At 43.5% G+C, this 144,179-nt stretch overlaps 1 protein-coding gene, 2 long non-coding RNA genes and 1 pseudogene across 4 annotated transcripts; 3 read left to right on the plus strand and 1 right to left on the minus strand.

The window, feature by feature from the left end:
- Window positions 1-3,819: 3,819 nt before the first annotated feature.
- LOC129641711 (uncharacterized) lies at window positions 3,820-9,074 on the plus strand. Its single transcript, XR_008709410.1, has 3 exons — window positions 3,820-3,916; window positions 5,627-5,730; window positions 8,504-9,074. It is a non-coding gene; the product is annotated as an uncharacterized LOC129641711 (long non-coding RNA).
- A 20,213-nt stretch (window positions 9,075-29,287) lies between these two features.
- On the plus strand, window positions 29,288-112,945 carry SLC4A8 (solute carrier family 4 member 8). 2 transcript variants are annotated; one of them, XM_055583737.1, is made up of 25 exons: window positions 29,288-29,432; window positions 44,084-44,165; window positions 55,269-55,415; window positions 56,247-56,382; window positions 57,781-57,941; window positions 60,501-60,689; window positions 62,195-62,286; window positions 63,274-63,431; window positions 64,613-64,700; window positions 65,631-65,777; window positions 66,889-66,989; window positions 72,774-72,948; window positions 73,545-73,678; window positions 74,777-75,022; window positions 81,472-81,577; window positions 82,183-82,344; window positions 88,105-88,218; window positions 90,785-90,946; window positions 91,846-92,097; window positions 98,264-98,332; window positions 99,555-99,728; window positions 103,299-103,436; window positions 104,920-105,011; window positions 106,905-107,000; window positions 108,128-112,945. In XM_055583737.1, exons 1-25 carry the CDS (start codon window positions 29,388-29,390, stop codon window positions 108,138-108,140), a joined length of 3,279 nt encoding a protein of 1,092 aa, XP_055439712.1. In that variant the 5' UTR covers window positions 29,288-29,387; the 3' UTR covers window positions 108,141-112,945. The 2 variants fall into 2 exon arrangements, with proteins under 2 accessions (XP_055439712.1, XP_055439716.1); XM_055583741.1 differs by lacking the exons at window positions 98,264-98,332; window positions 99,555-99,728; window positions 103,299-103,436; ... (1 more) ...; window positions 106,905-107,000; window positions 108,128-112,945 and having other exon boundaries at window positions 29,291-29,432; window positions 91,709-91,917.
- LOC129654219 (uncharacterized) lies at window positions 90,982-100,233 on the minus strand. Its single transcript, XR_008715429.1, has 4 exons — window positions 100,183-100,233; window positions 99,816-99,916; window positions 99,668-99,720; window positions 90,982-91,386 (listed from the first exon to the last, which is right to left on the minus strand). It is a non-coding gene; the product is annotated as an uncharacterized LOC129654219 (long non-coding RNA).
- A 31,099-nt stretch (window positions 112,946-144,044) lies between the features above and the next one.
- The window catches only part of LOC129651556 (high mobility group protein B1-like), a 620-nt pseudogene continuing 485 nt past the window's right edge, over window positions 144,045-144,179 (plus strand).

Below are 144,179 nucleotides of genomic sequence, written 5' to 3' on the forward strand. Positions count from 1 at the left end.
TGTTTTTCTTTTGTCTTGATGTTTAAATGAGTTTGTATTTCTAAGTTCATAAGACCCCGGGGGCAGGGGTGTGGGTGGGTAGATCTGAGCAAGAAGGCACTTGTGACATGAACCAGGAAGAGCAGGGGATTAACAGTTGGATGAGAGAAGTAACCTTGTTTTCTAATCTGGAACCCCACAGTAGAACTGAGCTATTCAGAAGGAGGTCAGAGCTTCTCCAGTGATGGATTCTGGAGAGAGGAGGCCAGTGGAGCAGGGAAAAGACCTTGCCCCTCTACACTAGATCGGGAAGTGGGTGAAGGATGGATGTTCCTAAAGGAGTAGAAAAGGGAGGTATCCACTCAGTCTTGGCCTGCTCACCTGTCTCCTCCCCTAATACCAACCAAGTGGCTGAGTAATTCCCCTGCCCTCAATTCCCTTCTTTTCACATTAGAGACTCTGGGGTTTAAAGGGACTTCACAGGTGTCTCAGTGGTGAAGAATCCATCATCTCAGTGCAGGAGACGTGGGTTCGATCCCTGGGTCAGGAAGATCCCCTGGAGGAAGAAATGACAACCCACTCCAATATTCTTGCTGGGATAATAACCCCATGGACAGAGGAGCCTGGCGGGCTACACTTCATGGGGTCACAATGACATGACTGAGTATGCACACTCGCTGGGGTTTAAATTTCTAAAGAGACTTTATATAGCGTTTGCCTTGATCATCTGTTTTGTTTCCTTTACAGACCCTCAGGGTTCATTCTAACCTCACTGCTTCAGCTGCAACCACTGTCACTTGCCAGATTCCACAGCTACCTTTCTCAGAATAAGGACATTTCCTGTTGAAGACTGTGGGATGCTGCCCCTCATTTCTCTCTTTCTGGATGCTCAACACTCTTGTGCGGGTCTGACCCTGTAGTCTTTGCTCCGCTCGTCCTCTGACTCTGCTCTGTAACCCTCTGGGGTTGAGGCTTATTCAGGACCCAACCTGACCTGAGAGTGATGGGCTAGACTGGACTCACTGCCTCAGTTCTTCCCCAGGACAGAGTCATGACCACTAACCCCATCCCAGAGCCCCTGAGAGGGTGCTGCCCAAGGAAGCAGCATCGATCTGTGCTGTGTGCTCCACATTCCAGAAGCAACTTTCTCTTCCAGTTTTACTTTAGCCGACTCTGATTTTAAAACGTGACTTTGAGTCCTCAGAACAATGAGTTGCATAATTTGGAGGCATATGTAGTAGACCGGATGTGTGACCCCACCCCAATGTGTCATGCTCTGACTGAGCTGTTCTCTTCTCACAGGAAGGTGAGCCACACAGGATGGTGACTGCATGGCAGGCCACTTTAAAATAGTTTTCTGTAATTGAAAATGTTATAAAGCCACCGGGTTAAAAAAAAATTCAAGCACTAGAGAAAAGTAGACAGTGAAAGATTCATTTCCGTCACTTCTCTCCAGAAATCATCTCTGCCTGCTCATGACAGAAACGTCCCATCATTGAGCTCTTCTGCAAGACTCAACAAGCCCTGTGAATATCTTCTCTCTTTTTTTTCCCCCTCAGATTCCCCAATTTAGATTCTGTTTTGGGGTATTCTGAAGTTTCACTTTTCACAACAGTGTGCTTCAGGGGGATCCCCCCAGCAAGGCAGGAAGCATGGTGTGGTGCACATTGACAGGAAGCCGGCAGACAAGAACAGCTCTGGGAGGCCATTGACTTCAGTCTTGGCCCCTAGCTAGTCTCTTGCACACGTGGTCCCTGGCGAGGGGACGCCCACTTCTGGGTGGGGCAGAATGAGGGAGATTGCTCACAAGGAGGATGTGCTGCCGCCACTTGGGAGGGAAAGATTGTGGAGAAGCTGTCGGGAAACTGCTAGGGAGGGCAGGAGGGAGGGCAGACTGTACCCTTCCCCCACCCTCTGCAGGTACCCCCATGGAAGGAACCTAACAGTCCCCTGAACTTCTGTCTCAGTTTCTTATCTGTAAGGATTAATGGTGCCTTAGAGGTGGCTGTGCAGGTGGAGTAGATAACTGACATGAAAATAGGGTCTTTCGATTCTTCTGTTTACATCCATTTATCTCTTTTCTCTTCCAATTTCGCCTTCCTCTTTTTCATCTCATTCCCCTGGGTCTGAAGAGAAATCATCAGCAATGGAGAAACAGACATAGAGAACAGACCTATGGACATGGAAGGAAGAGAGGAGGGAGAAGGGGAGATGCATGGAGAGAGTAACAGAAATTTACAATATGTGTGTAAAATAGATGCTGCTGCTGCTGCTAAGTCGCTTCAGTCGTGTCCGACTCTGTGCGACCCCATAGACGGCAGCCCATCAGGCTCCCCCGTCCCTGGGATTCTCCAGGCAAGACACTGGAGTGGGTTGCCATTTCCTTCTCCAATGCATGAAAGGGAAAAGTGAAAATAAAGTCGCTCAGTCTTGTCCGACTGTTAGTGACCCCATGGACTGTAGCCCACCAGGCTCCTCCGTCCATGGGATTTTCCAGGCGAGAGTACTGGAGTAGGTCACCATTCCTTCTCCAGTGTAAAATAGATAGCCAATGGGAATTTTCTGTATGACTCAGGGAACTTAAACAGGGGCTCTGTGACAGGATGAAGGGTGAGATGGGGAGGGAGATGGGAGAAAGGTCTGGGAGGGAGGGGACATGGGTGTACTATGGCTGATTCTTATTGATGTATGATAGAAAGCCACAAAATTCTGTAAAGCAATTATCCTTCAATTAAAAAAATTATATATATATATATAAAAAGAATCCCCTTTCCAATGGAGGAGACCTGGGTTCCGTCCCTAGCTGGAGAACTAAGATACCACCTGTGGCAGGCGAAGACCATGAGGGGCAACGAAAGATCCCAACTGTTGCAACTAAGACCTGACACAGCCAATGAATAAATAAATACTTTAAAAAAAAGCAAGAAATGTTTTAGGAACCCAAACAGAGCTGTTCCAAGTTCTGCCATAATCACTCATGCATGATAGTTCACTCCTCTGTGGGCTTCAACTTCCTCATCCCTAAAAAGGTACAGTATTAATTATGGTTGCATTGTTAGAATAAATAAGTAAAATGTTTAACCTAGTGCCCAATGTACAGTAAGCACTCAATAAATGTTAGAAAGCAAAGAGGATCTAAAGAGCCTCTTGATGAACGTGAAAGAGGAGAGTGAAAAAGCTGGCTTAAAACTCAACACTCAAAAACTAAGATCATGGCATCTGGCCCCATCACTCTCCTCTTTCACCCTCATTAAGAGGCTCTTTAGTTCCTCTTTACTTTCTGCCATTAAAGTGGTGTCATCTGAATACAGGAGGTTATTGATATTTCCCCTGGCAATTTTAATTCCAGCTTGTGAGTCATCCAGCCCAGCATTTTGCATGATGTACTCTACAAATAAAAAGCAGGGTGACAATATACAGCCTTGATGTACTCCTTTCCCAATTTTAAACCAGTCCATTGTTCCATGTCTGGTTCTAACTGTTGCTTCTTGAACTGCATACAGATTTCTCAGGGGGCAGGTAAGGTGATCTGGTATTCCCATCTCTTTAAAAGTTTTCCAAGTTTGTTGTGATCCACATAGTCAAAGGCTTTCATGTAGTAAATGAAGCAAGGTGGGGTCACTTACTGTTGAAGTCTAGGTTGAGGAATTTTGAGCATTACCTTGCTAGCGTGTGAAATGAGTTCAATTGTATGGTATTTTGAACATTCTTTGGCATTGCCCTTCTTTGGGATTGTAATGAAAACTGACCTTTTCCAGTCCTATGGCCACTGCTGAGTTGTCCAAATTTGCTGGCATATTGAATGCAACATTTTAACAGCATCATCTTTCAGGACTTGAAGTAGCTCAGCTGGAATTCCATCACTTCCACTGGCTTTATTCCTAGTGATGCTTCCTAAGGCCCACTTGACTTCACACTCTAGGATGTCTGGCTCTAGGTAAGTGACTACACCATTATGGTTATCTGGGTCATTAAGATCCACCTCTTCTTAATCTCTTCTGCTTCTGTTAGGTCCTTATCATTTCTGTCCTTTATTGTGCCCATCTTTGTACAAAGTATTCCCTTGATGTCTCTAATTTTCTTGACGAGATCTCTAGTCTTTCCCATTCCATTGTTTTCCTCTGTTTCTTTGCATTGTTCACTTAAGAAGGCTTTATTATCTCTCCTTCCTGTTCTTTGGAACTTTGCATTCAAATAGGTATATCTTTTCCTTTCTTGTTTAGCTTTTGCTTCTCTTTTTTTCTCAGCTATTTGTAAGCCCTCTTCAGACAACCATTTTGCCTTCTTGCATTTCTTTTTCTTTGGCATGGTTTTGGTCACTGTCTCCTGTACAATGTTATGAACCTCCATCCATAGTTCTATCAGATCTAATTCCTTGAATCTATTTGTTACTTCCACTGTATAATCTCAAGGGATTTGATTTAGGTCATATCTGAATGATCTAGAGGTTTCCTCTACTTTATTCAATTTCAGTCTGAATTTTGCAACAAGGAACTCATGATCTGAACCACGGTCAGGTCCCAGACTTGTTTTTGCTGACTGTATAGAGCTTCTCCATCTTTGGCTGCAAAGAATAGAATCAATCTGATTTTGGTGTTGACCATCTGGTGATGTCCATGTGTAGAGTCATCTCCTGTGTTGTTGGAAGAGGGTTTTGCCACGATCAGTGCGTTCTCTTGGTATATATAATGTAGTATTTAAAACATCAAGGGACTTACCTGGTGGTGAAGTGGCTAAGACTCAGTCCTCCCAATGCACGGGGCCTGGGTTCGATCCCACATCAGGGAACTAGATCCCACATGCTGCAACTAAAGACTTCTTATTCCTCAATAAGGATGGAAGATCCCACCTGCTGCAACTGAGACCCAGTGCAGTCAAAATAAATAAATAAATAAAATTTTTTAAGTAAAAAAAGAATCAAAATGAATCAAAAAATATCTATGATGAACAAAATATGAACAATTTAAAATAAAGAGTAGTGCTTGGAGCCTGAGCCTGAGCCATGTTGGAGCCTGAGGTAAAAGAAAAAAATGTGCACACTCTATATCCATGGTTTTTTTTTTTTCCTATTAATTTTTTTGGTTTTCCATTAGGCTTGTGAGATCTTAGTTCACTGACCAGGGATCAAACCTGGGTCCTCGGCAGTGAGAGTGCTGAGTCCTAACCACTGGGCTGCTACGTAATTCCCTATCCACGCTTGTCTGTATTTTAAAAATGCTTATTTTTTTCTAGCACATTAAATTAACGAAAAAATATTTAAAAGAATGAAAAGTATATTAAAACTCACAATATTATTTTAGTATTAAATATTTTATTTATACCAACACAGAATTTGCTATGATTTTACTTCAGTTCAGTTCAGTCGCTCAGTCGTGTCCAACTCTTTGCGACCCCATGGACTGCAGCACGCCAGGCCTGCCTGTCCATCATCAACTTCTGGAGCTTACTCAAACACGTGTCTATCGAGTCGGTGATGCTAATTTTACTTCAGCTTAAGATAATTAAAATGTATTTAAGATCATCACTTGACCAAGAGAAATTGTTAAACATGGCAGTCTCAACTGAAAATGAAACAAATGAAGAATTAGATTTGAAAAGTATCACTGAAGAGTGTGCTTGCATTAAAGCCAATTTCCTTTCTCCTCAGGCTCCAGTATGGCTCAGCATGGCGCTGCTCTGGGCTCTGGACAAAGAACCTGAAGAGAATAGAAGAGGAAACAAGAAAAAGGAGGCGGTTAGAAGAGCGAGAGGGTGAGTAATGTTTATTTATTGTTTTTCTAATTCCCAAATATCCTATTTATAAAAAGCACAGAAAATCACAAGAATATAAACTACCCATTATTTGACACCTAGAGATAACTGCTGTTATTCACTTGGTATAATATGTTCTATTTTTTTCTATGTAAATATAATCATACACATCAGTTAGTTCAGATCAGTCGCTCAGTCGTGTCCGACTCTTTGCCACCCCACGAACCTCAGCAGCCCAGGCCTCCCTGTCCATCACCAACTCCCGGAGTCCACCCAGACCCATGTCCATTGAGTCGGTGATGCCATCTAACTATCTCATCCTCTGTCATCCCCTTATCCTCCTGCCCTCAATCTTTCCCAGCATCAGGGTCTTTTCAAATGAGCCGGCTCTTGGCATCAGGTGGCAAAAGTATTGGAGTTTCAGCTTCAGCATCAGTCCTTCCAGTGAGCACCCAGGACTGATCTCCTTTAGGATGTACTGGTTGGATCTCCTTGCAGTCCAAGGGACTCTCAAGAGTCTTCTCCAACACCACAGTTTAAAAGCATCAATTCTTCGGCGCTCAGCTTTCTTCACAGTCCAACTCTCACATCCATACATGACCACAGGAAAAACCATAGCCTTGACTAGATGGACCTTTGTTGGCAAAGTAATGTCTCTGCTTTTGAATATGCTATCTAGGTTGGTCATAACTTTCCTTCCAAGGAGTAAGTGTTTTAATTTCATGGCTGCAGTCACCATCTGCAGTGATTTTGGAGCCCCAAAAAATAAAGTCTGACACTGTTTCCACTGTTTCCACTGTTTCCCCATCTATTTCCCATGAAGTGATGGGACCAGATGCCATGATCTTAGTTTTCTGAATGTTGAGCTTTAAGCCAACTTTTTCACTCTCCTCTTTCACTTTCATCAAGAGCTTTTTAGTTCCTCTTCACTTTCTGCCATAAGGGTGGTGTCATCTGCATATCTGAGGTGATTGACATTTCTCCCGGCAATCTTGATTCCAGCTTGTGCTTCTTCCAGCTCAGCGTTTCTAATGATGTACTCTGCATATAAGTTAAATAAGCAGGGTGACAATATACAGCCTTGATGTACTCCTTTTCCTATTTGGAACCAGTATGTTGTTCCATGTCCAGTTCTAACTGTTGCTTCCTGACCTGCCTACAGATTTCTCAAGAGGCAGATCAGGTGGTCTGGTATTTCCCATCTCTTTCAAAAATTTCCACAGTTTATTGTGATCCACACAGTCAAAGGCTTTGGCATAGTCAATAAAGCAGAAATAGATGTTTTTCTGGAACTCTCTTGCTTTTTTGATGATCCAGTGGATGTTGGCAATTTGATCTCTGGTTCCTCTGCCTTTTCTAAAACCAGCTTGAACATCTGGAAGTTCACGGTTCACATATTGCTGAAGCCTGGCTTGGAGAATTTTAAGCATTACTTTACTAGCATGTGAGATGAGTGCAATTATGTGGTAGTTGGAGCATTCTTTGGCATTGCCTTTCTTTGGGATTGGAGTGAAAACTGACCTTTTCCAATCCTGTGGCCACTGCTGTTTTCCAAATTTGCTGGCATATTGAGTGCAGCACTTTCACAGCATCATCTTTCAGGATTTGAAATAGCTCCACTGGAATTCCATCACCTCCACTAGCTTTGTTCGTAGTGATGCTTTCTAAGGCCCACTTGACTTCACATTCCAGGATGTCTGGCTCTAGGTGAGTGATCACACCATTGTGATTATCTTGGTCGTGAAGATCTTTTTTGTACAGTTCTTCTGTGTATTCTTGCCACCACTTCTTAATATCTTCTGCTTCTGTTAGGTCAATACCATTTCTGTCCTTTATTGAGCCCATCTTTTCATGAAATGTTCCCTTGGTATCTCTAATTTTCTTGAAGAGATCTCTGGTCTTTCCCATTCTGTTGTTTTCCTCTATTTCTTTGCATTGATTGCTGAGGAAGGCTTTCCTATCTCTCCTTGCTATTCTCTGGAACTCTGAATTCAAATGGGTATATCTTTCCTTTTCTCCTTTGCTTTTCACTTCCCGTCTTTTCACAGTTATTTGTAAGGCCTCCTCAGACAGCCATTTTGCTTTTTTGCATTTCTTTTCCATGGGGATGGTCTTGATTCCTGTCTCCTGTACAATGTTACGAACCTCAGTCCATAGTTCATCAGGCACTCTATCAGATCTAGTCCCTTAAATCTATTTCTCACAACCACTGTATAGTCATAAGGGATTTCAGCTTCAGCATCAGTCCTTCCAGTGAATATTCAGGACTGATTTCCTTTAGGATGGACTGGTTTGATCTCCTTGCAGTCTAAAGGACTCTCAAGAGTCTTCTCCAACACCACAGTTCAAAAGCATCAGTTCTTCAGTGCTCAGCTTTCTTTATGGTCCAACTCTCAAATCCATAAATGACTACTGGAAAAACCATAGCTTTGACTATATGGACCTTTGTTGGCAAATAATGTCTCTTCTCTTTAGTACACTGTCTAGGTTTGTCATAGGTTTTCTTCCAAGGAGCAAGCATCTTTTAATTTCATGTCTGCATTTGAGGTGTCACTAACATATTCTCTTGCTGTTTAGTCGCTTAGTCGTGTCCGACTCTGTGCAACCCCATGGACTATAGCCCACCAGGCTCCTTTGTCCGTGGGATTTCCCTGGCAACAATACTGGAGTGGGTTGCCATTTCCTTCTCCAGGGGATCCCCTTGAAGGAGGGATCAAACTTGCATCTCCTGCATTGGCAGATGGATTCTTTTTTGTTTGTTTGTTTTTGGCAGATGGATTCTTTACCACTGAGCCACCACTGGGAAAACATCTTCTATAGTGATGTTCAGTGAAATGACTTTAATGAAAAGAGATGACCCTCCACGATGTAAGTGGGCTGCATCCAGTCACTCGCAGACCTTAACAGCACAGCCCGAGGTTTCCCTGGAAGAATCAGTTCTGCCTCAAGACTGCAGCATCGAAGTTCCGCCTGAGTTTGCAGCCTCCTGGCCTGCCCTACACATTTCAGACATGCGGGCCTTCACAGTTGTGTGAGCCAGTTCTTTAAAATGAATCTCTCTGTGCATGTCTGGTTCTGTTTCTCTAGAGAACCCTGACTAGTCCAGTGGCCATGTATGAGATAAGACTGTGGACATGGGACAAGTACTCAAGGTGGAGACTTGATAAGAAGATACACAGCTCATCACAAGTTTAGGCGCAGCTTGTCTAGCCCCCTTTGCTGCAGAAAACGCTGGCCTCTTTATCCTTCGTGAAGACAGGTATAATGTATCACAGGAAGCAGCCCCCTTTCTCTAGGAAGGAGTAGGAATCTCCTTAATGCTCTCTTCTGGAGTGGGGGCTGTCAGTGCTATCCCCATTTTCATATGTGAGCAGTTTATAAACATAGCAGATCCCCAGATCACAGTGACCCCCGGGTCTGAGCACTTTGCCATGACTTTCTACGGTTCTCTCCATTTGTTCAGGTCCTTGATTTATAGTCCTCAGAAAAGTTTTCTGGTTTTCTCCCTCTCCTTCCCTCCAATCTGCACAGTTCTTATTAAAACTATTCCTTGGTATTATTATTATTATTTTGGTTGCTGTTGTAAATATTATCTATTCTAAGTCACTCTTGGTCCATTTTTTCTTTTTCCTTTTCTTTTTGGCCATGCTGCATGGCTTTTGGGATCTTAGTTCTCTGACCAGGGATTGAACCCAGGCCCTCAGCAATGAAATTGTTGGGTCCTAACCATTGGACCACAGGGAACTCCTCCATTTTTCTATAACTGAAGCCTCCTTATGTTATACAATGAATAATGTTTCTTCCCCTGGGAAACACAAGGGGTTGTCACACTATGACGAAGGACACTTCTACTTAAATCACACATGATTTTCTTCTCAAAAGCACTAGAGATGCCCCAAATCTTTGTGTACCTTTTGCAAAAGAGAAATTTAGTAATTGTGGAGAATAGAACATCTAAATGCTTGCAAGATTTTGCTATGAGAACTCTTTCTGCCACACATTATATCTTATTATTTAATAATTCTTTTTCTTAAAATAGAAAGAGGGACTTCCCTGGTGGTCCAGTGATTAAGACTCTGCCTTGCAATGCAGGTGACATGGATTCAATACCTAGTCCAGGGAAGATCCCACATGTGGCAGAGTCAACCCATGCGCCACAACTACTGAAGCTTACACATCTGGAGCCTGTGCTCTGAAATGAGAAGCTGCTGCAACAGGAAACCTGCACGCTGCAATTAGAGTAGCCCCTGCTCGCCACAGCTAGAGAAAAGGCTGTGTGCAGAACGAAGGCCCAGCACAGCCAAAAGTAAAATAACATATAAACAAATAAAAAGAAAGAGATATGCTCATTGAACCTTCTGAAACTGAAGTAATTAGATCTCAACCTGAAAAGAATATAGCAACAAACTCTCCACCACAGCAAATTTTCCCCCAGTTCAGTTCAGTCGCCCAGTTGTGTCCAACTCTTTGCAATCCCATGGACTGAAGCACACCAGGCTCCCCTGTCCATCACCAACTCTCAGAGCTTGCTCAAATTCATGTCCATCGAGTCAGTGATGCCATCCATCTCATCTTCTGTCATCCCCTTCTCCTCCTGCCTTCAATCTTTCCCAGCATCAGGGTCTTTTCCAATAAGTCAGTTCTTTGCATTAGGTGGCCAGAGTATTGGAGTTTCAGCTTCAGCATCAGTCCTTCCAATGAATATTCAGGACTGATTTCCTTTAGGATGGACTGGTTGGATCTCCTTGCAGTGCAAGGGACTCTCAAGAGTCTTCTCTAACACCACAGTTCAAAAGCATCAATTCTTCTGTGCTTGGCTTTCTTTATAGTCCAACTCTCACATCCATACATGACTACTGGAAAAACTGTAGCTTTGACTAGATGGACCTTTGTTGGCATAGTAATGTCTCTGCTTTTTAATATGCTGTCAGAACATGTTAAAGCTATGACTGGTCATAGCTTTTTTTCCAAGGAGCAAGTGTCTTCTAATTTCATGGCTGCAGTCACCATCTGCAGTGATTTTGGAGCCCAAGAAAATAAAGTTTCTCACTGTTTCCATTGTTTCTTCGTCTGTTATTTATCCCTAAAAAAACAGAGGAGGTTCCTATCTTCTAAGACATTTGAATAAACAGTAGATGTCATTAGAAAGGATTGAAATCTATCAGATAGCACTGGAATATTGTGTGTGTTAGTCACTTCAGTCGTGTCTGACTCTTTGTGACCCCATGGACTGTAGTCCGCCAGGCTCCTCTATCCATGGGGTTCTCCAGGCAAGGATACTGGAGTGGGTTGCTATTTCCTTCTTCAAGGGATCTTCCCAAACCAGGGGTCGAACCCGGGTCTCCTGTATTGCAGGCAGATTCTTTACCGTCTGAGCGGGCGGTTGTTAGCCTGTAAAGAGCCTGATGAGTTGTGAGCAGGCCCCCCTTCCTCGGGGTAGATGCAGACCTGTGTCAGGGCACGACTTGGCAAGCTAAGGTTGATCAGGGCACGAGTTGCACAGCCACCTGGGCAGCCATGGAGCTCCTGCCTCTGTCCAGAGCCTGCCTCAGTGATCGCTCCTAGAGGCAGGTAGAGGGACTTCACTGTGGGTGAAGCCAGACTCGGGCAAACTCTAAGAATCTCCCCCATAGCAGCCGTTGCTGGATCTAAGAGTAGACCCAGATCTGACGCTGGGGGCAGCGTGGAGGAACCTGATGACCACCTTGGACTGGGGCTACCTGCTGAACATGCTCGTGTCAGTCTGTGAGGCTGACTCCTGACCAAATGCAGGGGAGACTGGGGAGCCTGACTGTGGACGGGGACAGATGGTGATCGGGACAGGGCCGGTCAAATGGAAAGGACCGGCTTTCTTCTTTGTCTAGCATGTCTTCAGGGAACCACCTTTGATTCTTAGTCCCATGGAGTTCAGATGAGGCCCACCTCACTCCCCAGCACCAAGGGTGGACCAATGATGTGCGTATTTATGTATCTGTATGTCATACCCATGTGCAGAGGTCCTCTGACCACTGTGATGGGTTTAGAGTTCAGCACATTACCCAAGCCAGGATACCCAGAGCCTTCCCTGATATATTTCCTGGAACCAGCAAAAAAGAGATGGGCTGCGCCAGGCCCACACTTCTGATCCCCCACCCCACATGATCACTGATGGAATCATTAGTTGGGAAGTTGATGTAAGTTCAGAGCAGCTAGTGGCCATTTTTGCTGTTACACGAGGATGGACAGGCAAACTGAGCGTGGAGCCAACACTCAGAAAGCAGGCAGTGAAAATAAAGCACGGAGAAAACAATTTGTTCCTAGATTTCTCCCTTCCACGTTTTTTTTTTTTCCCCTTTTCGTCTCTGTTTTTCTTTTGCTTTCTTTCCCTCCACCCCTCTCTTCCTTCCTTCCTACTTTCCTTCCTTCCTTCTTTTGGTTGAAAAATTTATTAAAAAAAAATGTTATTTATTTTTGGCTGTGCTGTCTTCGCTGCTGCGCAGGCTTATCTCTAGCTGTAGAGAGCTGAGGCTACTCCCTAGTTGCAGTGCGCGGGCTTCTCATTGCAGTGGCCTCTTGTGGAGCTCGGGCTCTGGGGTGCTTGGGCTTCAGCAGTCGCAGCACGCGGGCTCAGTGGTTGCGGCTCCCAGGCTCTAGAGCACAGGCTCAATAGTTGTGGCACATGGGCTTAGTTGCTCTGCTGGATGTGGGATCCTCCCGAATCAGGGACTGAATCCATGTCTCCTGCATTGGCAGGTGGATTCTTTACTGCTGAGCCCCAGGGAAGCCCTGGTTGAAAATTCTTTGAGTGTGTTTTTGTTACTTGCAACCCAAAGAAGCTGACCAATAAGCCATATGACACACTGAATTAATTTACTGCCACAGGGGAGCAGTAAAAGGGCTGTCTGTGTTTGTTTAAACACAAGCCTGGCAGAGAGGAACTTCGGAGAACAGCTTAGGAGATGACCCTTTTGAGTCTCCAAAGAGCAGAGGAACAAAGCTGAGTGGTAACTTGTAGGGTGATGGGGTGAGGGTGAGGGGGCATTTATTGGATTGTGAGGGATGAACCACTCTCTAGGCTTTATCCTGTGAGCTACCCTTTGAACCAGACAGTTTCCCAGATAGGACTTGGAGATAGCTGGAAGACCAGGGAACTGGAGGGCTCCTGCTTGGGATACCTCCCCGAGACTAGACAGACAAGGGCTGCTGCAGCCTGGCTCACCTCCCAGGCCCTCGGGGTGCGGCGCGCCTCAGGCCCTGTTAGTGCTTAGTGAGTTGGCGAGGTCGCCATTTCTCCACGCCATTACAAACTTAGGTCCAGGCCTGTTGATGCTCTGTGGCCAACTGTGTCCCCCGTGTTTGCTTTGGAGAAATTGTATCAAATTCCCTAGTGAGGTCTTCCCTGCTGAATATAAAGAGTGCCCCTGTAACCTTCCTTTGTGCAAATCTTTGGCCATTTTCCTAGGGTTACCTGCTCGAAGTGGAATTGCTGAGTCAGAGGCTAGGAATATTATTAAGGTTTTTGATTCTTATTCCGGGAGGCACTATTATCCATTACTAGAAAAAGAGATGTAAAAGTCCCCACTCTTGTCGGCTAGGAGATAGCTAATGGTTAAGTAACTAGTGTAAGAGGTGACCTGTTTTTCAGAGAAACAGACCCATATCATAATGTCTGTAATAAATCGAATTAGATCATAAAATGTGGTGTGAGTGCAGCAGATCACGTAGCATTAAACGAATTGGACTGCCTGGTTCCCTGGAGATACTCAGGTCAGAAAGCACCAGACAGATGTAATGGGGTTATCAGTGTGCTTCCCTGAGAGGAGGAAGTGGGGGCAGCAAAAGCTGAAGTTGCATTTACTGAAGGTGACTTCTGTGTAATTGGGGTTAGGACCATCGGAGGGCAAAGAACTAGCATTTCTCTCTCAGGGAGCTCTTTGTTTAATGAGAGAGATCACCAGCTACAAATCAAATTATCCCAGGAGGGAGATTTTGCCCTGGAATAAGCAGTAATGTTCTAACATTTGGTCCACAGTTGGCATGGTTAATGCACACGGAAGCTCCATGGAAGCTATAAAGCGTCGCTGGTGTGGGCTGCAGTGCTGGGCCCTAGGGAGTCAGAGATGAAAGACTCAGTCCCTGTCTGTAAGGAGGTCACGGTCCACCGAACGAATCTTCTAGAATGAGCTGTAGTGTAATAGAGGAATGTGTGGAGGAGGTCCAGGATGGCACAAAGGAGGGAGTGATTAACTTACCTGCTGGAGGAGAAGGTGAGGTGACCTGGTTTGCAAAGAGTGAGTAGAGGATTGCCAAGTGGGGGGAGGCACAGGTAGAGGGAGGGGCATCCATGTGACCTGGGTGGCCCCACAATTTGGACTGCAAATACGCCCCAGCTCGTCCCCAGAATTTAGTGCTCAGATCCTGCCAGAGCAGATTCAGAAGCTTAGCCTGGGGCTCTCTGAGGCTCCTCTCTCTCCCCAGCATCCCTGTGGTCACTGATGTTGAGTAACAGCAGAGCCATTGTGATCCTGGCTCAGCGGCCAGCTTGTTGCAAAAGGGGGCCAAAGTTAATGAGGAACTAGCCCAGGCCACCAGGTCCTCAGGGCAAAATCGGAGGCGTGAGGAAGGGTGCTGGAGTGATGTCTTGCCCTGAGAAGGCATCAGCCTTGCACTCCTGGGTGGACCAGTCAGAATTTCCCATTTTAAACTCTTGGTTTTTCCACCTGGCCCCTTCCAGCTGGCGCACAGCCTCCTGCCCGAGTAGTGTAGAGTGCAGATTCTAATCCTAGATGTCTGTATTTGTTTCCTACAGCTGCTATGACAAACTACCGTGCACTGAGTGGCTTAAAACAGAAATTTATTGTCTTATGATTCTGGAGAAATCTGCAGGGCCATGCTCCCTCTAAAACCTGTAGGGGACCCTTCCTTGCCTCTTCTTAGCTTCTGGTGGTTTATCATTCTTCTTTGACATTCCCTGGACCAGAGACACCTCTCCAATCCTCCATCCTCACATGAAGTTCTCCCTGTGTCCTTCTCTGTCTTTACATGGTTGTCACTTTATTTATTTTTTTAAAGTCTTTAATAAATTTGTTACAATATTGCTTTTGTTTTATGTTTTGGTTTTTTGGCCACCAGGCATGTGGGAACTTAGCTCTTTGAGCAGGAATTGAACCTGCACCCACTGCAATGGAAGGCAAAGTCTTAACCACTGGATTATCAGGGAAGTCTTGGCTGTCACTTTATAAGGACACTGGTCACACTGGATTAGGTGCCTGCTCTACTCCAGTGTGGGCTTCCCAGGTGACTCTAGTGGTAAAGAACCTGCCTGCTAATACAGGAGATGTAATAGACGTGGGTTCGATCCCTGGGTTGGGAAGATCCCCTGGAGGAGGGCATAGCAACCCACTCCAGTAGTCTTGCCTGGAGAAGTCCCTGGACAGAGGAGCCTGGCAGGCTACAGTCCATAGGGTTGCACAGAGTCAGACATGACTGAAGTGACTTAGCCAGACACGTGCGCTACTCCAGTAGCGCTTTTCCTGGTGGCTCAGTGGTAAAGAATCCACCTCCAATGCAGGAGACACAGGTTTGATCCCTGGGTCAGGAAGATCACCTGGAGAAGGAAATGGCAACCCATCCCAGTATTCTTGCCTGGGAAATCTCATGGACAGAGGAGCCTGGTGGGCTAGAGTCTATGTGGTTGCCAAAGAGTCAGACATGACTTAGCCACTACACAGCTACTCCAATGTAGCACCATTACACGTGTGCAGCTAAGTCGCTTCAGTTGTGTCCGACTCTGTGCGACCCCATAGATGGCAGCCCACTGGGCTCCCCCGTCCCTGGGATTCTCCAGGCAAGCACACTGGAGTGGGTTGCCATTTCCTTCTCCAATGCATGAAAGTGAAAAGTGAAAGTGAAGTCGCTCAGTCGTGTCCGACTCCCAGCAACCCCATGGACTGCAGCCCACCAGGCCCCTCCGTCCATGGGATTTTCCAGGCAAGAGTACTGGAGTGGGGTGCCATTGCCTTCTCCAATTACACCTGTAGTGACCATCTATTTCCAAATGAAGTCACTTTCTGAGGTAATAGGGCTTAGGACTTCAACATAGCTTTTTATTGCTCTTGGGGTGGGGGCATAATTTAATCTGTAACAGCATCTCTCAGACACATCGGAAAGCCTGAGGAGGGCCTGCCAGCTCCCAGGGCACTGAAGTGCCTCCCACTCAGGGGTGATACTCCGGGAACACAGTGTTCACATCTTTCTGCTTAAAGACCCAAGGCTGCCTGGGGTTGTGGCTACAGGTGTGGGTTCCCGGAAGCTGGGGCTCTGCCACACCACAATGATGTTGGGTCTGGAGAAGCTTGTATAGTTGAGTCCCTGTCAAGGGAGCCACTTTGGGGCTTGTTCACAGCCATTCTTCAGGGAAAGAGGCTCCCAGTGTAATGTCTAGACCTTTTCCCTTCCAGAACAGGTTAAGATGTGAGGAACGGATGTAATTGTGACCCAGTTTTTTTTTCCTCCAGAATTTTCCTGGATATTTTTCCCATTAAAGAAATAAACCTTGTTGGTAGTTTTATTATGATATCCTGAAACTTACAGATGAATAAAAAGGAGGATTAATAGTTTTAATAAAATTGAGTTTTCTCTGCAAGATGCAGATGTGCCTTTCAGTTTACTCCAGACTCCTTTCATGCCACTTAGCAGCAGTTTCCATGTCGTTCTTGCATGTTACTTGTCCGCTCAGTTTTTTCATCTCTACTTCTTACTGTAATGGGCATCTATTCTTCATTCTGTTACCTAATCAGCTGTGCTTAGTGTTATAGGAAAGGTATTGATTTTTGCATGGTAATCTTGTACCAAGACACATTTCTGGTGTCTTTTATTTATTTATTATTTTTTTTTCTGGTGTCTTTTAAAAAAGTAATTATTTATTTGGCTGTGCCGGGTCTCAGTTGTGAAGCCCAGGCTTAGTTGCTTCATGGCTTGTGGGATCTTCCCAGACCAGGAATTGAACTGGTGTCCCTTGAATTGCAAGGCAGACTCTTAACCACTGGACTACCAGGGAAGCCCTTCATAGAATTTTAGATGACGGCCATTCTGACCGGTGTGAGCCGATACCTCATTGTAGCCTTGATTTGCATTTCTCCAATAATTAGCAATATTGAGCGTCGTTTCACATCTGTCTTCTTTGAAGAAAAGTCTGTTCGTTTCCAAGGCAAACCATACAGTGTCACAGTGATCCTAGTCCACGCCCTGACCAGTAATGCTGAAAAAGCGGAAGTTGAACGGTTCTATGAAGAACTATAAGACCTTCTAGAATTAATACCCCAAATAGAGGTCCTTTTCATTGTAGGGGACTGGAATGCAAATTTAGGAAGTCAAGAGATATCTGGAGTAACAGGCAAATTTGGCCTTGGAGTACAAAATGAAGCAGGTCAAAGGCTAACGGAATTTTGCCAAGAGAATGCACTGGTCATAGCAAACACCCTCTTTCAACCACACAAGAGAGGACTCTACACATGGACATCATCAGATGGTCAATACCGAAATCAAATTGATTATATTCTTTGCAGCCAAAGATGGAGAAGCTCTATACAGTCAGCAAAAACAAGACTGGGAGCTGACTGTGGCTCAGATCATGAACTCCTTATTGCCAAATTCAGACTGAACTTGAAGAAAGTAGGGGAAACCCCTAGACCATTCAGGTGTGACCTAAATCAATCCCTTAAGATTATACAGTAGAAGTGACAAATAGATTCTAGGGATTAGATCTGATAGAGTGCCTGAAGAACTATGGACAAAGGTTCGTGACATTGTACAAGAGACAAGGATCAAGACCATCCCCAAGAAAAAGAAATGCAAAAAGGCAAATGGTTGTCTGAGGAGGCCTTACAAATAGCTGAGAAAAGAAGAGAAGCTCAAGGCAAAGGAGAAAAGGAAAGATATACCCATTTGAATGCAGAGTTCCAAAACATAGCAAGGAGAGATAAGAAAGCCTTCCTCAGTGATCCGTGCAAAGAAAAAGAAGAAAACAACAGAATGGGAAAGACTAGAGATCTTTTCAAGAAAATTAGAGATACCAACAGAACATTTCATGCAAAGATGGGCACAATAAAGGACAGAAGTGGTATGGACCTAACAGAAGCAGAAGATATTAAGAAGAGGTGGCAACAATACACAGAAGAACTGTACAAAAAAGCTCTTCATGACCCAGATAACCACGATGGTGTGATCACTCATCTAAAGCCAGACATCCTGGAATGCGAAGTCAAATGGGCCTTAGGAAGCATCACTATGAACAAAGCTAGTGGAGGTGATGGAATTCTAGCTGAACTATTTCAAACCCTAAAAGATGATGCTGTGAAGGTGCTGCACTCAATATGCCAACAAATTTGGAATATTCAGCAGTGGCCACAGGACTGTAAAAAGTCAGTTTTCATTCCGATCCCAAAGAAAGGCAATGCCAAAGAATGCTCAAACTACCGCACAATTGCACTCATCTCACACACTAGTAAAGTAATGCTCAAAATTCTTCAAGCCAGGCTTCAACAATACGTGAACCGTGAGCTTTCAGATGTTCAAACTGGATTTAGAAAAGGCAGAGAACAGAAATCAAATTGCCAACATCCGTTGGATCATTAAAAAAGCAAGAGAGTTCCATAAAAAAGTCTATTTCTGCTTTATTCACTATGCCAAAGCCTTTGACTGTGTGGATCACAACAAACTGTGGAAAGTTCTTCAAGAGACCCCATTACCTGCCTCCTGAGAAATCTGTATGCAGGACAAGAAGCAATAGTTAGAACTGGACATGGAACAACATACTGGTTCCAAATTGGGAAAGGAGTACATCAAAGCTGTATATTGTCACCCTGCTTATTTAACTTATATGCAGAGTATATCAGGCGAAATGCCAGGCTGGATGAAGCACAAGCTGGAATCAAGATTGCCAGGATAAATATCAATAACCTCTATATGCAGATGACACCACCCTTATGGCAGAAAGTGAAGAAGAACCCAAGAGCCTCTTGATGAAAGTGAAAGAGGAGAGTGAAAAAGTTGGCTTAAAACTCAACATTCAGAAAACTAAGATCATGGCATCTAGTCCCATCGCTTCATGGCAAATAGATGGGGGAACAATGAAAACAGTGACAGACTTTATGTTCTTGAGCTCCCAAATCACTGCAGATGGTGACTGCAGCCGTGAAATTAAAAGACGTTTGCTCCTTGGAAGAAAAGCTATGTCCAACCTAGACAGCATATTAAAAAGCAGAGACATTACTTCACCAACAAAGGTCTGTCTAGTAAAAGCTATGGTTTTTCTAGTAGTCATGTATGGATATGAGAGTTGGACTATAAAGAAAGCTGAGCACCAAAGAATTGATGCTTTTGAACTGTGGTGTTGGAGAAGACTCTTGAGACTCCTTTGGACTGCAAAGAGATCCAACCAGTCCATCCTAAAGGAAATCAGTCCTGAATATTCATTGGAAGGACTGATGCTGAAGCTGAAACTCCAATACTTGGGCCACCTGATGCGAAGAACTGACTCATTGGAAAAGACCCTGATGCTGGGAAAGATTGAAGGCGGGAGGAGAAGGGGATGAGATGGTTGGATGGCATCAGCAACTCAATGGATGGAATGAGTTTGAGGAAGCTTGGGGAATTGGTGATGGACAGGGAAGCCTGGTGTGCCGCAGTCCATGGGGTCGCAAAGAGTCAGACAGGACTGAGCGACTGAACGATTTATGTCTTCTACACATTTATTTATTTTTTTAATGTTGAGCTGTATGAACTCTTTGTAATGTTTTGGAAATCAGTCCCTTGTTGGTCACATTGTTTGTAAATATTTTCTCCCATTCTGTAGGTTGTCTTTTCGTTTTGTTTATGGTTTTCTTTGTCGTGCAAAAGTTTAATTAGGTCCTATTTATTTTTGCTTTTATTTTCATTACTCTAGAGATCAAAAAAATATTGCTGTGGTTTATGTCAATGAGTGTTCTATGTTTTCCTCTAGGAGTTTAATAGTATCCAGTCTTACACTTAAGTCTTTTATCTATTTTGACTTTATTTTTGTATATGGTGTTGGAATATAGGCCTTTTAAGTCCCTTCCAACAATTCTTAGAGGGCAGGGGCAAGAAGTTCTAGAGAAATCTCAACAGATATATAGGTTGTAATCAAATTGTAATGGCCCTTGTTCATTTTGCCTACCCCAAACAAAGCTGAGTGGTTCTATATCTGCTTCAGGGCTGAATTTTTTTCTCTGCTATTCATTGACTGCCCATCTCACAGTCCTAGCTGTTCTTGGTAAACCTAGCAAATAGTCTTTCTTGTATTTTATAAGAAAGGACCAGAGAAACTCTACCTTCTTTAAAAAAGGAGGGTGGTCGTTTCAATTTGGCAAAGGATTAGAGGTGGAAAAAGATAAATTCATGAGATACATTCAGATTCTATGTCTATTCCCTTTTGCCCCAGCCCAGAAGTCTGAATGGGTCTCCCACTTTTTAAAAAAAAATTAACTGCAAAATAAAAGGCCCCGAGTGGTGTTTTAGTGGGAGTAAGAGTATCTTGGATTGAATTTGTATCTGTGTCAGATAATGTGTTTCTAGAGATAAGCAGTAATAGTTATTTTCAGAACCTCATGAGAGTTTGTTCAGTAATGAACGGTATTACTGACAAGCTTTCCAAAGTAGAAATTACATGCAACTGTAATCGGATGGAAAAGGTAATAGAGGAGAAGCCCTTGGTTTCTGCTATGGGGAGTTCATGTCATTTCTAAAGGAGATTCACAATTTACTGTTCAATTGAAGCCAATTCAATTTTATGCAGGAAAGGGCTGCATGGAATTGTATTTCTAGGAATCCACACAAACCATGAAAAGCATGAGTAGTTTTCACTGAGCTCTGTTGTTAACTGGCTTGGGCAAGTCCCTGTTCCAGGCTTATTTCAGCTTTCTAGTCTGTGAAATATTCTGTGTACATTTATAGTCCCATTTGAGAGAAATGAGGTAAGGTGATAAAAACGTTGAGTATATAGAATTATACAGATGTGAAGCACTGAATCTGCAGCAACCTTAAGGATATCCCAGGCCTACTGGTTAAACGTGAAATAAGAACTTCTCTACAGGCTCAAGAGATCTTATCCCCAAGAAGATAAGACAGGGAGTAAAACCACTGTAAACACACTTGATTTCTAAGCAGGGTGAGGTTTGGTTAGAAACAGATAAGATAAATGTATTTAATGAATACAAATGTGTTCAAATCTGATAGCAAGTACTTGGCAAGTGGTCCTTGGTTAACACCTACTTCTCCTGAATTCCTGAATGACTTCCTATGTGGATCTGGAAGTCCCAAAGCTTCTTTCTTCAAAGCTTACTTTTCTGTTTCATTCTAATCTCTTTCTGTTTCTTATCTAATCTGTTTCTGTTTTGTGCTAATCCCTCTATTAGTCCTTTCCTTCTGCCTCTGTCCAAATATCTCAGTTGTGATCCCAGAGAAAGGAGAAGGAGGTTTTTGCCAGTTTGAATGGGTTCTGTCTACCAGAGCCTTTCTGGAGCAAGAGTCTGGATCAGATCAGATCAGTCGCTCAGTCGTGTCCGACTCTTTGCGACCCCATGAATCGCAGTACGCCAGGCCTCCCTGTCCATCACCAACTCCCGGAGTTCAGTCAAACTCACGTCCATCGAGTCAGTGATGCCATCCAGCCATCTCATCCTCTGTCGTCCCCTTCTCCTCTTGCCCCCAATCCCTCCCAGCATCAGAGTCTTTTCCAGTGAGTCAACTCTTCGCATGAGGTGGCCCAAGTATTGGAGTTTCAGATTTAGCATCATTCCTTCCAAAGAAATCCCAGGGCTGATCTCCTTCAGAATGGACTGGTTGGATCTCCTTGCAGTCCAAGGGACTCTCAAGAGTCTTCTCCAACACCACAGTTCAAAAGCATCAATTCTTCGGTGCTCCACCTTCTTCACAGTCCAACTCTCACATCCATACATGACCACAGGAAAAACCATAGCCTTCACTAGACAAACCTGTGTTGGCAAAGTAATGTCTCTGCTTTTGAATATGCTATCTAGGTTGGTCATAACTTTCCTTCCAAGGAGTAAGCGTCTTTTAATTTCATGGCTGCAGTCACCATCTGCAGTGATTTTGGAGCCCAGAAAAATAAAGTCTGACACTGTTTCCACTGTTTTCCCATCTATTTCCCATGAAGTGATGGGACCAGATGCCATGATCTTAGTTTTCTGAATGTTGAGCTTTAAGCCAACTTTTTCACTCTCCTCTTTCACTTTCATCAAGAGGCTTTTTAGTTCCTCTTCACTTTCTGCCATAAGGGTGGTGTCATCTGCATATCTGAGGTGATTGATATTTCTCCCGGCAATCTTGATTCCAGCTTGTGCTCCTTCCAGTCCAGTGTTTCTCATGACGTACTCTGCATATAAGCTAAATAAACAGGGTGACAATATACAGCCTTGACAAACTCCTTTTCCTATTTGGAACTGGTCTGTTCTTCCATGTCCAGTTTTGACTGTTGCTTCCTGACCTGCATACAAATTTCTCAAGAGGCAGATCAGGCGGTCTGGTATTCCCATCTCTTTCAGAATTTTCCACAGTTTATTGTGATCCACACAGTCAAATGCTTTGGCATAGTCAATAAAGCAGAAATAGATGTTTTTCTGGAACTCTCTTGCTTTTTCCATGATCCAGCGGATGTTGGCAATTTGATCTCTGGTTCCTCTGCCTTTTCTAAAACCAGCTTGAGCCTCTGGAAGCTCACGGTTCACATATTGCTGAAGCCTGGCTTGGAGAATTTTGAGCATTACTTTACTAGCGTGTGAGATGAGTGCAATTGTGCGGTAGTTGGAGCATTCTTTGGCATTGCCTTTCTTTGGGATTGAAATGAAAACTGCCCTTTTCCAGTCCTGTGGCCACTGCTGAGTTTTCCAAATTTGCTGGCATATTGAGTGCAGCACTTTCACAGCATCATCTTTCAGGATTTGGAATAGCTCAACTGGAATTCCATCACCTCCACTTGCTTTGTTTGTAGTGATGCTCTCCAAGGCCCACTTGACTTCACATTCCAGGATGTCTGGCTCTAGGTGAGTGATCACACCATCGTGATTATCTTGGTCGTGAAGATCTTTTTTGTACAGTTCTTCTGTGTATTCTTGCCATGTCTTCTTAATATCTTCTGCTTCTGTTAGGTCCATACCATTTCTGTCCTTTATCGAGCTCATCTTTGCATGAAATGTTCCTTTGGTATCTCTGATTTTCTTGAAGAGATCCCTAGTCTTTCTCATTCTGTTCTTTTCCTCTATTTCTTTGCATTGATTGCTGAAGAAGGCTTTCTTATCTCCTCTTGCTATTCTTTGGAACTCTGCATTCAGATGTTTATATCTTTCCTTTTCTCTTTTGCTTTTCACTTCTCTTCTTTTCACAGCTATTTGTAAGGCCTCCCCAGGCAGCCATTTTGCTTTTTTGCATTTCTTTTCTATGGGAATGGTCTTGATCCCTGTCTCCTGTACAATGTCATGAACCTCATTCCATAGTTCATCAGGCACTCTATCTATCAGATCTAGGCCCAAGGTGTAAATGAGTACAGTATAGGCAATTCCTTTTCTTTCACCTCTCATTGTATTTCATATTTATTTATTTTTGGTGCTTGGGCTTTTGCCGCGAGTGGGGGCTATTCTGTAGTTGTGGCGCTCAGGCTTCCCACTGCTGTGACTTTTCTTGTTGTGGAGCACAGACTCTAAGTGCTCGGCCTTCAGTAGCTGTGGCACTCGGGCTCTAGAGCGCTGACTCAGTAGTTGTGGTGCCTGGGCTTAGTTGCTCCACGACATGTGGAATCTTCCTGGACCAGGGATCAAACTTGTGTCCCCTGCGCTGGCAGGCGGATTCTTAGCCGCTGTACCACCAAGGAAGTCCAGTCCTCTTTTTAAAAACTTTTCTGGCTGTGCCGCACAGCTAGCGTGATCTTAGTTCTCCAACCAGGGATTGAACCCCAGGTCCGTGGTGGTAAGCGTGCCAAGTCCTAACCACTGAACCCGCCAGGGAATCCCCCAGTGTAGGCGATTTCTATGGATGATGTTGACGATGACGAATGGTGGGAGAGTGATTTTCGCAGGCAAGAGGCAGTTTTGTTGTTTTTCTGTATGATGTGTAGTGTCCCAGGCTGGCAGCCTGCTGTGAACTAAGAAAACTGCATTCTGTAGTCTCTCTAGATATGCTGTGACTTGGCAAGGGCCGACTGTGTATCATGCACCTGCATGACCTTTTCAGCTTGACAAAGAATAGTGTCTCTCTCCGGCTCCCTGCTCCCTCCACAGGAAATGCTCCCAGACAACCGCACAACAAGCCCTAATTAAGTCTTTCCTCGAATCCTGACGTCTTTTCCTCCAACCTTTCCTTGGTTTTTGATGTATAATTAAGAGGAATGTGGAGAAACCAAACCAGGCATAAGATGCAGCTGGGATTGGGCCACTACCTAATGGCAAGTAAAGACTAAAACCTCTGCCCTGGCAGCTCTTTTGACAGTTTAAACTGGGCAAGAAACATGGTACGTAGATGGAGAAATTAAGATGCTTTTGATGGAAAAATTGGTTGCAATTATGTGAGGACATTTCCTCAGACCTTTTGAGTTACTTGTGTTTTGTGCCTTTTTGTCTCTGAATAAGAGAATCTCAATGTTTTCCAGCCAATATTTAAAAATAATACAGGTAAGGTGCTTAGTGCTTCCCTGGGCAGGCTGTGAACATATCCTTACAATGAGATGCAAAATTTGGGTCTCTGTCTACTTACCTGTAAAGAGAGTCCCACAGATTTTATCATGTCCCCAGAGGTTCAAGACCTAACCTCTCCCCACCAAAGTTTAAGAACACTAGTATTAGAGAAAGGAAGGATCTAGAGACAAAGATGGAAAAATAGCCACATTTGGAAGTCACAAAGGGAGGGTGGAGCTTCTAATGTCAGGGAAGGACTGAAGTCCAGGCAGCCCCATGGGAGGCAGTAAGTGGTTATGTGTGTATACTCTGTAATGAGGTACTTCTGAGCTCAGACTGAGGGTCTCCATTTATAAACTGTGCTTGCTGTGTGAACTGGCGTAGCTTACATTTCTAAGCCTCCGTCTTCAGTGTTCTCATCTGTAAAATGATGGAGGAGATAGAACCTACCTCACAGAGTTGTTGCAAGCCTCCTTGCTTCCCTGTGAGATGTGTGTGTGTGTGTATGTTTGTGTGTATGTGTGTGCGCGTGTGGGGTCTCTGTCTCTACCCATGTTTTGCATTTTCCTCTCTATTTTATGTCTCCTCCTCCAAGAATTCTGTGCAGGCCTCAGAAGTTTCTGAGTTCTGTTTTGCTGGGTTCTCCGCCCGCCCCCCACCCCCCAACTCCCACTTTATTTAGAAGAATAATCAGTGTGAGGTGGTATCCTTGGCTGAATATCTTCCTCCTTCCAGGTCCTTCCACACCTCTTTGCTGGCCAGGCTGAGAGCGGCATATTTGCTCCTTTCCAAGCTGTGTAGAGAGCTGAAGGTGCCAGTGGCCTAGTGCCTGGGGCCTGGAGCCAACGAGCTCGCCTTCTTTGGGAAGGAGAACACAAAACAGCCCTGGGAGGGGAGAGCCTGTCTCTGCAGACAGACAGCTGCCTCAGGGCAGTCTTGCAGCCGCCTCTGCAGCCAATTCTTTTTGTAATTTGCACAATAGACCAGAAGATGGGGCTCTTGACCCTGGAGTCAAAAGCCAGAGGCTCTGACTTTTTCTACATTTGAACTGGAGTCAAATCAGACTTGTAGAGCTCTTAGTAGTAATCCTCTCCCTCCTGCTTCTTCTCTGTGCCCTGACAACTCGTGCCCACTCTCATGAGAGCACCATGAGCTGGCTCTTTAGGGAGTGGCAAATGGAGGGCACATCTTTCTTCTGGTCACCATCCTTGGCCCCTCCAGAATTGCCATGTTGCCAGTCAGCCTAAATGACCCCCTGCCTCAGCTTCCCCCCTTTAACCCACCTTGCCCCCAATGGCAGATTTCACCAATGGTACCACTTACATAGGACAGTGTCATATAGTGGCCAGGGACTCTAAACTCAGACAGATCCATCCTTGACTCATCAAATGAGACTCTCCTCACCTCCTCAGAAAAGCCCTCCCTGACCATCCCATCTACAGTAGCTCTCTCCACCCCACTGGCCAATACTCTATCACATAACTTTGCAGTTTACTTCATTGCAGCTCTCATAATCTGTACTTGTGTTCATTTTTACTTGTTTGCTGTTTCTCCACTAGATTGCAAGGCTCAAGAGGTGATCATATCCCAGCCTAATATCTACTTAACCTTGAGAAAGTTGCTAAACTTCTCAGCCTCAGTTTTCTTACCAGTGAAATGGATAAACTATGAAGTGTTAGGAATATTAAATGACATAGTGCATTTACACCACTAAACCCAGGTCCTGGTGTGTGGACAAATTCTTTAAAATTTTCAACAGTATCATATTTCTATCATATGAGAAAAAAAAAAGTCTGAACTGATTAGCTGTTTCTTTATAACTTGGTCATTTTTTCTTTACCACAATTTTTATTTCCTACTGCTCTTCTCCATACCTTTCTGCTTTGGTCCAAATTGTGGCTATCCTGAATGGGTCTTATGCTTTCCTGGTTGCTAAGTCATTCCCTAAGAACTAAGATGCTTGCTCTTCTTACTCTGGCTTGACTGTTTTGGGGTTTAACCCAAATCAATGTCCTCTGTGTCATGTTCCAAGTTAAAAAAAAATTATTTTCTCTTGGAAATTTTTATAATCTTTGTGGTTTATATAACTTATATGGCTCTTGTTTTATGTTCTATTATCTTGTCATCATATTAACATTTTCTCTTCTAAATTTTTATAACCTTTGTTGTCTATATCACTCATATAGCTCTTGTTTTATATTCTGTTATCTTGTCATCAGACCACCTGATCTGCCTCTTGAGAAATTTGTATGCAGGTCAGGAAGCAACAGTTAGAACTGGACATGGAACAACAGACTGGTTCCAAATAGGAAAAGGAGTTCGTCAAGGCTGTATATTGTCACCCTGTTTATTTAACTTATATGCAGAGTACATCATGAGAAACGCTGGACTGGAAGAAACACAAGCTGGAATCAAGATTGCCGGGAGAAATATCAATCACCTCAGATATGCAGATGATACCACCCTTATGGCAGAAAGTGAAGAGGAACTAAAAAGCCTCTTGATGAAAGTGAAAGAGGAGAGTGAAAAAGTTGGCTTAAAGCTCAACATTCAGAAAACTAAGATCATGGCATCCGGTCCCACCACTTCATGGGAAATAGATGGGGAAACAGTGGAAACAGTGTCAGACTTTATTTTTCTGGGCTCCAAAATCACTGCAGATGGTGACTGCAGCCATGAAATTAAAAGACGCTTACTCCTTGGAAGGAAAGTTATGACCAACCTAGATAGCATATTCAAAAGCAGAGACATTACTTTGCCAACAAAGGTCTGTCTAGTCAAGGCTATGGTTTTTCCAGTGGTCATGTATGGATGTGAGAGTTGGACTGTGAAGAAAGCTGAGCGCCGAAGAATTGATGCTTTTGAACTGTGGTGTTGGAGAAGACTCTTGAGAGTCCCTTGGACTGCAAGGAGATCCAACCAGTCCATTCTGAAGGAGATCAGCCCTGGGATTTCTTTGGAAGGAATGATGCTAAAGCTGAAACTCCAATACTTTGGCCACCTTATGTGAAGAGTTGACTCATTGGAAAAGACTCTGATGCTGGGAGGGATTGGGGGCAAGAGGAGAAGGGGACGACAGAGGATGAGATGGCTGGATGGCATCACTGACTCGATGGACATGAGTCTGAGTGAACTCCGGGAGCTGGTGATGGACAGGGAGGCCTGGTATGCTGCGATTCATGGGGTCGCAAAGAGTCGGACACGACTGAGCTACTGATCTGATCTGATCTGATCTTGCCATCATATTAACATATATCCTGTTCCCCTGATTAGACCATAAGCCCTCTGGAGATACATATTTTATTTTAGATTTTGCTGCATCTTCAGTGCCATTTGGGCTTGTACTTTGTGTTATTGTTATATGTTTTTGGTTATACTGAATTAAAAGTACATATATTCACTTATATATTTATAAGTTATATTTATTTATATATACTTATATAACTTACATATTTATAATTATGTTCTATGTGCCCAGCATTCTTTGAGGCTTTGTACAGAAGGGCATAAGAAAAATAATTATTTCCTTCAAAAAATGACAGTGTTACAGTAAGCTAAAGTTAACATTTAATTAAAGTACTTGACCATAGCATGGAAGGTATAAGGAAGGTATGAAGTGCTATGAAGATTCAAAGGGGAGTGATGACATCTCTTAGGAGTATTGAGGAGAGTAGAATCAAGTTTCTTGGAAGAGGTGGCCTTTAAGGTTGACTTTATGATTAAGTTTTTGATGGGCAAAAATAGGGTTGAATTACAGATTCAAGGGACAGAATTAGTGAAGAGGTCAACAGAGACTGGGGAAATGAACACTAAGGCTCAGAAATGGGCCCAAGACCTTAAATTGAAGACTGGAAATATGGTTCTGCCTCAGGGACACGGAAGCACAAACTTGGTTCAGATTTCAGAGCCAGCGCAAGCAATGGTATGCAGGGGTTGAACACTGAATGTGCACCAGCCAGGCTATGCTCCCCAGTGTAGTTTCTTCGGAGGCTGAGAATGATTTGCACCTGCTCTTTTTCTTTTAATAATGTGAACTCTCCTACCGTCTGATGTGATAGTGGACATAAAGGAAAAGACCCCTTTCCTCCTCTTGGGGACAGAGGGTTGGTTGGATTATGGCCAGTCTCTCGTGTTTTAAACCCAAATCAAATTGAATGTGTTACTCATGGGTTTCTAACTTTGCCTTAAATCAGTAGTTATTCTTTTGTTAAATAATTTGCCCTAGATTATTTCTCAGAAAAGTTGGAAGCATTTTTGTGGAATTGTTTCAATCATCTTCCAAAGCTCAACCCCGTGCTTTTCACTGCCAACCTGAGGCCCAGGGAGAAGACCTGTGTTCGTAGTCTATCTGTGGAGGGGATTGGATCACTGCCTGCCTGCTTCTCTTTGATACTATTAATCTGGCCACTAGCTCGAGGATTAACAAGTAATTTGAGAAGGCCCTTCCCTCTCATTCTGTTACTTCCTTCTGCAAGCTCAAGGGATGGTTCCCCAGAATTTAAAAATAATTATTACCAAGGAATAAAATCATGATAGACAAACCTGACACTTTCTCAGTTTTCAAGGGTCAGGTGCATCCTCAAATAGAACCACGAGATCTTCAATTTCTAGCAAGCAGTTGGGAGGACCTTCAAGCCCAGAGGCCCCTGAAGGGAGGGAGGCGGTTTCCACGGCAACCGGGCCCCGGAGCGGTTGGCTCCCCCGGCTCCCTCCTCCACCTCCTGGTAGCCCAGGGTACCGCCGGACAGCGTCCTCCCGTGCTCCGCGCCCTGATTGGCCGTACAGGCCGCGCGCTGATTGGCTGCGGCGAAGCCTCGCGGGCCGGTGGCTATGGAGGCGGCGGCGATTGATGGTTGACCGTTGGCACCGGGGTAGGGGGTCGCCGCTCGGGCGATCTGCTCAAACCCGACCGGAGTGCGTGGCCTGCTGACGTTCGGCCTGGACCCCGCGCGCGAGACCTAGTTGGGCTCCGCCATGCCGGCCGGGAGTAACGATCCGGATGGCGTCCTCAGCTATCAGGTAGGGCCCCGCCTCCCGCCCCTCCCAGGGGCTCAGCCTCCTCATCCTCTGCCCACCCTCCTTTCTCTGCCCCCGAGCCCGGTCTTCGCAGGCCACTCCCTGAGGGCGAGGGGAGGCCAACCCGCGACACCAGGGGGCGCTCCGGGAGGTCGGGGATCGGGCCCGGGCTGCGAGAGGGTGACCTTGGGCCAAACCGGCAGCCGCATCCTTTGCGTGGCCCCCTGAGGAGCCCTGACGGCCCGCGGCCGGTGACCTCTGTTCTGCTCAGGTCCTCCTTGCTGGGAAAGAGGCTGGCTTCTAGCCTTGTCGCGTCCTGCTGGAATGTGGGAGAAAGGATAGCCAGGGACCTTGCTCTGGTGGGGCAGGGTTCCTCTTTGTGTTTTATTAATGGGGCTTTCTGGTTCCTTACTGGCTCAGAGGAAGAGCTGGAAAAGACTGGAGGCTGGGACCAAACGCTCAGCCTTGTTTGTGTGCATAAAACTCCCTTCATTCCATGGCACAGACAGGCTGACAAGTTCTGGATAGCGAAGTGGACAGAGGCTGGAAAAGTGTTGAGGGGTCAGGAACAGGTGTTTACTTAAAGAAATGAAGAAACAGGTTTAAGAAACTGATAACTGTTGGGGTGGCTAGTGTAAGGTAAAGCATTGGACTGGGCGTCAGAGACTGTAGGTTCAAATCTACATCTGCCTCACATGGGCTTTGTGACCTTGAGTAAGTCACTTGCCTCTTTGAATCACATTTCCCCATCTAGTAAAATAGGGATAAGAATACCTGCTTTGCTTACTTCACAGGGTGGTTTTAAGAACTAAATGAGCAGCTGTTTGGGAAGGGGCTTTGTTAAACGATGTGGCAACCAGTATAGGAGAGATAACTCATTGAATTCTCACTCCCCCCTTTCCTGTGCCCATCAGGTGATATGCTCATTGCTCTGCAAAGAGATACTGAAGGGAGGTCAGATATGAAGTGGGGGGCTGTGAAGAGAATGATGGACCTACTCAGAAGGATGACAGGTCTTGAAACAAGGGCCACAGTGATGTCAGGATGGTTTTTGTAAAGAGACAGAACTCTTCTGAGTTTGGAGCAAAATGGGTATCACTGACTCACTCCTCTTCTGGCAATAGTTTGCTACTAGATGACCCATAATTCCTTTTGCTTGCTCCATCAAAAAAGAAACAACATCTGCGATTTTGGAAAATCCTTCCATATCTAATTTTCCTAAGGTCCACGAAGAATATTCAGCTTATGTTTGTGATACGGTGATGGGCAAAAATAGGCAATATTCTTGCCCTGCTGGAATTTCGCATTTAGTGTGTGTGTGTATAGTCATTTTAATCAGTCACACAAATAAATGTATTATTATAAACTGTGATGAGTGCTTAGAAAGATATGTGGTGCTGTGAATGTGTATCACAATGGTTCCAGCTTTGGTCTCAGATCAGAGATTTTGCTAAGGAAGAAAATTTGGGCAAAGATCTAAAGAATAAGTGTCAACTGAGGGAAGAGGGAGATCAAAGGGCTTTGGAGACAAAGAGAACAGCAGAGGGGGCCCATCGGGTTCAAAGATCTGAAAGAAGGCCAGAGTGGCTGGAGCCACAGGGAGCAAAGAGGTGAATGATGTGAGATGTACTCCAGGGTCATAGCTTACAGAGAGAGGGAGAGAGAGGAGCCAGAGAATGAGAGCCAATGAGATTATGATCAGATTCTCCTCCTGAAAGATTTTCTGGCTGCACTGGGGAGAACAGGCTGGAACGAATGTGGGGAGACAGTGTCCTTAATATGCAGAATGTGTTCCAGTTGTATTGTCAGGATCATAATAACCCCCAGGCTTCTGTTGGTGCTCTGTGAAACTGATAATTCCTGAGTGCTTCTGGGGTAGGACAGAAAGTAATTATATCTTTTACATCTAGTTCATGAAACTCGGGGGTGGCGGGGTGAGGGGAGAGAAAAAAACAGGATGGGAACAGCAAGACCTTGTAAAGGCTGAGTCAGGTGATGGGCAAATGGGTACTTGAGATAAGATACAGGGGGGAAAAGAAATGAGGATAGAAAGAGGAAAGGAAATGGGGGTAATTTGAGGGAGACAAGTCAATCAGTTGAAAATTACCAACAAAATCTCCTGTATGTCAACTGGGCTGTGTGAAGGGGAGATGGACTTTGCAAAGTGAGCTGGTTGTGTACTTGATGTAAACAGAGATTCCAGGCATCACATCTACATACCGTGTGCCTAGGCTGTTTCCTCTGGTTTGGAGGACTGTGCTGACCCCTGACAGTTCCCTCCGCTTTCTCTCCTGCTTTTCCTTTTACAGTCCACTTGTCCTGTGGCAGCTAGAGAGAGCTTTTAAAAACACAAATCAGATGATGTCATATCCTATCTTGAAACCCTTCAGTGGCTTCCCAGTGCATTTTAGAATAAAATCCAAACATCTTATTATGGCCTCCCAAGTTTCATCATGACCAGGGCCTTGCCCACCCTCCCTGATAGCCTTTCCAACTCTCTCACCATGCACTCCTGCATTGGCTCTCTATCTGTTTCTTCAAGGCAACCAGCTCCTCATTCTACAAGAGCTTTGTTCTTGTTGTTCCTGTGGATTTTATTCTACCCAAGTCTTCTCGTGACTCAACTCAGGTGTCATCTCCTCAGAGTAGCTGTCCTTGGTCTCCACTCACAGTTACTCTCTTTCATATGATTCTGCTTCAGTTTTTATTCATTTATTTTTGTCACACCATGCAGCATATGGGATCTTAATTTCCTGACCAGGGATTGGAACCCATGACTCCTGCATTGCAAGTGTGGAGTCTTAACCACTGGACCACCAGGGAAGCCCCTGATTCTGCTTTACTTTCTTAATAGCATATATGACTTATATGATATGGTCTTGTTTATTATCTTTTTAAATAGAAGCATTATGACGGGATGGACTGGGCAGAAAATCTTTTTGTTTACACAGTGCCTGGAATAAAGTTGATGTTCTGAGTGAGTGAATGACTTTCCTGTATCCACAGCCAGTGTGCCTCTCCTTAAGGAGCTCATGGTCTTGTCAGTATTAGCCCAGAGTCTGAGATGACCATTGCTTTATTACACTCCCTGTTTAAAAGTCTCCCATTTCTGCTACTGTGTCTTTGCTCAGGTGTTCTAGCTGGAAAACTTTCCCCCTCCTATCTACCTAGAATATTCCGTTCTAATCTTTAAGGTCTGGCTCTGTACCAGTGGGCTTCCCAGGTGGCTCAGTGGGCTTCTCAGGTGGCTCAGTGGGTAAGGACTCTGCCTGTAATGCAGGAGATACAGGAGACGTGGGTTTGATCCCTGGGTCAGGAAGATCCTCTGGAGGAGGGCATGGCAACCCACTTCAGTAATTCTTTCCTGGAGAATCCCATGGCCAGAGAACCCCGGTGGGCTACAGTCCATGGGATCACAAAGAACTGGCACGACTGAGCACGCAAGGGCACTGTATCACTATCAGAATTTCACTTAGTCTTTTCTGCTCAAAACACTCATGAAGTCATATTACTTCTTCCACCCCATACTTGTGAACTCTACATGTTCATCACTGCTGCTAACCTGCCAGCTCCTTGTGATACTGTCTCTGTAAGTTAACTTGCGTGAGTGAGTGCCATGTGCCAGGTACTGGGCCTGGTGCTTTCCCTGCGTTGGCTCAAGTCTTTCAATAACCATGGGATTCACATGCCCTTCTTATCCTTATTTTCCAAATGAGGAAACCAAGAGGTTAAGTAACTTCTAATAAGTGGCAGAGCTGACCCTCTCCAAAGAATGTGCCCTTGGTCTACATGACCATAACTTGTGCCTCTGGCACCGAGACTGGCACCTGGTTCAGAGTGAGCACTTTAACATGTTTGGGAAGATATGTGTGGCAAGGGGTACAAAGGATATATTAGAGTGGGAAGAGCTGGGATGATGGAGGACAGCTAGGTGGCTGTTGGTGGAATTTAGAATGAGTTAACAAAGGCCTGCATTATTGAATTTTGATGAGATCGCCAAAGGTGGTGGGTTCTTAAAGGGCATGATAAGAGTGGAAGATCAGAAAGCTTGAGGGAGAACCTCTAGTTTGGACTGGAACAAGGGACATCTGTAGCTTCAAGTTCTCCTGATCAGCACTTTCAGATTGAGCAGAATTTCAGGAAGAGAAGGCTACAGAGGTTGAAACTGTCAGCACTTGAGCCAAGTGGTGCTGGGAACCTCAGGGAGGCTCAGAGAGGGCAGAAATGGTAAAGGGAAGTGCAAGTGAATTAGGGCAATTACCAAGGCTTTTATGTGAATCAGGCCAACTCAGACTGGGAAATTTTGTAGAAATCTTCAGAATAACAAATCCTGGTGAATGGGTGATAATTGGGAAACTTGGTGGATGGGAAGAGAGGCACACTTCACGTTTAAAGTGGACCTGGAAAAACTCCTGGATGCTACTGCCTGGTGGCCCTGGCCCGTGTTGGTGCATGAAACGCATGCATGTCTCTATAGAGAGCTGGTGACTTCTGAGTGTCATGGTCAGTTCATGGGAAGCAGTCAGTATGTATCTGCTGAATGTTATTGAACAGAAGTATCAACCACAGCAGGTTCTCCTCTCACTGCCTTGCAGTGTACATACAGTCTGCACGTCTCCAGCCTCTCCCACCTCACACTGGGTGTTCCTTTCCTGTGTGGGAATTGAGGGACACATGAGCATTCTCTTTACCTGGTGCTATCAGCTCTACTGGGGAACTTCAATAGTGTGGGCTTTCCTGCCAAGCAGAGACTTGAGGTAGGCTGGGGATACAATTCAGGTTGCAAATTTACTTCCTTTTGAACTTGTAGATAATTGTCTTTGCTCATGGTTTGCCTTGGCAGGGTGGACAGGGCTGTCAATTAAGCCTATCACAATGGTAATCAGAACACAGAAAAGCAACATGTTTATTCTAAATCGCTGCTAGGTAACAGCAACAAATCCAAGATAACAGAGAGGTTGGTTGTTTCCCATAAAGGTAGTAACAGGTTTACTCTGATCTTGCTAGTTAGGAAGCCATGATGTATGTATTAGTGTCTATTGCTGCCCTAACAAACGACCACACATTTATTGGCTTAGAACAACACAAACTGAGTATCTTACAGTTCTATACTTCAGATTTCCATCATGAGTCTCACTGGGCTAAAATCAGTGTTGGCGAGGCTGTGTTTCTGGAGGCTCTGTGGGAGAATCTGTCTTTTTAACTTCAGCTCTGTGAAGCTGCCTGCATTCCTTAGCTCACAGTTCCCTCCCTCAGCAGCCAAAACCAGCGGCACAGCATCTCTCAGGCCCTGCTTTTATCATCAAACTTCATTCTCTGGCTCAACTCTCCTACCTCCTTCTTCCATTTTTAGGGATCCTTGTAATTACATTGAACCCATGGATAATCCAGATAATGTCCTTATTTTAAGATCCACTGATTAGCGACCCTTCTTCCATCTGCAACCTTAATTCCCTATTGCTGTATAAAGCAGTGTATTCTTGGGTTCCAGGGATTAAGATGCGCAAATCCTTTGGGAGGCATTATTCTGCAAACTGCAATGTGCTTACTAGTAAATTGTACTGAACAGGAGTGATTCCAAGTGGGGTTCAATAAAAAATGAAAAATCACTGAGAAATCAGAGTCACTTTGCAATTTTAGGCCCCTAGCAGCCTGCTGAAGAGTCAGACTAGGAAACTTGTGGGTGCTCAGGAGCTCATGGCCCCTGAGTGGAGGACCAGAACAGCTGCATACAACCTTGTGGAACCCCCTTTTCTTACTATCCATTGTCTGCATCCAGTGAGGAAGTCAAATTGAGGGCATTAGAGAGTTGAGGATCTCTGGGTCAGATTCAGTGATGGTGTCTACAAGGGGTCAGAATTCATGAGCTTTCTGGATAAAAAGGAAGTCGAGAGTGAAGAGATGGAGAACTATATTGGAACTCTGGTCAGTAAAGGCAGTGTGAAGTACAAGGGCTTAAGAAGGTAACAATGTGACAATCTTGAACTGTTTTCACTGTGGACATTAATCCATGATTAGGTGACCTGAGCTCTAAAATGACCAGGTTCTTTGCTTTTGGCGATGTTAGTGTATGATGCTGATACGTTATAGTATATAATGTTAATACAGGGAGACTCAAGTTGGAGTTCCTCCTGTCTCAGCCCTTGTGAGATCTTACTTAGCCTTGATTTAGGACTGTTGTGAGGGTTGAGATGATATATGTAAAGCCCAATGCTAGGTATACAGTCAGTGTTCTGTAAATATGTGTTCCCAATATTAATTATAGAAGCTCAGCTTGCTGATTAGAAACCCTGAAAGTCACTTCTGTGTTTGATTTAAAAATGGTTGTGTATCAGAACTCAATCAACACTTGACTCTTATTGTTGTCGGGTGGGTGGGGTAGGAGGCTGTTATCTGAAAACATTGGATAAAAGATGAAAGGGGTCTTTGGAGGTGAAAGGGTCTGGGGCTGACTGCAGGAGAGGAAGCAGAGCTGAGTTTGGCAGGACTGCCACCTCTCTGGACCAGAGTGGAGCCACAGGGAGGGGTCAGGGAGAGGCTCGAGGTGGGCTCCACTGCCTGCTACAGCCTTTGTGGTTGCTTCAAGGATCTGGAACCATCATGTAAGACTCAGCCCCGCCTCTGCCTTTTAATTTGTCCATTAACTGTAAGTGAGAAGCTGGTCTGCTACTCAGCTGTAATTCATTCATTTTTCAAGGCTCATAACAATGCTTTCTTTCTCACAATGTGCCTTGCAATTTCAGTGTTTTAATGTGTATTTAACCCTCTTAGTTCTTTTTATCTTACTTAATCCTTCAGGTAGGCACCCACATCAATTGACATTTGTATTGTGAGTCATGATCATGAGTCAGGAAGAGGTACAGAAACCGGGTCGTTTCTCCAGTTCACCTTTCTTTCCCTCCCCTCCTCCTTTCCTTTTTCTCCTAAACTTATACCATGTGATTCTCATGATGCTGATATTTTCTGAGTCACAAGTACCCCTGAGAATCTGGTGAAAGCTATGGAATCTCTCCTAAGAAAAATTCACACTTGCACATAATCCTCTGAAGCCCATTCATAGGAACCCTGGAAATTCATGGTTAAGAAATCCTCGCTGCCATAAAGGACAGTGTCAGATGTCCATGCTAATCAAATGGTGAGGAATCCGCAATAAGCACAGACAATTGAGACTTAATGTTCTTTTATTTTCATGTTTTATGATTTTAAGCAAAGCTTAATATGTTTGAAATTTATCCAACATTTTAAGGATATTCCAAAGTAGAGAGACTTGAAAAATGAATCATCGTGTATCCCATGACCTGGCTTCAACAATGAACAGACAGCCTATCTTATTTCATCTATGTCTCTACCCAGTCTCCAAATCCCAGACACTGTATCTCATCAGTGTATCTCAACACTGTATTTCATCAGTAAAAACTTAAGTATGTATTACTAAAGATTAAGGACCCCTTTTCTTCTTTTATGACATGACCACCGTATCAGAATACGGGCATATCTTGGAGATACTGCTGGTTCAATTCCAGACCACCACAATAAAGTGACTAGTGTAAAGCAAGTTGCACAAATTTTCTGGTTTCTCAGTGCATATAAAAGCTATGTTTATATTCTCCTGTAATCTCTAAGTGTGCAATAGCATTATATCTAAAAAATGTATATACCTTAATTAAAAAATACTTTATTGCTGAAAAATGCTATCCGTCATCTGAGCCTTTAGCAAGTCATAATGTTTTTGCTGGCGGAGAGTCTTGCCTTGATGTGGATGGCTGCTTATGGGTCAGGGCAGTGCTTGCTGAAGGTTAGGATGACTGTTGCAGTTACTTAAAATAAGACAACAGTGAAGTTTGCCACATCCGTTGATTCTTCCTTCCAAGAACAGTTTCTCTGTAGCATGCAGTGCAGTTTGATAGCATTTTACCCACAGTAGAACTTTCAGAATTGGAGCCAGTCCTCTCAAGCCCTGCTACTGCTTTATCAACTAAGTTTATGTAATATTCTAAATTCTTTGTTGTCATTTCAACAGCATCTTCCCAGCATCTTTATCAGGAGTAGATTCCATCTCAAGAAGCCACTTTCTTTGCTAATTCATAAGAAGCAACTCCTTATCTGTTCAATTTCATTGTGTAGTTCTATCAATCCAGTCCCATCTTCAGGCTCCACTTCTGATTCTAGTTTTCTTGCTATTTCCACCACATCTGCAGTTACTTCCTCCTCTGAGGTCTTAAACTCCTCAAGGCTTCATCCATGAGGGTTGGGATTAACTTCCTCCAAACTCCTGTTCATATTGATATTTTGACCTCTTCCCATGAATGGCACCCCACTCCAGTACTCTTGCCTGGAAAATCCCATGGACGGAGGAGCCTGGTGGGCTGCAGTCCATGGGGTCGCTAAGAGTCGGACACGACTGAGCGACTTCACTTTCACTTTTCACTTTCATGCATTGGAGAAGGAAATGGCAACCCACTCCAGTGTTCTTGCCTGGAGAATCCCAGGGACGGGGGAGCCTGGTGGGCTGCCGTCTATGGGGTCACACAGAGTCGGACACCACTGAAGCGACTTAGCATGAATCATGAATGTTCTTAATGGCATCTAGGATGATGACTCTGTTCCAGAAGATTTTCAATTTACTTTAACCCATCAGAGAAATCACTCTCCATAGGCACTACAAACATTATGAAATATATTCTTAAATAATATGACTTGAAAATTGGAATGACTCCTTGATCCATTGGCTACAGAATGGGTGTTGTATTGTTAGCAGGCATGAAAGCAACATGCCATTGTACATTTTCCTTAGAGCTCTTGGGTGACCAAGGGCATTGTCAGTGAGCAGTAATATTTTGAAAGGAATCTTTTTTCCTGAGCAATAGATCTCAGCAGTGCTTGGCTGATGGTGTTTGACAGTAGTTCTGTTTTCTTTGGTAAGACACAGAAGATGCATGAACATTTATTCAGTGACTTTAGACTGTGATTAACCAAGCTAAATTAAAGTAGCAAGCAACTTGATTTTCAACCTGAATTTTTCAGCTGATTGACCTTGCTCTATACAGTTTGCTTTTACAGTCTTAGAGTCAAGAAATCAATCACCCCTCCCTCCCCCACTTCCTCCAGATTCTGTGTTCTGCGCTGTGTCAGTTGTCTGTGGACAGTATTAAGCATTATAATTAGTTGGCCCCTGTCCTCTGGATATTACAAAACTGTGGGGAAGCCAACATGAAAAATTATTCATATATATGTATATAGGTGTACATATATGTGAAGTTTTATGAGGAAACATATGATGATATAAGAAAGTTTGGAAAACTAACAAATATTCATTCATCAAAATATATTGGATACTGTAATTAAAAAGACACATGTACCCCAATATTCATTGCAGCACTATTTACAATAGTTAGGACATGGAAGCAACTTAGATGTCCATTGACAGATGAATAGATAAAGAAGTTGTGGTACATATATATGGTGGGATATTACTTAGCCATAAAAAGGAACCCACTTGAGTCAGTTCTAGTGGATAAACCTAAAGCCTGTTGTACACAGTGAAGTAAGTCAGAAAGAGGAAAATGAATATTGTACAATTAACACATATTATGCAATCTAGAAAAATGGTACTGATGAGCCTATTTGCAGGGCAGGAATAGAGATGCAGACATGGAGAACAGACTTGTGAACACAGTGGGGGCAGGAGAGAGAGGGTGGGATGAACTGAGAGAGGAGCAGTGAAACATATACATTACCATATGTAAAATAGATGGCTAATGAGAAGTTGCTGTATAACACACAGAGCCCAACCTGGTACTTTATGACAACTTAGAGGGGTGGAATGGGGTAGGGGGTGGGAGGGAGGTTCAAGAGAGAGGGGATGTATGTATGCTTACAGCTATTCATGTTGTATGGCAGAAACCAGCACAACATTGTACAGCAAGTATCCTCCAATTAAAAATAAATTTAAAAAAGGTATTGGTTACTTACTGCATACTGGACATGGTACTAGGTGCTAGGTACGTGGTGGTCAACAAAAGACACAGTACCCACCCTCTTGGAACTTACAGGAGTGCAGGCTACTTACAGTGGTAACTCCTGTGTTAGGCTCTGGGAGAATAAAAAGATGAAAATACATGGCTCCTGCTATCAGGAAATTCACAAATAATAAGTAAGTCTAGAATAAAGATGAGTTTTTTCCACCAAGAAGTTATTCTTCAGAAAGGACTTGACTTTTTATGAGCGCCTTTACCACTTAGGTGGAAATGAAACTGACATGCTCTGGAAAATTGACTCAAAGCATCTATGATATTGAGGAAGACATTGATGTTAAAGATGTATTGAGGGTTGTGAATAACATTATTTTATAAAATGTGAGAAAAATAGTGTTTCTAAGTTAACTTATTTTATATATCTATGTAATTGCTCAATTTTATTGGTAAATATTTCAGTATGAGTACCAAAAGATTAAGATTCTGTAAAAAAATAACCATAGTGCCACCTAAAAGAGAAAATAACAATTTGCTAAAATAACTCTTTGCGACCCTGTGAACTGTATAGACTATAGTCTGCCAGGCTCCTCTGTCCATGGGATTCTCCAGGCAAGAATACTGGAGTGGGTTGCCATTTCCTTCTCCAGGGGATCTTCCCGACCCAGGGATGGAACCCAGGTCTCTTGCATTGTAGGAAGATTCTTTACTGTCTGAACCACCAGGGAAGTCCCAAAAGGTAAAGATTCTTTAAAAAATAAGCATAGTACCACCTAAAGAGAAAATAACAATTTCTTTAATGTCATGAAAGAAAAACTTCCAGTTGTCTCAAATGTCATATCCTTAAAAATTATTTTATCAATAACTAAAAAATTATTTTCGTTAGTTTGTTTAAATCAAGATTCAAATTAAGTCCACACATTGAGATTGGTTTGTTGTCTCTTTTGACCTATTGGTTTTAGGTTCCTCTGTCTCTGTCTCTTTGTCTTTTTGCAATTATTTATTTAAAAAAAGATGGTGGGGAGAGGATTTATCCTATAGCTTTAGAGTTTCCCACAGTCTGGATTTTGCTGATTGTATTCCTGTGGTGTTGTTTTTCCATGGAACTGTGTTTCTTTGTATTTTCGGGAAATTGGTGTCTGGGCTTAGAGTCTTGATCAGATTCAGGGACAATTTATTTGGTAAGATTACCTCATGGGTGGCGATAAGGTCTCCCATTAGGAGGCATAGTGTCTGGTTGTCTCTTTTTTTGTGGTGTTAGTGGCCTTGAAAATCAATGCAGTCCATTAGGGATTGTAAAATGGCAATGTCCTAATACTAACATTCTTTTTTCATTTATTCTTTTCTACAATAGGAAACTTCTCTCATCTACTCAATGGTATCACTGTAAGGTACAATTTATATAGGAAAGCCAGGATGAATTTTCACCAGTTTGCAAAATAATGAATTGGTTTGCTAGTATTGGGACTTCCCTCATGGCTCAGCTGGTAAAGAATCTGCCTGCAATGCAGGAGACCTGGGTTCGATCCCTAGGTTGGGAGGATCCCTTGGAGAAGGAAACGGCTATCCTCTCCAGTATTCTGACCTGGAGAATTCCATGGACTGCATAGTCCATGGGGTCTCAAAGAGTCGGACATGACTGAGCGACTTTCACTCACTAGTATTGCGCTTCCCTGGTGGCTCAGATGATAAAAGAGTCTGCCTGCAGTGCAGGAGACCTGGGTTGGATCCCTGGGTCGGGAAGATTCCCTGGAGAAGGGAACGGCAACCCACTCCATTATTCTTGCCTGGAGAGTCTCTTGGACAGAGAAGCCTGGCGGGCTACAGTCCATGGTGTCGCAAAGAGTCAGACACGAATGAGTGACTAACACTTTCACTTCACTTTTTCACTTGCTAGTATTATTCTCCAATGTTGACCAGTTAAATAATTTTTAAAGTGACATGGTGAACTCATGGATTCAAATGTGTTTGATGTTTTCAGTCTGTCACAGTTATCACCTTTCCTGATGCTCAGATTGCCCTGTGTTAGGAAGGGCCCTCTCTAAGTTGGACCTTGAGTCCTTTTGACATACCTAGTTGTCTTTGAGTGCCTTTTAGCAGAAAATGATATTTTAAGAGACCACAGTCTAGGTGCTAATGATACTTCTTGCTACCGACTGATAATTTTTTCTAGACATTTTGTCTGGAAAGAGCTAGGAAATATAAATTTATAAATTTTAAAATATTTAAAGTTATAAATATGTCATATATATATTCTTGTTGATACTTCCAATTCAAATTCAGGACTATATAGTTTTTACTTAACTTCTGCCTTACAACTGTATCTCCTTTCACCCCTGCTGAGAACCCCAGGTCTCAGTCACACTGAGAGTGCCAGCGTAAGTTCATGTAATCATTTACTGTATTTCACAGCACAGAACAGTCTCTGAAAAATAACACAACACTGTAACCAACAATATGACAACTAAAAAGCAGTTTCAGATCTTTTCAAATTCTTTTTGTCCTTAGGGCATGTGTCACTAAGGATGTTCAGTGAGTTAATTATGTTTTAAATTTATTTGGAATAATTTCTCTTAGAATAGTTATGTGATCGATTTGGCATTTATTTTCATTTTCTGGGAATTGTTTTTTAAAATTTTGATTTTTTTAATAAATTAATTTTGTTTTAAAATTTTCAATATAAGTCATCTTCGAAGAAGTTTAGTCTTTCTATCCTTGCATCTACCCCGTTGCCTCCCTCCTCTGTAGGTAACTACTTAAAAATATCCCTTATGGCTTGTTCTTCCTTTATATGTTTTTAAGTATAAGCAGATATTTTTTTCCAACACCCTTTCTTAGCTAAAAGTTAGCAAATTAAATAGTTTTCTCCACCTTTCTTTTTATTTTTTAAAACATAGGGGGCATCGATGATAACTATAAAATAGTAAAATTGAACCTAAAGCTGGAATGTTGAGCAGGATGGAAGGATGGTGAGGATTTGGCGTGCTGGAGAGTTGGGGAAGAGCCTGTTAGATGACCAGATAGTGTGAGTAAATGCGTGAAGATGGGAATGTGTGTGCTGTCCATGGGGTCAGAGAGCCTGGCTGGAGTTGCATGTTTGGTAGAAGAAATTGATTGGCAGGGAAATTAGCTATGATATTTTTTGAAATAATTCCGGATCTGGTGAGGGTCTTGATAAGGTGTAGATGCCATTACATTTATTCTTTTAAGAAAGATTTGCTGAGCACTTCCTATGCGAAAAATCCATCGGGTGTTGGGGAAACCATGGTGAGGAAGACAGATATGGTCCCTCCCTAAGGAGCAGAGAGATTTCATTTCTAAGGAGAAATACAGTGTTCTTTGGGGGCATATAAATGGAGGGTAGTCAGGAAAGGCTTCTAAGGAAGTACTTTTAGGCTGAGATTGGGATGATGAATAAGTGTTAGCTGCTGGTGGTGGAGGTGGGCACAGCAGGGAGAGGGCGATAGTTCTAGGCTGAGGGAACAGTGCTCAGGGAAGAATATGAGTGTGATTCCAGAACTGAAAACAATGTCCACTCTGACTGAAAGGGCGGGAGAGTGGGCGATAGAGAGGATGAGAGTGGGAAGTGGACCTGAGAGAATTGCAAAGGAGGACTTGGTAAGAAAAGGGAACTGTTTCCTGGAAGGTATACGATGGGTACTCAATACATGGAATGGATGAATAAGTTAGAAATTTCAAACGTGGGCTAAGAAATCATGGAGCCATGGAGCCATGGGTAGGAGTAAGTATATGAGCACAGGATGTTAGTTTGGAAGGAAGAGTCATTGGGTTTTAGACACATGGGTCTTGAGGCATGGCATCCCAGTGGCTTGTCAAATACTGAGCCTCATAGCTTCAGTATGCTGTTGAAATTGCAAGACTCAAGCATGGGAAACAAACCTTGGGAATTATGGTTGCAGGAAGGAGATGAACCTTAGAATGGGGCAGAGGAGCAGGATGGAGTATTTCAAGGACAGAGTGGTAAATAGGCTTCATGCTGCAGAGAGGTCAAGGAGACCAACACTTTCTTTTTGGCCATGCCATGCAGCTTGTGGGATGTTAGTTCCCCAACCAGGGATTGAACCTAGGTCCTTGGCAGTGAGAGTACAGAGTCCTAACCAGTGGACCACCAGGGAATCCCCTCAAAGAGACCAGCTTATACCAAATGAGGCAATGTGGTTGACACCACTTGCAAAATTCCAATACATTGTCCAGACTTATGGGTAGAGTATGGAGGTGGAAAAGACATGGGATCCATAGTTACAAGACCTCGGCTCAATCCTGCTGCTGCTGCTGCTGCTGCTAAGTTGCTTCAGTCGTATCCGACTCTGTGCGACCCCATAGACGGTAGCTCACCAGGCTTCCCCGTCCCTGGGATTCTCCAGGCAAGAACACTGGAGTGGGTCGGCTCAATCCTACTTCTGCCTTTTACCATGTTTCTGACCTTGGGCAATAATTGCTTAAAGTTTTCCAAGACTCAGGCTATTTATTTATGAAATGAGAAAGAATGGCTGCCATGTTTGCCTCTCAGAGTTATTGTGAGGTTCAAATGGAAAATATCTGTAAACCACTGGGTTTTCCCCTTCAGTGTTGCATAAAGGGTAAGGCACACACACAGTACTTGAATGAAAGTTTGAACGAATGTATGAGTGTTACTGTGGCTACTAATTTATGTTTCAACAGAGACCAGATGAAGAAGCTGTGGTGGATCAGGGTGGGACCAGCACAATTCTCAACATCCACTATGAGAAGGAAGAGTTGGAAGGTAAGCCCTGCTGTTACATGTACTGAGGGAAATCAGTGAGAGGCAGCCTGGTGGGGGAGGAGCAGCTTTGCTGTCAGGAGACCTAGGCTAGAGTCCTAACTCTGGCTCACTAGCTATGAGACCCTGGGGGAAAATCACTTCATTTCCCTTAGCCTCAATTTCCTCATCTCTTAAACAAAAGTAGACGTAATACTACCTGTCTTACTGTTAGAATCTAGTAGACAGCTAGTGAGACAGTGCTTTGAGTAAAGTCCGATGTAAGTATTAATAAATGACCTATTCCTTGAGAATGCGAAGCACTCAGATCAGCTTATCGATTCTTGATGATTGCTTAGAGTCATTAAGCAAAAATTACAGATCTGTGTAAAATACAAACACAAATCTATACAAAATAAAATACAAATAGTTTTAAAAACTCAGTTTAAACATAAAACCTTATTTTTATCCCATTTGCAATGTTTGCTTTTCCCCTTAAAACCCATTTCTGTCTGGTGTTTTCAATCTAAACAAGAAAAGGGAAAACACACACACACCTGTGGCATATTTGCTGAGGGTCCACAGCACAGAATTGTATAAAAATCCACTGAAGTGGAAGGGAAGGAAGAGGCATTTTAATTGACCTGCTCTGTCCATCTGTCTCTCTGTCGAGGCTCTTCTCCCCTCCCCACCCCCGTCTCCCCACATGACCAGCATGTGCTGTCCTTCTGCTTTTTCCCGCAGAGCCTAGTGTCCTGATAGTGCTGGTGATGCTCAGTGTTATTAAAGAAAGGCTTGTGTCCTCGATAACTTTAACACGAACCCACATTTGGCTCAGAAGCCTTTGTGAAATCTCTATAGCATCTCCTGCAACGTTGAAGGCTATGATACAGCAACTTTCTAATGATTGAGACAGCATGTGAAATGTTCTCTCTGTACTGCTTGTTCCTGTGCTGGGTTTTTTTTTTTTTTTTCATCAAAGTTGTACAATCCCCAGAGAAAACTTGTCCTTTGGTTGGGAGAGTCAAAGCTGTAGAGGCTGACTCAGCCTCTGGGTCTGTTACCATGAGAATTTATGTGGGTGGCTCAGTGGAGGTCAATGGTATTTGGATGTATCAAGATCAAGCTTCCCAAGTTATTTTGACCAGATGGAAGAGGAGCCAGTGTGGCTTTCAGCAGTTGGAAGAAAGAGCAAGAAAGAAGGGTGTGGAGGTGGGAGGTGAACATTTGTTGAATACCCCTTGTGTGATAAGCATTTGATTAGGCACTTCTTTGTCTTTTTAATCTTCACAGCAATCAAGGCAGGTAGGTATCATACCTATTTTACATGGTGGGGAAACTTCTCAGGGTCTAAGCAGGTAAGACTGGGATGGAATTCTGCTCTTTCCACTCTATCATACTACCTGCAAATGAGGACCTACCCAGAGTTAACCACCCAACCTCAAAATCTTGCTCCATCATGTGGACATTTTTATGTATTGCCACACCCCTTCTGCCTTGTTAATCCTGTTACCTCTCTATCCGCTCACTGTAGTTGGGAGTACTGTTACTTTTCGTTTAGTTGTCTGAGCCCACTAGACCTTTGCCCTCAGCCAGAAGTTAACCATTTATGAACACTCTTCTCTACTTGGGAGTAGAATAATTAGCTTGTACAAACTCTCTTGGGTCCCAAGGACTGAGTTCCATCACAGAGATCAGCTGAGTAGCTGCCAGTAGGAGCATCTGCTCAAGATGACGTCATCTATTCCTTACACAGTCTCCACATGTTCCTGTAAAAGAAGGCCATGTGTGATGATGGCATTGCTAGCGGATAGTGTACAAGGAAACAGTCGTTTACACAGAGACCGTTTTGAAAACGAGAATCTTATTTATGTTGGCACTTAAGAAAAAAGCACTACAGGCAAATGGAGGACAAATAGCGCCCACTCCTCAGGCCTGATATGGTTCTTGAGTAGCTCTGGAGAGGAGAACAGGAAGTTGTAATGTGCTGTAGGATTGACCATACTGTGGTCTCCCAGGGCATCCCAGCTCAGTGAGGCTGTGCTCAGGCAGGTGCTGTCTCTAGAAGACATGGAATAAAATCAGTCCCACTCTGTTGGAAGACAAGTAAACTGTTCTAATTGTATTCAGTTCTCTATGAATGCCATGCTACAAGGTTCTGTGGCTGCAGATAAATCTCTGGGTCTCCTTCCCCTTTGTTCTACACCCTTGACACCACCTAACATAAACCATGTTCAGAACTACTTCTGAGATGTAATCTCTGGACATTGTTAGAGACTTTTGTAAATGTGAGGGTTGTTTTTTCTTTTTTTGCATAAATTAACTCCATCAGCAGGAGAAGATGCTCTAAACCATTTCATTGTGTGTGTGCTCAGTTGTGTCCAACTCTTTGCGACCCTATGGACTGTAGCCCCCCAGACTCCTCTGTCCATGGACTATTCCTGAAAAGAATACTGGAGTGGGTTGCCATTTCTTCCTCCAGGGGATCTTCCTGACCCAGGGATGGAACTCATGTCTCTTGTGTCTCCTGCATTGGCAGGAAGATTTTTTTTTTTTTTTAACCACTGTGCCACCTGGGAAGCCTTTGCTTTATATATATATAATATATATATATATATATATATATATATATATATATATATATTTGAAGAGTCAAAAGCAAACATTAGGACAAATTTCCAAAGAGAAACTCAAAAAGAGCAATAGTGCATGATTTCTTCAGTGGACTCTCCCAGTCCCAGAGGAGCATAGAGCAGTGGCTTTATTTAGAGGAATGGCTTTTTCCATCTTTTCTGGCAGATCATTATTCCTGATTAGCTACTAGACTAATGAATCCTAGAGTGAGTTTGGTACCTTCTAATAAGTTTTTAAAAGAGGTAAGAGCCATTTGGCCTTAGTTATAGGTTGCAGGGGAAAAGGGGTGGCTTGCAAATGCTCCACATGTTTACTTTCCCTGCCATAATTGACTTTGACTCAACCTGAAGCCCAGGAAGTAGGGCACCCATCAGTGTGTGCAAAGGCGTTCTGTGTTCTGTGTGCATGCTCCATGCTCTAGCGTGCTCAGAATGCGTTCAGCTTCCAGAAGTCCAGACTCCATCCGCAGGGTGGGCTCGCTCTGTGATTCCTATCATGCTCTGCAAGATTCAGTTCCAGTTCACTAATAATTGCTCTCTGTATGTGTGTGCATACTTATTTAAAAACTAAAGTCTACAATTACATCTCCTAGTAAGTTTTATTAAATGAATACTTGTATTTGCACACAGTCCCTAGAGAGTAGGTTTGACAATAACTGGAAGAAAGACTGGGAAAAAAGTGGAATTTGGGTGAGTAAGTACGTAGATGAGGGGGACGAAGACTGTGTGGGTAGGAGAGCAGTTGAGAGGCCAGTGAAGTGACCACAGGATTAGTTTAGGTTTAGTAAAGTCCCTGGGCTGCAGAATCCCATTAGATAGACTGGACTTTGTTGGTGCTGCATTTGTTTCCCAGTGTCCATTTGTTTGTCATCTTTTCTGATTTCACTCAGAATATATGAGTCCCTGTTTCTGAGTCTCCAGCCTGGAAATTGATGTCTGGTTTTCTGATGTTTTGGTTGTTCTTAGCTCTGACCTCTGCTGGGTTTTGTTTTCATTTTTGCCTGTCTCTCTGGTGTTTTCAAAAGCACGTGCTGTGGTTGGCTAATATTTATGGGAACTGATTGGATCAAATATACTACTTAGAGAAGGAAAAGTCTTCCTTAGTAACTCTTTGCAGAAGTCCCTTATATAGGAACTCTTCCTGGATTGAGGTTTCCATTCCTAGGTTGGTTAGGACCTGCTCAATCATCTCATGACCTGGTGAGTATTTTATCCACTCTAAGCACATTCACTTTGGTTGCATGTTCCTTTTGTGGCCCTTTTCAGATACTGTTATATAAGGAATTCTGAGAGGAAGAAGGTCTGATCTGGGACTTTTTTTTTTTTTTGCTTCTTTTAAAAATTTTTTAAATTATGAAAATATGATAACACATTTATAGTAGACTTAGAAAATATAGAACAAGGTTACCTATAGTTCCACTATATATTATAATTATTTTTTTAGTAGATAAATTAAGATTTTTAGTTGGAGTTTCAGTATCAAACTCTCAAAAGTTAATAGAATCAAGATACAGAGAAGTAGAAGGAGAGAGTAGACCTGAAAAGCACTGTGAACCAATTCAACATAATTAAGATTTATACAGTTTCCACACAACAGTAGGATACAAATTCTATTCAAATTCCCATAGACTATAAACTAGGAGAGACTACTGGAACATATCCAGGGACATAAAACCAAGTGCAAAAATTTGATGGCATAAAGGTAATGGAATAATACAGAGTCTGTTCTCTTATCACTGTGGAAGTATGTTAGAGATCAATATCAAAAGATATTTGAAAGTAGTATCCTAACATGAGATACCAGGTCACCATACGTGTTTGCCCCCAACCAGTGGTGATTCCTGCACCCTGACCAAAGTCAGGCCACAGGGAACTTTCTTCAGTGGAACTCGTGCCAATGGTATCTCAAGGAAAAGGGATAAGTAGGAGCCATTGTTCACTCTCCAGCTTGCTTATGCTTTTACTAATACCTGTGCCCTTATGGCAAGTTCTGTATTGTCAGTTGGAGAAGGGAAAATAACCACAAGCCGTGTTTACAGATGGTTTCAGTTGCTATGCTGGTGTCACCATTCTTGGCAAGTGGAGATGTACTATTCCTCTCATGTCAGAGAGGAACAGAGGAATTTGTAAATTACTTAATATTTTTTTCAATAAAATGTTTATGTTGGAAAAGCAAAAAAAAAAAAAAAAGAAAATAACCCACATATTTTCAAGTGACTTTTCAAGTCACATTTTCAATGTGACTTTTACCAGAGATCTTTGACTTAGTCATTGAAAGGTTCAATACAGTTAGAAGACTGGAAAAACATCGAGGGTGATTGCAGAGAAGAAAGCATTTTAAAGAGAAATTAATATCAAAATGAGAAATTAACATCAAAGATTGTTTTAAAATACCATGTATTTGGAAATTATATGTCTACTTTTAAATGTTGAGTGTATCTAAGGAGCCATAACAAGGACACAGCAAATATTTGTAATAGAATAAAAATGAAAAGAGAATTTACCAGAATTTGTTGCATGCTGCTGAAGCTGCTCAATACAATCAAATATGATGTGGAGTCCTGAATAAGTTATGAAAATAAATAATGGACACTAGCATAAATTTTTTTGAAATTTGAACAAAATCTATATTTTAGTTAATAATACTGTATCACATGTTAATTTCCTATTTTTTAACAACATAGTATTTCTTTATATTCTCAGAATTGGATAAGCAGTTTCAAGCTTCATTCAAATTTTTTAAAAAAGATCACTAAGATAATAAATTTTCTCAACTTTAAGCAGTAATACTAGATGCCAAAATACTTGGAACTATATCAAAGTTTTGAGTGAATATAAGTTAGAAATCTAGCATTCTATTCATACTAAGTCAAACGAGTGGAATCAAAATGTCATAAATTTTTTAGCTAGGGAAAAATTCCCAAGTTTTCTAAAATATATGTATTATACATACTATATACATATATATACAAAAGATTTTCTATTACATTTGATAAAGGCTTGAGAGAGAACATTATAAAAAGAAGAGATGGAGAACTAGGAAAACAAACTAAATGAAGTGTGGACACTGAATGAATATGAAATAGAAAAAGTAAAACAATCTAGACAAAAATGAAAGATAATCATATAGTCCAGTTGTGTTTTTTTTCTTTTTAAAAATTTATTTATTTTAATTGGAGGCTAATTACTTTACAATATTGTAGTGGTTTTTGCCATACACTGACATGAATCAGCCATGGGTGTACATGTGTCCCCCATCCTGAACCTCCTCCCACCTCCCTCCCCATCCCATCCCTCAGGGTTATCCCAGTGCACCAGCTTTGAGTGCCCTATTTCATGCATTGAACTTGGACTGGTGATCTATTTCACATATGGTAATGTACATGTTTCAATGCTGTTCTCTCAAATCATCCTACCCTCGCCTTCTCCCACAGAGTCCAAAAGTCTGTTCTTCATATCTGTGTCTCTTTTGCTGTCTCACACATAGGGTCATCGTTACCATCTTTTTAAATTCCATATATATGCGTTAATATACTGTATTGGTGTTTTTCTTTCTGACTTACTTCACTCTGTATAATAGGCTCGTTTCATTCACCTCATTAGAACTGATTCAAGTGCATTCTTTTTAATAGCTGAGTAATATTCCATTGTGTATATGTACCACAGCTTTCTTATCCATTCATCTGCCAATGGACATCTAGGTTGCTTCCATGTCCTGGCTATTGTAAACAGTCCTGTAATGAACTTTGGAGCCCCGTTGTTTTTAAACATGGCTGCTCATTAGAAACGCATCTGGAGCTTTGGAGAAAAAAAGCAATACCTGGGTATTTGTATTCTTCAAAAAATTCCAAGATAATTCTGATATGCATCTGGATTTTAAAAAGTGGTTACAGGTTTTTCTTTTAAATGGTAGTATTAGTGATATAGAATTCTATTATTTTCTGTTGACCAGTCATGATAAAACAGTATTAAGTGAATAATAGTTACATAATCACAATAGTAAAAGATGTTTATCAGTTTTCACAATAGTAAGATAAAAGATAATTATAATTGCAAGTCATAATGGGAACATGATTAACCTAACAATATAAAATAATTACATACAATTTGAGGGGTTAAGCAGTGTGATGTAAGTGGAAGTGCATGCATGTTTTCATCCACCCAGCCAGTTTATGTCTTTTGGTTGGTGCATTTAATCCATTTATGTTTAAGGTAATTATTAATGTGTGATCCTGTTACCAATTTCTTAATTGTTTTGGGTTTATTTTCTGTAGGTCTTTTCTTTCTCTTGTGTTTCCTGCCTAGAGAAGTTCCTTTAGCATATGTCGTAAAGCTGGTTTGGTGGTGCTGAATTCTCTTCACTTTGCTTGTCTGAAAAGCTTTTGATTTCTCCATCAAATCTGAATGAGAGTCTTGCTGGGTAGAGTATTCTTGGTTGTTAATCACTTTAAATATGTTGTGCCATTCCCTTCTGGCTTGTAGAGTGTCTGTTGAGATATCAGCTGATAGCCTTATGAGAGTTCCCTTGTATGTTTTTTGTCATTTTTCCCTTGTTGCTTTTAATATTTTATCTTTGTTTTAAATTTTTGTCAGTTTTATTACTATGTGTCTTAGGGACTCTTCTCTGCACTTCCTGGACTTGGTTGACTTTTTCTTTCCCATTCAGGGAAGTTTTTAGCTATTACCTCTTCAGATATTTTCCCTGGTCCTTTCTCCCCCTCTCTGCTCTTTCTGCATGCTAAGTCGCTCAGTTGTGTCCAACTCTTTGTGACCTTATAGACTGTAGCCTACCAGGGTCTTCTATCCATGAGGTTCTCCAGGCAAGAATACTAGACTGGGTTGCCATGCCCTCCTCCAGGGGATCTTCCTGACCCAGGGACTGAACCCATGTCTCTTATGTCTCTTGCATTGGCAGGCATGTTCTTTACTACAGTACCACCAGGGAAGCCTGGGACCCCCATAATGTGGGACTTATTTATTGGCCGATTGATTGATTTTTGGCTGTGCTGTGTGGGCTTTTCTCTGGTAGTGGTGACTAGGGGCTACTCTCTAGCTGCTGTGTGCAGGCTTCTCATTGCAGTGGCTTCTCGTTGCAGAGCATAGGCACAGGCTTTACTAGTTGCAGTTACTGGGCTCTTGAGCATGGACTCAATAGTTGTGGCACATGGATCTAGTTACTCTGAGGCATGCGAGATCTTCCTGACCTAGGATTGAAGCCATGTCCCCTGCATTGGTAGGCAGATTTTTTACCACTGAGCCACCAGGGAGGCCCTACCCTGGGACTTAGAGGAGCTTGCAGATGAGTAGTGGGAGGAAAACTGATAAATACCTAACTGTAATGCAATGCAGAAAATAAGTGCATAAGGGAATGCTAGCCAAGGACTTTGGGGATTTACAGGAAGGAGGCAGCACATCTGATCGAAGGGATCAGCAAAAATACCAAGAAGGAAGGTGCATTTGCAGTGAGTCTTGAAGGAGTGAGCCAAGTCAGTGTCTGGAAGGCACTGGCACATTTTTGAAATAGCAGTTTGGTTTAGGTGGAGACCAGTGTGAGGTGAGGGTGGGAGCATCAGCTGAGGCCATGAGAAGGAGACAGAGTCAAAACCAGGCTGTTCTGTTGTTGGGGTAGATGCAGAAGGTATACATCTCTAGACTTTTTCCCCAAGAACATTTATTCAGTGTGGGCATGTGTGGGATTTCCATTTTGATTTCTCTTGAGCTGATCACTCAGTTCTTTTAGAGAGCTTTCCCTTTCTTTCTCTACTGAATGTATAATTTGTTCTAGAGAAAGAAAAGACTAGAAAGGAGGCTGGGCCCCCTGCGTGCTAGAGCATGAGGGGTCCTGATTGTAGGAGTGAACCAGGATCAGAGCAGTGCTTCAGGAAGGCTTGTTTGTAGGATTGAATTGGTAGGGGAGACAGGAAGGAGGCCCCTGCTGTTCTCAAAATGGGAGGAGAAAAGACTTGATCTAATCTGTGGATGGTCATAATCTGTGGGAGGGAGCGCTGAGGGGCAAGGTGGAAATACAAGGTAACACTGAGGTTTCCAGCCTGGAAAGTTGAGAAAATGGTGATGCCATGGACATAAAAATATAAGAAATGAGTATGAGCCTGATTTGAGATGGAGGACAGTGAGTTTGCCTTGGAACATGTTGACTTTCCAGAGATAAACATTTGGGGGTCATTTGTAGATAGAAACTTTGAAATCATGAGAGTAAATATCACTAAAAAGAGAGAAGAAAGGGGCAGAAACCTGGAGAACCATCCTTTGGTGGATTGTGGAAGGGCTGGAGAAGCAGTCAGAGGAGTCCAAGTGAGCCAGGGAAGGCAGTGGCACAGGTGTTGGGGGAGCCCAGACCACCAAGGGGAGGAAGTCATTAGGGATTGGGAGGATGTCTGGAGCCTGGTGGGCTCTCCAGGAAGTCTTTTGAATTGAGAGAGACATAATATGATAGACTTAGTGGTTTAGTGGACTTTAGTGTCCCTAATGAAGGCAGTCAGTGGAGAGCAGCCACATGCAGAGGCTATGGAGCAAGGAGATGTTGAGGAAAGGGAGCTAGATCAATAGACTGTTCTTGAATGTGACCTGATGGAGGAACTTGGAAGAGTAGCACTTCACTGGGAACATTTCTTTTTTAAATTTATTTTTAAAACTTTATTTTTATTGAATGAAAGAATCTTTAAATTCTATAATGCTTTACAGTTTTCAAAACATTCACACACATGATTTCATATAATCCCATAATAACCCCTTTCCCCCCTACTCCTATATTGCTTCCCTCCCGCCACTCCCACTGGTAACTACTAGTTTGTTATTTATATCTGTGAGTCTGCTTCTTTTTTTTTTGTTTTATTCACTAGTTTGTTGTATTTTTTAGACTCCACATAGAAGTATTGTACAGTATTTGTCTTTCTCTGTCTGACTCATTTCACTTTGCATAATGCTTTCCAGGTTCATCCATGTTGCTGCAAATGGCAAAATGCCATTCTTTTTTATGGCTGAGTATTATTCCATTGTATGTATATACACCATGTCTTCTTTATCCATTCATCATATGATGGACACTTAGGTTGCTTCCATACCTTGGTAATTATAAATAATGCTGCTATGAACTTTAGGACATATGTTTCTTTTCAAATGAATGTTTTGTGGTTTTTTTTTTAAAATATATATATCCAGGAGTAGAATTGTTGGATCATATAGTGGCAGGAACATTTCTTTATTAGGTAAGAGAGACTTGAGAAGCCCAGGGAAGGGATGGATGGAAAGGAGAGAGTGAGGATAACTGATGGAGTGGGACCCAGCAGGATGAGAGGTGATACTCATTAGCCTGTAAGGAGGGGGAACTGGGGGAGGAAAGTGAGCCAGGCTGAGAAGGTGGGAGTTCACAGGACAGAACCTGTCTTTTCAGTACCACATGAAGTGAGGTCACCTGCTCAGAGGGAGGAAGTGTGGGTAAGCTTGTGGATGTGAAGACGGTGACAAAAGCTCCTGTGCTGGAAGATGTGCAGAGGCAGCCCGACATCAAGAGTCAAGCAGCAAAAACTGGGCAGAGACGGGGCAAGGTCACAGCTCTGTGTGTCAGGTGTAGCATCCTTACAGTTGCTGATTCTGGGCCCCAGGCTGGGCAGGAAGGCCAGGGAAATCAGGTGGAGGTGAGACAGGCCTGGAAGTCAGGAACAAAACAAGGTTTATGGATGGGATGAGAGAGTAAAAAGGAGGAACTAGAGAGGAATGCTGTGGGATCACTTATTATCTTGTATTCCTCTCTTTTTGTAAAATATGTAATATCTCTCCTTTATGCTCCCAGTCTTATACCCCTTATAATTTGTAACTAGCCTCTCACTGCTATTCTAGATGGTGTAATCTACAGTGCAGAAAAAATAAAATGGAAACTGATCCTAGAACGTACTGGCTGCTAAAATTGATTCCAGGCATTGGGTTAAGCATATTACATACATTATCTTATTTACTGCTCACAAAAATTCTCTGAGTTTAAAGAATAAGCTTTCAATATTCCTTGTTAAAGACAGTCACAGAGAGATTAGATAATTTGTTCAGGGTCACATGGCAAGAGAATGGTGAAATCAAGTTTTGGACTCAGGGCAGGTTGACTTGAGCACTTAACCACTTTCCCAAATGGCCTCTGTGCCAAGACTTGCTGTAGGTGTCCTGGTGTGACCATATCAACGTTTTATCAATTGCTCAAATTGTCTTGTAGTGGCAACTACTAGCTTTTGTTTTTGTCCCTATAGTTTGCAAATCATGTTCACGCACATAATTTTCTTGGATCTTCACAACCCTCCTGTGATGTTTGCAGCCACAAACAGGATGGAAATCTTCAACTTGCCCATCTCTACAGAATCAGTCCTGGAGGTCTTTGAAGTTTTGTCATTACAGAGTTGTGACTTTTTCTTCTTCCTCCCCCCTCTTAAATACACTAACCTCCTTTTCTTAAAGGAGTTCTCTCTTCAGACCTCCTGCTTCTTTTCAGGCCATAGGACCCTGTACGTGGGGGTCCGGATGCCACTGGGCCGGCAAAGCCATCGGCACCACCGAACGCACGGTCAGAAGCACCGGAGACGAACGCGGGGCAAGGGAGCCAGCCAGGGGGAGGAAGGCCCAGAGGCCCTGGCCCACGGTAACACCTCGGGAGGGTGGGCGGGTGGGCGTCCACAGCTGGGAGTCCCCCTGAGACTGAGGGCATGTGGGACGGACATCCAGCAGGTAGTGGTTTTCATTCTCTAGGCTTTCCAACTTGCTTCAAAGAAGAAGAAATGCCTCTGAGAATCAAAAGTATCTGCCTGAAAACTTCACCATTCAGGCCCCCAAATCAATACCATAGAAGGTGAAATCATTTGCTGGAGAATTAGCTATTCCTTTTGATCAAATTAATCAGATTTCTAGTTTCTTATGGGTTTTCTTCAAGTGGTCTTACTTAATTTTTTTCTTTTCATGAAACTGCTTCCAAAGAATGAAAGTGGAAGTTGCTGAGTCGTGTCCGACTCTTTGCAACCCCATGGACTGTACAGTCCATGGAATTCTCCAGGCCAGAATACTAGAGTGGATAGCCTTTCCCTTTTACAGGGGATCTTCCCAACCCAGAGATCAAACCCAGGTCTCCTGCATTGCAGGCGGATTCTTTACCCACTGAGCCACCAGGGAAGCCCAAGAATACTGGAGTGGGTAGCCTATCCCTTCTCCAGGGAAACTTCCTGACCCAGGAATTGAAGGAAGGTCTCCTGTATTGCAGGCGGATTCTTTACCAACTAGCTGTAAGGGAACTCCAAAGAATAGGTTTTGTTTTTTTTTTTAATTCTGGGGATAAAGAAATCTTTTTGATCTGAATGCAGGATTGTCTTTATGTGTTTCACAAGCTGGAAGCCCCTCAGGTGCACTGAGTGTGGCAGGATGCTATTTCTGTCCCAAGTGGAGGTTGGGAGCAGACCTTTCTCTGTGGCTGCTTTTCCAGACACACCATCTCAGCGTGTTCAGTTCATTCTTGGCACTGAGGAGGATGAAGAACATGTGCCTCATGACCTCTTCACAGAGCTGGATGAGATCTGTCTGAAAGAGGGAGAAGATGCTGAGTGGAAGGAGACAGCCAGGTGAGGCCCTGAGTAGCCTGGGTCAAGGTTTGCTGGGGCAGGCAAATGTGTACCTTTCCATGAGTGACAGGTCTGCCTGCCTTTTATTTCTTCATGGGAGACATAATGACTGACATGGGCACTGACGTTCTAGGGTCTTGCATGGAAAGTCTTGATGTTGGCCTCTTTGTCATGTCTGTGGTAACACCTGTTCCAGTTGACCTTGAGCTGGGGATTGGTGACAGAAACATGGAACAGGGGGTCCTCTCTCACTTGTTCCTGGGCTCTTAATATTGTATGTCTGACTTGGAAGATGCCTGAGGGGGCCACCTTGGCCTAAACCTAGCCCAACAGACATAGCCTTTTCCTATGGGTGAGCCATAGCATCATTTTTTTTTTTAATTCTTTACTTTATTTGGCTGTGCCAGGTCTTAGTTGCACCATGGGAGCTTTTAGTTGCAGCACATAGGAACTAGTTCCCCAAACAGGGATCAAACCCAGGCTGCCTGCATTAGGAGCATGAAGTCTTAGCCTCCGGACCATCAGGGAAATCCCAATCATTTGAGGTTTAATTCACTGGAGATTGCATAATTTTTGAGACATCCTATGGGACAATCCAGCTTCATAGAGACCTCTGGGATAATATCCAGCCTGATGGTAGGCTTCCCTTGATTAGAGAGTGAATATACTTGTCTAAGGCTCATACCCAAGAGTAACTCTCAGATGAACCAAGCCCATGTCTAGGGTTCCTCTAGTAACTGACAAGTGAGCCTTCTGGGTGATACAAAGCCAGCATGCCTGAGCCTCAGGGAAGAAGATGAGGGATAACCAGCAAACCATGGCTCAATGTCTCATTGAAACAGCTCTTCCTGGATACCTGATGTGTTCAATGAATAGAGAGCATTAAACAAACCAATTAACCTCATACCAAACAAGAAGGCAATTAGCCTTAACATCCTGTCTTTGCAAACTTCTGAAGGTCACACAGACTTTTGAACAAAGAAAAATATGATCATTTTATTAATGTGATTTGTCAGTGTATCCAAATGATATAGATTAGATCTATTTTTTTAGTTGTACAAGTAATGCATGCTCACTATACAAAATGAGAAAATAAGGATAAGCAAAAAGAAAATAAAAATTAATACCCCAGGGATAATGAATATAACATTTGGTGTCTTATATATGTATGTGTTGTATTTCAAGATTTTCCTTTCATAAAAATGGAATCAAGCTATACTCAATTTTGTAGTGGTTTGTAACCTACTTATTTCACTTGCCAATGCATGCTGAACATATAGATTCGATTACAGGGTTCAGTGTGATTATTTAGGTACCTTTCTTTGTGACCTACATTAAAAATCCTCTCCTGAAAATTCTTCATTTTCTGTTTTTGGCATCTCTTTGTCATACTTTCAGGTGGCTGAAGTTTGAAGAAGATGTCGAGGATGGGGGAGAACGATGGAGCAAGCCTTATGTAGCAACCCTTTCACTGCACAGTCTCTTTGAGTTAAGAAGCTGTCTTATTAATGGGACGGTCCTTCTGGATATGCGTGCAAATAGCATAGAAGAAATCTCAGGTAAGGTTAGGGGAGAGAAAGCAGAGGATCGTTTGTGGTGTGGTGTGGAGGAAAGAAAGAAGAAAGTGGCTGTTTGTGCTTGGGCAAGTCACTTACCTTCCTGACCTCAGCACCTTCAGCTCTGGGATGGATTTCTTCCCTGCCTATTCTACAGGCTTCTTCTGGGATGCAAATGACATGGAGTGTGGTTTTCCATTTGCCTGTTTGTTTAGCAAATATTATTTTCTATCTATGCTTGATTATGTACTAGGCACAGGATACAACACAGTTTCTACCCTCAAGGAGCTCACCTTCTAGTGGGGAAAATGTGTGTGTGTGTGTTATTCTCTCAGTTGTGTCCTACTCTTTGCAACCCCATGGACTGTAGCTCGCCAGGCTCCTGTGTACATGGAATTCTCCAGGCAAGAATACTGGAGTGGGTTGCCATTTCCTTCTCCAGGGGATCTTCCCAACCCAGGGACTACACCCACGTCTCCTGCATCACAGGCAGATTCTTTACCATCTGAGTAAAGATGAAGCTTTTACTCAGGGAAGTAAAGTAAAGGGCTTTCCTTTATCAGGGAAGCCCCAGTGAGGAAAATAGCCATAGGGCAATTAAAATAAGTGCAACAACCAAGCTCTGGTTTGGTAATAAGTGTGACTGGGAGCTCTGCAGAGAAAAGTGGGTTCAAGTGAAAGAAAGATTTTTCAATATGGCAACTAGGAAAAACATGTATGAAATTGAGCCAAAGGACTCCCCACTTCTTCAGCATGATGTGAAGGAGAGATATCTGATGGAGTTTCCTAGTACAGGAGAGTGTAAGTTATTATGTTTGGGGAATGGAGTTTGAGAAACACCTGGGTGCATGTAAGGCTTTTCCTCGGCTTGGCTCTGTTTGGTTGGACAGATTTTTAAGTTTCTTCCAGCTTTTCTTCATTACAAGTATCCAAGTAATTCTGCCTGTCTGGGATCACATGGGGACCTGGGGAGAGGTCTTACCGATGGGATCTTGCATTAGCACCTTAGTTACATCTGTGAAGACTCTCTTTACAAATGAGATCATGCTCATGGGTTCTGGGGAGTTAGTATATAGTACACAGCATCTTTTGAAGGGGTGCCGTTCAACCTACAACAAAAGAAGAGAGGAGTTCAGTTCATCAGTGTCGGATGCTGCAGAGAGGCCCGATGAAGTAAGAACTGGAAGCATCCACCAGATTTAGCAACTGGAAGGTTGTTGATGATTTTATCAAAAGCAGTTTCATTGAGGCAGCCACATTGCAGCAGGTGAGAAATTTTTCTTTTGAGAAGAAATAGAGAGCGAGTGCGTGTGCGAGAAAGGGAAGGCAACTGATAAAGGGAGACCTGGGATGGACGTTCTTCTTCTGTTTTTTCTTTCCCAAGATGAAGTATCCTGAAGCATGTTTATATTGTGGGACAAGGAACCAATCAATCTAAAAGTTAAAGAGAGAGAAGCTTGGATCTTTGGCTTGAGTATTTGAAATAGATTTTCTTTTATTTATTGCTTCTAACACTTGGATAGTCATGGATGGAGCTGGAGTTGAGAACAGGTTGGAGTTTGAGAGAGGCGGTGGCAAGGGGGCTGGATATGTAGGGTTTAAGTAAAACGCCTATGGTTCTTCACATTAGGGACCTGAGGTATTCATGTTAGTGATAAGGGTAGGTAAATGGTCTCACTTGTAGTGAATCAGCACTTTATATATCTTATTAATTTTTCACAACAATCTTCTAAGGATCATATTCGCTTCATGTTACAGATGAGGAAACTGAGGTACAGAGAGGTTATCACACAGAAAGTGGTAGAAGAGGGTGGGAGAGATGTGGACGTTTAGCTCTAGAATACATGCTGTTGACTTCTATGCCAGCTGTCTTTCAGCAGCAGGTGTGGGGATTTTCTCCCCCTCAGTTCTGCTGGACTTGGCAGGTCAAGACTGATGCTTGCTATTAATTGTCTGGAGGGCTTAATTAAGAACAAATTAATTATTTTTATGGATTCTACCTTCAAACGGTCATGTGGCCTTCTACAGTTATAGTTTCTCTTGACAATCACAGCAATATTAAAATCTTGAGGAAGAGAACCTAGAGGAACTTTGGCAAATGATAGAACAGAATGGCAATCATGTGGACATTTGAGTCAGACAGTCTGGGATTTGAATCCCATCTCTGCAACTCACTAGATGTGAGATCATGGGGATTTTGTAATTTTGGGGCCTCAGTTTCCTGATCTGTAAAAATTGTTATAATACCACCTACTTTTCAGAGGTTTTATAAGGATCAAACTAGATCATTATGTAATAAGTTCAGAATGTAGTTCCTGGCACATGTTAAGTGCTCAATAGTTTCCATTTATAAAAGTAATGATTTGTTACATGAATAACGTGTAATGTGTCACAGCTGCTATCAGCAGTCAGCTCTTTCAGGCACTGATACAGAGACTGTAACCTCAGTGACCCTGGTAGAACTGCTTCCCCCTACTCCGTGTCCCTCACCTCACCTGACCTTGCCTTCTTTGGAATCACTGACCATCAGTTTGAGTGTTCATGTTAGCACCTGCCTTCCAGACCTGATCCTGGACCAGCAGGAGCTGTTCAGTGACCTGAATGACAGCATGAGGGTTAAAGTCCGGGAAGCCCTTCTCAAAAAGCATCATCATCAGAATGAAAAGAAGAGAAATAACCTCATCCCCATTGTTCGCTCCTTTGCTGAGGTTGGCAAGAAGCAGTCTGATCCACATTCAATGGATAAACATGGTAAGATTATTAGGAGTAACTGCTTTCTCTTTAGATTAATAAGACATTTAGGCACTAGTTGGAGATGCTGAGTTACTAGAGGGTAGGAACAGCATTTCTCTAATATGCTTTCATGCTCACTTAGACACAGTCCTTTTTGAGGATCGGCAAGATGGGTGGCTGGGACTGGCGACCATCATCTCTTGTGGCACTAAGGATGCATGCCTCAGATACATTTCAGTGGACCTCAGGGGAAAGGTTTGTGCCCCAGAATGGCCTCAGAACTGATGTGACTTGGGGAGTGTAGGGAAAGATCAAATTAGCCAAGATGGCCTGGTCAGGCTCTCTCACCCCATGCCCTCTTACTCTTGCCCCACGTTTTATAATAATGATTCTATATCAGCTGAGATCACTTATAGCAATGTAGTTGCACATTCTGAGATGCTTACTTGCCTGCAGCCTACTTTTGTTCTGTAAGCGTATATAAGCTTCACTTGGCATGCCAGAGAGAGAGAGAGAGCTGGCTGTGCTGCTGCGGGGCTACGTATGGCTGCATTATGGTGGTGAGGCTGCGTTAAGGCTGTGTCTGCTGGGTCAACCACGAGAGGAGAGAATATAGCATGTGCATTGCTATGGCTGCTGTGCCATTCAGGAGAGAATAAATGTGTTTGCAGTTCCTATGACTCCTTGAGTTTTCTTCCAGTTTCCCTGCTCGCACCTTGCCTACCCTGGGCTCAACGAAGAGTGTACACAGTGAGATACAGCAAGACAGTTGGTGGAGTCAGCAGGATCAGCGAGACAGGGAGATATCCACACTGGGGAAAATTTGGCTGCAGAGAAGTTCAACTGGAGCTTTTTAGAAGTAAACAAATGTCTTAGATTAGGGAGGCAAAGTGCAGTAGTGTAGACTCCTGAGTCAGATTTCCAGGCTTGAGATTCTGGCTTCACCTTTTGCAAAGATTTTGGACAACTTCCTAAACCTCTTTAAGCCCACTTTGTTGAGTAAGGATAATGATAAGATCCACTCAGTCTGTTGTGAGGCTTCAGTAAGTTAATCTGCGTAAAGCCCTGAGCCACGTGTGTGATGGGTTGTAAACATCTGATGAATTTCAGCTGCTGAATGCTTTCCATTTCTGTGGCCAGGCTGGGGGTCTCCTTGTCCCCACATTTACCGAAACACAATGTGTAGGAGATAGGTCTGGGGATCCATGTATTTGAAAAGTTCTCCATAGGAATTTATGGTGTGCACTCCTGGTTGAGGATTACTGCCTTTAATAAAGGAAGAAAAGAACATCACAAATGGTTCGGGAAGAGGGCTCCAGGGTAGTAAGATCTCTGTGCCCCCTTTACTGCTAGCTGGTAGGTAAGGAGACAGGTATGTGTGGGTCCTCGCTTCCTAGTCACCTGAACCTCTTCTCTCTGTGGGCTTTGCAGGAGAGAGCCATGACCAGCCAACAATGAATGGGGTGTGTCAAAGAGGGAAAGGGCAAGACTCAGAGAATTCTGTTTGATTTTTCTCCAAATAGGTCAAACTGTGTCTCCTCAGTCCATTCCAACCACAAGTCTTGAAGTAAAGAATGGAGTGAATTGTGAACACAGTCCAGTGGATTTAAGCAAGGTGAGCAGAGATGTGGAAGTTGGCTCACAGGCCTAAGCATATCTCTTGTGGAACCCAGAGTCCTGTTGCTGGAAGCTGGGTAAGCTTTGGCATTTCAATATCCTTTCTCCAGGACCAGAGCCCTTTCTGCAGAAAAGGAGGCCCATCTGCTCATGTCTTCCTCCTTCTCCATCCCAGAGAGGGCTGACTCATCAGTCCCCCACCCCCACCCCGACCCTATTCGACCTGCTGAAACCCACTAGCCACTGATAAACCATCCTGATGCACACCTCCTGCTGTTTCAGAATGATTTTCTGATACCTGCTCTCTAGGAGCACCTTCTTACCTCCAAGGTTTTATTTTTCAATTATTCTTATTTATTTACCTCCAAGGGTTTTGTGAAAACAATATTTTTGCTACTATCTCACAACTACTTTGTGGTTAAACTCTTCTTGGTGACTGTGACTTTGGTGTCTGAGGCCTCTCCCACAGGATCCGGGTCCCCCTGAAGCTCTTGGCTCAATCCTTGATCTCCCAGCTGCAGGCCTTTCCTTGCTCTGGTCTCTCCCTGACACTGTCTTTCCAAAACACAGATAGTATTATGTCACTTCTCAGCTCATGAGGCTCCCCGAAACCTTAGACAAAGCATTCAGGTATTTTAAAATGGAAACAATTTGACCTGGAGTTTCAAAAACATTTTCTTTGAGGTTGCATGGCGTAATGGAATTCAAATCAGAACCCTAGATTTAAATTCTCTCTCAAAAACTCTGTTGTCATGGGCAAGTCAACTTCATCTCTCTGGGTCTTGGTGACTTCATTTTTTTAAATAAAAAATGAGTCTGATTGGCCAATCTTATCCACCATACAGAGTTATTGTAAGGATTAAGTGAAGTAGTTTGAGAAAAATATGTTAAATCATAAAATGATGCATGAATGTAGGTTGTGAGGAGGGTGATGGATGTGTGAGGTGATGGCTCCCACACTGTCGGGGTGCTTTTAAATTTTCAGGTGGACCTTCATTTTATGAAGAAAATTCCCACTGGGGCAGAGGCCTCGAATGTCCTGGTTGGAGAGGTGGACTCTCTGGACCGCCCCATTGTCGCCTTTGTGAGGCTGTCTCCAGCTGTCCTTCTCTCAGGCCTGACAGAAGTGCCCATCCCAACAAGGTAAAGATGAGGGCCACAAAGCACACTGCCTTCTGCCTGATGCACAGGTTTATATGAGCTCTAGTGGAAGAAACCCGGAGACGGCAACAGCAGCCCACTCCAGTACTCTTGCCTGGAAAATCCCATGGACGAAGGAGCCTGGTAGGCTGCAGTCCATGGGGTCGCTAAGAGTCGGACACGACTGAGTGACTTCACTTTCACTTTTCACTTTCATGCATTAGAGAAGGAAATGGCAACCCACTCCAGTATTCTTGCCTGGAGAATCCCAGGGACGGGGGAGCCTGATGGGCGGCTGTCTATGGGGTCGCACAGAGTCGGACATGACTGAAGTGATTTAGCAGCAGCAGCAGCAGTGTAAGAAACCAGCTAATGCCAAAATATAGGATTAATTAATTTGGGGATTGCTGTTTAAAATTCAGCAATGATCTCAGAAAACTGGGGTATATTTGATTAACCTCTGTGCAGAAGAATTGTAAGACTTTTAAGGCTGTGACTGTGCAGTTTCTATGACGTGGGAAATTGAGACTCAAAGAGCATTCCGAAGACCTAGCAAGGGCCACTTACTGTCTCGATCTCCCCGTTCTGCAGAACTTTATCCCAGGGAGACATCTCTAAGCAAAGTATTGATGTCTCTTTCCATAGTTCTGGCAGGATTTGTATGGTTTGCAAATATGTCCGTATTTGTTCCAAAGCCTATTCGTGCACTCCAAAGGTGGTGATAAGTGATTCAGAGTCCCATTAATTATGGAATATTCAGATGTCCAGGACACAATTTAGACTCCTCTGCAGGGCTTGATCATTTCAATTGCCTTATCCTTCTCCTCTCCCCATCATTTTCTTATTAGAGCAATGAATGAGATTCAGATAATCTTGAATTTGCCATGTTTTGAAAAAACATCCTTTCTAGAACAAAGAATTGCATCTATGGAAACCCTGAGAATTATAACCCCTTTATTGAATGGAGTCGTACAGATAGCTTCCAATGACTATAGTAGAGCTGTTAGGTCAAGGCTACTCAGATTGCTCCATCATTAGTTTGCTTCCTTTTTTTGAAGTTACTATGATAAATTCTGTTTGATAGAAAAGAGAAATGTTATGTTGTTTAGAGAAGAAATTTCCTTATATTTCCTTACATAATTTCCTTTTCCTTACATAATTTCATCTTTTTTGTGTGTTGCCAGGTTTTTGTTTATCCTATTGGGTCCAGTAGGGAAAGGTCAGCAGTATCATGAGATTGGCAGATCCATGGCCACCATCATGACAGATGAGGTATGCACACCACTTCTGCTTTTCAAGTGTTCATCTCATAAATATTTATTGAGTGTTTACTCTGTGCCAGGCATTGTGCTAGTTGTTGGGGGTAAAATAATTATTGCTGAGAAGCAATGCAGGTCATGTTTTTGAGGACCAAGACCTCTTGAATTTTTCTTCCTCTGTCATCTCTCCCTTTTGGAATAATCAAGGATGCAGAGAAATCTTTTTCTGGGAAAACTATTGCCAAGTAGGATACCAAGTGGGAAAGATATTAAGGCTGACTTAACTTTCTAGAGAAAATAGTTAATGAAGTATACCCAAGCTATTTACATAAAGAAACCTCACTCCCATTTCACGTAAATGAGCTGTAAATGAGACCAGCTCGTCAGGGGGATGCTCTTGGGCATTGTCATGTGAATGTACTAGGGTTACTAGACATTTCGGCTGCCCCTGCTGCATCCCTGGTGAGGACTGTGCTGCTCAAGTTAGTTGCAAAGTAGGGCCTTGAAAAGATATATGTCTTAGAGGCAAAGGGAGATGGGGCTGTGTTTTATCAGCCATCTATGGTTGGAAGACATATATCATGGAGGACCATTATTAGTAATTCCATCCAGTTTTTCCACCCATCATGATCAGGAAAATTCCTCGTGCATCTTGGCTTTTGTTCCATTCTTTGAGGAGATAACAGAATTACAAAACTTTAGAGTCATGTCTTATCTCTTTCTATACTAATAGACATATATTTAGTTTTTTTTGACTCATCTTTAGATTCATTTTTAAAACTCTTTTATCCCTGTACTTCTTTAAGTGCTAAACTTATCTACATTTCAGAGCCCCTAGACAAAGATAAAAACCAAGAGGTTTTATCCATCTTTTACCATATCCATTGGTTATTGTTTAAGTCAAGTGACTTTCAGCTTTCCTGAGGATTTTTTCTTCTCTTAGATTTTTCATGATGTGGCTTATAAGGCAAAAGAGCGAGATGACCTCCTGGCAGGGATTGATGAGTTCCTAGACCAGGTGACGGTGCTTCCTCCAGGGGAGTGGGACCCCTCCATTCGAATTGAGCCACCCAAAAATGTCCCTTCCCAGGTAATGTATGCACATGAGCCGGTGGTGGCTTAGTGTCACTTACTGAGGGCCCACCATGGACACAGCAAAGACCATGTTGGTGTATGCCAAATAAACTGAGACGTGGTTCTGTTGCAGGGTGCCTAGAATGTCAGAAGAGTAATAAAATATGAATATGCAGTACCATCGATTGGCCAGGATTACCCTGGGATGAATTTTAAGCCAACTTTTGGAGGATTGGTGTGAAATGGCAGAGAGGAGAGGAGGGGACATTTCTTGGGAGTCTATTAAGAATGAAGCCACTAAATGAGAAGAGCTCAGTGCATAGAGCGGAGAAGGCAATGGCACCCCACTCCAGTACCCTTGCCTGGAAAATTCCATGGACGGAGGAGCCTGGTAGGCTGCAGTCCATGGGGTTGTTAAGAGTCGGACACGACTGAGTGACTTCACTTTCACTTTTCACTTTCCTGCATTGGAGAAGGAGATGGCAACCCACTCCAGTGTTCTTGCCTGGAGAATCCCAGGGACGGGGGAGCCTGGTGGGCTGCCGTCTATGGGGTCACACAGAGTCGGACACGACTGAAGCGACTTAGCAGCTGCAGCAGCAGTGCATAGAGAGTGCAAATAGAGTTCCCCATGCTTTTTTTTTGAGAGGTTAAAGATGGAAGAAAACTTCTACAGTACACTGGTCCCTGGGCCAGGTGCTTTACATATGCTAATTAAATCTCTCAGCAACATCTCCAAGTAGGTGTTGTTATTCTTTATTTAACAAATGAGGAATAAAAATACTGTCTTCAAGACAGATTTGCAACTTGAACTCAGGTCATATCTGATGCCAAAGCCTTCATGTTTCTGTTTCTGGACAAGACAGAGGAGTCAGGTACCAGTGGAGAGGAAGAGAAATTATTTGTTGTCTTTTGTGTTTTTTAGGAAAGTCAGTAAACTGTCCCAAATCAGTAAATGCATCCGAAAGCTATAAGAAACACTTGGGTGTTTTGGGGGCTGCTTTTGGATTCTCTCATGCTACCCTGACCCCCGCTATCTCCCACCCTCCCACCCCGCCTACCTCCGCCATAGTAGGAAAGACAGAATAGGTGGTTGACTTTGCTAATGTGTGGTCCTCTGTTAAAAGGAGAAAAGGAAAATGCCTGGAGTTCCAAATGGAAACGTTTGCCACATAGAACCGGAGCCACATGGGGGCCACAGCGGGCCAGAGCTTCAGCGCACCGGGCGGTAAGTTCTGGAATATTTCACAGCTAATACTGCTTACTGGACAGAAGCTGTATAAAGAAATGAGTCATCTTTGCTTTCAGCCTTCTTCTCTATAGTATCTTTATTGGCTGGAAATGCGACCACTGACAATAAGTGTTACAATTCTATCAAATACTGTATCATTCATTCAAGTTTCTCAAACCACCTACCAGGTTCTGTCTCACCTCCTATCCTTCCCACACAGTGTTCCCCCTGATTTGAACATTCCTCCACCTCTTCATTTCCAGGCTAACTGCTTCTTGTCCTTTGATTCAGCTTAGGTGTCCCTTTGGAGAGTCTTCCAAGACACTGTTTAGAAGAGCTTAGGTTATTCCTGCTGTGTGATATTACAGCTTGGAGCCCTGTCCCCTGCCCAGCTACTACCCTCAGCCCAGTCCCCTGTTATAGCCCTGGTCATCTTTTATTATTTTTTCTTGATTTGATGTCTTTCCTGCCAGAAGGGTTTGCTCCCTAAGGGCGGGGACCCCATTATATTCCTAACACCCAGTTCAGTGCCCTGCATAGAGTGGATACCTAATTATTCTCTGACGAATGACTATTAGAATGATGACTGTTCTTTAGCACAAGTGGACCTGGCATGCATAAATATTAAATGGTTATTTTAAGTTAAGACATGGATAAATATTAAATGGTTATTTTAAGTTAAGAAACCCCTTGGGGGAGGGAAATAAGTACTATTTTAGGTGTGTCTGAGAATAGGCAACTTACTCTTCTGGGCCCAGATTTTAAGGACAGATGTCCAATGAGGAGGTTCTCTGTGGTAGATGAGGAAAGAGGGTCCCCAGGCTGGGAAATTTTAAATTCCAGGTAGGAAGGTAGTAAAAGAGAATGAGATTTGGGGTTGGAGTGGCATCCAGAGGTGTCCCTCACATTGTGGGAGAAGGCTGGGACTATGGTTCTGGCATTGTGAGTTGTGCTTGTGTCTAAGAGGGTCTACTGGGCAGAGATTCTCACACAGGACTCAGATGATGGAAAGGAGTTTAATGTCTACTCTAGGGCTTTCACCTATTTTTTCCTTCCTTCCTTGAATTTGCTTTCCTTATTTATTTATCTTCAGTACTCTATCCAATGGAAACCCAACATTTGTTTCTTTTTTTGAATTGCAGAGAGTGTTAATTTTTCCACTCTTGGAAATTCAGGGACAGACAGGAGAGGAGACGAGAAGCCAACAGAATAGCATTTAACTAGCAGTGTTGATAGGGAGAATTCATCCTGGCTGGAGGAATGTATTTGAGGGCGGAAGGATAACTGGGCTCTGGGAGGGATTACTGGAGGAAAGGAGGAGCCCTTTGATGGAAAGGATCGCTGAAAAGAGAGATCAAGTTCCAGGAGTAAAGTTCATATTTTCTTTAAAGTTGGAGGAGGTCTGAGTTGTGGCAGAAGAGTCCTGGTATTGAGAAGCATTTCAAAGGACACATTTGTCTTTAGAATAGTTTCCAGGATTGAGACTATCTTAAAGGAGGTGGTGCTTTTTTAAGGGGAAGAGTCTTGGGTATGGATTTGATAGAATTTCAAAGCTATGATTTATCCTTTTGAATACAAAGGGTATTCACAACTCAGGACTGAGAGTTTGAAAGTAGTAGAAATGAGGCCAACAACTTTCCTTGAAACACATGATCTTTGCAGAGATGAGAGCTCAGCTTTCTTTTGGTTTCAAAAAGAGAATAAACTAGAGTTCCATGCTTTTTTAGAGTAGGGTCACTTACAATCAATTCCACATGGGGGTTTGGGAGCCCATTAGATTGGATCTATATCTAGACCTGATACAGAATCTGGGAAATGGTGCCTGACATCCCCAAAGAAAAACCCATATAGCCAGGACCATCACACACTTAATCACCAGCCCCCAGTACCTTTACTCACAAGTTCAAATGGGGCTTGAGGACATTCTTCCATAATGCTGAGTGAGGAACTGCTGGAATTGACAAAGCTGAAAGGAAGGGTCATCGAAACTCAGAGCCTCACTCTATTTGGTGTGCCTCTTTCTGAGTTCCAGAAGTTTCCCTCAGAGCCCTTAGGAAAAGACCTCAAGACACATAACTTTCTTCTTGTAGCTTTTTCAGCTCAAATCGGGGATCACAGTTCACAGTTCATGCCAACTCTGGCTCCTTTCCCAGTCTCAAAGTATGTAGGGGTGAATATGAACCTTCCTCTACAGATGGACATCCTAGGGTTTTCTGGACCTTCCTGGACTTCACAGACTAAAACTATATTAAGCTGGACTCTGTATTCTTTGTACCTTTAGCTGTGTTTCTTTGGGGTGGTGCACAACCTGGGGATGCCATCCTAGTTGGATGGAGAGGTACTTAAGATATGGTAGTACAGGCTCTAAGAAGGTGGGAGAGGAGGCAAAGTTGAGAACAGTCTGAGCTGTGTGTGATCTGACCTCCCAAGCCAGGGCCAAGACAGTGTCTTGGGCCTCCCTGATGTTGACGATAGGTCATGATGCCGAGGCATTCCCATGCAGAGCGAAGAGCAAAGTCTGACTTAAGTTCCTAGGCCAGAAGCTTTACAGCACCGAGGATGCTCTGCTGAGGGGTTTTCCCAAGTTCATTGGTATACCTCGTTGGAGAAGCCATTGGGGAAGGGTTGATGAAGAAAAGAATTGGGAATTACTATCTCGATGGTCCCAGCCCCACTTGAAATAGGTTTCTTCCCAGGCACAGCAGACAATTGGATGGCTGGCCTGTCCCTAAAACCTTGCTGGCCTGTCCCTAAAACCCTCCCCAGAGGGCTTCCTAATTGGTGCTCTAGAGCCTAGTGGCCCTCCCCACAGGTAAGTCCTTTCTGGCTTCAAGCTTAAATTTGTGGCCCTGTGTGCCTCCTGCCACCCCAAACTTGAACATCAAGGATAGTATTGAAAGGGAAAGGAAGTCTCAAATATGTGAAGGAAAGCATCCATGTGTGATTATTGTCTGTGCCAGATAACTCGATTAGGGTCTGTATGAGTGGGGAATGAGGCAGATTCCAAAACAGGATTTGAAATCATTTTAATTTATGTTATACCATCAATAGGAGCCTCAGATCTTTTCTCTCCCCTTTCAATCACTGCTAGGCAGACAGATGTCCTTCCTTTCTATGGCTTCTTATAAATCCATTTTACATAAATCTTTTGCCTGTTACTCATAGACACTCCTCCTGAATAATGAGCCTCGTGCATCCAGGAGAACCAATCATGGCAGCATCGTAGGGTGAGGCTCACTGCTGCAGAAGGTTATTCTCCCAGAATAATATCCTTCAGAGGAAGGTCTTTGGTGTTTGGGAGGTAATGCTATGTTGGCTAAGGACCTGGAAAATCTTGAATGTTGCCCCGGATTAATTGCGGCTGCTCATAAGGTCCTTGAGGGGCTATCTCCTCAGAGGGGAAAGCAAGACCAAGTGACATTTTATTACAAACTGTAACCTGGGTCCCAGACCCTGAGGTGGAACTCCCATGCTCTCGGTTAGACCCTGTAGATAGCTCCTTACCTCAGCGAGGCCGGCCAGACAGGCTAAAGCCAAAGCAGGTCACAAGGCTGACTTTGCCTCTCTCCTCTAAACGCAGGCGCAGACTGTGATGTTACCACTGTAGGTTGAGGAAGAGTAAATCTCAACTGTGCCCTGCAAACCAGAAGAGCAAGTGGGTCAGATAAAAGAGTGTGTTCCCTGTGTCCATCTGCGTACCCATTTGACCTGGCTAAATGAGAGAGGGAGCTTTTATTTTGCTTTAAATTGGAGTGTAATTGCTTTACAATGTTGCGTTAGTTTCTGTTGTACAGCACCTATGAATCAGCTACATGTATACATGTGTTCCCTCCCTTTTGAGCCTCCCTCCCCCCCCACCATTCTACCCTTCTAGGTCATCACAGAGCACCAAACTAAGCTCCCTGTGCTATACAGTAGCTTCCCACTAGCTGTCTGTTTTACACACGGTAGTAGGTATATGTCAAAGCTACTCTCTCAGTTCATCCCACAAGAGAGGGAGCTTTTGAATGGAGAAGGAGAGCTGGCCCGGCCTTCTCCTCTGGCATACAGATCCCAGGCCTCACAGGACACCTCTAGGCTCCTGAGCACAGAAAAATAAAGAGCTAGCTAAGCCTCCTTTCATGAGATAGTAGACTGGTGTCTTTTAGTTTTTAGTATAGAACATTTCAAACATAAACAAGAAGAGAGGACACTGTAATGAACACCCATGTGCCCATCATTAGTTACCAACATTTTGCCAATCTTGTTTTATCTATTTCTTCACTACCTAATTGTTTTATTTTTATGTTTTCTAGATTATTCTAAGCCAAATCACCAGTTACATGTCATTTCACCTGTAACTACTTGAGCAGGTATCTCTGTTCGATAAGGACATTTTAAAAAACAGCTATCTTCCATTATGAAATCTAATAAAATTAACAATAGTTCTTTACATTGTCTCATGTTTAGTCCATATTCACCTTTCTGTGATTGTCATGGCAACATTCTTTTAAAGTTTGTTTGACACAGGATCCAATGGAGGTTTGCATTGCATTATTATGTTCCCATTCTATAACAGGCCGCCTCCTCTTTTTTTTTTTTTTTTCTATGCTATTCATGTGTAGAAGAAAGTAGGTAATTTGCCCTGTAGAATGCTGAATGACTCTCTTCAATGACTTCACTCTTTAAAAATTGCCCCTGTCTGGACATACTCCTCCTTCTTGGTGTAGGACATCGCACTCTTGATCTTTCTCGTCCTTGGGAAGTGGAGAGGGATCTTGAAGTCCTGCCACCAAGTCCTGTTGATTCTGCCTCCTAATTGGCACCTGATTCTCTTTCCAACACATGGCCTCCAGCCTTGCTCCATGTTCCATTCATGACACTCTCACTGGAGTGATCCTTTCAGAATGCCTGCTTACTTATGCTGCTTCCCTGTTTAAAGTCCTTCACTGCTTGACACACTGTTGGGATAAATTTCTGATTCCTTTTTATAAGGCCTTTTGTGACTTAGCTTTTCCAACATCTCTAGCCTTGTCTATTGATATTACCCCTCACATTGCCTTATCCAGTCATAACTCTTTCAGCACCTTGAACCTCTAGGCGTCATCCATGCCAGCCCCTCTGCCTCATCTGGTACTCTTGGTTCATTCTTGAGTCCCAGCTGAGATGCCCTCCCTGTTCTTTGCGGCCATGGCACCCTCACAACACTGTCTGTCCCCTGTGCCAGACTGTTCACCCTAGAGACAAAGGGCTGTGTTTGCCTTGCTACTGTTGCGTCTCCAGCACCTGGCACAGTGCTTGGCATGAAGTATCTGTTACTACTTGGCAACTGCATGAATGATTATGCTGATTTCTCAAGTAAGGTGGGTAGTTCAGAGTAAGAATATACATGTGGTAGGGCTTTTTATCTAGAAAACATATAATAAAACTAACAGTTTTAATACCATGATAGTTTTGTTCATTGCTTCCTAACGGCTCAGAATTTGAAGTTTGAAGCTAATACTTCATTTCATGTTAAATTTTGGAAACTTTTTATTGAATGGGTGTTATGCATAGCAAATTAATTATTTTTATGCTTGGAATAATCATTCAAATTCATGCCTTTGATTGCAAATAGAATCCATGTTGGAACATGGCCAGAATCCATGCTGCCCCAGAGAGATCTCTTGTGCTTGGGGTCACATTGAAGCCAAATATTAACCTCCATACAGAGTGCATTTGAAGTGCTTTGGAATGTGCTCTGTTGACTTGCTTTAGTGGGAGAAGGACTGCATTAGACACCTGTCTGCCATGTTTCTGCAGGCTTTTTGGGGGCTTGGTTCTGGACATCAAGCGGAAGGCCCCCTGGTACTGGAGCGACTACCGGGATGCCCTCAGCTTACAGTGTTTGGCCTCCTTTCTGTTCCTGTACTGTGCCTGCATGTCACCCGTCATCACCTTTGGGGGATTGCTTGGAGAAGCCACCGAGGGGCGCATAGTAAGAACTTTGCCACTTCTAATGGTCCCAAATGAGAGTAAAAATATGAAGGTAGCCAAGTCTTCTGGGAGGAAAATTCCCTGGGCATGGACTGAAGAGATTGGTTTCTTCCTGCTGAATTACATAGTCTTCTGACTTCATGCCAACGAGCAACACCGCTCTCCCTTTAGAACAGACCCTCTTCTGCCTGCATATCAATTTAGATAGCTGATTGCCCTGTTGTATTGCCTGTTGCTCCAAGGATATAAAATTATATATTGATGTCATCTGAAAATAAGATTTAAGGTGACTCTGTATGACAACCCATAATGTGAATGGTATCATTGTGTTTTCTATGTATATTTATAAATAATGAATTGAGTTGTGCATAGTAGACTTGTTAAGGGGTCATATGTAGATAGATTTGGGGACTTAAATTATTGAAGCAGTATCCATTTACAAGAGGATTAGACTATGTACACATCACTCTTTCTGAGACAAAATACAAACAAGTGGCTTGTCAGGTGCCTTGGAGAGCTGAGTTAGGAATGTATGTAAGCCTGTGTCACTCACTTCAGATGGGCTGTGGGCTCAGTGATGATTTTTTCCCTCTGTAGAGTGCGATTGAATCCTTGTTTGGAGCCTCCATGACTGGGATCGCCTATTCCTTGTTTGCCGGCCAGGCTCTCACCATCCTGGGAAGCACTGGGCCAGTGCTTGTGTTTGAAAAGATTTTGTTCAAATTCTGCAAGTAAGATATTTGGTTTTCTGAAAACTCTATCTGGATGTGTTAGTTTGCTATTAGGTTTGAATGTTAGGGTCCTACTAGAGTGTAAGCAGGCAAAAGCATCCTGTGGTCTGTCACCCTGCCCCCAGGTAGGACCATACCTAAAATAGCAGATCTCCTGGCCCGAAGAGCTTTGTTAATGTCCCTCAACTTTTGACTTTCTATCTTTAAAAGCACTTTCCCTAGCTAATCCAAACTCCTAATGAAAGTTTCCAAATGAAAACTCAATTTCCTTTTCTAGTCAATTTTTCTTTTTAAAAAATTTAATTTTTTAATTGTATGGATTTTTTAAAATTTTAAATTGGAGTGTAGTAGAATTACAATATTGTGTTACAGTTGTAAGCAAGTGATTCAGTTATACATATACCTATATTCATTCTTTTTCAGTTTCTTTTCTTATATAGGTTATCATGGAATATTGAGTAGAGTTCCCTGTGCTGTATAGTAGGTCCTTGTTGGTTATCTGTTTTATATATATATATGTAAAATATATATATATATATATATATAGTAATGTGTGTATGTTCATCCCAAACTCCTGATTTATCTCTCCCTCTTCATGATTCCCCTTAGGTAGCCGTAAGTTTGCTTTTGACATCTCTAAGTCTGTTCCAGTCAATTTTTAATGAGTTAATACTCCCCCTTTATATCCTGATTGTTGGTGGAGAGTCAGCATGCGCTCGTTTTCCTGTAAATCCTTCTTGCATTGTGTATGAGAAGTAGGAGCGCGTGGTGCGCGGCCAGCCCTTCCGCCTTAGCTGCAGGGAGATGACCTTAACCATGTGGGGCAGGGTGGAGAAGTGGGCTGCGGGCAGTTTGCTCCTCCTCCGCTGCCCCGTCCTTGCTGTGGGAAATACTGCCTGTGAAGCAGATCTTTGTCACAACGGTCCCAGGACAGCCTTCAGGAGTGCAGTGCAGTCAGAATTAGGGACAAATTAGCTTGCAGTACTGGAACTGACAGTAGCAGATGAATTAACCACATTTCTGAGCCTTGCCTGTAATGCAGGGGGTCAGAATGTAACGCCATTCACTGACTTTTGATGAACTTTGGTCTTGTTTCAGAGACTACGCTCTCTCATACCTCTCCCTGCGAGCTTGTATTGGACTGTGGACTGCCTTCCTGTGTATTGTCCTTGTGGCAACTGATGCCAGTTCCCTTGTCTGCTACATTACTCGCTTCACTGAAGAAGCGTTTGCCTCCCTGATTTGCATTATTTTCATCTATGAAGCAATAGAAAAGCTGATTCACCTGGCAGAGACCTACCCCATCCACATGCATAGCCAGCTGGACCACCTTAGCCTGTATTAGTGAGTATGCTTCTGCTTCTTTTATTTTTAAAAAAATAAAGTGAAGGGCCTGAGTATAATGGCTGAGGCAGCATGCCATGCGGTGCTTGTAGCTTCTGTTAAAGAAGTGTGTTGGCCCTCTGGGAAACAGAGCTTGGTCTGCCAGAGGAGAACAGTCAAAAGTGATGATGGGGGAACCTCCCCGGTGGACCATTGGTAAAAACTCCACCTTCCAAAGCGCAGGGTGTGGGTTCAATCCCTGGCCAGGGAGCTAAGATCCCACATACCTCGCAGCCAAAAATCCAAAACATAAAAGACAAGAATATTGTAATAAATTCAACAAAGACTTTAAAAATTGCCCACATAAAATTTTTTTAAGATAATGATGGGGAAGATAGATTAAGAGTAAGAATCAGAGAAGACTTGAGAAATGCTTTCCAGAGTATGTCTTTTGGGTCCAGGCACTGAGACAAAAATAGACTGCAATACAAAGTAATTGTAAAGTAATTAGCCTCTAATTAAAATAAATAAATTTAAATAAAAAAATAGACTGCAAGTGTAGCAAGGAGAATTCAAGTTAGTTGTTGGGAAGAACTTCTTTTTGCAAAAACTTGTGAGGCTTTGGACCACATCACATTCTCTGAGAGTATATATAGGCTACTCTTAGGAATCATTAGGTAGAAAATATTAATAATTCCTTATAGATCCATAGGTCTCTTACTCTGTATCCAAAAGGTCTAGAAATCTACTTTGTTGTTCAGTTGCCAAGTTGTATCCAACTCTTTGCAGCCCCATGGACTGCAGCATGCCAGGCTCCCATGTCCTCCACTATGTCCCAGAATTTGCTCAAATTCATGTCCACTGAGGCAGTGATGCTACCTAACAATCTCATCCTCTGTCGCACCTTCTCCTCCTGCCTTCAGTCTTTCCGAACATTAGGGTCTTTTCCAGTGAGTCAGCTCTTCGCATCAGATGGCCAAAATATTGGAGCTTCAGTATCAGCATCAGTCCTTCTAATGAATATTCAGGATTGATTTCCTTTAGGATTGACTGGTTTCATCTCCTTACTGTCCAAGGGACTCTTAAGAGTCTTCTCCAGCACCACAATTTGAAAGCATCAATTCTTCAGCGCTCAGTCTTCTTTAAGGTCCGACTCTCATGTCTGTACATGACTACTGGAAAAACCATAACTTTGACTATACGGACCTTTGTCAGCAAAATGGTGTCTTTGGGTTTGTCGTAGCTTTCCTTCCAAGGAGCAAGCATCTTTTTAATTTCATGGCTTGCAGTCACCATCTGCAGTGATCTTGGAACCCAAGAAAATAAAGTCTGTCACTGCTTCCACTTTTTCCCTATTTGCCATGAAATGGTGGGACTGGATCTTCATTTTCTGAATGTTGAGTTTTAAGCCAGCTTTTTTACTTTCATCAAGAAGCTCTTTAGTTCCTCTTCACTTTTTGCCATTAGAGTGGTATTGTATGCATATATGAGGTTGTTAATATTTCTCCTGGCAGTCTTGATTCCAGCTTATGATTCATCCAGCCCAGCATTTTGCATGATGTACTCTGCATAGAAGTTAAATAAGCAGGGTCACATATAGCCTTGATGTACTCCTTTCCCAACTGGGAACTAGTTAGTTGTTCCATGTAAGGTTCTAACTGTTGCTTCTTGACTCACAGTTTACTCAGGAGACAGGTAAGGTGGTCTGCTATTCCCATCTCTTCAAAAATTTTCCAGTTTGTCGTGATCCACATAGTCAAGGGCTTTCACATAGTCAGTGAAGCAAGTAGATGCTTTTCTGGAATTCCTTTGCTTTCTCCACGGTTCAGTAAACGTTGGCAGTTTGATCTCTGGTTCCTCTGCCTTTTCTAAACCCAGCTTGTACATCTGGAAGTTCTCAGTTCATGTACTGTTGAAGCCTAACTTGAAGGATTTTTGAGTATAACTTTACTAACTTGCAAAATGAGGGCAATTGTCCAGTAGTTTGAACTGGACACTTTCTTTGGCACTGCCCTTCTTTGGGACTGGGATTAAAACTGACCTTTTCCAGTCCTGTGGCCACTGCTGGGTTTTCCAAATTTCCTGACATATTGAGTGCAGTACTTTAACAGCATCATCTTTTAGGATTTGAAATAACTCAACTGGAGTTTCATCACTCTACTAGCTTTCTTTGTAGTAATGCTCCCTAAGGCCCACTTGACTTCACACTCCAGGATGTCTGGCTCTATGTGAGTGCCCACATCATCGTTGTTATCCTGGTCATTAAGACCTTTTTTTATACAGTTCTGTGTTTTCTTGCCACCTCTTCTTAATCTCTTTTGCTTCTGTTAGGTCCTTACTTTTTCTGTCCATTATAGTGCACATCCTTGCCTGAAATATTCCCTTGATATCTCCAGTTTTCTTGAAGAGATCTCTAGTCTTTCCACTCTATTATTTTCCTCTCTTTTTTTGCACTGTTTAAGAAGGCTTTTTATCTCTCCTTGGTATTCTCTGGAATTCTGCATTCAGTTGGATATATCGTTCCCTTTCTCCCTTGCTTTTTCCTTCTCTTCTTTCCTCAGCTGTTTGTAAAGCCTCCTCACACAACCACTTTGCCTTCTTGCATTCCTCTTTAGGATGCTTTTGGTCACTGCCTCCTGTACAGTGTTACCAACCTCTGTCCTTGGTTCTTCAGGCACTCTGTCTACCGGATCTAATCCCTTGAATCTATTTATCACCTCCATTGTATAATCATAAGGGATTTGATTCAGATCATACCTGAATGGCCTAGTATTTTTCCCTACTTTATTCAATATAAGACTGAATTTTACAATAAGAAGCTAATGATCTGAGCCACATTCAGCTCCAGGTCTTGTTTTTACTGACTGTATAGAGCTTCTCCATCTCTCACGGCAAAGAGTATAATAATTCTGATTTCAGTATTGACCATCTGGTGATGTCCATGTGTTGAGTCACCTCTTGTGTTGTTGGAAAGAGAGTGTTTGCTATGTCCAGTGTGTTCTCTTGACATAACTCTATTAGCCTTCACCCTGTTTCATTTTGTACTCCAAGGCCAAACTTGCCTGTAACTCCAGGTATCTCTTGACTTTCTCTTGTGTTTGCTATGTCCAGTGTATTCTCTTGACATAACTCTATTAGCCTTCACCATGTTTCATTTTGTACTCCAAGGCCAAACTTGCCTGTAACTCCAGGTATCTCTTGACTTTCTCTTTTGTATTCCAATCCCCTATGATGAAAAGGACACTCCAGTATTCTTGCCACGAGAACCCCATGAGCAGTATGAAAACAAAAAGATATGACACTGGAAAATGAGCCCCTCCAGGTCAGAAGGTGTCCAATATGCTACTGGAGAAGAGTGGATGGCATTTACTAATAACTCCAGACAGAATGATGTAGCTGGGGCAAAGCAAAAAACAACACTCAGTTGTGGATATGTCTGATGGTGAAAGTAAAGTCTGATCCTATAAAGAACAATATTGCATAGGGACCTGGAATATTAGGTCCATGAATCAAGGCAAATTGGTTGTGTGGTTAAGCCGGAGATGGCAAGAGTGAAAATCGCTATCTTAGAATCAGTGAGCTAAAATGGACAGGAATGAGTGAATTAACTGAGATGACCATTATATCTACTACTGTGGGCAAGAATCCCTTAGAATAAATGGAGTAGCCATCATAATCAATGAAAGAGTCTGAAATGCAGTACTTGGATGCAAACTCAAAAATGACAGAATGATCTTGGTTCATTTCCAGGGCAGGCCATTCAGCATCATAGTGATCCAAGTCTATGCCACAAACAATAATGCTGAAGAAGCTAAAGTTGAGTGGTTCTCTTAAGACCTACATGACTTTCTAGAACTAACACCATAAAAAAAATCTACTTACTTACCTAGATTTCAACTTTTTTTTTTCACTTATTCAAAATAGTTTGGCTAAGTTGAAAAAAAGACAGTTTCACTGTGTCTTCATCCTTCTAGGAGAGTCTGGTCCTGTAAACATTTCTTCTCAGGAATGGTGTTCTCTGAATTATGACTAAAGAGAATTCTCCCTGTCCTTTAGCTTTGTACATCAAGTTCCCTCTGTTCTGGTTGTCCCATTCTGATGTGGAAGGTCTGGTTGTGAAGTGAACAGTATCAGTCTGAGACTGCCTGAGCAGAAGGCGCACTGTGTGGAGATGCCTGCCAGCCAGCCTCGATACACTTTTCTAGATTCTAGCTATCCCTTTATTCACACTTTAAAAATAACTCCTTAAATATGTATTAGAATTTAAAATTATTTTATTACAAAATAGTCACCATCAGGGAATATAATCTTTGAAACCTAGTGGATTTCTGATTGGCATTGGAGGAAGGTTCATTCTTTGACCTTTTTTAATCATTCATTTATTCATTTAACAAATATTCATTGAGCACCTACTATGGGCCCAGCACTGTTTAGACCCTGGAAACATAGCAGTGAACATGACAGACAAAAGTTCTACCCTCATGAGTTTATGTCCAAGTGGGAGAAGACAGGCAAAAGCGACCAGCTCTGGATTGTGTAGACTTTGGATTTGGATACTGAAATTCTTTGTTAATAAAGCTCAAGACAATATTTTCTTTAAAAACGAATTTTATTTCTTTTTGGCTGTCTGGGTCTTCGTTGCTGCTCGGGCTTTCTCCAGTTGCGGAGGCCTGGGGTTACTCTCGATGTGGTGTGCAGGCTTCCCGTTGTGGCGGCTTCTCTTGCGGAGCACAGGCTCCAGTCTGAGCGGGCTTCAGTAGCTGCGGCACACAGGCTCGGGATTGTGGTTCCTGGGCTCTAGAGCACAGGGTCGATAGTTGTGGTGCGCAGGCTTAGTTGAGCCACGGCATGTGGGATCTTCCCGGATGAGGGACTGAACCGGTGTCTCCTACATTGGCAGGCAATTCTTTACCACTGAGTCACCAGGGAAGCGCCAAAGTGGTATTTTTTTTTTTTTTTAACATTTCAGTTGCATTCCACTGTTGATTCATATTGCAGGCAGATTCTTTACATCTGAACCACCAGGGAAGCCCGTTATAAAGCTAGAACTCCCCAATTCTTTAAGTGATTTTATGGTAATAGGTGTGTAACTGATTTTTTAAGTAGAGTTAATTTTTTGAGAGCAAATTTTAGGATAACAGCAGAATTGAGCACAAAGTACAGACAGTTCTCATATACCTCCTGGCCCCCACCATGCAGTCTCCCCCACTATCAGCATCCATCACCAGAGTGACATGTTTGTTGCAGTCAGTGACACATCATGATTACCCATAATGCAGAGATTACATTAGGGTTCACTCTTGGAATTGCATATTCTATGGGTTTTGACACACGTAGAGTGACATATCTGCCGTTATAGCATCCTACTCAATAGTTTCTCTGCCCTAAAAATTCTCTGTGCCCAACCTGGTCATCCCTCCCCCTCACCCTGACCTCTGGCAACCATTCATCTTCTTACTCCATAGTTTTGCCTTTCCTACTGTGTCATATAGTTGTAATCATACAGTGCATAGGCTTTTCAGATTGGCTTAATTCACTTCATAATATGCGCTTAAATGTCTTCTTTGTCTTCTCATGGCTTGGTAGCTCATTTCATTTTAGCACCGAATAATAGTCCATTGTCTAGATGTACTACCGTACATACATTCACCTCCTGAAGAACATTTTTGTTGTTTCCAAGTTTGGAACTGATTTTTTTTTAATACATAAAAATAGTATTTTATGCTTTCTCTGTTTTTGTTTTGTTGATTTCCTTCTATTGTTATTGCCTATTGAGATCTTTTTGAATTTTAATCCTGTCACGCTACATCCTTAGAAGGTGTGCTTGGCAGAATCAGAGGTGAAACCAAGTTGCTGGGAATGGCCATGTCAGTTGAGTATACTGGGAGCCAGTACAGGCGTGAAGCATGCTGGGACTGGGAAGCAACATGGTGGCCAGTGGGACAGGTCTGGTCTGCTCTGGTTTGGATGCAAGACGAGGCCTGGGGAAGCCAGGGAATGACCAGGAGAGTAGATATTACCAGGGAGAATGTTGTAGTTTCCACCATGATTCCAGGAGGCTCTGACTTTAGAGCAAGAATGTGATAGGGGTTTAAGGTACCAAATATTTTGGCTTGGGGAGGCTATTGAGAGCTGAGTGGGGGTATCCGGTCCTCCTTGCTATGTAGAATGTATTTTGTAGGAAGAGCCCAAGAGATAGAAACTAAGCAAGGGAACTACCACATCAGATGCCTAACTCGTCAGCCCAATATCTGAAGACCCACATGCTGATTTGAGCCCAATTTTAGTAATGACTGACTGAAAAATCAGGGTATCGTTGGATCTCAATGAATAGGACCAACCTCAAGGATCTGAAGTGGGCAAAGGAGAAATAGCACGGGCTTTGGCAATGCCTTTGGCCCTGTCATGGCTCAGAACATTCACTTGAATACTTGGCTACTTCTCTCAGGAATGTTTTCTTTTCCCCTCAGCTGCAGGTGCAGCCTCCCAGAGAATCCGAACAATCACACTTTGCAGTACTGGAAGGACCACAACATCGTGACAACAGAAGTGCACTGGGCCAACCTGACTGTTAGTGTAAGTCTGGGCGCTGCAGGTAGCTCAGCCTCGTGGCCGCTGGGCTTCAGGGGTCCTTCTAGGTAGAAGTGGGGAGCCCTTCAGTACACTCTGGTGTTGATAGAAATCAAGCGTTTTGGTTTTGTTTTTTTAGAACACAATTCTTAACTGACTTTCCTTTCCCTTCAGAATCTCTTGTAGACAAAGGGAAAGGAAGATGACCTTGCACCTCTTTCCCACACACATCCTGCCCAGTGACCCTACACTGAGGATATGTGGGAATGAAATCAGGGAGGATCAGGGTTCAGATCCAGATTTTGTGGGGGCTTGAAGAACATTCAAGTTTGGAAGTCCTCTGTAATAAAAACAGTGCAATAGCTGGGGCCATCCCAGAACCTCGTGTTTGCTCAGGACAGTTCTGATTTCTTTTACAAAAGTGTGTTAGTTAGGACCGTAAGCAGTCACCCAAAGTGCAGACAAGAGCCCACAGCTGCATGGAGGGCAGGTGGAGGCTACAGGCAGCCTGCATGTCCCAGCAACCCTGGGATGACAGTGACAGTCAGGAGACAGCAGCTGTTTCCTCCCTCGTGCCTGCCTTTCATCACCCAGAATGTCTATTCCTCCAGGAGTGCCAGGAGATGCACGGAGAGTTCACAGGCTCTGCCTGTGGCCACCATGGACCCTATACTCCTGACGTGCTCTTTTGGTCCTGCATTCTCTTCTTCACCACCTTCATCCTTTCCAGCACCTTGAAGACTTTCAAGACGAGTCGCTATTTCCCAACCAGAGTAGGTAGCACACTCTTGCATTTCTTTTGTGTTAGACTTCAAATATCACAGAACCGTTCTCAGCCTCCATGCTGCTTGGGAGTACACCGACAGGTGCAGAGCTCCAGAGACCTGATTCTGGAGGCCGTGGCCTTCTCTTCTTCCTGTGTCCAGCAGCCTCTTTCATAGATGTGTGGTGTAGGATGAGCGGTTAATACCTAAGAATTTTTGATTGAAAAGTGTCCGGTGAGTTTAAGGTGGTCGTCCTATTCAATTGCATCTCATTTCCAGAATGCTGGGGTATGTCGCGAGTAGTAGCTGAAACTGGCACTTGAAGACAGTGCATTGGGATGACTGCCTGGGATGTGTAGGGGACCCCAGAGTCTCCTCTGGGGGATGACTAGTAATAGCTTGTGAAATCACTGGGCGCATTGACTGCAGCAGCCAAAATGCTCCTGACTTGGTTTGCATGATGATTTGAAGCCTCAACTGCCTCTCCCTGACACAGATGGCATTGTTTATTTTGTGACCGGTTTGGGTGGGGTGGAATTAGAGGCCAAGCATAGGGGGACTAAAGGTATCTTTGCTTTGAGGAGGAGCTAGGATCAGGAGGAAATGGTGGTTTTCCTGTGTGTGAGGCTTTTATCAGTCAGATATGCAAAGCAGGATGTGTGAATGGGTGAGGGTCTCAGTTGATGAGACATTTTCTTTGTATACATTCAGGACAACAACACATTCTCAGATGTCAGTGAGTCTACACAGTGGTTAAGGGAAGCTGCATGAAGGGCAGGTGGAAGCTGCAGTTCTAAATAAGTTGTTGTTTCTAAATAAGTTGTTTAAATAAATAATTTCTAAATAATTTATTTATTTGTTTCCGGTCTGGACATACAATGAGCAGGTGGCAGTTGTGTACTGACTACTTGCTACTTGCTCAGTCAAGCCTGGCTTAAGTGAAATAGGGGATGCAAAAGAAGCTTAAAATGTTGTCTCTGTAACAGATACACACACTACTATATATAAAATAGATAAACGACGACCTGCTGTATAGCATAGGGAACTCTACTCAGTATCTTGTAATTAACGTATAGTGGAAAAGACCCTGAAGAATAATATATATATGAAATTGAATCACTTTGTTGTACACCTGAAACACTGTAAATCAACTATACTTCAATTACAAAATAATAAACTGTAAAACGTGAATTATGCTGCGATTCATGGGGTCGCAAAGAGTCGGACATGACTGAGCGACTGAACTGAACTGAACTGAACTGATGGACTCTAGAAAGATGGTACTGATGATCTTACTTGCAGAGCAGCAAAGGAGACACAGACATATATATTTTAAAATTATATAGTAACTTTCAGTTCAGTTCAGCTCAGTTCAGTCGCTCAGTCGTGTCCGACTCTTTGCGACCCCATGAATCGCAGCACGCCAGGCCTCCCTGTCCATCACCAACTCCCTGAGTTCACTGAGACTCACGTCCATCGAGTCAGTGATGCCATCCAGCCATCTCATCCTCCTGCCCCCAATCCCTCCCAGCATCAGAGTCTTTCCAATGAGTCAACTCTTCACATGAGGTGGCCAAAGTACTGGAGTTTCAGCTTTAGCATCATTCCTTCCAAAGAAATCCCAGGGCTGATCTCCTTCAGAATGGACTGGTTGGATCTCCTTGCAGTCCAAGGGACTCTCAAGAGTCTTCTCCAACACCACAGTTCAAAAGCATCAATTCTTCGGCGCTCAGCCTTCTTCACAGTCCAACTCTCACATCCATACATGACCACAGGAAAATTCATAGCCTTGACTAGATGAACCTTTGTTGGCAAAATAATGTCTCTGCTTTTGAATATGCTGTCTAGGTTGGTCATAACTTTCCTTCCAAGGAGTAAGCGTCTTTTAATTTCATGGCTGCAGTCACCATCTGCAGTGATTTTGGAGCCCCCCAAAATAAAGTCTGACACTGTTTCCACTGTTTCCCCATCTATTTCCCATGAAGTGGTGGGACCGGATGCCATGATCTTCGTTTTCTGAATGTTGAGCTTTAAGCCAACTTTTTCACTCTCCACTTTCACTTTCATCAAGAGGCTTTTTAGTTCTTCTTCACTTTCTGCCATAAGGGTAGTGTCATCTGCATATCTGAGGTGATTGATATTTCTCCCTGCAATCTTGATTCCAGCTTGTGTTTCTTCCAGTCCAGCGTTTCTCATGATGTACTCTGCATATAAGTTAAATAAACAGGGTGACAATATACAGCCTTGACCTACTCCTTTTCCTATTTGGAACCAGTCTGTTGTTCCATGTCCAGTTCTAACTGTTGCTTCCTGACCTGCATACAAATTTCTCAAGAGGCAGATCAGGCAGTCTAGTATTCCCATCTCTTTCATGTATGCATTAATATATGATATTTATCTTTCTCTTTCTGACTTCACTCTGTAATAAGCTCTAGGTTCATCCACCTTTTTAGAACTGACTCAAATGCATTCCTTTTTATAGCTGGGTAATATTCTATTATGTATGTGTACCACAACTTCCTTATATACTCATCTGTTGCTGGACATCTAGGTTGCTGCCATGTCCTAGCTGCTGTAAATAGTCCTGCAGTGAACACTGGGGTACATATGCTGTCTAGGTTGGTCATAGCTTTTTCTGCCAAGGAACAAGCGTCTTCTAATTTCATGGCTGCAGTCACCATCTGCAGTGATTTTGGAGCCCAAAAATAAAGTTTCCCATTGTTTCCATTGTTGCCCCATCTATTTGCAACTGGATGCCATGAGCTTTGTTTTTTGAATGTTGACTTTTAAGCCAGCTTTTTCACTTTCCTCTTTCACTTTCATCAAGCTTTTTAGTTCTTCTTCACTTTCTGCCTTAAGGGTGGTGTCATATGCATATCTGAGGTTACTGATACGTCTCCTGGCCATCTTGATTCCAGCTTATGCTTCTTCAAGCCTGGCATTTTGCATGATGTACTCTGTGTAGAAGTTAAATAAGCAGGGTGGTAATATACAGCCTTGACGTACTCCTTTCCCAGTTTGGAACCAGTCTGTTGTCCATGTTTGGTTCTAACTGTTGCTTCTTGACCTGCATACAAATTTCTTAGGAGGCAGGTCAGGTGGTCTGGTATTCCCATCTCTTGAAGAATTTTCCACAGTTTGTTGTGAGCTACACAGTCAAAAGCTTTGGCATAATCAATAAAGCAGAAGTAGATATTTTTCTGGAACTCTCTTTCTTTTTCAATGATCCAACAGATGTTGGCAATTTGATCTCTGGCTCCTCTGCCTTTTCTAAATCCAGCTTGAACATCTGGAAGTTCATGGTTCATGTGCTGTTGAAGCCTGGCTTGAAGAATTTTGAGCATTACTTTGCTAGCGTGTGAGATGAGTGCAATTGTGTGGTAGTCTGAACATTCTTTGGCATTGTCTTTCTTTGGGATTAGAATGAAAACTGACCTTTTTCAGCCCTGTGGCCACTGCTGAGTTTTCCAAATTCGCTGGTATATTGAGTGCAACACTTTCATAGCATCATCTTTTAGGATTTGAAATAGTTCAGCTGGAATTCCATCACCTCCACTAGCTTTGTTTGTAATGATGCTTCCTAAGGCCCACTTGACTTCACATTCCAGGATGTCTGGCTCTGGGTGAGTGATCACACCATCATGGTTATCTGGGTCATGAAGAGCTTTTTTGTACAGTTCTTCTGTGTATTGTTGCCACCTCTTCTTAATATCTTCTGCCTCTGTTAGGTCCATACCATTTCTGTCCTTTATTGTGACCATCTTTGCATGAAGTGTTCCCTTGGTATCTCTAATTTTCTTGAAGAGATCTCTAGTCTTTCCATTCTATTGTTTTCCTCTCTTTTTTTTTTTTTTTGCACTGTTCGCTTAGGAAGGCTTTCTTATCTCTCCTTCTATTCTTTGGAACTCTGCATTCAAATGGGTATATCTTTCCTTTTCTCCTTTGCCTTTAGCTTCTCATATGGTAGTTTTATTCCTACTTGCAGGGCAGCAAAGGCAACACAGACATGAAGAACAGACTTTTGAACAAAGTGGTAAAGGAGAGGGTGGAATGATGTGAGAGAATAGCCTTGAAACATACACATTGCCATATGTAAAATAGATAGTCAGTGGAAGTTTGCTGTATGATGCAGGGAACTCAAAGCCGGTGCTCTGTGCCAGCCTAAAGGAGTGGGATGTGGAGGGGGGTGGGATAGGAGTTTGAGAGAGAGGGGACATATGTGTACCTGTGGCAGATTTGTGTTGATGTATGGCAGAAACCTTCCTATGTTGTGAAGTAATTATCCTCTAATTTATGTGTGTGTGTGTATATATATATAGAGAGAGAGAGAGGGAGAGAGAGAGAGAGAGAGAGAGTGTCCCTGTCATCAATAGGAAGGGAAAACCCATGAAACAACTAGGCCCATAGGAGATAGCAGTCATTAGATGGATGCCATCCTGGGATATAAGTGCCACAGGTGTTCAAAGGAGAGAAGGACCCTGGGCCCCAGGATGGGCTTCTTGGTAGGGCAGCTACATGTTCAGAGAATTTATGTAACATTCAGAGGAGAACTAAAAAAACCAGGGAAGGGGAGCTAGAAACCTCAGGTTTCACAAGAAAGCAAAGTCAGGTTAAAGTATCAGTGATGTTACATGTGGCCATGTATATCTGGCCAGATGTTATATCTGGCTCAGTCTTGTTGGAAGCTCAGATTAAAGTGGGCATACAGTGGGCACTAGACACTGAGGGGGACTGTGTTTTATTAAAGCTACAAAACTATAAAATCGGTTAGTCAGTCCTCTTAGGGGCAAAATGGTGATGAGGGGCTTTGAAGAAAAATAATGTAGGAAAGGCATACAGGAGGTACTAGGGTGGAGGGTGGTGACCATGAGAGACGATTAAGTGGAAATTGTGATACTTGAGTGGATGTAAAGGAAGGAGCTGCCCATGGAGTCACCTGGAGGAAAAGCCGCTGAGGCAGAGGGATGAGCAAGTGCAAAGGCCCTGAGGTGGGAGAGTCTGGTGTGAGTAAGAAACAGTAAGGAGGGCTGTGTGGCTGGGACACGCAGAGTGAGTTGGGGAGCATTAGGACCTGGGTCAGAGCAGTAATGATATCAGATGTGTGTGGGCCTCACTGGCCAAGGAGGTCTCTGGGCTTTTTAGCTCCATGAAATGAAGAGGCATTTCAGGGTTTTGGTAGAAGAGTGACATGATCTGACTTGTGTTTTGAATGCTCATTCCAGCAGCTTTACATAAGGACAGAGGCAGGGTTAGGAGTCTGCTGCAGCTACAGAGACAAGAGCTGCCGGTGCCTCTGATCTGGTTGGGAGCTATGGGGTGGTGAGAAGGGGTCTGATTGTGGGCATGAGCTAAAAGCAGAGCCAACAGGACTTGTGAATGGATTTGATGTTGGGGCTGAGAGCAAAGAGGAGTTGGTGCTGCTGCAAGGTCTGGGTGCAGCTGGATCTTCTTGGTCCCAGGAAATCTTATCCCGAGTTCTCAGAGCTATTCCCTAAATGCTGGGCCCAGATTCTCTAAACAGAACTCCTCAGAGTTTGGAGTGGGTCTCAGTAGAATTTGTCAGAGGATTCATTCTCCCTTATGATACCCACACTTTGGTGGTATTATTTTGGGCATGTTAACATAGTCCTGTTGTTTAAATATGCTTGTATTAATTGACCAATAAAATTAAATCATTCTTCTGAGCATGTTTAAGCATTTTACAATACCCGAGTCTTTTCTATTGTGTTTAATCTACAGTAACACATCTCCAATCCTTTTTCATGCCAGGTCCGCTCCATGGTGAGTGACTTTGCTGTTTTCCTCACTATCTTCACAATGGTGATTATTGATTTTTTGATTGGAGTCCCATCACCCAAGCTTCAGGTTCCCAGTGTGTTCAAGGTAAACAGATCTTAGGGTACTCGGTGCCCTTATGTAGTTCATAGACTCTGATCCCGAGTTATTTCAGGGGCCTCTCCTTATCCTAATCATGTATTTTGTAGTCCTCTAAATCTGAGTTGTGCTGCTCACGCCATACCATTCAGAAAAGCAAACTCTTCAGGCTTGACTGAGTTCAAATTAGAAAAGTCAGAAAACCTAATGTTGTTTAATGAATGAAAAGCCTTATTTATTTTCTTAATGCCATTTATTGTCTTTAATATGTGAAGATTTATAACAATGAAATGTGGGAACTTGCCTGGTGGTCCAGTGGCTAGAACTCCATACTCCCAATGCAGGGAGCTGGGTTCGATCCCTGGTCAGGGAACTAGATCCCACATGGCTCAACCGAGAGTTTCCATGCCACAGCTATTAATAAGATCCAGTGCAGCCAAATAAATAATTAAAAAATAAAACAATGGAATATCTGTATTTACATAAACATATACCAAAGACTGTGGGAATGTGGGTCTCTGGAACAAGTTCTGGTTCCCAGCACTTCACTGAGCATCAGCTGTCTTAGGAAATCAGGAAGGGTGAAAAGGCTCTTTGTAGGCCTCAGTCCTGCTCCTCAAGTATCTTGCCCATGAGGAGGTGAGGCGGTGGAGGAGCTTCACCCTCATTCTAGGGCCCCCACCAGAGTAATCGTGACCTCTTTTCAACCCTAATTCATTGTTTGTATATCTGTCTATAATCAATACTGTTGATCCAAAAATCTGTACAAAAAGTAAAACAGATGATCTACACATGGGGACTCGGATCTGTTTCAGTTTGGGGGTACCTACTGAGGAAACTGAGAAGATAGAACAGCTGAGCTCAGTTCCGCAGATCCCCACAGGGTGGGGCGAAGAGGAAACCCGGGTGTCCTTGGGACTGGAGAGGAGCCAGGAGAGGAGGGAATGGGTAGGAGGAGGAGGCCGGGAACGCAGGCCCGTGGCAACTTGTAAACACCCGGCATAGTCGGCCTTCATCTTCCCTTTCTGTCTCCCTGAAGCAGGCCTGGTTAAAAATATCTTTTTCTGTAATTGCTTGAAAAAATTTTATTTTGTTTTGTTAAATTCAACTGAAATGCCACCCAGTTAGAAATTGATGGATTAAAAAACATACTCTTTAAAAGTATATACCTCCTAGAATATATATCATTCTCACCCTGTGTGAATGAGTGCGGTCAGCTTTTTCTCTAATAGCTGGCTGAGGTCAACAATGCGGGAGGAATGGATTTTATGTAAAAATAAGTACTCAGAGCATTAAGCAGTTCTTGGAAAGGTTTCCTGATGGGTAGGCTTCAGATAGTCAGAAGGCACTGCATTTCTGGGACATCTGGGAAGAAGGCCTCTGGAAGATGGGAGAGACGTCAGAGAAAATGGGAGAATGTCAAAGGCAGTGCTGCTCATTGGCAGGCCTCCCTTTCAGGAAGCAGAGAGAACATTTTCTTCTTTCTTCTCTTCCCTATTACACCACATGACCCCCAATGACCAAGACCCAGTCTGAAGGCTAGTACTATTATTGATGGGTGAGTAGGACACGACTGAGCGACTGAACTGAACTGAATGTCAGTCAGAGATTAATACGTTTTTGTGTTGACCTAACAATTTAACTACCATTTAGAACATTATTACTAAGGAAACACAGATTCTATAAACTTTCAGAACCTAACCTAATAATAATTTGGGACTTGGTGACATTATTGAAGAGTCTTTGAATCCTAGAATGATAACCAATGTGGAATCAAATACTTTGGATTAAAGTCTTTGCTTTGTTCATGAGTTTGGGGCCAGTTTGTATCCCTGGCCTTTTACCTTCCATCCCTACTTGCCAATCAAAGTGAACTTTTCTTACCCAGAGTACCCTGGCATTTTTTTTTTTTTGAGATTTAGGAGAGTTTAGTTAGTTTATAAGATTTATGAACAGTGGTCTTACAGGGTCATTGAAGAGAATCCCAAATCATGCGAGTCCCCAGATTGAGTGTTTTGGACTCCTCTCTCAGGTCTCCAGGGCCTGGACCTTGTTTCATTGCTGATAGGAGGTGGATCTTGGACCAGGCCCCTGAGATTCCACGTAACAGACTCTGTTGCCTTTATTTGTGCTGTAAACATACGTGATATGGCTTCTGGTGGGGAGAGTAGTGAGGAGGATAATCACAGTTATTATATTGTCTTTGCAAGTTATAAATTCTTCTTTAAACAACATATTTTATTATTAGTCAATATATTTTATCTGGGTCAATGCGGAGATAAAGTCACTTTTTCTGTACACAGGGGTTTGGAGAGCCAGGGAAGGAAGTGAAGGATTAGTGAATATTCCATAAGAAATTGACAATTGAGGACTGACTCTTTCAAAGGGGATTTGGAACAAGGTCATAGATTTTCTAAGGGATTGCTGTATTTCATGCTCCCTTTTTTTTTTTTTTGAGAATTTTCATTCAAGAATAAAAAGAAGTGTGGTTGTTGTGATTCAGTTTGATCTGTTTTGCCCTAATGACTACAGTTAACTTAAAATACAAAAATAAAACCTTGCTTTTTCCCTTTAGCCAACACGGGATGACCGAGGGTGGATTATCAGTCCCATTGGCCCCAATCCCTGGTGGACTGTGATTGCTGCAGTCATCCCGGCACTGCTCTGCACCATCTTAATATTCATGGACCAGCAGATCACAGCCGTCATCATTAACAGGAAGGAACACAAACTCAAGGTAAGAAAACTTTCTGACCTAGAATAATGGCATAATAATAATGGCAACCTATTACATCTTTAAAAAGTTTTAGGGAAAGCCCATTTAGACCAGGAACTGTATTACCTGGGTAAAAGCAGTCATGGAAGGAGCTCATGGAAGGAGTTTCCAGGGGTTTCTGACTCCTTCATTAATGACAGAGATTGGTTTGGAGATGAAACTAGAGTAGAGCATGATTGTGCAATGTGAAGTAAGCTTGGAATCTATTACTCTCCTCTCAGACCTATGGGGGAGGTTGGTGGGCAGAATTCTTGGTGGTCCCAATATGGTCACATGCTCTGGTCCAGGATTATCTTCCTGAGGTTCAGGTTACGGCTTGGACCACTGTTTCCTGGAGACAACTGTTCTCCCATTGGCGTCCATTACTGAGGTTTCCAGACTGAACCTTGAGCCCATGAATCCTAGGAGGTAGGGTTGGTGCCAATACATTGATTAGTGAGAGGTTTCATGACTTGTCTCTATTCCTTCATTCTCTAGAGTAGGCAACCTCCATATTTGGCAAGGAATGGGGTGTGTTTATAGGAACCTATTTATTGCCAACTCCTATAAGGTCGACCCTCTAGAATGGTCAAGATGTGTCTCTGGCTACTCTGCCTAGAAAGGATGAATCTTTGAATATGTGATACTCAGGGTGAGATCTGGGGAGACTTGGATAAAAACTGGATATTGGCATGTGTAGGACACGCTAAGGTTTCTCTTTCTTCTCTGTTCCCTCCAAACCAGGAGGGGCTGCAAGACTTCTGGAATCCCTGGACCCCTTCCTTATCCTTCCTGCTTTGGGCCTGAGACTCTTAGCTCACTGTCCTATGTCCCACTACAGCCAGCCCACTGATGGTGATGGAGACTCTGTTTCCCCACAGAAAGGATGTGGCTACCACCTGGACCTGCTGATGGTGGCCATCATGCTGGGTGTCTGCTCCATCATGGGCCTGCCCTGGTTTGTGGCTGCAACTGTCCTATCCATCACACACGTGAATAGCCTCAAACTGGAATCTGAGTGCTCTGCCCCAGGAGAACAGCCCAAATTCTTGGGCATCCGAGAACAGAGAGTGACAGGCCTTATGATCTTTGTGTTGATGGGCTGCTCAGTCTTCATGACAGCTATATTAAAGGTAAAACCATTTATTCGTTCATTAGGTAAATATTAAGTGCCTGATTTGTGCTGGGAATGCAGTGGTACAATAAATAGATACACATACAAATACCTGCCCTGAGGAGTTTATTCTAAGTGGAGCAAGACAGATAAGATGTAGTTAAGGAAGTTAGTTAAGAAAATAAACAGGGTAGTTACAGAATGTAATATGTGATCAAAGGAAATATACAGTGTTGTATGGTTCTATAGAGAATTAAAGGGATGCGTTTTGTTAGTGTGGTCAGAGAAGGCCTCTGTAAGGAAATGGTGTTTAAGATGAGATGGAGCCAGCCCTGCCATGCGTGGTGGGAGAGGACATGGGGGAAGGGAGAAAAGCAGTCTAGACAAGTCCTGAAGTGGGAAATAATGATACATGTTCTAGGAGCTACCAGGGCCATGTGGCTCAGGGATGTTAAAGCAAAAGCACTGCGAGATGCGATTGAAGAGGGCAAGAGCAGATCATGTAGGGCTTGTTGACACTGGTAAAGGTAACCTTCAGAGAGTTTTAACAGTAGAGGGACATTATCCATTTAGTATTTTTTAAAAAGATCTCTCTGGCTCATATCTAGAGAATAAGTATTTAAGGTTGAGGAAAAATAGAGGTAGAAGACTGTGAGTCTGTTTAATAGACTGTGAGTCTATTACAGGTGAGAGAAGATGGTGGTTGGATAGGGAAGTTGGTAGTAAGGAATGCATAAAAGGCATGACTTCTGTATATCTTGGAGGAGATCAGGTCTTGCTGGTTGATTGGATATGGAATGGGAAAATGGAAACATCAAAATGACTGCTAGGTTTTTGGCTTGACCATCTGGGTGCAGAGTGATGGCATTTAAGGCAGAGAAGGCTGTATGAAGGAGGAAGTGATTTTTTAAGGGATGGGCTGTGATCAGATTTGAGTGAGATGTCTGGTAGGCATCTGAGTGAAGAGGCTGGGTGGGGGTTACTAGACTGAAAATATAAATGTGGGAGTCAGCAGCACATAGGTGGTAGTGAAAGCCAGGGGCATAGATGAGCTCACTCAGGAGGAAGGGTAGCTATAAAAAAGGAGGAGTGATGGAGGCTGAACAACACACTGCTGAATAACCAACAAATCACAGAAGAAATCAAAAAAGAAATCAAAATTTGCATAGAAACGAATGAAAATGAAAACACAACAACCCAAAACCTGTGGGACACGGTAAAAGCAGTCCTAAGGGGAAAGTTCATAGCAATACAGGCACACCTCAAGAAACAAGAAAAAAGTCAAATAAATAACCTAACTCTACACCTAAAGCAACTAGAAAAGGAAGAAATGAAGAACCCCAGGGTTAGTAGAAGGAAAGAAATCTTAAAACTTAGAGCAGAAATAAATGCAAAAGAAACAAAAGAGATCATAGCAAAAATCAAGAAAACCAAAAGATGGTTTTTTGAAAGGATAAATAAAATTGACAAACCATTAGCCAGACTCATCCAGAAACAAAGGGAGAAAAATCAAATCAATAAAATTAGAAATGAAAATGGAGAGATCACAACAGACAACACAGAAATACAAAGGATCATAAGAGAGTACTATCAACAATTATATGCCAATAAAATGGACAACGTGGAAGAAATGGACAAATTCTTAGAAAAGTACAACTTTCTAAAACTCGACCAGGAAGAAATAGAAAATCTTAACAGACCCATCACAAGCACGGAAATTGAAACTGTAATCAAAAATCTTCCAGCAAACAAAAGCCCAGGTCCAGACGGCTTCACAGCTGAATTCTACCAAAAATTTAGAGAAGAGCTAACACCTATCCTGCTCAAACTCTTCCAGAAAATTGCAGAGGATGGCAAACTTCCAAACTCATTCTATGAGGCCACCATCACCCTAATACCAAAACCTGACAAAGATCCCACAAAAAAAGAAAACTACAGGCCAATATCACTGATGAACATAGATGCAAAAATCCTTAACAAAATTCTAGCAATCAGAATCCAACAACACATTCAAAAGATCATACACCATGACCAAGTGGGCTTTATCCCAGGGATGCAAGGATTCTTCAATATCCACAAATCAATCAATGTAATACACCACATTAACAAATTGAAAAATAAAAACCATATGATTATCTCAATAGATGCAGAGAAAGCCTTTGACAAAATTCAACATCCATTTATGATAAAAACTCTCCAGAAAGCAGGAATAGAAGGAACATGCCTCAACATAATAAAAGCTATATATGACAAACCCACAGCAAACATTATCCTCAGTGGTGAAAAATTGAAAGCATTTCCTCTAAAGTCAGGAACAAGACAAGGGTGCCCACTTTCACCATTACTATTCAACATAGTTTTGGAAGTTTTGGCCACAGCAATCAGAGCAGAAAAAGAAATAAAAGGAATCCAAATTGGAAAAGAAGAAGTAAAGCTCTCACTATTTGCAGATGACATGATCCTCTACATAGAAAACCCTAAAGACTCCACCAGAAAATTACTAGAACTAATCAATGACTATAGTAAAGTTGCAGGATATAAAATCAACACACAGAAATCCCTTGCATTCCTATACACTAATAATGAGAAAACAGAAGGAGAAATTAAGGAAACAATTCCATTCACCATTGCAACGGAAAGAATAAAATACTTAGGAATATATCTACCTAAAGAAACTAAAGACCTATATATAGAAAACTATAAAACACTGGTCAAAGAAATCAAAGAGGACACTAACAGATGGAGAAATATACCATGTTCATGGATTGGAAGAATCAATTTAGTGAAAATGAGTATACTACCCAAAGCAATTTATAGATTCAATGCAATCCCTATCAAGCTACCAACAGCATTCTTCACAGAGCTAGAACAAATAATTTCACAATTTGTATGGAAATACAAAAAACCTCGAATAGCCAAAGCGATCTTGAGAAAGAAGAATGGAACTGGAGGAATCAACCTACCTGACTTCAGGCTCTACTACAAAGCCACAGTTATCAAGACAGTATGGTACTGGCACAAAGACAGAAATATAGATCAATGGAACAAAATAGAAAACCCAGAGATAAATCCACGCACATATGGACACCTTATCTTTGACAAAGGAGGCAAGAATATACAATGGATTAAAGACAATCTCTTTAACAAGTGGTGCTGGGAAATCTGATCAACCACTTGTAAAAGAATGAAACTAGAACACTTTCTAACACCATACACAAAAATAAACTCAAAATGAATTAAAGATCTAAGTGTAAGACCAGAAACTATAAAACTCCTAGAGGAGAACATAGGCAAAACACTCTCTGACATACATCACAGCAGGATCCTCTATGACCCACCTCCCAGAATATTGGAAATAAAAGCAAAAATAAACAAATGGGACCTAATCAACCTTAAAAGCTTCTGCACATCAAAGGAAACTATTAGCAAGGTGAAAAGACAGCCTTCAGAATGGGAGAAGATAATAGCAAATGAAGCAACTGACAAACAACTAATCTCGAGAATATACAAGCAAGTCCTACAGCTCAACTCCAGAAAAATAAATGACCCAATCAAAAAATGGGCCAAAGAACTAAATAGACATTTCTCCAAAGAAGACATACAGATGGCTAACAAACACATGAAAAGGTGCTCAACATCACTCATTATCAGAGAAATGCAAATCAAAACCACTATGAGGTACCATTTCATACCAGTCAGAATGGCTGCAATCCAAAAGTCTACAAGTAATAAATGCTGGAGAGGGTGTGGAGAAAAGGGAACCCTCTTACACTGTTGGTGGGAATGCAAACTAGTACAGCCACTATGGAGAAGAGTGTGGAGATTCCTTAAAAAACTGGAAATAGAACTGCCTTATGACCCAGCAATCCCACTGCTGGGCATACACACTGAGGAAACCAGAAGGGAAAGAGACACGTGTACCCCAATGTTCATCGCAGCACTGTTTATAATAGCCAGGACATGTAAGCAACCTAGATGTGCATCAGCAGATGAATGGATAAGAAAGCTGTGGTACATATACACAATGGAGTATTACTCAGCCATTAAAAAGAATACATTTGAATCAGTTCTAATGAGGTGGATGAAACTGGAGCCTATTATACAGAGTGAAGTAAGCCAGAAAGAAAAACACCAATACAGTATACTAATGCATATATATGGAATTTAGAAAGATGGTAACAATAACCCTGTGTATGAGACAGCAAAAGAGACACTGATATATAGAACCGTCTTATGGACTCTGTGGGAGAGGGAGAGGGTGGGAAGATTTGGGAGAATGGCATTGAAACATGTAAAATATCATGTATGAAACGAGTTGCCAGTCCAGGTTCGATGCACGATACTGGATGCATGGGGCTGGTGCACTGGGATGACCCAGAGGGATGGTATGGGGAGGGAGGATGGAGGAGGGTTCAGGATGGGGAACACATGTATACCTGTGGCGGATTCATTTTGATGTTTGGCAAAACTAATACAATTATGTAAAGTTTAAAAATAGAATTAAATTAAAAAAAAAAAAGGAGGAGTGGATAGAAGAGCAGAGTCCATGGAGGTCCAATATTTAGAAGGTGGGTAGAGGAAGAGACAGCAACAGAGACTCAGAGGAGCTGCCAGAGGGGGAGGGGGGGAACCAGGAACGTATGATGTCAGGGAATTCAAGCAAGGGGAATGATTGGTTGGAAACTGTCTGGAAAAATGAAGACCAAACCAAGATCATTGGGTTTGGCAACATGGAAGCCTAATGCGACTTGCCAAGAGCAGATTCATTGGAACAATGCAGTATAAGCCTAGTGATGGGGACCTGAAGCGCATATAGGTGGTGAGGAAGTAGAGAGAGTGTGGGCAGACAACTCTATCAAGAAGTTTTTTCTATTGAAGTAGAACAGCGAAATGGGCAGTGGCTGGTATGAGACATGGGGTGAAAATAGGATTTTTGGAAAGATAGAAGCTACCTTGAACATGAGGAAAAAAATTTTTGTGGGTGAAAGGCCTGCCTGTGGGAAAAACAGGATAAAAAAGAAAGTTCAAGTCCCAGCCATTGTGGGGCACTTACTTATCTCCCTTGCCTCCTTCTCCCGCTTTTTAGTGACTCATCAACCACTTCAGCCTGCAATGCAGATGCTGTTTAAGGGTGCAAATTGGCACAGGTGGGACAGGATTCTGAACCCTCCTCCTGCCCCCTTACCTTCCACTTGATCTTGCCACCTCTCCTCATGCCTCTTCCCCCTTCTACTCTCTGTCCCTGGCACACCCCCACTTCTGATCTGGGTGCCATCTGGAGGAGCCCAAAGGTGTCTGCTCTTTGGAAATGTAAGCATGAGTCATTGTGGTGGGCATTGCCTGGCCTTCCTAGAACAGTCTTAGGAGGATTCTTTTAGGCAATCATTCAGTAGTTCTTCTAACAAGGTTAGCACCAAATTGAGATGTCTACTCACTCTAGAGCCAGAACAACATAAAATCCAATAGGGATTTTCTAGTTCAAAGAAGAATTATGTTTAGACATGTTCTTTAGCCCCAGAATAAAAGCAAGTTGAGTGTAGTCTTTGCAGTGACATTTTCCTTGCCTTAATTCTGTGGGCCTCATTACCTCGTAAAGCTGCTCTGAAAATTACCTAGATTGGTATAATGTGGGAAGTGTGCATGTGTATTCAAGTGCAATAGACTCATGTTGCCATTTCTCCCTAAATTATTCTTTATCTGACAAGATACCTCCCTACCCCTGCCCTCAAGTCTCTGATTAATAAAAAGCAAATGCTTTTAGCCTATATTAAAATACACCAAATCCCTGAGGAGATGATTATGTGATTACGAAAGATTTCAAAGATTTCAGTTCTGTAAAAGAGATGGTGAGTGTGTGTGTGCGCATGTGTGTGTGTGTGCGCGCGCCTGCCCAATTCCCTGGAGGAGGAAGAACCAGATGGGGAGAAGATGTGAGGCCTATGATTTAACCAGGGCCGGATTACACTTACATGTAATCATTTCATTTCAGAACAAAATGATTTGTATCATTGTCAGCTTCTGTTTTCGCTTCTGCTTCTTAATCATGTAAAGACAGCAGAAACGAACGCAGCATTTCTGCAGTGATTTTGTGAGTTTGCTTCCTTCTTGGAGGTTTGGCAGTTTATATAATCTTGAGTGTGCTATGATACACATTGAATTTCTGGTCTCTGCCCTTTCATTTTCAGTTTATCCCGATGCCAGTCCTGTATGGGGTCTTCCTCTACATGGGAGTGTCTTCCCTGCAAGGAATTCAGGTACTATGGGGTTCAGCCAGGCAGTGTCTTCGCTCTGTGAGCTCACCTTCCTGACCAGGGAGAGCAGCTTCCCTAGGGAACCACAAGCCAGTTCTTGAGGAACTATTTCCTAGTCTTGCTACTTAGCTCTTTTAGCCTAAAAGAGCATTCCCTTGGACACTGGGCAAAATGCAGTCATGTTGGCATGAGGGCACAGAGACTTGCAGGGTGGCCTGACTCAGCGCCATGGTTCCAGTCCTTCGTCAGTTTTATTCAGCAGTTATCAGACATGTAGTAAACACCAGGTATTTTGTCAGATGCTAGTAAACTTAGATCTGAAAGGCTGGTCAGAAGCCAAACGGGCTTCTGCACATGCGTGTGTGCATGTCAAGTTGCTTCAGTTGTGTCCTACTCTTTGCGACCCCGTGGCAGGCTGCTCTGTCCATGGGATTTTCCAGACAAGAATACTGGAGTGAGTTGCCATGGATGCCACTAGCTTTGGTCCCAAGCTAAAGTGTGTGTGTGGGCGTGTAACTGGGGGTACATTGGTGAAGAGATTGGGAAGTCATGGGAACTGCCCCAGGTAAGCAGGTATTACTTCCTGTCACACACTGTCTTTCCCCATCTATCAACTCATTCCTCTGAGTCCTTTGAATTGAGAAACTCAGGAGCTAGCTCATTTTATCATAGATAAAATGATAATTTAGCTGCTGCTTCTATTGGTGGCTGGTTCCTCTTTGTTTTTTTGGAATGTCCAGTAGTCACTTTTATACACTGAGTTCTTTGGGCAGGTTATTTAATCTCTCTGAGTCTCTGTTTTCCTTTTTATAATATAAGGATATTTTCTATATCCAGAATGTTGAGAGGTTTCATTTTATCTTTTTACTTTAAATAATTTGTGAAAAGCTCCAAACTCCTCCAAGAACAAATAGATTTGGGCTTTTAAGCAGAAGAATGCCATTGGCCTATTTTGCTTTCAGTACTCCCCAAGAAAGAGCTCTCTCAGGAGCTACAGTATGGATAGAGGAAAGTTGAACTGAAAATGAGAAGGAAGATTTTAATGTGATGCTGTCCCTTACCAGCCTTGGCCCAATGACGTGTTCTTTTTGAGACTCAGTTTCTACTTCTGTCAGGTAGACATGGTATTAGCTACCTTTCAGAGCCTGTGATATAACAGACATGAGGGGGCCCAACAAGCCCCAGGACAACCACTGAAGGATGAGCGCCGACTCCCTCTTTTCAGTTCTTCGACCGCCTGAAGCTCTTCGGGATGCCTGCGAAGCACCAGCCGGACTTCATTTACCTCCGGCACGTGCCACTGCGCAAGGTGCACCTGTTCACGCTCATCCAGCTCACCTGCCTCGTCCTGCTCTGGGCCATCAAGGCGTCTCCAGCGGCCATTGTCTTTCCTATGATGGTGAGTTGTAAAAGGTATTGTTCTTTATTTTAAAAAATAGTGATAAAATAGACGTACTAGAAGACTTAGCGGCTTCACTATGGTTACCTGTACAATTCAGTGGTTAAGTACATCCACCTTGTTGTGCGGCCAGCACCACCATCTTTCTCCAGAACCTTCTTCATCTTGCAAAACTTGAAACTCTGTACCTGTGAACCAGTAACTCCCCTCAGTCCCTGGCAACCACCATTCTAATTTCCATCTCTATGTGCCGAGGTCCAGCCCCTGCTGATCCAGGGTATTCGAAGGGGAGATGGAGTAGGCGACCTATTTATTTATTTATTTATTCAGAGATATAAAGAATAATAGAATGAGGATAGCTCAGTAGGAAAATTCAGTGGAGAAAAGAAGCTGAGTAGCTTGGTTTACGCGGGAGACCAATAAAACTTCAAGACAAGAAGTTTGCACCACTTACGTAGGCCGCAGGCGTCCTTCCGTTCTCCCGAAGGAGAGGAGACACTGAGGCCTCCCCGGTCGGATCTTAGAAGCCCAGGCATAATTAGTAAGCATGGTGGGTTCCGCGCTCCAGATGGAGACTCAGCTGGAAGTTAAAGGGAAGAATGACATGGGGAGACCAAGCGTTGGTGAGCAAGGCCCGTAGCTTTATTTTCAACAAGGGCTTTTATACCCTAAGTTACATAGAGGATAATAGGGGATGCAAAGTCAGCAGTCTTTAATGCTTATCAAAAACCAGGGTTTCTTTCCTGCAAATTTATCGTATACAAATGGTTTAGGTGATTTACATCATCTTCTGGCCAGAAGGCCTATTAACATTTCTTGACAAGGACTTATCAACAAAGACTTATTTTCTCTAAGAGTAATTATTTTAAGGTTTGGCGCCATCTTCCGAAGATAAGATTACATTCCTATAGGGCGGATGTGTAATGGGTTTACAAAGGAAAGAATTTATTACCTTAAGGGTCTAAAGTTACTAACACCAAGGCCACTACTTATTTTTTCTACATACCAACTATACTAATTAATACACATTCAAGGATACAATTCAGGGGATGTGAAAACTTGGCAACAAACATTGGCTCATCAATGAAATCTTTTACTAGTTTTATTCTGACAGTTTCTAACTCTCTGAGAGGCTCTAAGCTATTTGAATATCTTAAGCTTCCCGTGCCTCTTGAGGCTGGGAGACTGTAAACAATCGTATGCATAGCTGTAGGTGTCCGGGTAAACTTGTCAGGCAAGTTAGAGAGCCATCTGAGGGGTTTGGATTTAAACACTCCTAATTGCCCAGGAACTTTATTAATTGGAGCTGTAAGTTAACTCTTTGACAGAGAGAGTGAGATGGTGGTGGGGGACAGCCCCCAGTAAAGTCAGAGGTGAGAGCACAAAGCAATAAAGTAGGCAGACTCTGGTTTTTTGGGGGTAGATGCTCGAGAATATCCGAGGGCACTCCCGAGGCTCGATCCCGCCTTTGCGTATGCCGAGCCTCCTTCCTCATGACCTTTGTCAGGAGTGGAATGTCTCTCGCCGGCTCCCGGCATCTATGAATGTGACTCCTCTCAGGACCTCATGTGAGGGGAATCACAGTATTTGTCCTTTTGTGACTGGCTTGCTTCACTTAGCATACTGCCTTCAAGGTTCGTCCATGTCGTGTCAGGGTGGGTTTTTTGGAGAACATCCATCCTAATGGGTGTGAGTTAGTATCTCATTGTGGTTTTGATTTGGTTTTAATGTCCCCAGTGGTAAGTTATGTCGAGCATCTTTTCATGTGTTTATTGGCCATTGGTATATCTTCTGAGAAGTGTCTGTTCAAGTCCTCTGCCCATTTTGAGATCAGGTGGTTTGTTTTTCTGTTGTGGAGTTTTAGGAGTTCTTTCTGTATTCCGGATATTAGTCCTTTATTGATGGTGAGTTCCTGTTTTTTTGGCTGGTCTTCACAGACCAAGCATTATTTGGGGGACCTTGAGGTGTAGAGGCGTGTAGTAGTTCGCCATGTTTTTTTTTCAAGACTATCCATCTGCCTTCTTGCCTGTCTGTATTTCTTTCTGTTTATTAATATTTCTCTTTCTTTCATGAATCTGATATGGAGAGAGGGCTCTTCATGTTTGTGATAATTTGCGTAGAAAAATTAGTTTAGAATTAGTTTAGAATTCATTGCAATCAGAAGTATCTATAGTGATGAAAATGCACTGTTTCAAGTCAGTGGGAGAGAGGAAGAGGTGTCTAGCACTGATAAGTGACTGGGACACCCCTACCTCCTTTCAAACTGAAGCAAGGGCTTTGGAAAGGAGACCAGGAAAGCTGAACTGTGTGGTGCAACAGGTGACAGTCTTTCCTAAAACCAGGGTGATGATGAAATACGTGCCACCTAACCACCTCACTGTTGCATCTTGTCCTCTTGATGCCTTCCTCTCTCTGGCTTACTCTATGTCATGAGAACACTGAGCATTCAGTGGGCTGTTTGAAAGTTATCCAAAGGATGGGCCTCTGGAGGGAAAAGGCAATGAGGGTAATATCGAGTATTCATTTACATACTTTTGAAGTCTGTCTTACTGGGAGAATATTCAAGGATGAAGAAACTTCGGGGTTCTTTTCCCCTAATCTCCTAGATATATATCTTCCTGATGGGATTCTCAGTTTTGTCAGAGTACATATAGGGTTCTGCATTGGGGTGCTATGTTCAGGGCTTGAGTGTTTGGTTAAAGAAATAGCAAATTCCCAGCAAATCCTGGAAGGGATACTTTCAATTTTGGATTTATTGTGAAAATAGTTGTTGAAATTAAGGGGAAATGAATGCAGTTAGCCAGATTTTCCCCATTTCTGATCCAGTCACTGGATTTAGCTGGTGAACACCAGTCAGTCCAGGCAGGGCATTCTGGGTTATTATTGGTTCTCCTTTGGCTGAAATGGCCCTTATGGGGAGAAAGTGGAGAAGTATTTGAGAACTCTGGTCATTTCTATTGAGTTGATTAGCTGTCATATTTTAGGCAAGTTACCTTCTCTCCCTGGGCCTCAGTTTCCTCATTTATAAAATGAGTGTCAAACCACATCAGAGGCCAGAGACAGAAACCACTCGAGATCCATGTGGCGGACATAAAGCAGGGCTTTGTGAGTAAATGTACAGGCAGAGGACCAGAGGAAATCCAGATGGCCCTTCAAGGCGCCCTAACCCTGTGGTGGCCATGCTTGGCTTGGGTATAACTGGCCCCACCAAAACCATCTCCTAGAGAGGCTTGCCACCCCTCTCCTGCCCTCTAGCCCTTCCTACTGGTCTCGAGCCAGGAGAAGACAGCTCTTAGGGCAATCTGACAATGAGGGTTTCTCTTTTCAGTGAAGAAATTAAATTAGTTCAAGTAGGAAATTAATAAGTTGTAGAGTTGTTATGATGATAGTTAAATAAAATATTATATATAAAACAGTATCTGGTATAGAGAGCCTCAATAAAAGGCAACTATGATGATTATTGAGTTTGATTCTGCCTGACATGTCTTAGTCTGCTGTGAATATAAGACTTGGTTTTTTACTCCAGAAGGGAACAAGCCCCTTTAATTCATTTTCTTTTTATTTCTTCAGGTTTTGGCCTTGGTCTTTGTCAGGAAAGTCATGGATCTCTGTTTCTCTAAGCGGGAGCTGAGCTGGTTGGATGATCTAATGCCTGAGAGCAAAAAGAAGAAGTTGGATGATGCCAAGAAGAAGGCCAAGGAGGAAGAGGTCATAGTTCTTGCACCAACTGCACACTTTGGGGCAGCCTCAAATTACAGAACATAGGAAGGGCCACATGAAAAGTCAGCATGTCTGGAATCCCAAGGGTTATATTTAGGATCAGGGAAGATTACTCTGAAGACATTCTCAGCTGATGTCTGTCCTTCATCTTCAAATTTGATAACCAGTTGTTTTTTCCTCTGTTTGTCTACAGCCTACTTACCAGGTTTACACTTAGAATATGAATGTGAATGTGCTTTTATTATCAGATTGAATAGTTTATGTTTTCCCAAAGGTCTAATTTGATAATTATTCAAAATCTATTATTTTCTGAGAGTGTTTGTTACATACTTAATTGCAGATGGTGTTGTGGTTCATAGAGATAACTTGTACAGGACTTTCTGTCCTTTCTCATTTTCCTGAACACTTGGCATCTGCCATCCACACAATGGACCTTCAGTCAGTGGCTTATAATTTGTGCAAAGAATGGATGTATAGCAAAATGAAAATACAAGTCCAAGAATGAGCCTGAAAGAGTTTCCACATCCAGTTAGTGCCTGAAATAGGCACTTTGAAATTCATTTTAGAGGAATTTTTTCCTAAAATCTTGAATTTTTAAAATCTTGCGTTATTTTTTCGAGATATAATTGACACATAATATGGTGTAAGTTTAAGGTATACAGTACAATGATCCTATATAAGGATAAGCTAAAAATTCAATCCCTGGGTCAGGAAGATCCTCTGGAGAAGGAAGTGGTAACCCACTCCAATATTCTTGTATGGGAAACCCCATGGACAGAGGAGCCTGGTGGGCTACAGACTATGGGGTTGCAAAGAGTCAGACACAACTTAGTGACTAAACAACAACAACAAGCCTAAAGTAGGATAGTCCAAAAGTCCACAGGCTAACCAACACATAGGGTATGTTATTGTGGGGAGTTTCACACTGGTTGCAGAGGAAAGGAAGACTAGAGTGAGTAATGTCCTCCACATCACCAATATTCCTATAGGGCTTGCCAGTGTGGGAATTAGGAGTGATCTCAGAGATAAAATCTCCAGACTGGAGTCTGGTGGCATCACAGAATGCTAAGGGGTAGGGCTGTGATAGGTGAAGGTGGTCAGTGAGATGAGTAAGTTATGGAGTTATAGTATCCAGCCTCGTGACTACAGTTAACAATATTGTTCAGTTGCTAAATCGTTTGCAATGCCATCGACTGTAGCCTGTTGGGCTCCTCTTTCCAGTAAATCGGTAGTTGTATCTAAAGGTTTACTCATATTCAGATTCTTTTTTTTAAAGTACTGTTCAATAGGTGCAGATATTGGATTGTCTCTCATTTTATGGTGAGTCAAAACGATGAAAGAACATAGCTACACTCTCTTATAATAAATGTGAGAGAAAATTAGGTAGAAATTATAGGGATTGAAAAATGGGCTGGTGTAGACTACTGTTTTCACTTAATCCAAGATAAAATAATGTCTCTTTTTCTTGCAGGAAGCTGAGAAAATGTTAGAAATCGGGGGAGACAAGTTCCCCTTAGAGAGCAGGAAGTTACTAAGTAGTCCTGGAAAGAACAACAGTTTCAGGTAAAGCTCCCAAAACACGGAGGAGTTGACTTCTTTTGGTGGTTCTGTAAACATTCTGGCTTTGTGGTGGGGATTAGGGCATGAATGCAGCTGCTGGTATAAAAAGCTGAACATTCAACCTCTCAGTTGCAACCTATGAAAACACACTTCGTTTTGGTTTCCTGAGGGCCTGCCATGCGTCAGGCACTGTGCCAGTTATGGGAGTCATGGGAGGACCCTGCTTCCAAAGTTCGTGCTTTCCTCAAACCAGTGCTCTTTCTGCCTGTCTCTGCCACCTTCCAAGGGTGAATAGGATACAGGCTATGCTTGTCATCCTAGTGGGCGTGAAGTTCCCATGCTTAGGCAAGTCTTTGGGGGATGGGCAGGGACATCCCCTTCCAGCTTGGCTCATGGCAGCTGCAGTCCCAGAAGCCAAGGGGAAACTGAACTGGGATTCCTCCAATTCCTTACTTCTGCCAGAGATCTTAGCCTTTTGGTCTGTTCCACCTATTTGTGGTCTGCTCACCACAGATCACAGGATGCTAAATCGGTCTGTTTGTGCGTTCATTCCTGGCATTTTGTTTCCACTTTGGGAGAGGAATACACAAGCTGAAAGAAGCCGAGAGGTGGAGAGGGAACAGAAAAGGGAGAGAGGGGATCTGGGCCATCTAGATGCTGGATGATTTACTGCTGACATTTTGAATTGATTGTGGTTTATACTGAGGGAGAAAAGAGGAAAAGCTTTTCTTTGGCCTTTTATTCATTTATTTATGACAACTGAAAGTAATGTATATTTAAGGTATGCAACATTATATGTAATATGTAAATATATATATATATATATATAGTAAAAGAATTACTTTAATCAAATTGACAGCATATTCATCACTTCCTATTCTTACCATTTCTTTTTTGTGGGTGGAGAGAACATCTGAGATCTACTTTCTTAGCAAATTTCAAGTATACAATACATTCTTATTACTAACTATAGTCACCATGCTCTATATTGTCTTCAGAACTTACTCATCTTTTAATGGGAAGTTTGTACCCTTTGATCAATATCTCCCCTTGTCCCCCCACCCCTCAGCCTCTGGTAACCACCATTCTACTCGGTTACTATGAGTATTTAACTTAAAAAAAAAAAAAACACTGACCACAAAGAAACGGAATCGTTGGTCCTTAATAAACTTTCTGTAACTTGCCATTCAAGGAGCCAGAGACTTAGCATCTCTGTGGTGAAGTGGGAGCCATGCTCCTTTTCTAGCAGGCACTGCCTCCTCTCTTGGCCTTTTAGAAGGAAACGGTCTGGCATGAGGAAAATTTCAGAGTATTGGGGGGATGGGAGTTTCTAGGAGACCAAGGACAGGATTCAAGGTCTTGATTTTCCACTTATGCATGTTTGACCTTGGATGGTCTCTTAACCCGACAAGCTTTGTTTTCTACACATTTAGAGTGAGGATGTTGTCTCTGATGCTATAATCATTAAGATACCACATTGTAACAGACCTTTGTAAACTACAAATGGAAAAGATCTGGCCATGTAAATGAGAAAAGGAACGAGGAGCGCTTAGCGCCATGCCTGGCACGCAGGAGCGCTCGGTCAGTGCAGCGCCTGACGCTGCCACTGTGGGCATCACAGTGCTGTCACCAGCGTCGCCGGAGGGGCCCTCAGAGGCGAGCAGCAGCGCAGGCAGGGCTGGCCGCTCGCCAGCACCCCAGCCCAGCCCCCAGCTCTGACTCACGGGCCACCTTGCCTTTCAAATTCCAGCCATCTGGTTCCTAGTGCTGCGAGAGCTATGAGGCGAGCCCCCTCAGACTTCATCTTTTCCCTTCCAGTGGGTGGCGGGCATCACAGACTGAGGTATAGGTCTTATTTATATGTCTGACACTGACTGTCCTAAGCATTGATTTCAGATGTGATCCCTCTGAGATTAATATATCTGATGAAATGCCTAAAACCACGGTCTGGAAAGCTCTCAGTATGAATTCCGGAAACTCAAAGGAAAAGAGGTAAAGAGAACTATAATTGCTGATTTTTATTTATTTCTGGCTTTTAAAAATAGAAATCAAGTTGAAAGTAAACTGTATTTTAGGTGTAAAATTGAATTTATCTGTTAAACAGCACAGCTAGGACTGCCACTAACCTCACAGAATTGTTATAAGCTTAAGAGAAGCAAAAATGTTTTCCAACTATTTGAGCAGATACATTGTTTTGAGCTGCCCATTTACACAAGCCCAAAGTTAGGATGGAATTATTTTGAAATGTAAATTTGCTTTATCTGTTTCATTCCCTTTATCCTCTTTCTAGTTCCCATTTCAAAATTGGTAGAGCATCTCTCTGGTGATTGCAGCCATACAAACTGGAAAATCCTTACAATATTGGATAGTGTTGATAATATTGATACAAACTAACCTGTTTAACTTGTTCCATAATGAGAATTATTGTCTCATAAAGATTTTGAAATATTAAATATAACTGTTTTCTTATTTTGAAAACCAAATTCTGAATATTGTTTGTCAGTAACATAGATCAATCTTAATCTGGTTCATGAAGAAAAGGGAAAGACTTGAGGCATTTTTGCCCACATTGAGGTAGGCTGTGTACTCAAATTACGTAAATAATTTTGTCCAAACACTAAGTCATCAGATAATTGAAAATGAAATCTTAGGTCTTACTAAAGGCAATTTTTCTAGCTTAAAAAAAAAAAATCAGTAGGCTAGGTTAGGAGACTTGGCCTAACTATTAATGTCATGTGTAACCTGGCAGACCACTGTTTCTGGCACTTGGTTTATTCAGCCATGAAATGGGGGTAATAACCGTCTCATTCATAAGGCTGCTCTGGAAAGTCACAGCCACTAGTGGGTGGTAGTGGTGGGTTATTTCTTCATGGAATGGGTTAAAATAAATCTGTGCTGAATGTGAGTGAAATATAGAATCTTGTTTCCTTCAGAGGAAAATCCAGGCAGCTGTCGAAAATATAACGCACATGATTATTTTTAGTTGAGAACTAGTCTACTTGTAAATGAACTTAAAATATAGCCAGATCGAAATTGTGGTGACATCTTCAAAGTATTGTGTTAAAAGCAGGAATGAATCATGTGTTCCTTTTTTGTCTAATTGTAACACTTTTGTTCAGTCTCTTCAACTGAAAGCCTTTGCTGGGCTGGAGGCTGTGGGCCGTGAGGTGCCACAGGGAAGCTGTGGTTACGGAGAAGATGGCGGGGGTCTCAGAGAAGAAGCGAGCCCCAGCCTGGCCCTGTCCTTGGTCCTGGCCAAGCCGTGCGAGATTCAGTTATTGGTGGTGTGCGTCAGAGGGCATCGCCAGGCGTGAGCATGGAAACAGAAGACCACCTCCTGCTGGTACTTCTCTTCTTCCTTCTCTTTCTCTTCAGAACTGCCACCATTGAAGACCCAGCTTCCCACTTGCCAGACATTTCCTCTTCAGGTGGCTGGCCTGCTGAGCCATCTAAATCCATTCTGCCACTGAGGATTTTCCTCAGTGAGGTCCCTCTTGCTCAAGGACAGGGTGGGGGAGTGGGAGGAGAGCAGAGAGCAAAGGGAAGCCTCTCCGGTTACATAGTGACTGCAGGCTCCTGGGCAGCCCTGGGCCTTGGTTTGGTTGCCTCCTCTGGGGGATGCTGGTCAGACCCAGAGGCTGCCAGAAGGTCTGCTCCTAGGAGGGTCAGCGCCCTGAGCATTGGCAGTGCCAACCACAACAGCCAGAAGATGCCTCTGATCCAGTGCGTCTTCCTCACTCCCTAGCAGCAGCCTGCATAACTCAGCGAGAACCTTGGATGATGAAAGGGCCAAGAGGACACACACACTGGACTTGCTTAGCTCAGATGGGAAAAGGCTCAGGGGAAAATGATGAGTGAGGATGAGCAGCTTCGCTTGGTTTCATTGATAGAGTAAGAGAATGAGCTTTAGTGGCTACAGAAGGAATTAGTTTAGACATCAGGAAGGACTTCCTAGCCTGAAGATTTGTCATACTGTCTGCTGTCTAGATATCTGGCGAAAGTTTGATTATAGATGTTTGTGCGTAGAAAAGGAGATAAGGGGTTTTTTATTGGGCATGTTGAGGAAACATCCGTGTCTTGCTGCTATCTCTTGAGGACATATTTTGATTCCATTCCTGGAGAGATCCAAGTGCTTACGTAATGTCTCCTTAGCTGCCTTAGTCGCAAACCATCATCAACTCAATGGACCAAACCACTTTCATCATCCTGGATTTTTTTTGTTAACACATGTTTTGACTTTCAGATGTAAAAAGCCACAACCGGGAAATGAACTGTAAGTGGTGAAATTAATTCTGGTATTCAGTTTAAAACTATATTTCTACTTTTTGTCTCTTCTTCTCTGTTGCAGTGAGGGTTTGGGCTCCATTGTGTATAGACTTTCCCTTCCTTTGTGCACAGAATGTGACTAAAAAGCATGTTGGTACCCAGGGGGTCTGATCAGTTTCCATCCTGGAGAATATTTGTACAGAGGGACGGCCCCTCCGTGTGCTCTCTTTCATTGGTGAAGAGTTGCTACGTAATCTTATTGAAGTTTACATTCCTTAGACTCCAAAAATATGTTGATGCTATTCTAGTCTTACTCTAGGGACTTTGATATTGAAGGAATCCTGCATTTTCCTATCTCCCTATCTCTTAGAGCCACAATTATTTTTAATACACAGATGATTTTCAAAATATTTGACAACTGGTACAGGATAGATACCAACCACTAAGAAAGGATGCCTGCTGTAAACAAGCAGTATGTATGGCCATACCAGTGCCTACTGGCTGAACATCACCCTGCTTTCAAATATTAAAGTGATATCCCTTTGAGTTATGGGTATTGTTCCTGCTTGTCTAATTTCTATTCACAAGGCTGTTTCAGGGACAGCCTCAGCTTCCTTTCCTATGGTGCAGACAGGATCAGGCATGCTTCTTTAAACTCTATGGGCATTAAAATCTTTGAGAGCCAAAGCTTCACATTTTATCACTTTGGGATAAATGTAATCATTGTACCTGTTTACCTACCTGGTTTAGAAAAATCATAAGGCAACCCATCATTGGGAAAAGCTTTCTTGCTGACTTTCCCTGTCCCTCTCTGGCTGCTTCCTTGAACTTGCCTCCTTTCTTCTCTGTTCCCTGAAAACATCCCTCCTCTCTTCCCCCATCTTGCCCCTCCCATCTTTTCCTGCCACCTCTGTATAGGGAAGGTGGTGACTGCATCCTGTTCCCTTGGCCTCAGCGTGGCTACAAGGAATATAGCAGGGAAGTCTCCATCATGCAGCAGAGCTGGGTGACAGTGTCGCTCCGAGCATCTGTTTCTGCACACACTGACGTCTCATGATGCCCTGTCCTGTGGGCTTCCTGTCTTTGTTCCTGGCACAGCCTACTTTGGGAGGCTGTGCCAGTCTTTTTGGGTGATTAAATTTTCCTCAAACAACAGCTAGCTCCATTTGTGCTACATCTCAGTGGCAGGAACCACTCCATACTCTTTCTCTCTCATCTTTCCCAAATCCCACCCAGCACTCAACCTCAATCCTGGCTGCTTCCCAGCTAAGGTCCATGGCTGGTGACTATGGGTGGCAAAGTCAAGTCAGGACAGTGTTTAGGATAGGAAACTGAGAGTGATAGTGAGACAGAGGCCTCGTGTGTATATGTGTGTGTCTGTGTGTGCATGTGTGCTTACTGACAAATAAGAGTATATCCAGGAGATTTCGTTGCTGCTACTAAACAGCCTCGTGCATCTAAGTTGTGGGGACATCAAGAGAATATGGTCCTTCCCCCATCTAGGACTTGCCCTCTCTAGCCTGATAGAATTGCCTGAGGGCAAATGCAGGTAGCTTAGTCTTAGAAAAAGGTGTTTAAGCTCAATAGTAAGGAGAAACTGATTTAGGGGTAGAAAGCAAGGCAGGTAGTTAGGTAATTCCCATGCCCAGGCTTGCTTGGGCCAGAGAAGTAGTCCACCTCTTCTCTGATGAGAGGAAATTTCAGTAGTTTGAGTGTTGACAGTCAGTGTCCTGATAGGCTGGTATTGTAGAGTAGGAAGGGATGGAGACCAGGGATTAAGAAAGTGATAGTGAGTGGAATCTTGGTTCTAAGCAGAAAAAGTGGCTTCTAGTGGCATCACTAAGTGGGTGGGTTACATCCTAATTTGTGACTTAGGGAAGGGTTGGTCTAGGGAGAAGGTGAAGGTCAGCAGAAATGTGTTGTGAAATTGCCCCAAATGTTGCTTACATAAAATGCAGGCTAATTCTTTGTAGCTGTTGATGATTTCAAACTTCTGATGATGGGACTATCAGGAGAGCTGGTCTTTACTGTACTCAGCTCTTGTCCCCTCTCCTTGTTCATATATTAAATTTGCCTTTGGGGTAGAGAGCTAGAGAACCATTCATTTCCAAAACAAGTTATAAATAGTTGCTCTTTCTATTTGTCTGGGGTAGGACTGGCTTTTAAATTAGTCATAGATATTTGATCAAAATCTGGTATGCTAAGTCTTAGGTTTGGTTAACATCTTAGGTTGACATCTGTGACCTTTAAGAGGTCTCTGCTTTGGGGAATCTGGTTTTGGGTCATCCAAAAAAGACAGTTCCCTGTTTGACTTTATTTTCTACCTATTCTGTATTCTAGACTTTGCTTCTAATTAAGGAATCAGTAATTCTCCCTGCAACTTCTCTGATGATTTCAACGTCCATGTTCAGCATGTCCAGGTTTTCCTGATGCATAGGAGAAGGCTTGAGCCAAGAGCTCGTGGCTTTCATTCTAACTATCATTAGACATACTCTCCAGTATGTTCTTTCTACTACTTTGTTAGCTTCTCTAAATGCCTGCTTTTGCAGGAGTTAGCACCTCCTCCGAGGACTTTTAAGCACTCTTTGCTAGTTCGTTATTGCATTTTCCTTAGACTTCTCAGGTTCCCAAGCCACACCCTGGCAGGACAGTCAACATGCATCAGATATTCTCAGCCTTCTTGACTTTCTCTTGGTCGTAGCTGCCAGACCTCCTAAGGTAGAAATTGTTCCTGCCGGTCCTAACTGGCCAAATGAGACATCATATCAGTTCTGCCCCCTTTTGCTGACTTAGCTTTTTCAAGCTCTCTTTCCTCTCCTTTCTGCCTTTTCCTCAGTCTTTCAAGTTCTTCTTGGAGGGAAGGAGTTTTTGGTCAGAGGTCCTAACAACCCCTGCCAGTGGGGGCTGGGAAGAAAGGGGAGGATGTTGGATAGTTCTGGGGCTGCTCCAAAAGGGAACTTTATGGTTATTTGCCTTATTTAGGATGAGGGACTATGAATTCTCAAGCCCTCAGGCTCATCCATATTTCAGTGTAAATAGAGAAAGACATTCCAAAACCAAATAGAAGGGATTTTTCTACCAAACCTATTCTTTATCATTCTTGGTGCCCCTGAGGTCTTATATTAATTATAGAGAATGGGGTAGTTGACTCAATTCACGTTTCTTTAGTTTCTTTACTGGAAGGAGGCTGACTTTCACAACCAAAGAGGTGTGAAGTAACTCTATCAAAAGGGGAAAGGAGTGTCACATGAATCTTTTCAATAGGAAACATCAGAAAGTGGAGCAATTCAACTACAGGCATAATTCTTTTAGGAGATTCTGTGCTCAAAGGGAATGGAATGGTTTCTGATCCTTCTGAAAAGAAAAGGAATAGCATTTTCTGAAACCAACTCACTTTCAGCATTGGAGAATATAGAATTTTTCTTCTAGCTTATGGCATTAATATTTCTGAGCGGGAGAGAGAGAGCCCACCCACGGCCCTTTCCCAAGCCCAGCAGGAATCAGCAGAGCTTGGGTTCTCTTAGCAGGTTTGCAGTCGATTTCAACTTGCAGGTTTTTCACACGTGCAATAAACTGAATGTGCAATTACTACTTTTGCAAAAGAGGCCAAAATCCTCCTCCCCACACTTCTCCTCCATATTCACTCCTCCAAGATGATAAGCCTCCCTCTCGTTTATCTGTGTCTGTCTGTCCGACTGGTTAGATACAGCTGCCCTCCCGAGCACATGGTGTCAGGTGGAGAGCAGAGCGACCTTCCCACGGAAGGGGATGGCTTGAGGTGCTGGTACATTTCCCTCGTTTTCTATGTTCTTCTTTCTAGTAGGTCTCCTGTAGAGATAGAGATATTTTTGTTTTAGAGATTCCAAAGTATATATTTTTAGTGTAAGAAATGTACCCTCTCCACACTCCATGGTGTAAATAGAGCCGAGAACACGTGTCATTGTGATAATCCCCTAGCGATGTGCAGTAGCAACAGAATCCCTGTCCCTCACCGCCTAGCCTCACGGCCTGTCTGTGGACCGAGGGGTGGTGGTGACGCCTCTGCCTGCCCAGGCCTTCCTGTGCTCAATGAGTGAGAAATAAAGTCTGTGTAACTGTTAATACCTATGCTGGTTTTTGAGCTCGAAACGCGGGATCTGAGCCAAGGTGACCACCTTCCAGACTTGGGAAGAAGAGTTATGAAGATGTGGGGGTGGGCCTGAAGAGGGGCCTATACACTTTCCTGGGTGCAGATCCTGAGGATCCTGGCTGGAGCCGTGAAAGAGGCTAGAGTGCCCTTTCTTTGGGGACCACTTAGACTTATTTTTGGGTCAGGGGACAGGATAGCATGAAAAGAAAGCCCACTTTGGAGCTACAACTAGGCTGATGAGACCAATTGCTAATATTTAAGGACTTGCCACTGTCTAGAAATCCAGATTTTAAAGATCTACAGTTATTCCAGATATTTTTGGTTTTAGGGGGCATGGGGCTCCATTTCTCTTCCTTTCAAATCCAGTCATTTGAAGGATGGAGGAAAGGGGAAGAAGGAAGGATTGGAGTAAGAGTAAAGAGGTGAGTCAGGGGGTAGAAGGCAAGGGTAAGGGGAGAGCCAGTCAGCCAGCCTGTGGAATGTGACTAGAAGGGCATCAGCTGGAAGCCTCCTGGACACCAGCTCTCTGTGGCTCTTCCAATAAGGAGAACCAAGACAAATGGGTGTGGGACACAGGACAAGCCAGGGTTAAGTCATGGGGTGTATGGGAAGGTTCCTGTGCAGGAACTGAAGCCGGTTTTCACCCATTAAGTTACACATGATAAGTGCTCAAGATGGTACCTGGCACACAACTAACACAGAGTAAGTAACAAGAAGCCTGGGGGAAGGTGGTTCCTGGCTTGGTTAATGGCATCAGTCACATCAGGGCTCTGGTCAGATTTTCTGCAGTTCTCTTGGTTTTCCCCCTCATAATCACAGGATGGCTCCAGAAGCTCTGGTCATCACATCAGGCAGCATAACTCTTCAGTATAACAGAGGGTGAGGGGGGCTTTCTCCAGCTTCTCTCTCTCTTTTAAAGGAGAAAACTTCTCCCAGAAGCCCCCTGCTCCCAACATGTCATTGGTCAGAATTGGGTCATATACTCATCTCTAAGATGGGAGAAGGGGATGGGATTATCTTGTTTGGCTTGGACAAATTGTCTTCACTCTCCAGGGTTGGGCCCGTCTTCCTTGACCATATTGCTGCTCTATTACTTGTACAAACTTCTGTTAGCAAGGAATAAGGCAGGAACTGTAAGCGACCGAATATCCAAAAGAATCTGCCAAAGGACCCAGGGGAACCTGAACCACGGGGCCTCCAGCAGAGCAGGAGCCGGGCTGCGAAAACAGGAGACTCAGGAGGCTGGGGAGTCTCCAGGCAGGTTAGAGGTGTTCCACCTGCTTCTACCTAATCTACTAATGCCTGGCCCCCACTCCACACTGATTACACAGACTCCCTGGGAATAAGCACAGACACTGGTATTTGTTAGATTCTCTCCAGATGATACTTACGTGCAGGAAGATCAAATTGTATCACGCTTCACCTTCATCTTGGCCTGACTCAGCTCGTCTGTGCCTGCTTCACTTCCAACCAGCTTATTCTCACCCTCCACTGTGTATATTTTCCTACCTTACAGCTTTTCTGCAATGTCATTGCCTCTCTGCCCAACCTATCACAGCTTTAACCACCTCCAGATTCTTTCAGCTTCAATCCTCATGGCTCACAGCTTTCACTGTCTCTGTATTTCTAGAATCAGATTCCCAAGGTTGAGAATGTGATTGGGCCCAACTCATTATTTCTTAGCCACGTTGTAGGTCCCTGACCAGCCTATGAATCAGGGGCCTTTGGGTCTGGGACGTCTCAGGGCCAACTGGGGAAGAATAAGGGTCAAACAGTAACAGATACGGCAGTTGAGGGGTGTTCCTTCAGCAGAGGCTATGACTTGTTAGTTTCCTTTAGAAGGAGATAGAGCAATTGACATACCTAGTTATCTTAGTGATGTCCAAGGCTGATCCAGGGGTTACAGACCTGGTCACAAGTTCACCCCTTTTACCTCTTGGTTGTGTGAGAGACTCGACACATGGACATCACCAGATGGTCGACACTGAAATCAGATTGATTATATTCTTTGCAGCCAAAGATGGAGAAGCTCTATACAGTCAGCAAAAATAAGACCAGGAGCGACTGTGGCTCAGATCATGAACTCCTTATTGCCAAATTCAGACTAAAATGAAAGAAAGTGGAGAAAACCACTAGACAATTCAGGTATGAACTAAATAAAATCCCTTATGACTATACAGTGGAAGTGAGAAATAGATTTAAGGGACTAGATCTGATAGAGTGCCTGATGAACTATGGACAGAGGTTCGTGACATTGTACAGGAGACAGGAATCAAGACCATCACCAAGAAAAAGAAATTCAAAAAAGCAAAATGGCTGTCTGAGGAGACCTTACAAATAACTGAAAAGATGGGAAGCGAAAAGCAATGGAGAAAAGGAAAGATATACCCATTTGAATGCAGAGTTCCAGAGAATAGCAAGGAGAGATAAGAAAGCCTTCCTCAGCAATCAGTGCAAAGAAATAGAGGAAAACAACAGAATGAGAAAGACTAGGGATCTCTTCAAGAAAATCAGAGATACCAAAGGAACATTTCATGCAAAGATGGGCTCGATAAAGGACAGAAATGGTAGGGACCTAACAGAAGCAGAAGATATTAAGAAGAGATGGCAAGAATACACAGAAGAACTGTACAAAAAAGATCTTCATGACCCAGATAATCACGATGGTGTGATCACTCACCTAGAGCCAGACATCCTGGAATGTGAAGTCAAGTGGGCCTTAGGAAGCATCACTACAAACAAAGCTAATGGAGGTGATGGAATTCCAGATGAGCTATTTCAAATCCTGAAAGATGATACTGTGAAAGTGCTGCACTCAATATACCAGCAAATTTGGAAAACTCAGCAGTGGCCACAGGACTGGAAAAGGGCAGTTTTCATTCCAATCCCAAAGAAAGGCAATGCCAAAGAATGCTCAAACTACCACACATTGCACTCATCTCACACGCTAGTAAAGTAATGCTCAAAATTCTCCAAGCCAGGCTTCAGCAATATGTGAACTGTGAACTTCCTGATGTTCAAGCTGGTTTTAGAAAAGGCAGAGGAACCAGAGATCAAATTGCCAACATCCGCTGGATCATAGAAAAAGCAAGAGAGTTCCAGAAAAACATCTATTTCTGCTTTATTGACTATGCCAAAGCCTTTGACTGTGTGGATCACAATAAACTGTGGAGAATTCTGAAAGAGATGGGCATACCAGACCACCTGACCTGCCTCTTGAGAAACCTGTATGCAGGTCAGGAAGCAACAGTTAGAACTGGACATGGAACAACAAACTGGTTCCAAATAGGAAAAGGAGTTTGTCAAGGCTGTATATTGTCACCCTGCTTATTTAACTTCTGTGCAGAGTATATCATGAGAAATGCCGGGCTGGAGGAAGCACAAGCTGGAATCAAGATTGCCGGGAGAAATATCAATCACCTCAGATATGCAGATGACATCACCCTTATGGCAGAAAGTGAAGAACTAAAGAGCCTCTTGATGAAAGTGAAAGAGGAGAGTGAAAAAGTTGGCTTAAAGCTCAACATTCAGAAAACTAAGATCATGGCATCCGGTCCCATCACTTCATGGGAAATAGATGGGGAAACAGTGGAAACAGTGTCAGACTTTATTTTTCTGGGCTCCAAAATCACTGCAGATGGTGATTGCAGCCATGAAATTAAAAGACGCTTACTCCTTGGAAGGAAAATTATGACCAACCTAGACAGCATATTCAAAAGCAGAGACATTACTTTGCCAACAAAGGTCCGTCTAGTCAAGGCTATGGTTTTTCCTGTGGTCATGTATGGATATGAGAGTTGGACTGTGAGAAAGCTGAGCGCCGAAGAATTGATGCTTTTGAACTGTGGTATTGGAGAAGACTTGAGAGTCCCTTGGACTGCAAGGAGATTTAACCAGTCTATCCTAAGGGAGATCAGCCCTGGGTGTTCTTTGGAAGGACTGATGTTGAAGGTGAAATTCCAATACTCTGGCCACCTGATGCGAAGAGTTGACTCATTGGAAAAGACCCTGATGCTGGGAAAGATTGAGGGCAGGAGGAGAAAGGGACGACAGAGGATGAGATGGTTGGATGGCATCATTGACTTGATGAACATGGGTTTGGGTGGACTCCGGAAGTTGGTGATGGACAGGGAGGCCTGGCGTGCTGCAGCTCATGGGGTTGCAAAGAGTCGGACATGACTGAGCAACTGAAATGACTGACTGTGTTTAATTGTTGGGACTCACAGGTACAAGCTTGTAAAAAAAAATGTGCAAGAATTACATTGCTCTCTCCTTCAACCATTGCCCTAAAGGTCCCTAGCAGAGCACATCCCCCATGATCCCACCTGTCTGGTTGATGTCAGTGTTCACACAAGTGGAGGGAATCACCAAGCTTCCCTGTCAGGAGACTAAGTGGGTGTGATTGAGGCTGTCAGCAAGTGGCAAGTAAATGAGAAGGAAACCAGGAACAAACCTGCCAGGCTTCAAGTTCCAGCTCTGCCTCATAGCTGTGTGACCTGGGGCAGCTTGCTTCATCCATGCCTCAGTTTCTTCCCTGCAAAATGGGAGTGATAATACTGCCTTGTTTATAGGTGTATGGGAGAGACTAAATTAATTAAGCAGGTAAGGCCAACCCTTCTCTGCCTTCCCTTGGTGCCTCCTCCAGGAGCAGGCCTGCCCATCTCCTGCCCTCCTGGTCCTCGGACTTGCAGCTGTGTGGTAGAGTGGACCCCCTAGAGTCAAGGGGAGAGGGGTCATGGTCATTGTAACCTCTGTCTGTGTGGTTCATAGGTATTGAATCAGCCCCTTGCTGGGGCTTCTGGGCCTCGGCCATGCTCTCCAGCTCAGCTCCATTTGGGGTTGTGGGGTGCTAGCTCAGCATAAGACCGTCAGTTCCTTGTTCAGCCATTGATCTTTGGGGGTGTAGTCCCTAGGTCCCAAGGGGAGAGGAAGGGTGAATGGGGGATTCCCAATCCCCAAAACGATAATGTTCATTTCTCTATTCTTACCGTAGTCCCCAAAGCCCTTCCCCACTCTCAGAAATTACTAAATGAGTTATCACCCGATTTCCCTAAGAAATACAGTGGGTAAAGAAAAGATGCTCATGCCTTGACTGCTCTAAAGAGTGGTAAGTTTTCTACTAATTTTGGGCTGTGTGATTCTAGCTCTAATTTTGAGTCAGAAGGGCCTCCATGGCCGCTTTTAACAGTTCTGTCTTCACTATCATCACCATCAAAGGCCTTCCGTGGGCACCTCATAACCTACCTTGCAGGGCTGAAGCCCTCACTGGGGAATCCCTGGCAACAGTAGCCAACATCTGGTATGTGTGTGTAAAATGCCTGGCTAAGCACATCAGGTGTACATCATCTGACCCTCACGAGACACGGAATGGGTACTTGATGCACCTCCAGATGGAAACTGAAGCTCACAAAGGTTATTGTTTAAGTACACAGCTGATACAGCAGAGACTTGAGTGAGCCTGTGTTTGTGTGTTTGTAATCTGTGCCCTCAGCTTCCCCACTCTCTAGGGGCTTCATAAGGTTCCTAACTATGCGGTCATATTTGGATGTATACAGAAAAGGAAAAGGGCAGACTGAAGAGTCATTATAGAAATGTATAACTAGATAATGTACAAGTTATGTGACTTGTAAACAGCAGGCAAAGTTGAGAAAACAAACACAAATTCAGTGGTCCAGAAAGAGTGCCTACAATATGGCAGGTTTCTTAAACAATTAGAAAACAAAAAGAAACCTGAAAGCCAAGGAAAGTGATCACTTCTGAGCAATCCTGGAAATGTTTTCTTAAGAAGAGGAATTTTAGGATGCATTGTTAAGATGTGAAGAACTCAAGTACAGATCCAAGATTTGGGGAACTTGGTAAATCATGGTTGGTGACCAAATTGTTGCATCATAATCCACTGCATGCTCTTCCCTACCTTGGCTCAGGGGAGCTGTGGTTTCATCCCGCCTGACAGTGGTCAGACCCCACAGAGACTCCTGTGTCCTCTTCAGAGCCTGCTGGAAAAACAGAGAAGGAGGAACATATGAAGAAGGTGGAAGAAGACTCAGGGAGTCTTGGCAGCAGGGTTGATCTCATCTTTGTCCTCAAAACTCAGGTGTTTAGTGCCTACCTAGGAAGGGGGTGGGGGAATAAAGCTTCTCAGAGGACCTTCAGTGGGACTTGTATCAAAAATAAGTCACATGTGAGACGCATAGTGGTAAGAACTGTGGGTTTCTCTGGGATGTGGAGGGGATCCTGTCAGAGCCTCGGTCAGGGAGGCCTCCAAAGATGATACAGGAGAGAAGGAAGGAGACGAGAAAAGATAGTATTTAGATCAGGTCCCAGAGGCAAGAGTGCTAATGGAATGTTCCGATGACAGTGGATTTGACTGGTTTGCTCGCAGTTGGCTTCCCTGGTGGCTCAGTGGTAAAGAATCCTCCTGCCAACGCAGGAGATGGGGGTTCAGTCCCTGTGATGGGAAGATCCCCTGGGGAGGAAATGGCAGCCCTCTCCACTATTCTTGCATGGGAAATCCCATGGACAGAGGAACCTAGAGGCCTACAGTCCATGGGATCACAAAAGATCACACAACTAGCATCTAAACAACAACAAAGGGTTTCGTGTCAGAAAGCAATTGTCCATGAACTTGGAGACAGAGGAAAGGAGACCTTGAATGCCAGATTAAGGAGGACTTTCCTATAGGTTCCAGGCCACTGTCACAAGGGAAATGTATGCTTGTTGATGTTTTGGAAAAATTCATCTTGTGGCCCTGAGGAAGAAGACTTGGAAGAGGAGAAAGGACGTGGGTGGACCAGCACAAGATGGTGAGGCTCTGGGGAAGGAAGGGGAAGCACCGATGGAGAGAAAGGCAGATGAGAGAGACGAAGGCAAAAAGCAACTGGATGTGGGGGATCCAAGCAGAATGGACATCACTCTGATGTCACACATCTGAGCAAAAGTCCATTGCATAGAATAAAGAGCAAACTCGCTTGACAGAGCTCCAGAGGACATAGCCCAGACCAGCTTCTCTTCTAAGGAGACAGGTTTAGGTTTAAGGTTAGAATTTAGAGCCAAAGTTGACCAAGAACAGAATCAACTGCCTCAGAAACCAGGGCGTGCCCAGCTCACAGAGGTGCAGGGTGGACGCTGGCTGGGGACCTGCGGGTGTGTGAGGATGGATGGGCGGGCCCCTGACTCCATGGCAGAGATAGGGTGCTGCAGACAGACTGCATGGCCCGGGAGGAGATGAGAGATGGGAGGGTGGTGATGAAGGAGTGGGTGGGGACCAGATGTCTGAGTCGAGTGGAGGGAGCAAATGGTGCAGGGAAGACAGTGTGTGGGATGCAGTTGTCTGCCTCTGAGGCCAAGCAGGAGGGTGAGGGCCTCTACACTTCGAATCCCCACCATCCTGGGGCGGGGCCTTTGGTTATGCAGGTCCCAGATCACGTGGGTCTAGGTTAAAACATTAGGGTTCCATAAGAAAACATAAGAGTGTTTTCCTGCTTGCCTCCTGCCCCTCAGCTGCTATTATAGGACCTCCAGGTCCTCTCAGTACCCCTCAGAGCTAACTCATGTCTGTTCACAAATGTGGTGACCTCAGTGACAACCTCACATCTGTGTTCCACGTCCAATGCTGAATGAGCTCTACTGCCATTGCCACCTCCGTTGTCACCCCTGCAGACACACTTAGTGCCCATCCACTCTGCACTGGCCAACACCCTCATGCATTGATGGCATTGCTCACTGGGGCCCTGGAGGCAGCCTCACCAAGCTGCTGCCCTGATCCAGGGATGAAGAGCCTTTTCTCCCAGCATGGAGGCACCCTCCCCTCTCCCAGTGGCTGCTGCTGCTGCTGCTGCTAAGTCGCTTCAGTCATATCCGACTCTGTGTGACCCCAGAGACGGCAGCCCACCAGGCTTCCCCATCCCACCCAAAGCTAAATTGCCTTGGTTCCTCCAGTGGCCAAAGGAAGAGCATCCATTACAAGATGGGATGGCAACTGCCTGGAAGGTCCCACGAAGAGGGGGACTGAACAAGTTAACCCCTATTAACGCCCTGCTGCTGCTGCTAAGTCGCTTCAGTCGTGTCCAACTCTGTGCGACCCCATAGATGGCAGCCCACCAGGCTCGCCCATCCCTGGGATTCTCCAGGCAAGAACACTGGAGTGGGTTGCCATTTCAGCCATGTCCAAGGTTAAGGTCACGTGGGCAGCAGAAATCATGAGTAGCGGTTGCTCCTAGAAGGCAGTATGGGTAGGCATTGCTCATGCAGCATCTTTAACATAAAAAGTTTCCATGCTCTAAGGGCTCAGAATGTGTCAAACACTGAGCCAAGTACTTTGAAATACGTAATTCTTTTAACTCTCACAACAATCCTTTGAGGTATGCATTGTTACTCCTTTTTTATGGGTGTGGGAACTGAGGTTAAGAGGTGTGCAGCCAGTAGATGGCAGAGCTACGATTCAAACCCAGATCTTCCTGAGTCCAAAGCACATTCATGCTCAAAACCATACCACTATTCATTGTTCTGACGACACGGGTTCAGCTCATCCAGTTCCTAAGCCCAAATGACCACTTTGAGAGCTGAGCAAATTGGTTTGGCCATATCTACACTGACCTGCTTACTGAGTCAAGAAATAATGATGTTGTGCTTACTCTGAGCCAGGTGCTACCCCTAGGGCTTGGGACATGATGGTGAACGAACACGGGGCTTCCAGTCTAGGAGGCGGTGGCATAAATGAGCACATTACGTACATCCAGGGGGAGGCTGATCTCACCAACAGGGTGGGCAGTTTGGAAAACTTTTCTGAGACCCCCAGTCTCATGGTCACTACATGGCTCTGGGAAAGTAGACATCAGGACATAGAGTTCTCTGGTCCTGACTGCTGTTTGCCAGTTTTTGCTTCCTTCTTTGGGCCTTAGTTTCTTAGTATAAATGAGAGGTCATGTTTAGATGGTTTCTTTTTTTAAAAATGTTCTATTAAAATATAGTTGATTTGCAATGTACTAGTTTCAAGTGTACAGCAAAGTGATTCAGTGATTCATATATATATATATAAAGAATCTGCCTGCAATGCAGGAGACTGGGTTCAGTCCCTGGGTTGGGAAGATCCTCTGGAGAAGGGAAAGGCTACCCACTCCAGTATTCTGACCTGGAGAATTGGAAGAGTCCATGGGGTCACAAAGAGTCAGACACAACTGAGCGACTTTCACTTTCATAATTTGTATATATATTTTACATATATAATATTCTTTGTAGATCCTTTTTCATTATAGGTTATTATAAGATATTGAGTATAGTTCCCTGTCTGTACAGTTGGTCCTTGTTATCAATTTTATATATGGTTGTGTGTATATTTTAATCTCAAACTCCTAATTTATCCCTCCCCCTTCCACCTTGGGTAACCATGTTTGTTTTCTATGTCTGTGAGCTTATTTCTGTTTTGTAAGAAAGTTCATTTGTATCCTTTTTTTTAAGATTCCACATGTAAATAATATGATTTTGTCTTTGGCTTACTTCACTTAGTATGATGTTTTAATTATCTCTGGGTCCATCTATGTTGCTGAAAATGGGACTATTTCATTCTTTTTTATGGCTGATTAGTATTCCACTGTGTTTGCAAACCACATTTCTTTATTCCTTTATCTGTCAATGGACACTTAGGTTGCTTCCATGTCTTGGCTATCGTAAATAGTGCTGCTTATGAACACTGGGGTGCATGTTTCTTTTCAAATTAGAGTTTTCTCCAGATATATGCCCAAGAGTGTGATCTCTGGATCATATGGTTAAATGGTTTCTTAACTTCCAAGTTCTATGTGCCCTGAGTCTATAATGAAGACAGGAATTGCTTGGCAGGATCAACTCTGTGGTGAACCAGGAGCTGCAGAGGTGGGGAAATCCCAGAAGACTGATCAGGTGCAAGGGCAGAGAATCCTGTTTCAAGGACCAGAGACATCAAGGAGGGTCCAGGCACATTGGAGTCTGGAAGCCAGTGGGTAGAAGTCTGAGGAAGCAGCTCCAGCGGGAGGGTGTCCCAGCTGGGCCTAGAGCCTCAGGGACCCTGCTGGGGCAGCTGGGTGCTGGTGTCCATGTGTGGCCTCCTGAACCGGGCGTACTGACTGTGTTGAGTGTCCAAAGAAGGGGTTTTATGGCCTCTGATCTGACTGCCTGCTGAAAGGAGCACAAATCCACTCATATGATCACAGGGTAACAGACTCAGCTTTGATTGGCCTTTAAAGAGTTATTGGAAAAACTCTAACCAGAGGGAACCTGAGTTATGTACTGTTGTGATAACTACACTCCCAGACATTGTGACCTTGCAGATAAAGTCCCTGGAACTGGGGTCTTCATCTCACTGGCAATATCCCAACCAGGAAGGGTGAAAATGAACACCCATAGAGGAAGAAGGGTCCTGTTTAGCCCTCTACATCAGCCTTCCACCGTCCTCCTGATGAATATCTTATTACTGACTGTGTCGCCAGCTTCCCTGGGGATGTGATGGAAGCTGATCATCCACTGACATCTGGGTCTTGTCCTTCCTGCCTCCTTCTCCTCTAACACAGCTCCTCCCCACTTCTCCATCCTTATTCTCCCTACTGTTTCCTTCTCATCCATATCTCCCTTTGCACAGGACAAACATACCAAAAATGACATATCTCAGAGGACACTATGGGGCCTTGTTCTCCTCTTCAGCCTCCAGCTCCGGATCCTTCCTGCTCACATCACCTCTCTACAACACGTGTCCAGTAAAGCCCTCTTCTGCCTCCAGATACTTTCCCATCTACCTACTACTCTCAGCCTCACCAGAGAACTGGAATTGACTGAAGTATATGGATGCTGTTGGGCTATACATAGTTTCAAATAAGACAAACCTTTTGTAGAGCACTGTATAGAAGGTATAATTGTTCCTGTGTTATAGATCAGACTGGTTCCAAATCGGGAAAGGAATAGTCAAAGCTGTATATAGTCACCCTGCTTATTTCACTTCTATGCAGAGTACATCATGAGAAATGCCGGGCTGGATGAAGCACAAGCTGAAATCAAGATTACTATCAGAAATATCAATGACCTCCGATATGCAGATGATACCACTCCAATGGCAGAAAGTAAAGAGGAACTAAAGAGCCTCTTGATAAGGGTGAAAGAGAAGAGTGAAAACGTTGATTTAAAATTCAGCATTCAAAAAACTAAGATCATGGCATCCAGCCCCATCTCTTCATGGCAAATAGATGGGGAAACAATGGAAACAGTGAGAGACTTTATTTTTGGGGCTCCAGAATCACTGCAGATGGTGACTGCAACCATGAAATTAAAAGATGCTTGCTCCTTGGAAGAAAAAGCCATGACCAACCTAGACAACATATTAAAAAGCAGAGACATTAGTTTGCCAACCAAGGTCTGTTTAGTTAAAGTTATGGTTTTTCCAGTAGTCATGTATGGATGTCAGAGTTGGACTATAAAGAAAGCTGAGCGCCAAAGAATTGATGCTTTTGAACTGTGGTTGGAGAACACTCTTGAGAGTCATTTGAACAGCAAGGAGATCCACCCAGTCCATCCTAAAGGAAATCAGTCCTGAATATTCATTGGAAGGACTGATGCTGAAGCTGAAACTCCAATACTTTGGCCACCTGATGCAAAGAATTGATTCATTGGAAAAGACCCTGATGCTGGGAGAATTGAAGGCAGGAGGAGAAGGAGATGACAGAAGATGAGATGGTTGGATGGCATTACTGACTCAATGGACATGAGTTTGAGCAAGCCACGGGTGCTGGTGATGGACAGGGAAGCCTGGTGTGCTGCAGTCCATGGGATTTCAGAGTCGGACATGACTGAGTGACTGAACTGAACTGAACTATAGATCAGAGATGCAAAGTAATTTTCCTGAAATCACACTGCTGTTAGGTAGCAGATAAGCCTCCAAAGTCCTTCCTCTTTGCACTAGATTAATTTACCTCCCAGTGTCTGCAGAAGTTGTTGTTTTTTGTTTGTTTGTTTGTTTTGTTTGTTTGCACTGCACAACTTGTGGGATCTTAGTTCCCCCACCAGGGATCAAACCCATCCCCCTGCAGTGGAAGCGCACAGTCCTAACCAATAGGGAAATCCTCAGCGGAAGTTTTCTTAAGCCTTTTAACCTGATGTTCATGTCAACTTAAAAAAATACACAATGTGAGAGTTGCAAGTTAAATTTTATTTGGGGCAAAATGAGGACTGTAGTCTGGGAGACAGTACCTCAGATAGCTCTGAGAAACTGCTCCAAAGAGGAGGAGGGGAAGGACAGTATATATGTCATTTTGGTCAAGGGGGAATACAGGCAATCAAGCACACGTTTCCAGAAGGTTTCTGCTAATCACGAGGAACATTCATCACCATGAAGGGTTTTAGTGCTTTTCTAGATATAAGGAAATACAAGAATTGGGCTCATAAATTGGCTCCTTAAAATATCTAACTACCTGAAGACCTGTTCTGCCAGTTTTCCAGAGCACAGAGTACTTCATTTCCACTTTCCACCTTAAACTCCCTTCAGGAGTGCTGAAGGTCAGCCGCTGCAGCACATGATTTATTAATGATCCTTGTAGAGATAGATGGCAAGTGCCCATGGCAAGTACCAATTTGTAGTTGACACTATCCAAATATAAAATTATTTCATAATACTAAGCATGCCTTTTCCTACTCTATATTCTGCTCCCTCCCTGCTCCCCAGAGAGCCTGCTGTGCACTCCAGCTCCTAGGGGCCATGAGCAGCTTTAGAGTCCTGTGATTCTATTTGTGGGGCAGCCAGAATGCCCCTATACTGAGCTAGAGGAGTGTGTCCAAAAGAAAGGCATCTGCAGTGACTTAGAATGGGCCTCACGAATGACTCTGAGCCAGAATCAAAGTACAAAAGAACAGGCCTTTTGGGTCCTAGGGTGGGAACAGGAACCTGTCCTTTCTCTCTCCTTTGCCTGGGTCGTCTAGTTTGGAACATGCTCAAGTTCCCCAGAAAGCAGCTCTTTTTCTGTTCAGTTTGTCCTAAACTGGAGGGAAGTGAGCGGGCCTGATAGTCCAGCTGACATTCCCCGGCAGGGGTGAGCGGCCCATTTCAGTGCAGTGGGGTCATGGCGTGGGACACTCTGTTTGGACTGAGTTGAGATGGTTGAGCCTCCCTGAACAGGATCACAGGATTTCCAGCTTGGTCTCCCCACCAGACTGAGCACATCCCGTCAACAGGTAGGGCTAGTTCAGAATCTTCAGCCCCCAGGGCTTGAACAGAACCCTTGCCAAAAAGCACAGCTTTTCTGTGGTCCACAGAAACTGACATGCTGGGCTGGGCAAGTCTACTACAGACCTCTCAACTCAGAGAAAAGGAAGAATGGGTTTCCTACTGTCAGGGCTTTACCTGCAGTTTGAGCACGATACAGGTGCACTCCAAAGGAAATAGGCACTGCAAGAAATATTTTAAAATGTGGAAAGTCTGTGCTCAGATTCTGGGAGACTTTTTCATTTTTTAGAGAAAACCCTGCCACATATACCACCAGTTTATTAGAGAGCAACTTCCCCCCTTTCCTGTTGAGATTCACTTCGTGAAAGCAAGAGGTTTTCTGTTCAGTACTGAGCATGCTCAGTGAATAGGGAGAAGCTCTGTTCTTTCTCAACCCAAACGCACAACACTGCTGATGCCAGGTGTGTGGGTTTTCCACACCAGGCAGTCCTGACGCTAACCGCCTTGTCTTAGCATAGACGCCACCGGTTACAGGTTCAGTCCCACAAAGCTGCCTCTGCTCCCCCATTTCAGATATCAATTGCAAGTGGTGGGGTTCTCAGATTGCCCACAACCTCCGTCCGACTTGGCTACAAACTTCCCATGATCCCTTCCTTGGGTCTGATGATTTGCTAGAGTGGCTCATAGAACCCAGGAAAGCAGTCTACCTACTATTGATGATTTATTTCAAAGGATGCTTTCTGGGATATGAGTGAACAGCCGTATGAAGAGATACACAGGATGAAGGGTGGGGGTATCCAAGATGGGAACTTCTATTCCCAGTTGAGGTATCATCATAGGAATGTGCTCAGGAACCCTGAAGCTCTACTAACCCTGTACTTTGGGGGTTTTCTGGAGGTTACATCATTTAGGAGTATCAGTGATTGACTCACCTTCCAGCCCCATTCCCCTTTCCAGAGAATGGGGGTGGGGTAGGCCTGGAAGTTCCATGCTTCTATTCATGACTTGGTCTTTCTAGTGATCAGACCCCATCCAGGAGCCCAAGCAGAGCTGCCTCATTAGAACGAAAGATGGTCCCATCACCTGGGGAATTTCAAGGGTTTAGGAGTTCCGTGTCCCCTCCTGTAACTCAGGAAATTATAAGGGTCTTAAGAGCTCTGTGCCAGGAACTGGGAACAGAGACAAACCTACACTTCTTCAATGATTTCACTCTCAGGTTTTCCCTTTCTGCTTTGGCCACATGGGTCAAGAGCAAAAGCAAGGTCCAAGACTTCAACAACTAGCAAGCCTTTTCCCTGCATACTGGGCCCAAACTCTACTCCCCGTCTGACTGTTCTTTCAACTCCTCATCCCAGCTCTGCCACTCACCAACTGGGGGGCTCTGAGTAAGACACTTCTCTATGTTGGATATCAGTTTCCTTCTCTGTAAAGAGAGGAAGTTGAATTTCAAGAAGTTTAAGATCGCTTCCATCCCTATCACTTTATGATGCTTTTGTAATTTCTCTGCTACAACCCAACGTACATATCACGTATTTAGTGCTTGTTTTATGGTGCATAAATACCATACAAATGATGGTCACAGAAAGAATGGATCTCTATGTTTAATCCACAAGCATTTGCTGGGGCTAAACCGAGCTGATGCTGAGCTGAGAGATATGGAAATAATATATAGAGTAACAGAATCTGAGACGCTGGTATTGAGGTGGGACTTGGCTGTCTTAGGGAGGGTGGTGTGAGGGCCAGGACAAGAAGTAATGACATGGAGCTCTGCTTGCCTGGCTCCCTTGTTTTTGGGGCCCAGCAGTCACAGGGCTCCAGCATTATTCCCCTTCCTTATTATATCCCTTCTTTGCTCCTACTAGTCCTGGGATGACTATCCAAGGTCTTTCTTTCCTGGTAGAGCCCCTCCAGATGGCCGCCAGACTCTGAAAACCACGGCACCCAAATCGCACAGCTTGGAGTGGAGAAATTTGCCAAACTGCCTTTGGGCTGGCCCGCTGATCTGGGGAGGAGAAGAGAGTCAGAGCTGCCTCTTCTGACCTGGGTTTCCCAAGGTTACTCTGTATATTCATGCACAGGCTGCACTAAAAGGTGCCCAGGTCAAAGAGGGAGTAGGAGCTGGAACCTAACGCTCACTCCCCACACTCTGTCCCCCAACATGGTTACATTTGGGTGGGGGAAGGAGCACTTTTGTCAAATTTGCACAAAAGCACCCTATGGGCTAATGGCAGCTCTGGGTTTCCTTAAGCTCCTGCCATTTCATCTGTCACTACCTTGGTCCATCCTCACCTCTTCTTAATCCAGTGAAATGTGACTCTGGGACCTTCAGCTCTGCCCTTGGGTGTTTCTTCTTGAACTCCTGTTTCCATCCTCATTACTGCCCTAGCTGGCTTCTCAGACTGCAAACTGATTCTGTCACTACTTCATTGATTACTTGAGCTGAGAATCAATATATCTGGAGAAAGCCAGGCTTCAGTGAAAGCAAAGTGCCAGAAGCATTAGCAGAAAGTGCAATATAGGGAGTATGTTCCTATAGGAAAGGGCTTCCTAAGAATATAAGGAAAGGGGCTGGCTAGGGAGAGGCTAAGGAAGACATGAGTCTGGGATCAGGAGGGCTAAGCTGATGAACATTCAAGAGTAGGAAAGTGCTGGGTTCAGAAGGGGCTCCAGGGGCAGAGCTATTGATTTCTGCTGCCCTCCTAGCACACACAGCCTGCATCAGGAGCATGGGGCGGGCGAGGCTGCAGATAAGGGCACAGGGTGGCAGTGGGTTAACATCAATGAAGTGTCTATCATAGTAGCTGCCATAAAGTGATAAATAAACATGGACACAAAATTGATATTCTCTGACTGCCCTTAATCTCAGAAGGCAGCCTTGCTTCTAGCAAATCTCCAGGCTCAGACAAACCACAGGAGAATCTCCAAGATCTGCAGTAGCAATTCCAAAGGGCAGAGCTGACCATATGGTAGGATCTTTCTTACTCACATCTTTATCTTTTTATTTTTACATCTTTATTATATTTATTCCATGGTCCCTTTTCCCTGCCTACCTTTGAAATTGGTCATTTCAGAATAATCCTTTACATGCCAAAGTCCAAAAACTGTCTTTATAGGCCTAAAACTCTAAACTTCTTGAAGACAGACACAAGGTCTATTCTGTTCATTTTTGCATTCCCAGTGAGGAACTATACCTAGCACATGGTAAATCCTTGGTAACTCTTGGTTAAATGAACATTCAGTCCAACTCTGAGGCAGAATTAGTCTGCAAGTATATGCTAATTAGGTACAATTGTGAAGTCAGATCAATACCAAATATTTTAATTACAGAACAACCTCAGGTGTGTCCATGCTGAGGGCATGATTTTGATGTCTGTGTAGAAAGGTTAACTCAGCAGGCCTGGGTTGCTCAAACCCTGCACATTTCAAAGAAAGGCCTCTCTTCTGAACTGGCCCTTGACTTGGCTCCTAGGAAATAACCTTCGAGCCTTTGGAATATCCTGCTTGACAAAAAAAAATTTCTTTTTCAATACCTGAGACCTTGGGCCAAACTGTACCAGTATGTCCAGATACTTAATGGCAACAATGTAACTTTTGGCTAATACTTGGAAGTGAGAAATAGATTTAAGGGACTAGATCTGATAGATAGAGTGCCTGATGAACTATGGAATGAGGTTCGTGACATTGTACAGGAGACAGATATCAATACCATTCCCATAGAAAAGAAATGCAAAAAAGCAAAATGGCTGTCTGGGGAGGCCTTACAAATAGCTGTGAAAAGAAGAGAAGCGAAAAGCAAAGGAGAAAAGGAAAGATATAAACATCTGAATGCAGAGTTCCAAAGAATAGCAAGAAGAGATAAGAAAGCCTTCTTCAGCAATCAATGCAAAGAAATAGAGGAAAACAACAGAATAGGAAAGACTAGGGATCTCTTCAAGAAAATCAGAGATACCAAAGGAACATTTCATGCAAAGATGGGCTCGATAAAGGACAGAAATGGTAGGGACCTAACAGAAGCAGAAGATATTAAGAAGAGATGGCAAGAATACACAGAAGAACTGTACAAAAAAGATCTTCACGACCCAGATAATCACAATGGTGTGATCACTGACCTAGAGCCAGACATCCTGGAATGTGAAGTCAAGTGGGCCTTGGAGAGCATCACTACAAACAAAGCAAGGGGAGGTGATGGAATTCCAGTTGAGCTATTCCAAATCCTGAAAGATGATGATGCTGTGAAAGTGCTGCACTCAATATGCCAGCAAATTTGGAAAACTCAGCAGTGGCCACAGGACTGGAAAAGGGCAGTTTTCATTCCAATCCCAAAGAAAGGCAATGCCAAAGAATGCTCAAACTACTGCAAAATTGCACTCATCTCACACGCTAGTAAAGTAAAGCTCAAAATTCTCCAAGCCAGGCTTCAGCAATATGTGAACCGTGAACTTCCAGATGTTCAAGCTGGTTTTAGAAAAGGCAGAGGAACCAGAGATCAAATTGCCAACATCCACTGGATCATGGAAAAAGCAAGACAGTTCCAGAAAAACATCTATTTCTGTTTTATTGACTATGCCAAAGCCTTGGACTGTGGGGATCACAATAAACTGTGGAAAATTCTGAAAGAGATGAGAATACCAGACCACCTGATCTGCCTCTTGAGAAACCTATATGCAGGTCAGGAAGCAACAGTTAGAACTGGACATGGAACAACAGACCAGTTCCAAATAGGAAAAGGAGTACGTCAAGGCTGTATATTGTCACTCTGTTTATTTAACTTCTATGCAGAGTACATCATGAGAAACGCTGGACTGGAAGAAACACAAGCTGGAATCAAGATTGCTGGGAGAAATATCAATCACCTCAGATATGCAGATGATACCACCCTTATGGCAGAAAGTGAAGAGGAACTCAAAAGCCTCTTGATGAAAGTGAAAGTGGAGAGTGAAAAAGTGGGCTTAAAGCTCAACATTCAGAAAACGAAGATCATGGCATCCGGTCCCACCACTTCATGGGAAATAGATGGGGAAACAGTGGAAACAGTGTCAGACTTTATTTTTCTGGGCTCCAAAATCACTGCAGATGGTGACTGCAGCCATGAAATTAAAAGACGCTTACTCCTTGGAAGGAAAGTTATGACCAACCTAGACAGCATATTCAAAAGCAGAGACATTACTTTGCCAACAAGGTTCGTCTAGTCAAGGCTATGGTTTTTCCTGTGGTCATGTATGGATGTGAGAGTTGGACTGTGAAGAAGGCTGAGAGCCGAAGAATTGATGCTTTTGAACTGTGGTGTTGGAGAAGACTCTTGAGAGTCCCTTGGACTGCAAGGAGATCCAACCAGTCCATTCTGAAGGAGATCAGCCCTGGGATTTCTTTGGAAGGAATGATGCTAAAGCTGAAACTCCAGTACTTTGGCCACCTCATGCAAAGAGTTGACTCATTGGAAAAGACTCTGATGCTGGGAGGGATTGGGGGCAGGAGGAGAAGGGGACGACAGAGGATGAGATGGTTGGATGGCATCACTGAGTCGATGGACGTGAGTCTGAGTGAACTCCAGGAGTTGGTGATGGACAGGGAGGCCTGGCGTGCTGTGATTCATGGGGTGGCAAAGAGTCGGACACGACTGAGCGACTGATTTGATCTGATCTGATCTGTCTTTGCTTGTTGAAGGCCTTGAAACCATGTGTATCAGTTTGATCTCTAGGAGGCAGAGAGCTAAAGACTGGGCAGCTAAGGTCAGCCGCTGGGCACTGCATGCCTACCTGACTGGCCCCCAGTAAAACCCCTGGAAGCAAGGCTTGGATATGCTCCTGTCTCGGCAATACTTCGCATGTGTCGTCACACAGTTTCTCATCCTTGTGTAACTCCAGCGGGAGGGGACACCTGAAGATTGAGCCCGGTTTCTCCTGGACTTAAACCCAGATTCTTTTCCCCTTTGCTGACTTTAATCTGTATCCTTTTGGAGTAATAAACCATAACTGTGAGTATGAGAGCTTTTCTGAGTCCTCTGGTTCCTTCCAGTGAATCACTGAGCATGAGGGTGGCCTTGGGGACTCCCAACATAATGTCTGTGATGAAAGAAGATTAGAAGTGGAATAATCTTTGTCTTCAGCTGCACTGATGCCTCTCCACAGAAATGCTTCCTTCATTCATGCAACAAACATGCCCTGAACACCTGCAGCTGTAGATGCTGCCATCCAGGCACTGGAGTATCCTGGTCAGGGAGACACAGATCTTGCCCTCATGAAGCTTATTAGTTCTAATGGGAACGGGGAGAGGCTAGAAGCAACAGGCAAAACAAATAAGGTAATCAATGCTATTGTTTTATACCTGCTTGACAGAGTCAAGCAGATATAAAGGACAGAATGCTGGGTGGGGTGGTGAAAGTGAAAAAGTGTTGGTCGCTTAGTTGTGTCTGACTCTGTGTGACACCATGGACTATAGCCCGCCAGGCTCCTCTGTCCATGGGATTCTCCAAGCAAGAATACTGGAGTGGGTTGCCATGCCCTTTTTCAGGGAATTTTCCCAACCCAGGGACTGAACCTGGGTCTCCTGCATGGCAGGCAGATTCTTTACCATCTGAGCCACTGAGGGAGTCAGCTACTTATGAAAATTCTATGGAGAGCCCCAACCTGCCCCTGGATGCTCAGCAATGGTTCTCATGCTTAATGAGCACCAGTCACATAGGGAACTTGTGGAAAAAACAGATTCCCAGACTTCTTCATTTTATGTGGAGGGGAAGGAGGGTTAATATTTTTACAAGCACTTCCTGTTAGTCTGAGGCTGGACGTCTATGAACCACAGGGGGAGACTCCATAGTAAGCTGCCTGAATAGTGATTGGACCCAGCCCTGCCCTTCAAAGAACTTACTCTTCAGTGAAACAGAGGGTCAATGGGATAAAATGTACACCTCTTGGAGCATTCTCTGCCATTCATACACACACGGGGCTTTTTTCTTTTTTAAAAAAATTATTTTTGTTTACTCTGGGCCTCTGCTGCTGTGTGTGGGCATTATCTAGTTGTAGCAAGCAGCTGCTACTCTCTAGTTGCGGTGCTCAGGCTTCTTTGGAGATGGCTTCTTATGTTGCAAAGCATGGGCTCTAAGCAGGCGGGCTTCAGTAGTTTCAGTGAGTGGGCTCAGTAGTTGCCGTTTGCAGGTTCTACAGCGCTGGCTCAGTGGTTGTGGGATCTTCCCGGACTGGGGATCGAACCCATGTCCCCTGCATTGGCAGGCAGATTCCTATCACCAGGAAAGTCCAACAGGGGGTTTCTGAAGTGACAGTTGCTGGGAGTAGAGAACTCTGGCAGGATAAGTTTCAAGGAGCTGGGCAAGGAGGGACTCGGAGATGGTGAAGAGAACCCTGCAATGAAAATCTACGTTCCTGAAAGCAACAAAGGCAGTGCTGAGATCCTGGGAAATGCCTCTTAAGGGAGGGTTTGAAGCCTTCATTGGTTTCCCAGAGGCTCTCCCTGCGGGGTACAAAGTCCTCGGTCATGGGGAGCCTGATAAACAGAAGGGGCCTTGCAGAGAGTAGCAGATGCTGGGAGTGCTGCCACTGGCCCCCTCAGATCCCTCTCACCGGCTCCCTATCCACCCCTGGCTGCTGTGTTCACTCCTAAGGGTTCCTGCCAACAAGAGTCTGCAGAGTATAACACAAGCATTCCAGAAGCTACCTCACCCAGAGGCACCAAGAAGCTGGCAGTGCCTGTGAGTTTACTATGTCCCCTAGGGCAGTGGAAACCAGTGACTGATGGGTGCAGGTATAGGAAGGAACAGTCCCTTTGCTCCAAGATGGCTACCAGTTATATTCCTGAGCTCACAGCAGGATCAGACAGAGGTTGGGACTTCAGCTGAAGTCAGACACTAGCTTCTCCTTCCCTATTCTACTTTCCACAGCTCCTTACAGAAGTGGGAATGTTTCCTTAGTAAACCACTTGACCTAAGACAGCAGAAAGTTCAAGCACCAAAGCAATCTTCAATTCTTTATGGAGAACAGAAAAAATAAGGGGTGGTGGGGAAAGCTGGGACTTCCCTGATGGCTTAGACAGTAAAGCGTCTGTCTACAATGCGGGAGACCTCTTTCCATGGCAACCTAGAGTAGCATTCCTTTCACCTTGCCCAGCCTGGACCACTGAAATCTGCCTGGCCTGACTTCTCTAGAAAGGACATCATTAGTACCCAAGGAGAGGTGGTACCAGACTTCTGACTGCCCTGACCTGCAGGAAACTGATAGGAAATGCAAACTCAGTATATAAATTTCAGGCGAAGCCAAAGGTGTAAAAATGGAGCACACACTTGAGTCTAATAACTCCAAAACAAGTGTAGCGAGGACTCACTGTTTTTAGCAAGCCTGAAAAACTGTCCAGTCAGTTCAGGGAGTGCTGAGACCACCCTGCGAGACTTGACTAAAAGGACTTTCTAGTCCATCGTTGCTCAGCCTGCCCTCTGCTGGAGAGACGTATGAACAGCAGCTAGTCCTGGGGACTAGAGCCAAAGGCGGAAGGACTCCAGAATCCAATTCAAATCCTACTCGTCTTTCAGAGTCCAATTCAAATGTCACTTCCTCCATGAAGCCTTCCCAGATTCCTGCAGCTAGAAGCAAATCTCTTCACTGAGTTCTCATAGACCTTCATTTACACTTCCCTAAATGGTGCTATCTACCTATGTCATGGTTATGCAGTAGATATGTTAGTTTTCTCTCCGACTAAATTGTGAGATCCCAGGAGAAAAGAATTTCCTCTTTCTTGAGAGACTGGACTGCCAAGGAAGTCCCTTAATTGAGTTTTTTTGAAGATCCATCTGAATTAAAAGGATTCCCTACAATGATGTAAATGTAGAATTTAGTTTTAGGAGGAATTTTTAGACAGGTACAAAATCCTTTGGGGATGTATTTCAAGAGTCAGACACAACTTAGTGACTCAACAATAACAACAACCACAAAACGTACCTATACATATATAGTAATATAGGTTTTTTTAGTTTGAAATAATTTTAGATTTTTTAGAAACATTGTAAAGATAAAATATAGAGAGTCCCCATATACCCCCACCCTGTTTCCCCTAACTTTAGCGTCTTACAATACAATGCTGCTAAGTCACTTCAGTCGTGTACTAGTCCTGTACGACCCCATAGACGGCCTCCTACCAGGCTCCCCGGTCCCTGGGATACTCCAGGCAAGAACACTGGAGTGTGTTGCCATTTTCTTCTCCAATACAATACAATAGTACTTTGTTAAAACTTGGTAAAATGGTACTTTGTGAAAAGAAATGGACATTGGTATCTTTTTTTTTTTTTTTAATCTTTATTGAATCGGTTAGAATGTTGCTTCAACTTTCTGTCTTGGTTTTTCGGCCATGAGGCATGTGGGATCTTAGCTTCCCCCACCAGGAATCAAACCTGCAACCTCTGCATTGGAAGGCAAAGTCTTAACCACTGGACCTCCAGGGAAATCCCTGTTTTTAACTAAGTTCTAGGACAGAGGAGCCTGGTGGGCTGCAGTCCATGGGATCGCTAAAGAATCAGACACGACTGAGCAACTTCACTTTCACTTTTCACTTTCATGCATTGGAGAAGGAAATGGCAACCCACTCCAGTGTTCTTGCCTGGGGAATCCCAGGGACGGGGGAGCCTGGTGGGCTGCCATCTATGGGGTCGCACAGAGTCAGACACGACTGAAGCAACGCAGCAGCAGCAGCAGCAGGCTCTATGTGGATTCCAGCTGTTTTTACAGTGTTTAGTTCCAGGATCCAAACCAGGACACTGTCTTGCACTTATTACCATGTCTCCTTAACTATCTCTGGTCTGTGATAGTTTCTCTTTCCTTGTTTATCATGACCTTGGCTATTTTGAGGAGTATTGGTATAAGATACTTTACAGAATGTCCCCCAATCCACAAACCAGCCAGAAGTAGGATTTTTCTGGTGTTTTTCTCATGGTCAGAGTGGGGTTACGAGCTTTTAGGAAGAGCCCTGAAGAGATGAAGGGCCTCCTGTCACAGCCTGTTGAAGTAGAAGATATTGCCCTGTAGAAGATAACACCACTCATCACTGGTGATGTTAACCTTGATCCCTTGATTAAGGTAGTGTTGGCCAGGTTTCTTCACTGTGAAATGGCTGTTTCCCTCCTTTCCATTCTGTTTTCACCAGGTTCAGCCCACAAGAGGCGAGAATTAAGCTCCACCTACTAAGGGTGGAGTGTCTACTTGTATTATTTGGAATTCTTCTGTAAGGGACATTTGCCTTTTGTCCCCTATCCATATAAAGGCTTCCCTTGTAGCTCAGCTGTAAAGAATCTGCCTGCAATGCAGGAGATGAAGTTTTGATCACTGGGTCGGGAAGGTCCCCTGGAGAAGGAAATGGCAATCCACTCCAGTATTCTTGCCTGGGGAATCCCATGGACAGAGAAGCCTGGTGGGCTATAGTCCTTGGAGTTGCAAAAGAGTCAGACATGACTTAGCAACTAAACAATAAGAATCCATATGCTGAATCATTAATTTATGCAAAGATGTCATGCATATTCTATGCTTTAGGTTATAATCCATACCACACTACCCATTTCATCACCCAGATTGTCCCAGCTTTAGCCACTGGGTGTTCTTTCAAGCTAGTTCCTCGATCTGACATCTTTTTTATTTTTTGAGCACTTCCTTGCTCTCTGGCACAAGTTGCTGATCTTTATATTTTTAAAGTTCTGCTGCTCTAAGTGTATCACTTTGTTATTGTTTTTTTCCTTGCAAAAATGTGCATATTTATACTACTGTATTAGACACCAACTGGAGGGCGAGAGTGGGTGGAGAATCCTGCTGTCCCCCAGCACCTAGACTCTTCTTCTTCCCAAATTAGAGAGGTGCTAGCCTTCTTAAAGCCAGGTAGATCCCTTGCCTGAGCTCTGGCCAATGGTTCGGTAGTGAAACGCGAAGGTGATGCAGACCACCCTCAGCTCTTGCTCTTACAAAGAGGGAGCATGAATGAGCTGGGTCCCTGCTCCTCCCTCCCGCTGGCTGACAGATGGTGAGATCCACAGCCGTCCTTTCCCATTAGCTGCAGCAGCAAGAGCCCAGACCCCATGTTGGGAAATGGTTTTCTGGCAGCTGAACAGAGGGAGTCCCCAAGCCTCTTCTCAACCCCCAGAAGTCTTCATAACTCCAAACTGGCAAGACTTACAGACAACCACCAGCAAGCAGAACACACACTGAAACAGCACAGGGTTGAGCAGCTTGCTAAAAGCAGATCCCTGGCAAACATGCTCCAGAGGAGATGCAGGAGCTGCCTTGCCACAGCCCACCTCCCCCTAAACTAAGCAGGAAGGAGAGACAGCCTTGCCTTCAGTGGATGCAGAGTAGTGAGAGAAGACGGCACGCTGAGGTGGAAAAATCTTCAAACACAGGAAGAAAGAGATCTCACTCAGCTTAGGTTTCCCTAGTGGCTCAGTGGTAAACAATCCACCTGCCAATGCAGGAAACATGGGTTCGATCCCTGCTCTGGGAAGATTCTACATGCTGCGAAGCAACTGAGCCCGTGCGTTGCAACTATTGAACCTGTGCTCTCAAGCCCAGGAACCACAACTACTGAGCCCATGTGCCACAGCTACTGAAGCCGGAGCACCCTACAGCCTGTGCTCTGCAACAAAAGAAGCCGCTGCAACGAGAAGCCTGTGCACCACGTCTACAGTGTAGCCCCGACTCACTGCAACTAAAGAAAAGCCGGCATGCAGCAACGAAGACCCAGCACAGCCAAAAAGAAATACGTTAAAAAAAAAAGAATCTGCCTTCCAATGCAAGGGACTTGGTTTCCATCCCTGGTTGCGGAACTAAGATCCCACATGCCACGGGGCACCTAAACCCACGCACCACAACTACTTAGCCTGTGGACAACTAGAGAGAGGCCCTCGCGCCACAGCTAGAGAAACCCAAAGGCTGCAACAAAAAGATCCCGCATGCCACAACTAAGATCCAGCCCAGCCAAATAAGTAATTAAAAATAAAGGAGTCAATGTTGGTGGTTGTCTCTGGGCTGCAAGAAACACATCCACCCCAGACAGGGTAAGATGGATGGTTTTCACCTCCTGGAAAACATCAGAAGCAAATCTTAGGACAATAGCAAACTGAAGGAGCAAAACTGCCAGAGAACTCCAGGAAGGATGGGTGCAGGCCTGTGCCACCCAGCTGTCACTTGGGGCTTTGCAGAGCTCAGGCCACTGGCAGCATAGAGGTTCTGGAAACTGCCCAGGGAACTAGCAGTTGGGTAACGTGAATATCACAGAGGCCCCACAGTAACAATAGAAGGGAGTGGCATCATCAAATCTCAAAGTTGGGAGGAATCCCAGAGGCCCCACCAGATGCATGAATAACTCCTACTTTCTAGAACAGTGGTCACCAACATTTGCTTCCATACCACAATGGAGAGTGGTTCACTATTTCTTGTGGTGAAAAAGTCAGTGCTAGTCACTCAGTCGTGTCCAACTCTTTGTGACCCCATGAACTAGCCCACCAGGCTCCTATGTCCTTGGAATTTTCTAGCTAAGAATACTGGAGTGGGTAGCCGTTCCCTTCTCCAGGGGATCTTCCCGACCCAGGGATTGAACCTGGGTCTCCTGTGTTGCAGGCAAATTGTTTACCTTCTGAGCCACCAGGGAAGCCCATCTTTTGTGGTAGTTCATCTCACTTATGTACATCTCTGATTAGTTCTCTCTTAAATTAAGGAAAATCTGCTTCCCTGAAATGTCTACCTCCTGGTTCTAGTTCTGCTTTCTGGTAGCACACAAACTAGCCTCCTAATAGGTACTAGTCTTCTAAACATTTGGAATCAGTTCCCCATGTCCTCTGAGCCTTTTCATCACCAGGACAAACAGCTCTAGCTCCTTCTATTGTGTCTTGGTGATCTGAACTCTCTCCACCACCCTCACAATTCTTCTCTTGACATTTTCTTTCTAGAAATAAAACAAAATAACCCAGGTACCGCACAGCCAGAAAAACAAAAACAAGTTTTATTCACTTGTGTTCCCTATCCACACTTCAGCTCTGTTCTGACGCTTTTTTATACATTTGGTCTCATAGGGCTTGGGGTATGCTACTGCTATCAGATCATGTGGTGGATTAAAATGGCCACAAGTGCTTTGCTGCTCTTCCTACCAAGAGATGGAGTCTAATTCTCTACCCCTTGAATCTGGGCTGGCCTTTTGATTGGCTTTGGCCAATAGAACATAGCAGAGGTTATGTATGACTTCTAAGCAAGTCTCAAGAGACCTAGCAGCTCCTACTCTGGTCCTCTTGGGATTTGGGCCTGAAACCACTATGCTGAGAAGTCCAGGATATGAGAGCCAGTGGAGAGAGAGGCCCATTTCTTTCAAACATTCCAGCCATTGCACCCAAGGCCCCAGACACACAAGTGAGGTCATTCCATTCCATCGAGTCCAGAATGCAGCTGCATGAGTAGGGTCAGGCAAGACCAACATAAGAACTGCCCTTTAAACTCACAGAATGGATAAATAATTAATTGTTGATGTTTTAAAAGTGTTGCTCCATAGTGTCCAACCCTTTACAACCCCTCCAGTTTCCTCTGTCTATGGGGATTTCCAATGTTTTAAGCTACTAAATTTTGAGAAGTTTATTATGCAGCAATAGATAACTGATATGTTTACACAAGAAATCATTGAGTGCTTTTGCTTTCCACTTACCCAAAGGGTTGTCCCCTTTGCAATAGTGAAATATTTACCTTCCAACCTTCTCCCCCTGCCCTGGGTGGGGAAAGTCCAGCTATCTTGTAGTGCCAATCAGCTATATCACTGCTAAGAATGCATGCCCAGCATGGGAATAAGCTGCTCAAGCCAGGAAACTAGACCCCTATTTAAGTGATAACTGTCATAGAAAAACAGGATGTCTGAAACTGACCCCAGGAATAGTGTGTTCTTCGGTGGCTGGTATCTTACTGCCTGATACTGAGAGGAAGTTACAAGCCAAAGAGAAACACAATGGCCGATGAAAGAGGCCAGGTGGTGGACTGTCTATGGAGGCAAGAGAGGAACAAAATACTAACATCCATTGCTAAGAAGTTCTTTCTGTTTTCTATATCTTTTCTTGGGTCTTTGGATTTCTAGGTGCATGCATGTGTGCTAAGTCGTTTTGGTCATGTCCGACTCTTTGTGATGCGGTGGATGGTAGCCCACCAGGCTTCTCTGTCCATGGGATTCTCCAGGCAAGAATATTGGAATGGTTAGCCATTCCCTTCTCCAGGGGATCTTTCCGACCCAGGGATGGAACCTGTGGATTTCCAGGTAGTAAGACATTAACAGAACTACAGAAATAAATTCATTCCAACAAACCATTATGAGCATCCATTAAGTGCCACACCCTGGGGAAAAGGAGGCAACAAAAAAAAATACAATTTCTGCCCTGCAGGAGGTCAGTTCAGAGTGGTTCAAATCCGGAAGCCTCGGTTGCAAGTAGGAAGGTGTGTATATATGTCAAGGAATCTGCTGTGGCTGTGATGTTTTAGCTCTGGAGTGAACAGTTTTTCCATGAAGCCCTGGTTCACTAATAAGATATACTGGTGGCCAATAATCACATAAAAGAGATGCTCCAGAACATTAATCATCAGGAAATTCATATTAAAACCACAATGATATACCATTACACTCACTAGAATGGCTAAAATTAAGAGAAGGACAATAACATCATTGATGAAGATATTGCTATTGGAACCACTTTGGGGGAAATTGGAAGTTTTTAAAATAAATCTGTATTTTAAATTTTATATTTACCATGTGACCTAGAAACTTTACTCACATGTATTACCTAAGAGAAATGAGAATCTACATCCACACAAAGACTTGTATATGAATTTTCATAGTCACTTTATTCATAATAGTAAAAAACCTGGAAGCATGCAGATGTCCATCACCAGATGACTGGATCAAATTGTGGTATACCCATATAGTGGACCGCTATTCTGTAATAATAGAAAGGAACTATGATACACAGGACAACAAACACTAATCTCAAAAAACCTTGAATCAAAGAAGCCAGACACAAGGAATATACACAGACAGAAAGGAATATTCCGGTATTTTGCAGTTGTAACTTACCCATAATGCTGTAATAAATAACCCTGTGCCTATGTAGTTTTGTATTGTCCGAGGTGTCTTTTGAGCTTAAATTCTTAGGAATGGGATTTCTGGCTCACAAGGTACGTGATAGGTATTACCAACTTCCTCTTCACAGGGCTGTACTCGTTTGTATTATTACCTGCAATATATGAAGAGTCCCTGTATCATCACCACCTTGCCAACATATATGTTGCTACACTTCTGAATTTTTGCTAATTTGATGGGTACGGAATGGTTTTTCACTGTAGTTTCAATTTGTATGTCTCTTACAGTGAGTGAAGTTGAACTTCTTTTCATGTAAAAGTATGTGGTGCAGACTTTTGCCCTCCACCCTATAAAATCTTTCATTTGTAGGGCCCCTTCTTGTCTGACCAAGTCCTAGCATCTTATTTCAAGTCACTGAGAGAGAATCTGATTGGCTCACCTATCTGTGATTTGGTTGCTACCCCAGGTGTATTCAGCTCTGATCAGCTGTCTATTCATGTCCTACATGAGGGGCCTGATAGGAATTCTAAGAAGGCAGCGAGCGGTCATTGTATGTAAGATATTGGGTGAATATCAGCACTGAAAATGGGTATTGGAGCCCAGATGACCCTAAAGCTGATACAGTCTGACAATTCAGTACATATTTTTCACAGAGTACCTACTATGTGTAAATACTGATCTAGACACCATGAAGGAGGCCATTTTTTGTATTAAAAATATATTATGGAGAATTTCAAGCAAAAATAAATGTAGAGAAAATATATTATAAAACTCCATGTACCCATCACCCAACTATAACTATCAACTCATTTCTATTTTTCACCTATACATCCCTCCCCCATGGCTTTATGTTATTTAATCTGTAAATATTTCAACTTGAATCTCCAAAAGATAAGAACTCCTAACCAAGGACATAACCATAATATCATTATTGGACCTTAAAAATCAACAATAATTGCTTCATTTCAAATATTCACTCAGTTCAGGTTTGCATGTTTGGTTATTTTCATTGTTTGTTTAGAGTACATCATGAGAAACGCTGGGCTGGAAGGAGCACAAGCTGGAATCAAGATTGCTGGGAGAAATATCAGATATGCAGATGACACCACTCTTATGGCAGAAAGTGAAGAGGAACTCAAAAGCCTCTTGATGAAAGTGAAAGAGGAGAGTGAAAAAATTGGCCTAAAGCTCAACATTCAGAAAACTAAGATCATGGCATCCGGTCCCATCACTTCATGGGAAATAGATGGGGAAACAGTGGAAACAGTGTCAGACTTTATTTTTTGGGGCTCCAAAATCACTACAGATGGTGACTGCAGCCATGAAATTAAAAGACACTTACTCCTTGGAAGGAAAGTTATGACCAACCTAGACAGCATATTCAAAAGCAAAGACATTACTTTGCCAACAAAGGTCCGTCTAGTTAAGGCTGTGGTTTTTCCAGTGGTCATGTATGGATGTGAGAGTTGGACTATGAAGAAAGCTGAGCGCCGAAGAATTGATGCTTTTGAACTGTGGTGTTGGAGAAGACTCTTGAGAGTCCCTTGGACTGCAAGGAGATCCAACCAGTCCATTCTGAAGGAGATCAGCCCTGGGATTTCTTTGGAAGGACTGATGCTAAAACTGAAACTCCAGTACTTTGGCCACCTCATGAGAAGAGTTGACTCATTGGAAAAGACTCTGATGCTGGGAGGGATTGGGGGCAGGAGGAGAAGGGGACGACAGAGGATCAGATGGCTGGATGGCATCACCGACTCGATGGACATGAGTTTGAGTGAACTCCAGGAGCTGGTGATGGACAGGGAGGCCTGGCGTGCTGTGATTCATGGGGTCGCAAAGAGTCAGACATGACTGAGCGACTGAACTGAACTGAAATAAGGTCTACATATTGCAAGTGACTGATGCACCTTTCAAGCTTCTTGTAATCTATAGGTTTTTCCCTTTTGTCTTTCTCTTTTTTCCTTTCAACTTACATATTGAAGAAACCAGGTCATTTGTCCTTTAGAGATTCCCACCTATGGTATTATTTAAAATATTCCCCCCTCCTCTATATTTCTTTTAAGTTCAGATTTTATTTTTCCATCTGTACCTCAAGGCATGTGGGATCTTAGTTCCCTGGCTAGGGGTAGAACCCATGCCTCCTGCAATGGAAGTTTGAAATCTTAACTGGACTGCCAGGGAAGTCCCCAGATTATCTATTTTTGAAAGACCCTGTCAGACAGACACAAAATGTACGGTTGTTGACAGACTGGAGAGAGTGAGGAGGCTGTGTCTGGCTCCCGGTCTCACAGCCCTCGCAGTATGTTGTTTCTCAGAGATGGCACCAGGGCGAGTGAGAGCCGGGTAGCACTGGCTGACCCTGTGCTCGGCTGCGGAAAAATAACTAAACGTGGGCCAAGGAGATCCTAAGAAGCCAAGAGAAAAACATCATATGCATTTTCTGTGCGAACCTGCTGGGAGGAGCACAAGAAGAAGCACCCAGATGCTCAGTCAACGTCTCAGAGTTTTCTAAGAAGTG

This window comes from Bubalus kerabau, chromosome 1, assembly GCF_029407905.1.
Source record: "Bubalus kerabau isolate K-KA32 ecotype Philippines breed swamp buffalo chromosome 1, PCC_UOA_SB_1v2, whole genome shotgun sequence".
NCBI lineage: Eukaryota > Metazoa > Chordata > Mammalia > Artiodactyla > Bovidae > Bubalus > Bubalus kerabau.

Excerpts from the sequence above, each read along its gene's own strand:
- SLC4A8 (XM_055583737.1), top strand. The coding sequence starts at position 29,388 with ATGCCGGCCGGGAGTAACGATCCGGATGGCGTCCTCAGCTATCAG. Across the intron at positions 29,433-44,083 it reads ATGGCGTCCTCAGCTATCAG|AGACCAGATGAAGAAGCTGT; the intron begins GTAGGGCCCCGC and ends ATGTTTCAACAG. Across the intron at positions 103,437-104,919 it reads AGAAGGCCAAGGAGGAAGAG|GAAGCTGAGAAAATGTTAGA; the intron begins GTCATAGTTCTT and ends TTTTTCTTGCAG.